This window comes from Salvelinus fontinalis, chromosome 34, assembly GCF_029448725.1.
Source record: "Salvelinus fontinalis isolate EN_2023a chromosome 34, ASM2944872v1, whole genome shotgun sequence".
Taxonomy (NCBI): Eukaryota; Metazoa; Chordata; class Actinopteri; order Salmoniformes; family Salmonidae; genus Salvelinus; species Salvelinus fontinalis.
The window spans coordinates 15,903,928-16,048,106 of record NC_074698.1 but is presented as its reverse complement, the minus strand read 5'-3'; the positions used below and the strand labels follow the sequence as shown (position 1 = coordinate 16,048,106).

General features: G+C 44.0%; 1 protein-coding gene and 1 long non-coding RNA gene across 2 annotated transcripts; one reads left to right on the top strand and one right to left on the bottom strand.

Annotated features, from left to right (window-relative positions):
* Nucleotides 1-22,233: 22,233 nt before the first annotated feature.
* Nucleotides 22,234-25,538, bottom strand: LOC129833284 (uncharacterized). The gene is made up of 3 exons (XR_008756057.1): nucleotides 25,423-25,538; nucleotides 23,379-25,282; nucleotides 22,234-23,204 (listed from the first exon to the last, which is right to left on the bottom strand). It is a non-coding gene; the product is annotated as an uncharacterized LOC129833284 (long non-coding RNA).
* A 23,906-nt stretch (nucleotides 25,539-49,444) lies between these two features.
* LOC129833283 (alpha-1,6-mannosylglycoprotein 6-beta-N-acetylglucosaminyltransferase B-like) lies at nucleotides 49,445-130,938 on the top strand. The gene is made up of 18 exons (XM_055897752.1): nucleotides 49,445-49,965; nucleotides 51,616-51,728; nucleotides 68,899-69,046; nucleotides 73,447-73,556; nucleotides 82,566-82,639; nucleotides 82,968-83,135; nucleotides 84,185-84,349; nucleotides 90,786-90,955; nucleotides 105,573-105,704; nucleotides 115,697-115,830; nucleotides 118,494-118,624; nucleotides 119,452-119,457; nucleotides 120,717-120,872; nucleotides 120,971-121,117; nucleotides 121,308-121,424; nucleotides 125,752-125,826; nucleotides 129,389-129,660; nucleotides 129,978-130,938. The coding sequence occupies exons 1-18, from the start codon at nucleotides 49,898-49,900 to the stop codon at nucleotides 130,174-130,176; spliced, it is 2,385 nt and encodes a 794-aa protein (XP_055753727.1). The 5' UTR covers nucleotides 49,445-49,897; the 3' UTR covers nucleotides 130,177-130,938.
* The last annotated feature ends 13,241 nt before the right edge of the window (nucleotides 130,939-144,179 follow it).

The window sequence follows — 144,179 nt, the reverse complement described above, 5'->3', positions numbered from 1 at the left end:
AAGCTTCAAAAGAAGGGTGGTGCTTGGAATCATTGTTCTTCCTCTGTCAACCATGGTTACTTGCAAGGAAACACGTGCCGTCATCATTGCTTTGCACAAAAAGGACTTCACAGGCAAGGATATTGCTGCCAGTAAGATTGCACCTAAATCAACCATTTATCGGATCATCAAGAACATCAAGGAGAGCGGTTCAATTGTTATGAAGAAGGCTTCAGGGCGCCCAAGAAAGTCCAGCAAGCGCCAGGACCGTCTCCTAAAGTTGATTCAGCTGCGGGATCAGGGCAGCACCAGTACAGAGCTTGCTCAGGAATGGCAGCAGGCAGGTGTGAGTGCATCTGCATGCACAGTGAGGCGAGACTTTTGGAGGATGGCCTGGTGTCAAGAAGGGCAGCAAAGAAGCCACTTCTCTCTAGGAAAAACATCAGGGACAGACTGATATTCTGCAAAAGGTACTGGGATTGGACTGCTGAGGACTGGGGTAAAGTCATTTTCTCTGATGAATCCACTTTCCGATTGTTTGGGGCATCTGGAAAAAAGCTTGTCCGGAGAAGACAAGGTGAGCGCTACCATCAGTCCTGTGTCATGCCAACAGTAAAGCATCCTGAGACCACTCATGTGTGGGGTTGCTTCTCAGCCAAGGGAGTGGGCTCACTCACAATTTTGCTTAAGAACACAGCCATGAATAAAGAATGGTACCACCATATCCTCCGAGAGTGTTAAGGCTGTCAATGTAGTTCTCCTCCTCAGACGAGGAGGAGCATGGATCAGACCAAGATGCGGAGAGGTAAGTGTTCATGATTTAATGAAACAACAAGAAAACACTTAAACCTACAAAATAACAAATGAGACTAACCTTCAACTGTCCTGTGAGGACACAGGAACAAACACCCACAAAACACCAGTGAAACCCTGGCTGCCTTTGTATGACTCTCAATTAGAGACAAACAATACACACCTGTCTCTAATTGAGAATCATACCAGGCCGAACACAAAACCCCACATAGAAATACAAACATAGACAAACCCACCCAACTCACGCCCTGACCAACTAAAATGAATACAAAACAAAGGAAAACAGGTCAGAAACGTGACAGAACCCCCCCCTTAAGGTGCGAACTCCGGGCGCACCAGCACAAAGTCTAGGGGAGGGTCTGGGTGGGCGTCTGTCCACGGTGGCGGCTCTGGCGCTGGTCGTGGTCCCCACCCCACCATAATCAATCCCCGCTTCTTTATCCCCCTCCCAATGACCACCCTCCCACTAACCCCACCTAAATGAAGGGGCAGCACCGGAATAAGGGGCAGCACCGGGATAAGGGGCAGCACCGGGATAAGGGGTGGCAGGTCCTGGCTGAGGGACTCCGGCAGGTCCTGGTTTAGAGACTCCGGCAGGTCCGGGCGTAGGGACTCCGGCAGGTCCGGGCGTAGGGACTCCGGCAGGTCCGGGCGTAGGGACTCCGGCAGGTCCGGGCGTAGGGACTCCGGCAGGTCCGGGCGTAGGGACTCCGGCAGGTCCGGGCGTAGGGACTCCGGCAGGTCCGGGCTGAGGGACTCCGGCAGGTCCGGGCTGAGGGACTCCGGCAGGTCCGGGCTGAGGGACTCCGGCAGGTCCGGGCTGAGGGACTCCGGCAGGTCCGGGCTGAGGGACTCCGGCAGGTCCGGGCTGAGTGGCAGCTCCGGACTGTAGGGCAGCTCCGGACTGTAGGGCAGCTCCGGACTGTAGGGCAGCTCCGGACTGTAGGGCAGCTCCGGACTGTAGGGCAGCTCCGGACTGTAGGGCAGCTCCGGACTGTAGGGCAGCTCCGGACTGTCGGACGTCTCTGGCAGCTCCTGACTGGCGGGCGTCTCTGGCAGCTCCTGACTGGCGGGCGTCTCTGGCAGCTCCTGACTGGCGGGCGTCTCTGGCAGCTCCTGACTGGCGGGCGTCTCTGGCAGCTCCTGACTGGCGGGCGTCTCTGGCAGCTCCTGACTGACGGGCGTCTCTGGCAACTCCTGACTGACGGACGGCTCTAGCGGCTCCTGACTGACGGACGGCTCTACTGGCTCGGGACAGACGGGCGGCTCTAATGGCTCGTGGCAGACGGATGACTCAGATGGCGCTGGGCAGACAGATGGCTCAGACGGCGCTGGGCAGACAGATGGCTCAGACGGCGCTGGGCAGACAGATGGCTCAGACGGAGCTGGGCAGACGGGCCGTTCAGGCACCGCTGGGCAGACGGCAGACTCTGGCCGGCTGAGACGCACTATAGGCCTGGTGCGTGGTACCGGAACTGGAGGTACCGGGCTGAGGGCACGCACCTCAGGGCGAGTGCGGGGAACAGGAACAGGGCACACTGGACTCTCGTGGCGCACTCTAGGCCTGGTGCGTGGTACCGGAACTGGAGGTACCGGGCTGAGGGCACGCACCTCAGGGCGAGTGCGGGGAGAAGGAACAGTGCGCCCAGGGCTCTGGAGACGCACAGGAGGCTTGGTGCGTGGTGTAGGCACTGATGGTACTGGGCTGGGGTGGGAAGGTGGCGCCGGATATACCGGACCGTGAAGGAGGACACGCGCTCTTGAGCACCGAGCCTCTCCAACCTTACCAGGTTGAATGGTCCCCGTAGCCCTGCCAGTGCGGCGAGGTGGAATAGCCCGCACTGGGCTATGCAGGCGAACCGGGGACACCACCTGTAAGGCTGGTGCCATGTACGCCGGCCCGAGGAGACGTACTGGAGGCCAGATACGTTGGGCCGGCTTCATGGCATCCGGCTCGATGCCCAACCTAGCCCTCCCAGTGCGGCAAGGTGGAATAGCCCGCACTGGGTTAAGCACGCGTACTGGGGACACCGTGCGCTTTACCGCATAACACGGTGTCTGACCAGTACGACGCCCTCTCACTCCACGGCAAGCCCGGGGAGTTGGCTCAGGTATCCAACCCGGCTTCGCCACACTCCCCTTTAGCCCCCACCCAAGAAATTTTTGGGTGAGCCTCTCGGGCTTCCAGCCGCTCTTACGTGCTTTTGCCTCATAGAACCTCCTCTCCGCTTTCGCTGCCTCCAGCTCCGCTTTGGGACGGCGATATTCCCCTGGCTGAGTCCAGGGTCCTTTGCCGTCCAGGATCTATTCCCAAGTCCATTCCTCTTTTCCCCATTGCTGTTGTTCTTGCCTTCCTTCCTCAATCCGCTTGGTCCTGTTGTGGTGGGTGTTTCTGTTAAGGCTGTCAATGTAGTTCTCCTCCTCAGACGAGGAGGAGCATGGATCAGACCAAGATGCGGAGAGGTAAGTGTTCATGATTTAATGAAACAACAAGAAAACACTTAAACCTACAAAATAACAAATGAGACTAACCTTCAACTGTCCTGTGAGGACACAGGAACAAACACCCACAAAACACCAGTGAAACCCTGGCTGCCTTTGTATGACTCTCAGTTAGAGACAAACAATACACACCTGTCTCTAATTGAGAATCATACCAGGCCGAACACAAAACCCCACATAGAAATACAAACATAGACAAACCCACCCAACTCACGCCCTGACCAACTAAAATGAATACAAAACAAAGGAAAACAGGTCAGGAACGTGACAGAGAGCAACTTCTCCCAACCATCCAGGAGCAGTTTGGTGACGAACAATGCCTTTTCCAGCATGATGGAGCACCTTGCAATAAGGCAAAACTGATAACTAAGTGGCTCGAGGAACAAAACATTGATATTTTGGGTCCATGGCCAGGAAACTCCCCAGAACTTAATCCCATTGAGAACTTGTGGTCAATCCACAAGAGGTAGGTGGAAAAACAAAACCCCACAAATTCTGACAAACTCCAAGCATTGATTATGCAAGAATGGGCTGCCATCAGTCAGGATGTGGCCCAGAAGTTAATTGACAGCATGCCAGGGCGGATTGCAGAGGTCTGGAAAAAGAAGGGTCAACACTGCAAATATTGACTCTTTGCATCTTTCTTCATGTAATTGTCAATAAAAGCCTTTGACACTTATGAAATGCTTGTAATTATACTTCATTATTCCATAGTAACATCTGACAAAAATATCTAAAAACACTGAAGCAGCAAACTATGTGGAAATTAATATTTGTGTCATTCTCAAAACTTTTGGCCACAGCTGTACAGCGACATGTGATATGGCACAATACATTTGTGGATCAAATTCGACCCACGTAATCAATTAAGCAATGCTAGCCTACCATAAACACTTTTCCAATACGTACAGTTTCATTTACAACCATGAAAACCATAATAGAATGTAATTCTATGATGAAACACGCCGATATGTAGCTATACCCATGGGCGTCTTTTGGGTTCTTCAATTGGAATTATATTGAATTCTGCAGTAATTGAGTATTCAAGACACTCTTTCTATGAACCAGTTGCTATTAAATTAACGTTTTTGGACAGACATCCTGTGGATAGGGTAAGATTCTAGGCTAGCCTGGGCTGTCTCCTCTGTTCCATGATCATCAGGAACAGTTGGAGGGGTTGTGAAGGCACTATCCTGGCGGCGCTTGTGGAAGGGTGGGTAGACTCTGCATGCGGAGCTATTTGGAGCTCGGAAGCATCATCTCTGCTAGGCTTCGTGGCGGCCTCGGTGGTTTGATGCTGCTGCTCCTCGCTCTCCTTCTCCTTTTGGCTTTGTTTGGAAACTTGGGCGAAGCCCATTTCTGATATCCATCGTGACAGTGGCAGATGATCTGGTTTGAGCTAGCTAAATAAACTAAGCCTAATGACACTAAAGCTAAGAAGCTAAACTCTGTAGTGGTGGGGCATGAGGCAGAATTGAGTGAAGCTGCTTCAATGGTAAACTTGGCCCCACCCTTATAAATCAGGCGGAGGCGCATTACGTTATTCACATAGCCTACCGCAGAGATGAGAAGCGTTTTTTTCACGCTTTTCTTCATGGAAACCCAAAGGAGTCATACCTAACCACCTCCGTGGCTTTCCATAGCCCCCTACACACACTGCGGCTTGCTCTGTCCATTGTGATGATACAGATTTGGCGCCAACAAGACACTCAGTCATTTGAACCTTTTTGCTATTTTTATATAGAGACATGAAACTAAAACTGAGGGGACACAAGTTTCAACTGAGGGGGCTAAGCCCCCTTTTGCCTCCTCGTGGAACCGGGCCCACTGTGTGTGTGTGTGTGCACAGGTGTGTGATTGTGTTTTTCCCCAATGTTATGTACACACCACCAAAAATGTGATATATTGTGTAATGACAAGGACAGTGTGCTGCGTTTTGCGGTGGATCATAGCTCTAAACAACAGTACTAATATCCACTGGAGTTTTGTTGACTACTTGTAGAAGTTAACTTTTTCATAAACCCCAGTTTTCATTGTGGGGTTCTGATTGTGGCTGCCGCTGCCCCCAATACCGTACCGCTGAGGAAGTTAACGTGTGGCTGTTAAGTACGCTGCAATCAATCAGTGGACGTTTGTCTGTGCCTGTTCAATTACAGAATAATAATGTAAATCAGTGTGCGCTGGGGAAAGACTGAATGAAGCATTATACAACAAAGGCAGACTTGATGAGGCCACTCCAGTCATGGAGTAACTAGGGATCATTTCAGCAGAACAATAATCCATAGAGCACATCTCCTGCCTTTCTACCCCACTCCTCATTTTGCTCTGCAACAAACCACAAGTCTTCTTGCACTGTGTATCTCTCTACCCAGGTACTTTCTCTGTTAGAGATTTGCATAATAGAGAAACATCAGCACACACGTAACTGATCCTGAGGAATATAATGTCTTTTTTTCCTCCATTGGCTAATTAGTGTGCATTTAGAGAGAAAGAAACTCTCCTGCTAATCACCTGAAAAAAAAGAAAAACACAGAGAGAGAGAGAGTCCAGCCTGCTGCCTTTATGCAGTGTGTTGCATCGACAGCTTCACTTCACCTTGGGAACAGGCTTCCCATCCAACAGCTGCCTGTATCCAGGAGGGCAGAAAGCATCGCCCCAACTCAGCTCTTATCTTAGGCCAGGATATCAGTGATCCAGACCTCACAGATAGACCATCCTCAGAGAAACCCACAAAACCCCAAGGTCCTCCATTCTAACCGCCAAGAATTCCCTCTATTTACCTTATGTCAAGAGGTGAGGAACTTACAGTTAAGAGTCGTGAGTTGTGTCAAAAATGCACCCATATATCAGATATCTTGCCTTCGTATTACAGAGATGCTGCCCAAGAGGTTGTGCTTGATAGGCTAGTTTATTAGGCTAGTTTATTCTCTCACAGTACAATACGTTTTAAGGGCTTGGACTGGAACATTGTCTCCATATAGAAGACAGATTCAATAAGTAGCTTACAGTGATGCTCTGTGCATGACTCTTTGTGTATGAAGTGTTGTGTAGCACTATGGATGCTATGGAGTACTACCATCAAACACAGACTTGTCTTTTAATGCGTTGGCTTTATTCAATGAATGTAGAAGAGATAAAACTTCCCCACATTAATTTACTATAATTAAGAGAGCTATCTGATGAGAATCAGCAAATCCAAATGAACTTTCCCAAGCCCAGCTAGACTTAGATCATCCCTTATAAACCAGTCCTATCAAAGCCTCTCTTTTTCCAGCCTTCAGCAGGACTGGTTTATAAGGGATGGTCTAAGTCTAGCTGGGCTTGGGAAAGTTCATTTGGATTTGCTGATTCTCATCAGATAGCTCTCTTAATTATAGTAAATTAATGTGGGGAAGTTTTATCTCTTCTACATTCATTGAATAAAGCCAATGCATTAAAAGACAAGTCTGTGTAGCAAACAGATGTTGTTGAAATTATGAGAGCTGAAGAACACAATAGTTTCCGTTAAATAGCAGAACACTGCAAGTCATTGAACCAATAAAAAATACAAAACAGGAACTTTCCCTCATTAGCTAATTTAAAAGAAGAGAGTAAGGGCACAATGAAATGATCTACCATATTTTCATTCTAAACTTTTATTTTCACATAAACACTTATAAACTACATATAAAATACATTTGTAAATATACAGAGAAGCTTTGGTGTGTGTGTAGCGTGGTTCGTTCTGCGTTGTGTAATTCTTAATGAAGACGCTGCCACAACTGATGGTCTGCTCGTTGAAATCTTTTTTATTTGCCCTGCACACGAAGAGACAACACACACGTTACCCTTGGTGCAGTCACAGCTCTCCGGCACCTTGCTAGCCGAGGGTCAGGCAAAAGAGAACGATAAAGTGGTATAGGGATACAGATAACCCGCGATGGGCCAAACCAAAATATACAAAACTTTTACAATCACTTGTATGTACAATATTGGTATGAAAAAGTGTTGTACACCAAATAAAAACATTAGCTATGCAGTTGTAATTAAATAAAAAAATACACTGAATTATTATTATTATTATCAGATTATTAACATCCCCTCTTGACCTGGCCTATTTGAATTGGTCCTTGTGTGCAATTTGGTGCGTAATCTAGGGGAACAACATCACACTGCTACATTCACCCCCACGGTTTTACACTAGATTATAGGCCCAAAACAAAACACATTACCTCAAAGGTAACAAAGCAAAGAAAGAAAAAAAATTCACACCCACAGGGCGACAGAGTAACCCAGTGTAGTCCCTTAATTCTAGACCCACAAATGGTCGATCAGCTGAAGAGCTATCCCGCGAAGGATTAGGAAAAATAAGGGGTAGCTAATCCCTTATTCAACCGTATACGAAAAATGCCATATACATTTTATGCCGATGGACTACACACAAAGTTACATGAATTGTCAAATATATTAGACAAACCCACAAATCATTCTAAGACATGCTTAGATTTCCTACATTCCTACAAAAGAAAAGGTAGGCAATATCCTACCGTCACTGAGAAACCAAGAACTGTTTCATTTCCTGTGTAGACATAGTTTGGATTAGCCTATCCACTGGCTTAATAAGTCTACCCAGTCTAGTCCGAACACCCTCACCCACAAACCTAGCAGGAATGTCACAGACAGCACTAACCCTGCTCAGAGGTCTAACCTCAGGATGGGGAGTACTACAGATCCGCATCTCCGGAGCCAGCACACTTTCAGTTACCGACTCAACACTAGTAGTGTCAGACGACTGATCAGAATCCTGGTAGATTGTCACAGACCACACTGACGAAGCATCTTCAACCAAGGTAACATCATCCACACTGAATGGAGTTTCGCAATCAGAACTCTTGTAGGCTTCGGGGATATCTCTCTGTTCCACTTCTGCTGAGCACACCTCACTTAAGGGGACTTCATACGGTTGTTCCACCTCACTTCCATCAGCCGGGACTTCACCATCCTCTTGGAGTATCCTCCCAGAAGACTCAGGAAGGCCTGCTACCCAGTGGACAGTCCTGGCGTCACTCCCATCCATTTGGCTGGACATTGCAGACATCTCAGAGATCACGTCACCACTCGATAGAGATCCATGACCCTCAGGTTCCTCCCACGAAGGTAAAGGCAGAAAGTTGACTGGCATAATCAGGTTCCTATGCACAGTTTTGATGCGTCCAGTGGTAGGGTGCTGGATACGATATGTGTTCAGTGAGCTGTTCTTTGCAACCACTATGTACACCACACTCTCCCAGCGATCAGCCAGTTTCTTCTTGCCCCTCTCCCCCTTGTTAGCAAGTAGAACTCTATCTCCCTTCTGCACCGAGTGACCCTTAGACCGTCTGTTGTAGACCTCGGCTTGTCTCTTTTGTTGCTTACTGGCATGCTGCTGGGCCAATGTCATGGCCTCTCTCAGATCCTCACCCAGAGACTGGACATACTTATCCACATCTACTGTGTCCCCATCCAGCAGCACACTTTCAAACATAACATCTACCGGCAACCTAGGGGTGCGTCCAAACATCAAAAAGAAGGGTGGAAACCCAGTAGTCTCATGAACAGTGCAGTTATAGGAGAATGTCAATGTGTTCAACATCTGAGGCCATTTAGCCTTAGACCTAGCTGGCAGAGCTCTAATCATCCCACCCAGTGTGCGATTCAGACGTTCTGCTTGACCGTTACCCATGAGATGATAAGGTGTGGTGTGGGACTTTTCAACACCAGATAACTGAAGTAATTCTGCAATAAGTAAACTCTCAAAGTTAGCACCCCTGTCAGAATGGATGCAATCAGCGAACCCATAAATGCAGAAGAAATTATTCCAGAGAACACGAGCAACAGTCTTAGCAGACTGGTTTGGACATGGATACGCTCAGGCCAGCTTAGTAAAGTGATCAGTCACTACTAACACATCAATAGACTTGTTGTTTGAATCTTCGGCAGTCCAGAAATCAATACACACAAGTTCTAAAGGTGCCGTTGTCACAATGGAGACAAGTGGAGCTCTTGCTTCAGGCTCAGGTGCTTTACTCAACACACATCTCTTACAGTGGGCCACGTATTCCTTGACATCCTTCTCCATAGATTCCCAGTAAAACCGCTGTCTCGTGAGCCACAATGTGCGCTGCTGACCCTGATGACCAGCATCATCATGAACTCCCTTCAACACAAGGTCTCTCAAAGACACAGGTACGACATACTGGAATATTTTCTTCTTACTCACTGGGTGTTTTGAGACACGATACAGAATCCCTAACCGCGTGGTGAGTTTCCCCCACTGTCTTAGAGTATAAACTGTTTCTTTAGCTTCAAAGACTCGCTCTCTCCTAGATGGGCGCCGACCTCTATCTACAAAGAACATTACTCTGCTGATGATAGGATCCAGTGACTGGTTATCATACAGCTCCTTGTGTGTAAGGACAGGTAAAGGGCTCTGACCCATGGACATCAACTTCTCAAGGTGCTGCACATGTGAAACGGCCCTCACTGTGGCACCATCATCCCATCGGCGATGGGCTTGGAGGACAGCAGACACCTCTTCACAGGAAACCAACCCACTGACATCGTCTCCAGCTCTACTCAACTCACTCCCAGGAGCCATAGACGTTCCACAGCCAGCCTCGGGCTGCTCACAGGAGAGACGGAACATGTCTTGTACATCATCCAGTCGAAGACCTCTGGCTTCCTCCAGCAGCACATCATATGGAGTTCTTGTCAGTCGGTGCAGAACTTTGGGGCGGACAAATGGCTCTCTGCTCAAAGCATCAGCAACGACATTCTTGGGCCCTGGTATGTACTGGATATCAAAATCAAAAGGTGCCAGCTTTGCAACCCATCTCTGCTCACATGCATCAAGTCTCGGCTTTGTAAGAATATATTTGAGTGGATTGTTGTCGGTCCACACCGTAAACTTATGCCCTCGCAGCCAATGGCTGAACTTATCATGAATGGCCCATTTCATGGCTAGAAATTCCAGCCGGTGAGCAGGATACTTGGATTGTGCATGATTAAGAGATTTACTAGCAAAAGCTATTGGCCTGGCTATGGCCTTCCCATCTTGCACTTGGGATAGTACAGCTCCCAAACCACTAGTAGATGCATCAACAGAAAGCAAAAATGGCTGAGAAAAATCTGGATGAGCCAGCAGTGCCTGGTCAACTAGTGCTGCTTTCAAAGCTTCAAAAGCGAGTTGACACTCGGCAGTCCAGTCTGCAGCAGTGAGCCTGCGAGAGGGACCAGGCCTCTTTCTGCCCTTGCCTCTCCTAGGCTTCTTCTGACCTGTAGTCAGCTGAAACAATGGCCTAGCAACCATGGAACAATTCTCAATGTAGTGTTGATAGTATACTACCATACCAAGGAAAGAACGGATTTTGCTAGGAGACGGAGTGACACCATCAGCTTCCATCATCTCACTCTCAGTCACATTCAAAATGGTTTGAACCTTAGCAGGATCAGTGGCTACGCCCTCCTGAGAAATGATGTGGCCCAAAAACTTAACAGACCTCCTCAAAAACTTGCACTTAGACGGAGACAGTTTAAGATTGTGCTCCTGCAACCGCTGGAAAACCATCTCAAGTCTCTGCAGACTCTCTTCCTCCGTCTTAGCAAAAACCATCAGATCATCCAAATAGCAAAGGAGACTTAGAAAGTTTTGGTCCCCAAAGATGGTCAGCATCATTCTCATAAACGTAGCCGGGCTGTTGCAAAGGCCCTGAGGCAAACGATTGTACTCGTGCAGACCTAAAGGAGAGGAAAAGCCAGTGTATTTCTTATCCTCTTCATGCAGTGGCACATTGTAGTACCCTGATGTCAAGTCCATTGTGCTGAAGAAGGCATTACCTCCCAGCGCCGCCAGTACATCAGCCTGATGAGGCAGTGGATGAGCATCCTTCACTGTGCGGGCGTTTAACCACCTAAAGTCAGTACATAGACGCAAGTCCCCATTCTTTTTCCATACCAGCACCAATGGTGAGGCATACTCGCTGCTGGATTTTCTGACGATTTCCTTTTCCTCCATATCATCCAGTGTTTCCCTGAGTTTTTGGTAATCAGCTGGAGAAAGCCTACGATAAGGTAATCGAAATGGGCGGTCATCAGTCAGCCGTATGCGATGGCAGAACTCTTTTGCCTCTCCACAATCCAGGCTATGTCTAGAGAACACCGTGTCATACTTCTCAATTAAACCGACAAGTTTGTCTTTCCAGAACTGTGAGACTGGACACTCCTCAACAGACAGGCCTTGAAGTCCAAGATTGCTCAGTGTACTGTTTCCATTAACTACACTGCCACCAACTGAACTCTTGGCTGTAAGACTGCCATGTGAGCTGTCACATTGTGCTTTTGCCACGTTCTGGTAAGCAGCTTTCTGCTTGACATCATCAAAATCCTCCAATGCAATACAAGGGTACACATCTGCCACTTTAGCATTTCGTCTCAGGGTAACTGGCGAAGTTGTTGGATTCACAATCTTCACAGGGAGCCATCCATCCCCCCACAGAGGCGTAACTACTCTCCCTACTAGTATGTGTCGATTCACACAACGAGACGTGCTGGGCTCGACAACAACAGTACTGCCCACAGAGAGTTTTGTCTTTGGGGGTAAGCGGCCCCACACAAGATGCTCACTCATGGGTTGGAGCGTTACTGCCCTCTTCAACTTAATGGTGCCCACTTTATCTGGCATGGAGTCTCCTCTCCATCTCTCCAGATTTGATAGGAGATGCAGGAACTGGCTGTCCTCACTCTGGCCAGAGGGACCTGGCGTACCCACCACCCGCCAGTAGCTGTCATTTGATTTGAACTGTCTAATCAGAGACTTCAACACGTTAGTGCCAACAATGAGTTCATCAACCTGCCGATCTACAATCAGCACTGGGACTACATAACTGAAGCCATAAAGCTGTAGTTTCAAGTCACACATGCCCACTGGGCTAGTTTGCGTCCCACCACAACCCACCAGTATGATGTCTGAAGGAGCTAGAAAGTTCCCCTCTACCACTCCTGCCTCCCTCAACCGAGGTACAATATCTGCGCGCAGAGTAGTAGCCATGGACCCACTATCTAACATCCCCTTCAGCTCAACTTTATCCTGTACTAGCACGGTGGTGTAAAACAAACTGTCATTCTGAGAAATTCTCATTGTGTTCTGAAAAATTACTGTGTTGTTCTTGGGTACTGACTCACAAAAATAAGAATAAACAGATTGGATATCATCATCATCATTGGAGGAAAAATTTGCCTGCCCCACATTGCCATCCTCAAAATGTAGGCTTTCTAGTTTTCCAGACCTGCCAGTCTGTCCACATCCAGGGCTCTTTCGCTTCCCAGTCTCACTACAGTCAAAGCTCATGTGGCCAGGAGAGAAGCACTTGAAACACAGCTGGTGCATCTGACAGTGAGCTTTGGTCCAGTGATTAGTGCTTCCACAGACAGCGCACTCACGCTCACGTTTGGGGAACTGTTTACGGGGCCCTCTGTTCACAGACTGAGTATTGCTGACAAGAGCCTTCTCTAGCATACTCAAAACTTTCTCTAATGTCCCACCCTCAGATACAGATTGGGCCTGTTCTGGTTCACGGCCACATCGAGAAAAAGATGACACATTAGGTCTGCTCTCAGGATCCACTTCCTCCTGGGGGGAGTCGAAGACAGCAGCCACCTGCTGTGAAAGTTGTGTTCTACATGCTTTACGCTCCCTTAACAGTTCATCCAAACGATCCTGTACCTCACTGGCTGTCCAGTCACGAAGGGGTTTGCATTTGAACACTTGGACCAACTCTTTATCAGGACAGTTGCGTACAAACATGACTGCCAACTCTGAGCGCTGATTGGGCAAAGTTCTACCCTCACCTACAAGATACTGTTCAGCTGCGTCTGCAGCTTTGTTAAGCCTAATCCAGAAATCTAGTGGACCCTCATTAGCATATGGTTTCATTGAATAGAAATCAGCTAATGGCATACCTGAGTAGACAGTATCCCCAAAGTGTTGCTTGAGAACACTGAACACTGCCTTAACATCTGTGACAACAGGGTTGTTACGCATCCAGACTTTGGTCACATCCCGTGCCCTCCCCATGAGCCTAGACATCACCTCCCCAACATTCTCAGACCCAGTGTAACCCCTCTTCTCTAGGTAGACTCCCATTAGCTCCTCACACTCCAGGACAGAGTACTCATCTGAGCCATCACCCCTGAAGAAAGGTGGAGCACTAACCTCTGACTTCACAACCAGATTCAGCTTGGACGCATCAATAAAAGTTGACCCACATTGTTCAGGCAGGGGAAACTGCTGGGATTGGTCAGGGGAATGGGCAGGAGAAAGACTTGAAGCCCCAGGCTGCAGTAAACTCGCTCTGATAGATTCTCCTATCTCTGAGCCAATCTGCTTAATAAGGTCACTAAGCTGACTCGGTGTCCCATTATTACTGAGGACTGGGGACGATGGTACATCAAGAGACAGAGGTGGGATACCCTGGTCAGGTGGAGTAAACAGCCTACCCCTCCCAGTGCTTGTAAACTCAGGACTAGCAGCCACTCTACTCCCAGGAGCTGACTGTACAAATGGTGTAAATGCATGGACACCCCTCCCTCTACCCACACTAACCACACCAAAATCCCCAGCATAACTCATTTTATGGACTTGAGAGTCTTCCATGGCTCAATAGAGAACTAAACTACATGTAATTTACTGCATACAAATACAAAAAAAAATGCAATAAACAAATTCCCTCAAAACATGCAAATAAACACCAATACAATTATCTAGTGAATATGCTACATTCACCTTCACTATTTACAGTATACATTCACTTATAGCAAACCATCAACAAGTGCGCATGCGCGGATCGCGCATCTCCTCCACATGCACAGCTCCAGTGGTCAGCTTGAGCTAACCAGTCGGCAGGTCGCGGCACCAGTTTGTAGCGTGGTTCGTTCTGCGTTGTGTAATTCTTAATGAAGACGCTGCCACAACTGATGGTCTGCTCGTTGAAATCTTTTTTATTTGCCCTGCACACGAAGAGACAACACACACCGTTACCCTTGGTGCAGTCACAGCTCTCCGGCACCTTGCTAGCCGAGGGTCAGGCAAAAGAGAACGATAAAGTGGTATAGAGATACAGATAACCCGCGATGGGCCAAACCAAAATATACAAAACTTTTACAATCACTTGTATGTACAATATTGGTATGAAAAAGTGTTTGTACACCAAATAAAAACATTAGCTATGCAGCTGTAATTAAATAAAAAAATACACTGAATTATTATTATTATTATCAGATTATTAACATCCCCTCTTGACCTGGCCTATTTGAATTGGTCCTTGTGTGCAATTTGGTGCGTAATCTAGGGGAACAACATCACACTGCTACATTTGCAGTGAATATTCTCCATTATGTAGTGTGTGTGTTCTGCATTCTGTGTTCCTATGCCATGTAACAAATATGTACAAGGAAGCATATCATGTATCCCTCAACCACACACCAATTACTTGCAATTACTTCCATATTCCCAGCCAGTGACGCGCATTGGTTTGTAGCTAGCCATTGTCATTCATGCCAGCCCCAGCCCTTGGGAGCTGACTTCTGACCCATACACCAGGCCAGAAATAGACTCTTATCTTCCTTAGACTTGCAGTCTAACACCCCACTTCCCCACCCCTCAACACACACATCTGTCCTTACACTCATGCTTCGTGAACCAGGGTCTTCGCTCCTCTCTCTCTTATTGATCCAGTGTCTGATTGGGCGGTGGCTTTGCTGGAGCGTGTTGTTTTTGGCCTATTGAGCCGACTCACCCTCTACTCCACAGTGGCTGACCTCTCCTCCTGCATCTCTACTCTCTCTAGGGAGCCTTTAGACCAGCATTGCTGAGTCTCAGCCCTTAACCGCCTGTCTCACCACCGTGCACTTGGGATAGCCATGTCAGGTCTCCCTAATACTATGTGGAAGCAGGTGTTACCTTTTTTTAGTCTGTTCACTCACCATGCACCCATCTGTCTGTGTGTATATTACAGTGGAACTCTATAAACTACAAACAGGAATTTGTCTCCCAGTCAAGTCAAGTTAAACAGAGATGTGGTTCTCTTAACCGCTGCGTTGCGTTAAATCTATACAGACTAGGTTACAACTAAAGCCCCTTGTGGACCTTTGTACACCTTGGGGCAGGTTTGCCAAAAGGAGGCCAATGACCATCATCTCCTTTCTAGATAATGTTTGATTTTACTGAAACAAACTGTCAGTCGATTTGAAACACTAACTATATTTCTGATCATGCCCTGTTTGGGACAACAGGACTCATCATATTGATGAGTGTTTGATAATGACAACAGGACTCATAGTGTTTGATAACGACATCCCACTCTGCAGGAATCCTCACAATTGTAGGGGAAATGTACCTATTTATCAGAAAAATGCAGCATGTTATACTGTGTACTCAACAGGTACTTTTAACATCTCTCACAGCAGCCTACACATGTGCAACAAGGTCAGTCCATCTAAAACACTTTGCATATCCTCGCACCTGGATAATGCATTAGAGATGTAAGTTTGACACCACAGAAGTCATGTGGATTGATTTGAGTGTTTTATAATGAGACATTTTACCCTTCACTTTGCAGGACCCCCCACATTGGCGTAGCGGAAATTGATAGGAAATGTGTCACATCAAAGTGTTGATTTATACAGAACGGTTGGATTGGAATTCATACAGCATGAGTGTGTTTGTATGCAGAGGGAGAAGAGTTGTGTATGATTGGTTTGACAGTCCTCTCTGGCGGGATGACTCTGCCCCCTTGTGGTACACTGAGAAGGAACTAGAAATGCAATTTGAATGACCATGAGTCCTCATTCTTTTATTGTCAATGTCATGAGTACCATCGGTGGTCTGGTTCGTTTTTAAATTGAGAACTAGTACAGAAAACAACACGGGTGACTATATTTGCTATGGTATAATACAACTTGTATTTTAGAATCCAGAACACACAGTAACATGTCCTTATAGCCATGTTTTGACATTGCATTGATTATTATATAATTAGTCGAATCAGTGCTGACTGGCAAACACATCAACAAGATATGACAGACTTAATAAGCAAGATCAGTCAATTCAACAATACAATTTAGAACAGCTTTATTACTCATCTAACAGCAATACTATTTCCGTCAGTAAACACTTTCACCACCAGGAAGCAGTATTCTACTACTGTAATAAGCAATGCAATTTAAGCAAGTGTATAACGTTGAAGACAAACGATGAACAAGATGAATACTTCTTACACTATTCTCAAATCCCAATGTACAATGATTTTCAGTTTAAAATTCAATTGTATTCATTGTAATTTCTTTGATATTTTGCTTCCCAGTATAAAAAGTGAAAACATATATTCTCTTTGGCCATGGCAGTCCAGGTTTGCTTTCTCTTCACTCAGTAAGAGAAAGGCCCTGATCCATCCTGTGTAGATGTGCCCTGACCAGGAAAGCCCTTTGCCCTACTGTAGTTCCAAGTCCCATGTTCAGTAAAAAACCTCCTGACCTTCCCATGACTAGTCCTATGTTATGATTATGAGTCCAACCAGGATGAAGACCAACAGCAGTCTGCTCCTAGTCCTTGTCCCTGAAGAGATCCCTCTGGAGTAGTGCAGCTGTTTGTGAGAGCTGTAGGTTCTACTACTAGGTATCCACAAGGAGCAGTTGTAAGGCTCAGTCCCAGCCTGGGTAGGCAGGGTACTCCTTATATCAAACAGCCCCTCTTCATCCAGCTGGCTCTTTGTGCTGACCCACTCTGTTATATTCTCAGAGCCCAGGAACCAGTGTACTGTGCCTTCTGGGTAAACTCCAAATAACTGGCACTCAACCTGAGACTCATTCTGGAACACTTTGTGTTCAAATGTCCTTAGGCACTCTGCAATGTTGAGGGAAAAATAGGATGAGTATTGAGTAGTTCTCAATTAACATTCACATAGCTGGAGTGCGTCTAACAATTTCATTGCCATATTTGTGTAATATTTGGTCTGACTTGCCTACATGTGTCATTGTTGCAATTGCTCCCATCCTACAACAGCATCATCATTAGTTATATAGGAGCATTATTCCCATACAGTATACAGACCTTGCATTGTCACAGTGGTGTTGGCAGCTGTGATCGTTAGGTTGGAGCGCAGTTTGCAGGTGTAGTTACCCTGACTGGACGGCATCACCCGAGTCAGATTGAGTGTGAGGGTGTTGTTTGTGTTGTCACACCGGAAGCCAGGAAAGGAGAATACACCAGTGGCATTGACCACACACAGCTGTTTCATTTTCCTTACCCAGGAAAAGAGAATGATCTTGAGTGGGCTTGATGACATGATGTCACACTGCAGGGACACATTCTGATCACACTGAGCCTTCACCTCAGTACTGGTTCTCAGCTCCACTTTACATGTGAATGGATGGATAAAGAGGAAACTGTTATATCGCCAGGTATAGGAAGCTTTCCATGCTTACACACACTGTATTTACACTGACCAAAAATAAATAAAATGTAACAATTTAAAGGATTTTGCTGAGTTACAGTTCATATAAGGAAATGAGTCAATTTAAATAAATGCATTATGCCCTAATCTATGGATTTCACATAACTGGCAATACAGATATGTATCTGCAGGCCACAGATAACGTTCAAAAACAAAAGTAGGTGCGTGGATCAGAAAAACACTCAGTATCTGGTGTGACCACCATTTGGCTCATGCAGCCCAATGTATCTCTTTCGCATAGAGTTGATCAGGCTGTTGATTGTGGCCTGTGGAATGTTGTCCCACTCCTCTTCAATGGCTGGATATTGGCGGGAACACGCTGTCGTACACGTCCATCCAGAGCAGTGGTCACCAACCTTTTCTGAGTCAAGATCACTTTGGCAGTCAAAAAGCAAGCGGAGATCTGCTGCTCAGATGATTCTTTTTTACATTAACCTCACACAAACAGTTGTAGGAAGGAGGTTTGGGCAGTAGGCCTAACACATTATCACAGCATATTGGCTATATGATTGGCCTGACAATATTGTTAATCAGACCATATTATATTTCGAACTCGAACTTTGAAAACAAAACAGATCAGTTGGTTTATCACTGTGGAGCATGAATTTATATAATTAGTTTTTTTATTTTACTGGACTGATGGTACCTGCATCCATAGGCGGAAATCCCAGGGGGGACGGGGGACACACGACCCCCCCATCTTGGGAAAAATATGATTTGTCCCCCCCAATATATCACTGTAAACATAACTATGTCATTTCAATAATATTAATAATACGCAATGAAAGCACTTGTGCTGATTATAGACACTTAATAGCGCATTTAAATTTCAAAAGATTGCGACCCCCCCCGCCCTTTGCCTCACAATGGTTTGATCCACTGCCAGTTCTTTAGCTGGCAAGGTAATAGAGGGTTCGTATCTACTGTCCGAAAGGGACATGTACATAACTGACGTGAGGTTAATCCAGTCAATCCATAGCAATGTTATTTATTTATTTTTATGTTGGCAGGGTTCACACACTAGTTGAATTTGCAGAGCTAGCGCGCAAACTAAAGCAAACATTAACTATCAAGCTAGCTAGTACCTATTCCATTTATGTGGCGTCGTCAAAGATGGAATCTTTGCTATCGTCAGTTTATTCCAAGATCAGCATGCAGCTGTAGTGCTTCGACGTCCCTGTGATAAGGTTAGCAATAAACTGAAGTCCAAACTGAACAGAACAGAACTACACTCTCTTCTACCATTGTCTTAAATATATATAATGGTCTCGTTGCAAAAGATAAATTGTCGCTAGTGAACTTTTTTTATTTTATTTTACCTTTATTTAACCAGGTAGCAAAGATTATAGCAAACACACAGAAACGGAATTGGTGCTCGCTAGCTTTACAAATTCAGCTATTGTTGGAAGCCAGCCAATATGAAACAAACTATTTAAATTACAAAAGGTTGCAGCATGTGTTGTGTAAATGTGTGTGTGTGCAGCTAGGCCAGCCAGCCAGCCAGGTAGAAAAATGGCAGAAAAAAGTAAGAAGACGGACATCAGAGTATTTGTCAGTACACCAAAACGCATAGTAAGAACTCTAGTATCCTAATATCTCAACGACTAGTTGATAAAATGTTCATAAGAAAGAAGTGAAATGCGAATGGCAATGTTTCACAATGATGTCATTAGGCAGAGTAGGCAACAGATGGCACACAGACAGCAGAGTTGGGGACAGATATGCAGGGACAGACTGGCAGACAGGGAGTCTCAGGTAAGTTTGTTGAGTCTTTGTTTGGCAACATTATGAAAGGTTCTCAATTTGTTTGACTTGTAAAATAGGGACATAATTGGAAAATGCCATGGATACCCCCACTCTCAACTTAAACTGGTGACTAAACTAAGATTTGTTTACGGCAATGGTATTGCTGTTGTGATTAATTGTGTAGTTTTGGGTACCGGTAGTTAGGAGTACGGCAAACACCTTATTTATTTTCTAGGAGACAGACTGAGTCAGTTAGGGTGGTGAAAGGGAAAGAGCCAGGGAGAGAGACTTCAGAGGACAGTGTCACAGCCACGGCAGGACCAAGTGTCACCCTTGTTGCCAGCAGCACCAGTATAGGGGACAGTGGCACAGCATTGTCCAGTTACCACAGTGATGGCACAAAACCATATCAGCCACACCCACAATTTATAGAACCGCAAACTCTTGCCAACAGAGTGTTGACGTTTCAAGAGAGATGGTTTCGCGATTTCCCCTGGCTACATTATAATCCATCAATAAAAGGAGTGTTGTGTTTTCACTGTAGCCAAGGGTTTTCAAGCCAGCCATCTTTTGGCCAAAGAGCTGATGCTGCCTTCATTAGTGCAGGATTTAGGAACTGGAGAAAAGGCATTGAAAAATTCACAGCACATCAAAATTGCCAAACCCACCGCCACTTTGTAATTGTAACAGCACACCAGCTAAATCCAATCAGTGTCCAGTTATGTCCAGCGCGTGGGGTAAACAGCAGGATGACGCAAGGCATTGCTTGATGAAAATTGTTAGTTCGGTGCGGCATGTAGTAAGACAGGGACAAGCCTTTAGAGGCCACACGGATGACAGTGGGAATTTATACCAGATTTTGAAACTTAGGGCAGAAGAGGATGATCCCATTTTACTGAAGTGGTTAACAGAGCGTACCACAATGTACACAGGCCCCAAAGCACAGAATGAAATTCTGAACATCATGGCCAATAGTCATTCGAGGCATTGCAGCTGAGATTAGGTCTCTTCCGATTGTACAATTTTCATTAAATTTTTTTTTTATTAATTTTTTTTTTATACATTTTTATCCCATTTTCTGCCCAATTTTTCGTGGTATCCAATCGCTAGTAATTACTACCTTGTCTCATCGCTACAACTCCCGTACGGGCTCGGGAGAGACGAAGGTCGAAAGCCATGCGTCCTCCGAAGCACAACCCAACCAGCCGTACTGCTTCTTTAACACAGCGCGCCTCCAACCCGGAAGCCAGCCGCACCAATGTGTCGGAGGAAACACCGTGTACCTGGCCCCCTTGGTTGGCGCGCACTGCGCCCGGCCCGCCACAGGAGTCGCTGGAGCTCGATGAGACAAGGATATCCCTACCGGCCAAACCCTCCCTACCCCGGACGACGCTATGCCAATTGTGCGTCGCCCCACGGACCTCCCGGTCGCGGCCGGCTGCGACAGAGCCTGGGCGGGAACCCAGAGACTCTGGTGGCGCAGTTAGCACTGCGATGCAGTGCCCTAGACCACTGCGCCACCCGGGAGGCCTATTTTTTTTTTCATTAATTGTTGATGGTACTCAAGATGTCTCTGGTGCTGAACAGGAGAATGTCTGTCTGCGTTATGTTGACCATGACCATGTCCCTCACAAGGAGTTTATTGGGCTATACAGGGTGTCGGAGACAACAGGCGAGGGCATTGTGAAAGTGCCAACTGATGTGTTGTTGAGGAAACCCGCAAACATATGCTCGGTTCTTTTGTTCAGTAGTGTGTATAGCAGTGGTTCTCAACCTTTTTGGGGTACTGGAACCCCTGCATATTTTGAGGCAAGGCAGGCAAGGTTTTGAGCGGTCCTCAGGGACCTCCACCCCCTCTATATTATATGTAAACTTACTGGAAACCTTGTGGTACTGACTACATTCATTACACTTTTTTATTTCACGGACCTCTTGCAATTAGTCCATGGACCCCTGTTTGAGAACCCCTGGTGTAATTGATATTTGTTCTTTTGTTTAGTAGTTTTCAGGACACTTACAAATTATTTATTTCATGTTATTTTATTTAAAATGGCCTACTTTGTGCAACATACTTGTCCATAGCTGCTGTTTGAAGAGTTGAGACACTGACTGAGTTGAGACACTGACTGAGTTGAGACACTGACTGAGTTGAGACACTGGCTGAGTTGAGACACTGGCTGAGTTGAGACACTGGCTGAGTTGAGACACTGGCTGAGTTGAGACACTGGCTGAGTTGAGACACTGACTGAGTTGAGACACTGACTGAGTTGAGACACTGACTGAGTTGAGACACTGACTGAGTTGAGACACTGACTGAGTTGAGACACTGGCTGAGTTGAGACACTGGCTGAGTTGAGACACGGACTGAGTTGAGACACGGACTGAGTTGAGACACGGGCTGAGTTGAGACACTGACTGAGTTGAGACACTGGCTGAGTTGAGACACTGGCTGAGTTGAGACACTGGCTGAGTTGAGACACTGGCTGAGTTGAGACACTGGCTGAGTTGAGACACTGACTGAGTTGAGACACTGACTGAGTTGAGACACTGACTGAGTTGAGACACTGACTGAGTTGAGACACTGACTGAGTTGAGACACTGGCTGAGTTGAGACACTGGCTGAGTTGAGACACGGACTGAGTTGAGACACGGGCTGAGTTGAGACACTGACTGAGTTGAGACACTGGCTGAGTTGAGACACTGGCTGAGTTGAGACACTGGCTGAGTTGAGACACTGGCTGAGTTGAGACACTGGCTGAGTTGAGACACTGGAGGATATTTTGTTTGATTTATTTGGGTTTTTCATTGAAGTAGTTATTTTGCTTTTAGAACTGTACTTATTTTAAGCTTTTTGTTCTTGCAAAGATATTGTAGACTCAGGCCAGGTGGACATATTTAATGACTATATAAATGTATCAGAAAAAGTCAAATTAAAAGGTCAATTCAATACGGAGACCAACTTTGTGATGGTTCTCAATGGAGATTCTTTTAGATGTGATCACACCATGTTCATTGTATTTATGAAAACTACACCCATACAGTGTACAGTACCATTGTCACCTACTGACCTTTCTTGATATTGCTGGTTGTAAGTATGAATACCTGCATACATACTGGACTGGTAAGGAGCACTGCTATAACTATTATTAGTAGTAGAATTATAATGATTTAAACATTTGAACAAGTTGGGAAAACCCTTCAGTTAACTACTGTACCTATCAATTATCCAGTTGTAGGAATTATGGTTCCTCAATATACATTTAACAACGTATGCTATGTGTTACAGCACTACTTTTGGTGTCCCCCTCAGGAATTGCTCTTGAGAAAATGTAATGTAATTGTCCCCTCCAAGGTTGATCTCATATTTTCGCCCCTGCCTGCATCTGATGGTCAACGAGGTCAAATCACGACTTCAGTGATCTCCAGGTCGAAAAGTCGGAGCTCTAGAAAGACGCCCGAGTTTTCCGACTTGGAATTCCAAGTTGGATGACCGTTCAAAAGACTACCAACCACCTCTCACGTCCCTGATCTCTCCTTCCTTTCCTCCGGTGAGACTGACCAGAGAGAGGGGACACAGTCTTCCACCTGATGGCGAAACTCGAGTCCCACATCTGCCTCATGCACAAATTCATGTTGTTCCTATGACCAGAGAAAGTGAAATATTCCTTATTATTAAAATCGACACGACGAGCTGCTAATAATAATAAAACGCAGGGCTATCGATACTTGGCTACTCATTCTTAGCAGCTGCAGCCCGAGCGGGAGAAGCGCGTTTTGTAATAGTGATGAATAAAAACTTAAACATGAACTCACTCATAAAATCAGCAACTCTTTACTGTATTCGTTGACAGTCTCTCTGTGGTCATGGTTTTAAAAGTTATAAAATCTTACGTACGCAGTAGCCTATTAAACTTAGCTGTGGCTAGGGTCATGGAAGCTCTGTAGCCACGGTGATTTGAGCTATCCGATTGGGCAGCGCAGTAGGTGCACTCGATTTAGTCAGATTTGCCGGTCCTGTGGGTAGGCAGAGTTTGTCTCATGGAAACACTTTGCTTACCGGTGCGCTCAACACGATTTTAAAAAAGGAGCGTAAGTCTTTATCGTTCGTTGGCTTCTCTACAGAAATATTTGGTGATCGACTAGGAATGCCTTGAAGATTGACCAGTTGGCGACCACTGATCCAGAGCATCCCAAACGTGCTCAATGGGTGACATGTCTATTAAGTATGCAGGCCATGGAAGAACTGGGCCATTTTCAGCTTCCAGGAATTGTGTACAGATCCTTGTGACATGGGGCTGTGCATTATCATACTGAAACATGAGGTGATAGCGGCGGATGAATGGCACAACAATGGGCCTCAAGATCTCGTCACGGTATCTCTGGGGATTCAAATTGCCATCGATTAAATGCAATTGTGTTCATTGGCATTAGCTTATGCCTGCCCATACCATAACCCCACCGCCACCACGAGGCACTCTGTTCACAATGTTGGCATCAGCAAACTGCTCGCCCAAACGACCACATTCACGCTGTCTGCCCGATCAGCAGTTGAAACTGGGATTAATCCGTGGAGAGCCCACTTCCAGTGGTCATCGAAGGTGAACATTTGCCCACTGACGTTGGTTACGACGCCGAACTGCAGTCAGGTCAAGACCCTGGTGAGGACAACAAGCACGCAGAGCTTCCCTGACATGGTTTCTGACAGTTTGTGCAAAAATTCTTCGGTTGTGCAAACCCGCAGTTTCATCAGCCGTCCGCGTGGCGGGTCTCAGACGATCCCACAGGTGAAGAAGCCAGATGTGGAGGTCCTGGTCTGGCGTGTTTACACATGGTCTGCTGTTGTGAGGCCGGTTGGACCTACTGCCAAATTCTCTAAAACGTCATTGCACTCGATTTGGTAGAGAAATTAACATTCAATTATCTGGCAACAGCTATGGTGGACATTCCTGGAGTCAGCATGCCAATTGCACGCTCCCTCAAAACTTGGCTTGTGGTGTGGGACAAAACTGCACAATTTAGAGTGGCATTTTATTGTCCCCAGCACAAGGTGCACCTGTGTAATGATCATACTGTTTAATCAGCTTCTTGATATGACACACCTGTCAGGTGGATGGATTATCTTGGCAAAGGAGAAATGCTCACTAACAGGGATGTAAACTAATTTGTGCACAGATTTTGAGAGAAATAAGCTTTTTGTGCGTATGGAACATTTCGGTGATCTTTTATTTCGGCTCATGAAACACAACATGTTGTGTTTATATTTTTGTTTAGTGCATATTGTGGCCATAGCCAGTTCAGCTAGGAAAGAAGGAGTTGTGAGAACTTGAAGAAAGTTTGTTTCTGTAGAAAGCAGATCATCTTTACTCAGGTCTTCTCAAGGTAATACTGCAGATTCCATCTTTCTCTTTATCAAGGTCCTAGCCAGACAGCATGGATCTTTTGAACCAAAAATGTTTTGTACTTTTATAGCAGAATCTTATCCAAAATTATTTGAAATATGGCTGTACTTTCTGTATTTGCTGGATGTGACACATCCTTACTAAAAGACAAAAGATTGATACCTCAAGTAGCTTTTTTGCCTGGTAAAAAACAGCCAAAATATGTTTTTGTGCACTGTCTCACAATGTTAAAAATCACTTACTTTCACTGTTGACAACTGAAGAGAGCCAGATGGCTAAGACCCAGACAAAAATGACCTCTGTTTTTCTCTGTTTCATCTGCATTTAAATTGACATGCGTTACTTTAGACGGCACAGTTCACAGCTCAAACACATGGCTATAAATAGAGAGAGGATCCAATCCAAAGCAGTGCTGCTTTCTGTGTTACTTTCTGATGTATTATAGCAGTACTACTCACCATCTTGATAAAGATCTTAAAAATACAGTCTTCTCTGTTTATGACTTCCTGCGTCTCTTTTCCTGTGAGTGGTTTACTCATACAGATTTAAAGCACTTGAACTAACCTCAAGCTGTGTTTAGGGCTTGCACATTTCTGAGCCAGAGGCGTGTCTCACATCTCGATTGTATGATAACATGGACATTCCTCTGGGCTTGTTTTCATGCCTAATGTCATGTAGTGTCAGGTTTGCACTAGAACATGTGCAGACTGGCCTTTTTGCTCTGGTTCGAGTGAGGAACTATGCTGATTATTTGGGCAAATGCAAGCAGCTTCAGATTACTTTTCAGTTTCACTTTTGTCAGTCATCTGGAAAGGCCTCAAGTTATTTTTTATAAACTCCATGTTTGATTTATTCCCTTATATGGAAATTATGTTCTATTTCTTGTTTATTTCAGGGAGGAGTTGCAATCTACTGCAGAGATAGCCTGCAAAGTTCTGTCATACTTTCCAGGTCTATGCCCAAACAGTTCGAACTTCTAATTTTAAAAATTAATCTCTCCAGAAATAAGTCTCTCACTGTTGCCGCCTGCTACCGACCCCCCTCAGCTCCCAGCTGTGCCCTGGACACCATCTGTAAATTGATCGCCCCCCATCTAGCTTCAGAGTTAGTTCTGTTAGGTGACCTAAACTGGGATATGCTTAACAGCCCGGCAGTCCTACAATCTAAGCTAGATGCCCTCAATCTTACACAAATCATCAAGGAACCCACCAGGTACAACCCTAAATCCGTAAACATGGGCACCCTAATAGACATTATCCTGACCAACTTGCCCTCCAAATACACCTCTGCTGTCTTCAATCAAGATCTCAGCGATCACTGCCTCATTGCCTGTATCCGCTACGGGTCCGCGGTCAAACGACCACCCCTCATCACTGTCAAACGCTCCCTAAAACACTTCTGCGAGCAGGCCTTTCTAATCGACCTGGCCCGGGTACCCTGGAAGGATATTGACCTCATCCCGTCAGTTGAGGATGCCTGGTCATTCTTTAAAAGTTACTTCCTCACCATATTAGACAAGCATGCTCCGTTCAAAAAATGCAGAACTAAGAACAGATATAGCCCTTGGTTCACTCTAGATCTGACTGCCCTCGACCAGCACAAAAACATCCTGTGGCGAACTGCAATAGCATCGAAGAGTCCCCGCGATATGCAACTGTTCAGGGAAGTCAGGAACCAATACACGCAGTCAGTCAGGAAAGCAAAGGCCAGCTTTTTCAAGCAGAAATTTGCATCCTGTAGCTCTAACTCCAGGAACCAACTCTGGGATACTGTAAAGTCCATGGAGAACAAGAGCACCTCCTCCCAGCTGCCCACTGCACTGAGGCTAGGTAACACGGTCACCACCGATAAATCCGTGATAATCGAAAACTTCAACAAGCATTTCTCAACGGCTGGCCACGCCTTCCTCCTGGCGACTCCAACCTTGGCCAACAGCTCCCCCCCCCCCCCACTGCTACTCGCCCAAGCCTCCCCAGCTTCTCCTTTACCCAAATCCAAATAGCAGATGTTCTGAAAGAGCTGCGAAACCTGGACCCATACAATCAGCTGGGCTTGACAATCTGGACCCCCTATTTCTGAAACTGTCCGCCGCCATTGTCGCACCCCCTATTACCAGCCTGTTCAACCTCTCCTTCATATCATCTGAGATCCCCAAGGATTGGAAAGCTGCCGCGGTCATCCCCCTCTTCAAAGGGGGAGACACCCTGGACCCAAACTGTTACAGACCTATATCCATCCTGCCTTGCCTATCTAAGGTCTTCGAAAGCCAAGTCAACAAACAGATCACTGACCATCTTGAATCCCACCGTACCTTCTCCGCTGTGCAATCCGGTTTCCGAGCCGGTCACGGGTACACCTCAGCCACGCTCAAGGTACTAAACGATATCATAACCGCCATCGATAAAAGACAGTACTGTGCAGCCGTCTTCATCGACCTGGCCAAGGCTTTCGACTCTGTCAATCACCATATTCTTATCGGCAGACTCAGTAGGCTCGGTTTTTCTACTCGGTTTTTCTAATGACTGCCTTGCATGGTTCACCAACTACTTTGCAGACAGAGGTCAGTGTGTCAAATCGGAGGGCATGTTGTCCGGTCCTCTGGCAGTCTCTATGGGGGTACCACAGGGTTCAATTCTCGGGCCGACTCTTTTCTCTGTATATATCAATGATGTTGCTCTTGCTGCGGGCGATTCCCTGATCCACCTCTACGCAGACGACACCATTCTGTATACTTCTGGCCCTTCCTTGGACACTGTGCTATCTAACCTCCAAACGAGCTTCAATGCCATACAACACTCCTTCCGTGGCCTCCAACTGCTCTTAAACGCTAGTAAAACCAAATGCATGCTTTTCAACCGTTCGCTGCCTGCACCCGCACGCCCGACTAGCATCACCACCCTGGACGGTTCCGACCTAGAATATGTGGACATCTATAAGTACCTAGGTGTCTGGCTAGACTGCAAACTCTCCTTCCAGACTCATATCAAACATCTCCAATCCAAAATCAAATCTAGACTCGGCTTTCTATTCCGCAACAAAGCCTCCTTCACTCACGCCGCCAAACTTACCCTAGTAAAACTGACTATCCTACCGATCCTCGACTTCGGTGATGTCATCTACAAAATAGCTTCCAATACTCTACTCAGCAAACTGGATGCAGTTTATCACAGTGCCATCCGTTTTGTTACTAAAGCACCTTATACGACCCACCACTGCGACCTGTATGCCCTAGTCGTCTGGCCCTCGCTACATGTTCGTCGTCAGACCCACTGGCTCCAGGTCATCTACAAGGCTATGCTAGGTAAAGTGCCACCTTATCTCAGTTCACTGGTCACGATGGCTACACCCACCCGTAGCACGCGCTCCAGCAGGTGTATCTCACGGATCATCCCTAAAGCCAAAACCTCATTTGGCTGCCTTTCCTTCCAGTTCTCTGCTGCCTGCGACTGGAACGAATTGCAAAAATCTCTGAAGTTGGAGACTTATCACCCTCAACAACTTTAAACATCTGCTATCTGAGCAGCTAACCGATCGCTGCAGCTGTACATAGTCCATTGGTATATAGCCCACCCAATTTACCTACCTCACCCCCATACTGCTATTATTTATTTACTTTTCTGCTCTTTTGCACACCAGTATCTCTACTTGCACATGATCATCTGATGATTTATCACTCCAGTGTTAATCTGCTAAATTGTAATTATTCGATTTATTGCCTACCTCCTCATGCCTTTTGCACACATTGTATATAGATTCTCTTTTTTTCTACCATGTTATTGACTTGTTTATTGTTTACTCCATGTGTAACTCTGTGTTGTTGTCTGTTGACACTGCTATGCTTTATCTTGGCCAGGTCGCAGTTGCAAATGAGAACTTGTTCTCAACTGGTCTACCTGGTTAAATAAAGGTGAAATAAATAAATAAAACATAAAGGGCATCTTATTGTAAAATGTTGCCCTTGAAGTCCATACATTTCATACTTTTGTGTGTTTTATAACCTTGCTTCTACTATCTTCCATCTCTTGAATATTTCTTGAGACTTTCCTTTCGTCCAAGAATAACATCTGGAGTGAGATACTAGAACACCCACGTATCCTCAAGCTTGCCTTTTATTTCCCCGTAAACATTTTCCTCAAATTCCCCTAGTATCCTCATATGGAATTATAGGATACTGAGTTTGGACCAGACAAAAACAATGTTAGTTGAAGTCTTGAAGGTCAAAGTTGCTTAACTCTCACTTATCCATCATTTCTTCTTGTCTCTGGCTTTTCTGTCACTATGCAATATTTCTCTCAGAGAAATAGATTCTATAGCATCTGTCCACCCACTTGTATTGAAAATAGATTTAAATGTAGTTCCCCTGACACATCTTGACAAACTAAGGGTATTTTAATTGTCCTTGACTCACTGAAAGACATGCTGTTGTCAGAGAAGAGCGATTGAGCAACAATCTATTCCTACAGTTGAATTACATACTGTATCCCCCTCAGATTGAGAGTTTTACGTCTTCTGGAGTCTCAAGTTTACCTTCACATTGAATTCTTTCACAGCTATCATACTTCCTTTTGTTTCACGAAACTCGAAAAAAGTATCTAAATGAAAACCCAACAGCTTTTATTGCCATGTTTCTTTATTTTTAAGCACTTTGCTGTTTAATGACACAGATATAATCAAATGTCTCCTGGGTCTTGCCAGAGAACGCATCGACCTCCAACACTCATATAGGCTTTCAGCGGTAATTATAGACTATGTCAAATCCTCGCAGCATTATAATTGGCCTGCTGGTGTATGAAAGGCAGAAAGTCAACTTCCACTTAGTGGCTGCATTCAAATCTTTAACTTCATTGATAGCAGCACTAATAAAAGTATTACCTTTCAAAAAAGATGGGCCAAAATCATCATGATGGCCCTTTAGTGATTTGGGAGGGAATTAGAACATGGCCTTCCTCATAAATGTTATTGACTGTGGTAGTGACTCTGTCAATGAGAATACCTATGGGGAAGATAATCATTAATGTGCTCAGATTTCATAGTGATTATCACAGGTCAGGGTTGTGAAACACTGTCCTCTTTCCTACCTGTGTGAGGAGGGAACTAGGGCCTTAATCGCAATAAGGAGGGCTTGTAGAGCCTTGTCAGTGCCCTGAGGGAGATTCACATGGCCCACCCCTTAATTACCCACTCCCTGACTCATTCATCTGGGAGTTATACATGACACCTTGACCATGTGACATCACAGTGGTAGTAGTTATCCGTTGCCTTTGTCAAAATTAGTGAACATCAATATAGAGAAATGTATACATTAAATAAAAAACTCAGTTATATGTAATTGCAACAGGAGTCTACCAGTAACCTGTCTGCAGTGTCATAACTTGCCCAAGAATGTACTACGATTGTCAAATAAAATTCTAGAACTGATGATTGCTTAAGACCACAGCTACCTGGGCATATTTCCATACTTGCCAACTGGATACAGACGGGATATTATATAACATATCTGTCAACATCTGAATTAAGATAATGGGCAGTGGTGGCAGCATGTCTTGGATTTTGGAGTTTTAACACCACAGCAACCTTCTTTAACAAATGTATTTCGGCAGTGTCTGTACACAGCCAGCATATCTCATCTGCCTTTTAGTTGTCTTGTGAAACACACAATGTTTGTCAGTCAGGGTACTGTGAAGTTGGTTCTGAATTCTAGCTAAGATAACAGACAAACCGAATCTGTCCTAACTCTTGTCTTAAGGGTAAAAAATGACCCGCCACTATGTTTAACAGCAGAGAAAACCCCCTAAATGATATTTTTTCAACTTGAAATTTTACATTTCCTAGAGTGACCCCAACATTAGAAAAAGTTAAACATTGCCTATTTCCACCCTGGCGGTGTACAAAGATTGTCTTAGGGTCATTTTTTAAATCATTTACACACCACACAAACCACAGTCACACACATACACACAATGAGAAATTGAGATGATATGTGCTACTGGTTGAACTCAGCCAGCAGCTCCTGAAGAGGAAGATCACCATGGTTGGCACAGTTAGAAAGAACAAGCCTGAGCACTCCTCGCAACAAGGGGGAGACAGGCCTTCTCATCAATGTTTGCCTTCACCCCCACCACCACTCTAGTTTCTTACCTCCCAAAGATGAACAAGAATGTGGTCCTCCTGAGCACACTGCACAAAACAGCTGAGACCAGTGATCGTGAGGACAGGAAGCCAGCCATCATCCTTGACCACAACCACAACAAAGGAGGCGCGGACTACCTGGACAAGGTGATTGGAACTTACAGCTGCAGGAGGATGACTGCCTGCTGGCCCCTGGTCATCTTCCATAAATAACATCATTGATGTGTCCTCATACAATGCCTTTGTGATATGGAACAAGATCAACCCTACCTGGATGCCTGATAAGCGGAACAAGAGGAGGGTGTTCCTGGAGCAGCTGGGAAAGGCACTTGTAACCCCACACCCCACACATTCAAAGAAGGGAGTGCCTTCCCCACACAGCAGCCTCTGCAGTACTTATGAAAGCTGTTTAAGGGGCTGAATCTTGTCCTGATCCACCTGAGGCTCCATCTGGGGCAGGCAAGAGGAGGAGATGTCAATTCTTCCCCCCAAAGGAAGACTGTAAAACAAATACTATGTGCTGCACATGTTAGAAAGACATTTGCCAAGTCCATGCACACACACTTGCATACTGTCCTACATGTGCTAATTAGAGTTGATTGATTAATGTTCTTCACGTTTTGTTTTGTATCTATGATCTTATTTTATTCGTATTTGTTGTTGTTTATACACCTTGTGGGTGGGGGCAATGGTTTAGAAAATGGGAGAAGACTAGTATTTTGTAGTTGAATTCCTAATTGTACAGTATATAAGAATATATATATCACTGACTTATTGTTTCCCTTCAATAAAATGCATTCAAAACTACTTTCTTCACATTTCTGCTACTTTCTTAGGCTAAACAAGTGCTGTCTCTTGCTAAAAAATGTATGCTTACACCTATGCAGTACCTTTAGCAATAATAATAATAATAAACCTCTACTTTAAAAGAAAACAATTATGACAGGTGTGTTATAATAAAAAACGAGTGGTGTCCACTGATTAAATGCAGTCTTTCTGCATTGTGAAGAGGGAACACCCACATATTCACAAAGTTTGAGATGAATGACAGGTTGTTTCTTCATGCAAAATAGATTTAGGGTTTAAAATTCAATTAAGCTGCTTTATTTTAGGGGTTTAGTGAAGGCAGGTCATTTTTTACACTTAGGACAAGGGGAGTATACAGCATGTTAAGACTAGACGAGGGTTAACAGCTTGGTCCTGGCACAGGCTCTATCACAGCAAACTGACATCTCTAGACTGGTGTGAATCAATGCAACATAGCCACACCAGAGGAACCAGAACCAGGTGCAAATGAGGACAAGTGCGCATTGGTTGAATATTGAGGAATCTTACACTCTGAGTGTTTTTGGTGAGGAGGAGGGGAGAGGTTCAGATAGCGAGGTCACATTTCCATTCAGTCCTACACTCTCTTGAGAGACAAGTTGGTGTAAATAACATTTCCATTCAGTGCTACACTCTCTTGAGAGACAAGTGGGTGTAAATAAAGAAGTTGCTTGTGTTAAAGTAGTGCTGTCAGATCTCAGACATCTCTGTTTTTCAATATATGTGACAGAGTTACAGCACAGTGCTTCTTATTCAGTGTAGACTATACAGACATCAGCACCGCATTCAGCAGGTATTCTTCTGGATTATAAACCAGCCTGTTCTTCACAGGTGGAATACAAAGCAAAAAGAGGAAGGAAAGAGACTCCAAACCTTCAGAGCCATTTCCCTTTGATGTGTCACTGTGCCGAGCAGTGTACAGATGTAGGATCTTAATTGGATCACTTTTTTGTTGCTGAGAATTTGTAGTGTGCTTGAGTTTTAAAAATGTTTCTAAATTTCATATTTCCACTTTAAAATGTCAGACTTAATTTGCCGTAATGAATAATGTATCAACCCCTACAAAAATGTCAATATAATCCACATAACAATTCATAAAACTGTTGCTGCAGGATTCTTTTCCTTCTCTAGCTAACTGGCTCAAATTAAGATCCTACATCTGTACCTGAGTAGTGAACAAATCCCCATCCACCAGTCATAGTCCAAAGCATGACAGATGAAGCAGAAGCCTGGCTGATTTATCTGCATTTCCTTTATACAGGGATTCCTATATAGCACAGTAGAATATATTCTAGGAAGGCAGAAGTATGATACTTACAGTATGACCTAGGAATAACATCATCATTACGTTTTGGTCAGAAATGTTTTGTAATGCCAATAACCATTGTAATTTGATCAACAACATAAAGAATACTCATACCATATTGCATGCTAATATTTTTGGTGCAGCAAATCACAGCACCATCATACTATTACAGAATGAAGAAGCAACCTTTCCTCCTTGGTTTGAACTAACTATAGAATTGAGATCAAACTTGAAAATGAGGGTTGGCATTTTGAGTACACAGTTCAGTGAGTTTCTTCTCTCCGTGCCTGCAGGTATTAACGCTGATGGGTAGAAGTGTTCCCGGGTCCCCTTAACCTGGTCTAAGGGGAGGAAGAGCATTCCATCTCTGGAAACGGCTTTGTTCATCTTCGCCTCTTCGCCTGGAGCGACAATAAAGCAGCAAACAGTGCTGAGGTGCAGAAAGATGCCCTTTTCTTATCAGTGGGGAGGCTTGACAAAAGAAACCCTCAGGCCAAACATATATATATATATATATATATATATATATATATATATATATATATATATATATACAGTTGAAGTCGGAAGTTTACATACACCTTAGCCAAATACATTTAAACTCAGTTTTTCACAATTCCAGACATTTGTTCCTAGTAAAAATTCCCTGTCTTAGGTCAGGATCACCACTTTATTTTAAGAAAGTGAAATGTCAGAATAATAAGTAGAGAGAATGATTTAATTCAGCGTTTATTTCTTTCATCACATTCCCAGTGGGTCAGAAGTTTACATACACTCAATTAGTATTTGGTAGCATTGCCTCTAAATTATTTAACTTGGATCAAACGTTTCAGGTATCCTTCCACAAGCTTCCCCACTATAAGTTGGGTGAATTTTGGTCCATTCCTCCTGACAGAACTGGTGAAACTGAGTCAGGTTTGTAGGCCTCTTTGCTCGCACACGCTTTTTCAGCTCTGCCAACACATTTTCTATAGGATTGAGGTCAGGGCTTTGTGATGGCCACTCCAATACCTTGACTTTGTTTTGCCACCACTTTTGCCACCACTTTTGAAGTATGCTTGGGGTCATTGTCCATTTGGAAGACACATTTGCGGCCAAGCTTTAACTTCCTGACTGATGTCTTGATATGTTGCTTCAATATATCCACATCATTTTCCTACCTCATCATGCCATCTATTTTGTGAAGTGCACCAGTTCCTCCTGCAGCGAAACACCCCCACAACATGCTGCTGCCACCCCCGTGCTTCACGGTTGGGATGGTGTTTTTCGGCTTGCAAGCCTCCCCCTTTTTCCTCCAAACATAACGATGGTCACTATGCCCAAACAGTTCTATTTTTGTTTCATCAGACCAGAGGACATTTCTCCCAAAAAGTATGATCTTTGTCCCCATGTGCAGTTGCAAACCGTAGTCTGGCTTTTTAATGACGGTTTTGGAGCGGTGGCTTTTTCCTTGCTGAGCGGCCATTCAGGTTATGTCGATATAGGACTCGTTTTACTGTGGATATAGATACTTTTGTACCCGTTTCCTCCAGCATATTCACAAGGTCCTTTGCTGTTGTTCTGGGATTGATTTGCACTTTTGCACCAAAGTACGTTCATCTCTAGGAGACAGAACGCGTCTCCTTCCTGAGAGGTATGACGGCTGCGTGGTCCCATGGTGTTTATACTTGCGTACTATTGTTGTAGAGATGAACGTGGTACCTTCAGGCGTTTGGAAATTGTTTCCAAGGATGAACCAGACCCGTGGAGGTCTACAATTTCTTTTCTGAGGTCTTGGCTGATTTCTTTTGATTGTCCCACGATGTCAAGTAAAGAATTACTGAGTTTGAAGGTAGGCCTTGAAATACATCCACAGGTACATCTCCAATTGACTCAAATGATGTCACTTAGCCTATCAGAAGCTTCTAAAGCCATGACATAATTTTCTGGAATTTTCCAAGCTGTTTAAAGGCACAGTCAACTTAGTGTATGTAAACTTCTGACCCACTGGAATTGTGGAATTATCTCTCTCTCTCTCTGAAAATGTGATGGAAACACATTGAACATTAGATTTTTATTTGGTACATGGAAAACTTAAACAAAAAAGTACATTTTGTGTGCACTACGTTATCACGCACTGATTTCTATCTGCACTAAGTCAGTTTGTTGGAAACACTGGTGGGAAAATGTTTATATTTTTTTCATGCACATTTTTTTATATTTGCATTAACATCTGTCGCCAATTGGATGGAAGACTAGCTATTGTTAATGTAAAGTGAACAATTTATCTTTAGACTAGTCAGATATCCAATGACTGGATCTCTTGAAGATGTCAGCCAGTATGGGCTATGACAGGAGGAGGGAAATAAAGAAATACTTCCTGTTAGAAACTGGGATTGGAGTCAGAGTCAATGTCAAAAATCTATATGGCATGCCGTGGGATTGGCAGTTAATTACAATGATGAAAGCAGAGTACAAGCAGGTTTTCTCCCTGACAACATGCTGTATTAATAGTAGATGACTGATACAAACGGGAAGTCAAGGTTACTGTGCTGCTGTCTACACTGACCATGATGTTCATTGAGCTCTTAGGGAGATGGAGACAATTAGATTTTCTCAACAATATTTACTTTTTGATTAACCTCTCTTCGTATAGCAGGGGTATTACCCTGATATTGATATCCCATTCAGCGCATAAAATTACCTATCTGGTATGGTAATTAGATTAATACTAAATTGAATCCCATTATTTAAGTGTAGGCTTACCCTATGCAACTAACTAGCAAGTGGCCTGTTAGGTTGAAGATAATTAGGTTAAATAAATGGAGCTAAAAGCTCCATCAAGCACATTTGGTATTATTTATTGCTTTAGACATTGTGAAGATCCTACATCAACTGGGATAAGCAGCATGCCACTGGGCACAAACTGGCTGAATCAACGTTCTTACTACGTCAACTACCAACGGGAAATTCACAACTGTAATATCTTATGCTTCACGGATACGCTGTACCAGCAGGATAGAACAGCGACATCTGGTAAGACAAGGGGTGGCGGACTATGTATTTTTGTAAATAACAGCTGGTGCACAATATCTAAGGAAGTCTCGAGCTATTGCTTGCCTGAGGTAGAGTATCTCATGATAAACTGTAGACCACACTACCTACCTAGAGAGGTAATGTATTTTTCATAGCTGTTTACATACCACCACAGTCAGAGGCTGGCACTAAGACAGCATTGAATGAGCTATATTCCGCCATAAGCAAACAAGAAAACGCTCTCCCAGAGGCGGCACTCCTAGTGGCCGGGGACTTTAATGCAGGGAAACTTAAATCCGTTATACCACATTTCTATCAGCATGTTAAATGTGCAACCAGAGGAAAAAATCTCTGGACCACCTTTACTCCACACACAGAGACGCATACAAAGCTCTCCTTCGCCCTCCATTTGGCAAATCTGACCACAATTCTATCCTCCTGATTCCTGCTTACAAGCAAAAATTCAAGCAGGAAGCACCAGTGACTAGATATGTGAGAATGCTATTCATTGACTACAGCTCAGCGTTCAACACCATAGTGCTCTCAAAGCTCATCAAAAAGTTAAGGGACCCTGGGACTAAACACCTCCCTCTGCAACTGGATCCTGGACTTCCTAACGGGCCGCCCCCAGGTGGTAAGGGCAGGTAACAACACATCGGCCACACTGTTCCTCAACACAGGGGTCCCTCAGGGGTGCATGCTCAGTCCCCTCCTGTACTCCCTGTTCACTCATGACTGCAGGGCCAGGCACAACTTCAACACCATCATTAAGTTTGCCGTTGACACAACAGTGGTATGCCTGATCACCGACAACAACGAGACAGCCTATAGGGAGGAGGTCAAAGACCTGGCTGTGTGGTGCCAGGACAACAACCTCTCCCTCAACGTGATCAAGACAAAGGAGATGATTGTGGACTACAGGAAAAGAGGACCTAGCACGCTTCCATTCTCATCGATGGAGCTGCAGTGGAGCAGGTTGAGAGCTTCAAGTACCTTGGTGTCCACATCACCAACAAACTAACATGGTCCAAGCACACCAAGACAGTCGTGAAGAGGCCACAACAAAACCTATTCCCCCTCAGGAGACTGAAAAGATTTGGCATGGGTCTTCAGATCGTCAAAAGGTTCTACAGCTGTACCATCGAGAGCATCCTGACTGGTTGCATCACTGCCTGGTATGGCAACTGCTGGGCCTCTGACCAGAAGGCACTACAGAGGGTAGTGCGAACATTCCAGTACATCACTGGGGCCAAGCTTCCTGCCATCCAGGACCTCTATACCAGGCGATGTCAGAGGAAGGCCCTAATAATTGTCAACGACTTCAGCCACACTAGTCATAGACTGTTCTCTCTGCTACTACACGGCAAGCGGTACCAGAGTGCCAAGTCTAGGTCCAATAGGCTTCTAAACAGCTTCTACCCCGAAGCCATAAGACTCCTGAACACCTCATTAAATGGCTACCCAGACTATTTGCATTTCGCCCCCCCTTTTATACTGCTGCAACTCTCTGTTATCATCTATGCATAGTCACTTTAATCTAAACTCTACCTACTGCACATGTACATATTACCTCAACTAACCGGTGCCCCCGCACATTGACTCTGTACTGGCACCCCCCTGTGTATAGTCTCGCTATTGTTATTTTATTGCTACTCTTCAATTACTTGTTACTTTTATTTTTTATCCGTATCTTTTTAAACTACATTGTTGGTTAGGGGCTTGTAAGTAAGCATTTCACTGTAAGGTCTACACCTGTTGTATTCGGCGCATGTGACTAATACAATTTGATTTGATTCTTTCAACTTAATTTGTCAGTGGGGTGTGACGTGGAATCTATGTGGAAAATGCGTTGGATTCATTTTAAAAAATCGACGTAAACTGTTTTGAGGGTGAAATTTCAACCACAGGATTATGTTATCATGGTAACCAAATTTAAACAAACATACCATGTATAAAATATGTTAAATTTGTACCTGGGCAGGTAGGCTGGGCAGCACCTCCTGCTGGAGAATGAATGTATCTACAGCTACCTTTTGGTCTACCATCCAAGGTTATACCCAAGCCCAGCTATGATATGTTTCACAGACTATTACAAATGTGCTATCGTGAGAATGATTGTTGAGAGATCTCTACTTAAAAACGAAATAGATTCACTATTGTTGCTATTGAAGTTATTCCACAGGGAAGGTTTAACAGAGAAAATGAAATGTGACCATACTTTATCAATCACCAAGGATGTTATTTACGCCTATATAGCATTTGCAAGTTAAAACCTTGGGGGTCTAAGCTGACATATGGAATTGTTTTAAGATGGTCATACCATGGATCAGTTTAGCTATTTAATTTAGAATTTTAAAACCCATTTAGGTCAAAAAAAAAATATGAATTTGGCCTTCACTACTACAGCCCATAGAAACGCATTGAATAAATGGCAAAAATGACAGTCATAAAGTAAATCATATAGAATAAGGTTTTGAAGTGTCTGTCCTACGTGTATATCTAGGTGATATAAGAAAGCTCAGGAAATATATATATTTTTACACTTTTTTAACCCCTTTTTTTGTGGTAGGCACAAAACTACCTCCATACTTCCATTAATGTTTTTAACCGCTACTGGTTACCTTCAGACGAGTCCCGTGACACTTGTGGAGGTCATAGAGCAAAACCGAGAACACCATCATGTTCGTGGGAATCTCCCCTTTCCGCAGTGGGGGTCACATTCGTTTGTAGCCCAAATGGTTCGGACACTACAAACAGAAGTTGGCACATCGACGGTATCGACTTTGTAGAGAAAAACGAAGACCACCATCGTGAGAGTCTCATCTTTCCATATTAGCTTGTAGGCCAAACCGTTCGGACGCTACAGACGTTTTCGCGAGAAGACCAATTTTTTGAATGTTTCATGGTCTGACAAACACCGCTGTAGCTTGACCACCTTCCACCACATAAGGCCGCCATAGGCAGATGCGATGGATTAAGACGCAGCCCATGCAATGTATCTCTACCTTAAATCTTACGGATTTTGATGGGGATTTTTTAAATTATGTTACTTAGATGGACTCACTGGTGCATCAATAAACTCTAGGGGGTTAACAAATGATATGTTGGATTCATGTCTCCAACTCAACCAAAATAAAAAAGTGACAAGAATGGGATTAAGCCAGTGGCTCAGATGGAACTCTCCAAGCAGTAGATAAATCTACTGTAAATGTTGATATTTGGGTGAATTGTCAACCAAATACAATATTACTTTCGTATTACAGCAAATAGTCTAAAGTTAAGGCTATATTAGAAACTAATGTAACATTCACCCAGGGATTGGAAATGATGCAGACAATTACATTGGAAGCAACATTCTTTCCGCAATATTAAGCTGATCCACCCCCCCAAAAAAACTAAACAAAAAAAACATTCACCCTTAAAATTAGTAACACATCCATGGCCACATTTTGAATTTACTGTAACTATACATTTCTTATGTAATCATATAAAGCGTGCATGTTCAAGATAGCATGCATAGGTCATTGCAGGTATGTGGAGATCTTCACAATTGCCGTAATAATCTGTGCAGAATCTCAACCGGCATTGATCACTTGCACCATGTACTTTTAATGTAATCTCAACTGCAATCCAGGGCCTGGTTTCCCGATAGCGATGGAATTTAGGCTTACGGGTGTTTAAACTATACATATTTCTTACAATGGCCAAAGATGTACACTGAAAACAAATATGGGGTTGAGGTCAGGGCTCTGTGCAGGCCAGTCAAATTCTTCCACAACGATCTCGACAAACCATTTCTGCATGAACCACGCTTTGTGCGCAGGGACATTGTCATGCTTAAACAGGAAAGGGCCTTCCCTGAACTGTTACCACAAAGTTGGAAGCACAGAATCGTCTAGAATGTCATTGTATCCTGTTGAGTTGAGATTTCCCTTCACTGGAACTAACGGGCCTAGCCCAAACCATTAACAGCCCCAGACCATTATTTATCCTCAAACAAACTTTACATTTGGCACTATGCATTAGGGCAGGTAGGGTTCCCAGATTTGTTCGTCGGACTGGCAGATGGTGAAGTGTGATTCATCACTCCAGATAACCCGTTTCCACTGCTCCAGAGTCCAATGGTAGCGAGCTTTACACCACTCCAGCCCACGCTTGGCTTTGCGCATGGTGATCTTAGGCTTGTGTGCGGCTGCTCGTCATAGAAACCCATTTCATGAAGCTCCTGACGCACAGTTCTTGTGCTGATGTTGCTTCCAGAGGCAGTTTGGAACTTTAGTGAGTGTTGCATCCGAGGAGAGACGATTTTTTTTACGAGCTACATGCTTCAGCGGTCCCATTTTGTGCGATTGTGTGTCCTACCACTTCGCAGCTGAGCCGTTGTTGCTTCTAGACTTTTCCACTTCACAATAACAGCCCTTACAGCTGACCGGGGCAGCTCTAGTAGGGTAGAAATTTTATGAACTGACTTGTTGGAAAGGTGGCATCCTATGACGGTGTCACGTGGAAAGTCACTGAGCTCTTCAGTAATGTTACGTGGAGTGGAACAGGGAAACCCAAAAGCAGACTCAGACGAGGAGACTGGGATGAAGTAACCAAGGTATTTATTGAAACACGGGGAAGATGGAGTGCAGGCCAGGGGAAGCTCGAGCGGGTTGCAGGAAACCAGGTGCGGAGGCTGAGGCTGGAGCGAGAGGGGTTGGGACAGGGTAAGCAGGTCCGGAGGGGAATCCAAGGAGCAGTAGAGTGGGGAATCCAGGACAGAGTAGCAGGATGAGGAGACAGGGACCAGAGTCAGAGCGGGCAGAACTATAGCTCAGAGGAAAACCAAGTCAGGCAAGGAAACCAGGCACAACAGGATCTAAATAGTAACAAACGGCTAGAACCGTAGACTGACTGAACAGAGATTACGATCTGGCAGTGTGGAATTGGCAGGACTGAGTCTTTGTAGAGGTCTTGATTATGGAACAGGTTGCAGCTGGTGGGGATCTGCTCTGACTCCAGCACACCTGCCTCCGCCCACACAATCACACACAAACAGAGAGGGAGAGGGCACTGGGGGAGTGGTGGCAGGTCAAGGAGACACAGGATGAGCAATAGAGGGCGTGGCAGGAGCAGATGTAACAAGTAAGGCCATTCTACTGCCAATGTTAGTGTATGGAGATTGCATGGCTGTGTACTCGATTTTATGCACCTGTCAGCAACATGTGTGGCTGAAATAGCTGAATCCACTAATTTGAAAGGGTGTACTTTTGTATGCAACTCTACTTGCTCGCTAGCCTAACTTCCTTTCATGGGCAATGATACGCCAGGCCTGCTTGTTAACACTAGCAATCTACATCTAGCTACATATTGAACTTCCATCCTCTCAGGACAGGGTTACAAGGTTTAAATTTAAGGTTAGATCAGATTCGCCGTTCCAATCATTGGTCAGTACGGAGAATTAAGTAAAACCACAAGTCCAAATCCAAATCTCCATCGATAGCTAATTTAGAAAGGGACGATTTTAGCTAGCTAGCCACCAGAGGAAAACAACATAACCATACGTTGTTTTCTGTCAATAATGAAGTTTGGCTTCAATAATGAAGTTTGGATTGGGCAAATCCAAACTGGCTTCCCTTGACATGTTATTTTGTGCGCCAGCACCATACACAGCTGAGCTGACTCAGTTTAGCTCAATGCTGATTGGTTATTATTTTATTTGTTTATTATCAAGGGATGACAAATGCTCGCTGGCTTCTCTTGCATTCAATGCTACTGGCAGCAACAATGTCATACCCTTTCTGACCAGACAGCATCAGATAGATAACCTACACATACTGAGACAGAGGGGTGCTGTTTAGTTCGTTTGGATGCTTTCTCCGGTGAAATACGTACAGCCTCTTGCGAATTGAAGGAAATGTATGAATCACAGATAGACGAAAGATACATGATTTTGTATGTTTTTTTGTTGTTGTAAATGTTTGGGGGAAGCCTGGCTTTCCTTGGCAACCATGAATACACGTCACTGGGTCTATGTAGCCTACAGTAAGTAGGCTGTTTTTATTTTAATGCAGTCATCTCGGTTTTCATTTTAACCTGAATTTTTTCCCTTCCCTTGTTTGTAACAATTGCAAAGACTTTGGCAACTCTATACTTGTAGTCAACTTCGTTGTGAAGTTATCAGTGGTCACAGAGCTTCAGATAAACATCTTGGTTTATATGTTTAGCGGAGATCTTCTGTGTATAAAGTGACAAGGTAGGGAAAAATGCATCTAACGACAGACTTAGCTGTTCTAGGAGTGGTCTGAGGCAGTTGGTAAATAAATAGCGTTTTCAATTGCAACTTTAGTAACGATGGTATTGGGATGATGCTCCTACGAAGGTTCTAACTTAGCCTTAAGATGCTTTTGGGAAACTGGGCCCAGGTCATTTGGTTCTGCTATTAGATAAATAAACAAAATATCTGACATTGTATTCCCATTTGAACTTTGCTGTGCTTTAAGAGGGTTGAAAGCATAGTGATAACACATTGGAAATTCAACTAACTTTTGTCTGTCTTTTTTTAGTGGTTGAAAATAGTTTGTAATCTCATTTATCAACGGCTCAACCAAATATGACCCAATTAATTATCCACGTTGAAATGACGTAGTATAGTACCATAGGGGATTTATATATAGAAGGGACCTTTGCTTCCTTTGAGTTGCTGAGGGAAACTTCCCAAAAGTAACTTTTTCAGATACCTACAAATCAGAGACTATGTTAGAAAACACCTCCCAACATTTGGGAACGCTAAGCCTTCCATGTTTGACGGATGCATAAAAACATCCCCCACCTCAGACAAACTGATATCTCGTTTATATGATGCTTTTCAATCTGTTAGCACACCTTCTACAGATGCCATTAAGGCAAAATGGGAGGAAGAACTAGGGACTGACATTTCGGTGGCAGACTGGGAAAATAGCTTGGAGTATATCCACACCTGCTCCATTAACTCCAGACATCGTCTCATACAATTCAAGGTACTACACAGATTACACTATTCCAAAACCAAACTGCATAGGATATTTCCTGATACATCCCCTTTGTGTGATAAATGTCAGGCTGCACAGGGTACACTACTCCACTGCTTTGCCCTATGCTCTAGCTTGTATGGTTACTGGTGTGGAATTTTTAGGATCCTCTCTGAAGTTCTGGAGACTTCAACTGACCCAGACCCGCTTCTGATAATCTGGGAGTGTCTGATTCCCTAAACGGATTAACCAACCCTCATAAACAACTCATCTCTTACAGTCTCATTTCGGCAAAAAAACTAATCTTGTTGTTCTGGAAAAAGAGGGAAGCGCCCACTACCAAATTATGGCTCAGCGAATTGGCAAACACTGTGCACTTAGAAAGGATTAGATATATTCTGAACAATAAATTATCAACATTTGATCAAATCTGGAAGTCTTTCCTCTTTCTTTCTACCTGTCCTTGTTGTCCTTGTTCTGTATGTCTTGTTTTGTAATAATTGTTTTGTACCCAGAACTCTGGGTCTTTTTGTTTCTGTCTGCTCTTTTATGTTTAGATAAGAATTGTATACCTGTCTTTTATACCTATACACCATTCTTGTGTGTGTTCAATAAAAAATATTTGAACAGAAATGACGTAGTGTGCTCAGTGGGATGTTACACTGAAACATATTGTCTTCATTGAGCCACTGCAGACAGAGTGATCTCTGTCCAGTTGCTTGTGGCCATATCGATCACTGTGAACATGATGCATTAGCCCATAAAGGTGATGGAGGCGATAGAGCCCCTGAGAATAAAGGCCTCCCTCTGACTGTCAGCATGAGTCATCATGCCACTGGCAGCACATCACTGTATTGGCTGTCTATCAGTGTCATTAGCCTGTATTAGTAACTTCACCTGATAAGCAATCAACCCCAGAATGAATTACAGTAGGTCAATGTGTTGACTCTTCACTTCATTTCATCATTTCTACTTATTTTCCCACTTTAATGGAAGTACGTCACAACCATTAGCTGTGATGGTCTTTCTATAGCCTAATTGTTATTGGTGAAATTATATATTTGGTGTTGACTATTTGTTGACAGGAGATGTAATTGTCATCATATGCCTTCACCAGCTAGGTTAGTCATCATTATGATGCCATTAGGACATCAGAGGTATTTTTCTTCCAATCTGTCTGTCAGTTGAATTAGCTTCAGCCTGTCCCAGGGTGTTTATAGCATATGCAAATGTCTGACTGCCACTTCTGTTGTCATTGCACCTAGAACATCATAGTTCCTTGTCACGCTCTGTTACTCTTAACTCTCCCCCTGAGGAAATTTAATTGTCTGAGATATCAAGTCAGGGGGTGTAATTTGACTTCAAAAGTATAGAATCACCAGGAAATGTAAAAACCCTGAGGATGGCACTTTAGAACCAGAGAGATGATTTGCCGGCCCATTTCAGAAGTGCTTTAGCAGTTTTGTCATTTCAATCAATTGGTTTTAGTGTAGGTCACAAAGAAAGTTAACTTGAATAGCTTTTGAGACAAGTGGAAATATGTTTGGAAAATTAATATTGAATGATGTCTCATACTATACCAGACATTTATCCGAGAATTATTCACAGCGGAGGGGTGAAATGAATATAGTGAAACAACAAACCTTGTCAAAAAGACCCAGCCTTTCTCAATATAAAATTCTACTCCTAATAAGGCTGAGTCTGTTGAGGTTTGGTTCCCTCTTGTGTCACAGTGGTTAGTCACAGCTTTTGTTTCCCTATAGGATAGGATGCCCTGCAACTCTCCAATCTTGCTCCCCTCTTCTCCCAGATGTCTGGCAGAAGAGCTGTGGGGGAAAAAGCTGGACGGAGGCCAGATAATGTGTATCTAGGCCACTCACCACTAAACTGTGTTTTATTCCATTCTGATCAGAGCTACAGTCTATGTAGGCCACTCACCACTAAACTGTGTTTTATTCCATTCTGATCAGAGCTACAGTCTATGTAGGCCACTCACCACTAAACTGTGCTTTATTCCATTCTGATCAGAGCTACAGTCTATGTAGGCCACTCACCACTAAACTGTGTTTTATTCCATTCTGATCAGAGCTACAGTCTATGTAGGCCACTCACCACTAAACTGTGTTTTATTCCATTCTGATCAGAGCTACAGTCTATGTAGGCCACTCACCACTAAACTGTGCTTTATTCCATTCTGATCAGAGCTAGAAAGTCTCAGTGAAAGAGAGCTATTGATTTTTCATCTTTGTTAATGACAGTGAAACTAAGGAGTTTCATGATACATGATCGGGGACTGTGAAACAACACAAACATAGGGGTATCGTTTCTAGTTAACACAGTCACAGCTCAATATAAAGTAATCACTTTTAAGAGTTCTATTGCCCTCCCAGAGGGGTTTTGAACTCGCATGAAAAGCAGACTGAGATAAAACTACAGAGTAGTGAGCGACAGCAGCAGATAGAACAAAGAGGGCTAGGGCTCTATTGTTTCTTCTATATGGTTTGTGCTGAGCGCTGTGACTGAGCACACCAGGTCCTGAAGGTTGTGCAGTACTAACATGTTATGCCTTAAAGTCAATTTTGATGCAAACGCACGCACACACGCACGCACGCACGCATGCCCACACGCATGCACACACAGTATCTCGTCCTGACATATCTTGCTACAAATATCAGTCTGCTCTGCAATGAGTTTCCTTCCTGTCCAAACAAATAATGTGAAGGTCATCGAAAAGAAAGTAGGACCAAGGCACTGCTCATGTAATTAATTAAAATGCCTTTATGTGTATGGTATGTTCAATGAAAACAAAGATGAAAAACTCTGACATGTTTTGGCTGCATGGCCTTCGTCAGGGAGTACAAAGATATGATAATACAATGTCCTTTTTTGAACAGCTTTTTCCAATAAACCCTGATTTAAAGAGGGAGTGGTTACAGAATTCATGGGACAACACCTAGTAAGCAATACCATACACATTAAAAAGTGAAGTACTGTAGATATGTATCAACACGCAAATCACAGCTAGAAGCATCAGAACCTCTAGAAAAGTAGTTCTAACCTTGAATATGACTGGGCAAAGTGGTAAGAATAGGAGAGACATCTATTTTATAGTACACTAGATCACAGCAAACATGGACCACCGCAGTCTAAACATAGCCGAGGGCAATAGAGCAATATGTCCACTAGATGACAGCAAAGGGACCTCCTACGACCCTACAGGAAAGGTGAGAAATCCATATCTTCATTTAAACCAGGGTACTTAGTGGCCTGTAGTTTGTAAATCCATATCTTCATTTAAACCAGGGTACTTAGTGGCCTGTAGTTTGTAAATCCATATCTTCATTTAAACCAGGGTACTTAATGGCCTGTAGTTGTAAATCCATATCTTCATTTAAACCAGGGTACTTAATGACCTGTAGTTGTAAATCCATATCTTAATTTAAACCAGGGTACTTAATGGCCTGTAGTTGTAAATCCATATCTTCATTTAAACCAGGGTACTTAATGGCCTGTAGTTGTAAATCCATATCTTCATTTAAACCAGGGTACTTAATGGCCTGTAGTTGTAAATCCATATCTTCATTTAAACCAGGGTACTTGATGGCCTGTAGTTGTAAATCCAAAGACTTTCCTCTTGGTTTAGCTGTTTAAGACGGTCCCATTTTCTAATTGAGGGGAACAGGATCAATACCCGCAGCTTGTAGGGAGGCAGGGTTGCCATGGTGTAAGGACTTGTAGTGCCTTGCCATGGGCTAGTCTTCACTGCCTACCCGTATGGTGCACTTGTGTTCCGCTAAGCGGTTTTGAAGGCGTCTCTTTGTCCATCCAATGTAGAATACCTTTTAATGGACATTCGAATCTGTAGATTACATGAGTAGTATTGCAGTTAACGAAATGCTTGACTTAATACTCCGTTTTAGAAGCTGTGTCAACAAAATACTTTTTCTGTGCAATATTTCTGCGATGGTTGCACTGGTTACATTTAAAAGAGCTGCTGGGTTTGTGGTCTAGCCAAGTCTTTTGAGAGTTACCAGGAAGACTAATTTGTTATTTAGGGTAGGACATCTCTTAAAGCTTATGACTGGTGGCTCTGGGAAGACTTCGCATAGTAGCGTATCACTTTGGATGATTCCCCAATGATTTTGAATGTTTTTTTTTTAATGTTCTCTGCTTCAGTGTTATATTTTGTACCAAAGTACACTCTCTGGTGCATCACGAGGCACTCCCCTTTGCAACAAGTTCTCCCTATCAAGTCGTCCGGCCATTAAACCTGGATCTTTCAGGACCTGAGCGCTGTAACCCTGGTTCAAGAAGCGATTCTCCAATTCAGCTGTAGTCTTTTTCCTGATTCTGCGGACTCTTTGGAATTGGCCATATGGAATGTTCTCTTTTAGCCTTTTGGGGTGGTAGCTGTCTCCCCTCAGAATGTTATTCCCATCGGTAGACTTCCTTAAGATTGATGTGTGCAAACAAACGTTGTCATTTTTACTGATGCCAAGGTCGAGAAAATGAATGTTATCCTTCTGTCTACCAAAACCTACTATTGTGTACCTTAGCACCTTCTATCTACCAAAACCTACTATTGTGTACCTTAGCAGCTTCTTTCAATCAAAACCTACTATTGTGTACCTTAGCAGCTTCTGTCTATCAAAACCTACTATTGTGTACCTTAGCAGCTTCTGTCTATCAAAACCTACTATTGTGTACCTTAGTAGCTTCTGTCTACCAAAACCTACTATTGTGGACCTTAGCAGCTTCTGTCTATCAAAACCTACTATTGTGGACCTTAGCAGCGCTTACCTTCCTCCTTTTTTCTACAAAATAATGTGAAGGATTGAACTTGTCATCTTAAATGAATGTGAGCTGACTGTCAATGCCTTTGAAGCCAGAGCTTGGGTATAATGCCATTCTCCACACCATGACCGTACCAGGCCTGCCAGTGTCAGTCTGATTCGGGGTTCATAGGGCTGCATGAAAATGGTTGCCATAGCAGCAGGGATGTAGATTGCTCTCTGTCATAGTAGGGATGGCCCTGGGTGACCTCAAGAATGGCCGCCTCCTCTCTGTCTTTCTGTCTCTTCTCTGTGATTTATTGCCTTAACCCAATGACAAACTCTTCTCTCTCTCCTCTCTGACTAGTCCTGCAGGAGCACAAGTGGTCAGGCTGGTCACAGACATGTTGATTTTCATGGGTGTCTGAATGAAATCTAGGGATTGTGACAATCGGTTTCATCTATCTCTCCTCCAGTTGTCAGGTCTCATATCATTAGTTATCATATTTTATATAAAACATTTTCACTAGGTTACAAAAAGCCAGAGGGAGGATAGAGGATACATTGTGGAAAGGTGAGATCATTCAACTTTGAGTAACTTCTGCCCATAGTTACCTAGCTATATATTAGAATAGTAGAGTAGATTCTTAGCAATTGGATTCATAGAATGGGCCAAAGCAGGCTAATCTAACAGGTGCAAACTCTTCACTGATGCAAACGCGTCAGGTCCTAGTCCTACCAGTCACACTGCAGCTGTCGATACGAGACTTGGTTTGAGTGTCCTCCCATTCAGACCAGTGTTGCTGTTGATAAACTCAGCAAAAAAAGAAATGCCCTCTCACTTTTAACTGCGTTAATTACAATGAAGATCTGTGAAGTTATTTGGAGTTTTACGAATTATCTTTGAAAGACAGGGTCCTGAAAAAGGGACGTTTCTTTTTTTGCTGAGTTTGTCTGCTCAGCTGCTGACGGCTAAGGGAACTGGCCATGGTGCTGAAAGTAAAAAAGTAGGCCACAGCGTCAACGGATGTGAAAAAAGCTGGTATGTAAGTTTAAAGTAAATTATACTGTCCAAAGACTAAACATATATATTTTTTGAATAGCTTGTGTGCTTTTAAATGAAAACTGTAGGAACTAGGCTATCTATGATGTTGGCTTTCTATTCTAAGTTTAAAGTAAATTATACTGTCCAAAGACTAAACATGCATTTTTTTTTAATAGCTTGTGTGCTTTTAAATGAAAACTGTAGGAACTAGGCTATCTATGATGTTGGCTTTCTATTCTAGAGACTCATTCACTGCTATTTTGATTTAGGCTTCTGTGCAGGGCTGACTAGGACATTTTTATGAAAACAGGAGTCATTTGTCCTGCAATACTGAAACTTTTGATTGTATGCATCACTCGTTAGATGGCGCTGTACTGAAAACTAGGCTACTTGCACAATCTGGAAATACACCGCCAGAAAGCGAATGGTGTCTAGCACACATTGTGTGCTCACCGGTGAGCAATGGACTTTTACGCTCGATAACTCTGCTACCCTTTTCCCAACTTGAAACACATACACGTTTACCATGTTAACAAGGAGAGGAGTGAACAATATTACTTGTGTTTTTCCGACAGAACGGCTAGGACTCCGGAGTCAGGCTTAATTTACGGACTAATTTAAACTCAGCGGAAGCAAACTATTGTATGCAGCTGGGTAAGCGGAGTGTATTCCTGCCGAACTTTACTGAACCAAGCACGTGCAGTATTGGTTATCCGATTCCGAAGTCGATGTATCGATATTTTTAAAGCTCTATTAGTTAATAATTACTATGTTTATGTTTGCGCTTAGGACACTTTGTGAAATATACACAATGTTGGGGGCTCTTTGCGTTTTCTCCTTCTCCGGAAAATGAGTGCTGTGAACACAGACTATTCAACTATGGTGAGAAGATGTCTTCTGACGTTCAAACCATTCAGGTAAGCATTTACATGTAGGCTACTGTTCTGTGGTCTCGATGTACAGGCAGTGTTCTCTCTCAGTGTAGACTAAGTCTGAAATTGAGTTGGATTTTTTTGTTGTTAACCTTATGAAAATGGGAACGTCATGAGTAGACTACAACAAACTCACAGTGGTCAGGTTGCCTTGACAGGAGTACACACCTGTGATGTCATAGAGGTGTGAAAATGGATCTGTCATGTCAGAAACATGTTATGACAACCTCATAAAAGCAAGGAGTAGGCTAACGGCATAACAGATCAAGGTGCATTGCAGATAGTGCACAACAAGACAACATTTGAACTACATATTACGACAGTAGTTTGCCTGTATTTCCCCCTGTACATAGAATGACATGCATGTACCTATACAGTAGGCCTATGCACTTGATACTTGAGTCAATATGGATCACTGCATTGTTTGAGCTCTTGGGCATACTCTGATCGCTCTAGTAAACCTGAACTCTGCCAGCACTAGCACTGTAAAAGCAGTTAGGCTTGTGTCTACTGTGAATGAGTTCATTGGTGTGTAGAATGTGTTCGGTGGCATGCAAACACACAAAGGAGCAGATCATCAGCATGCAGTAGGTGATATCAACTAGTTATGTGTATTTCTGCTCACACTAGTTTTAACTTTCATGAGCGCAATACTCAGCTCTTCACCATTAGCCCAAATATTGGACAGTGAGTATAATATTTCCTCTGAATTAAATAAAGCTCTCTTTTAAAGGGCTACCCTTAGGATGAGAAGAAAGAAAGCAATATCATAACCCGTGTTAAATGAGCAGCAAGTGATGTGAGCTGTGGTGTGTAATATGTAAATCTAGCTCTCCTCTGGAGGAATGGACGGGAAGGGTTTCAAATATTTCAACATTTGCATGAGCATTTCTCAGTGGATCACTTTTCTCACGCAAGGATGTCATCTACAGTTTGAAAGGCATCTGTTATGAGCATTAATTTCCACCCACCATTCTGAACATTTGAAATTGTCTACAGTGATTGTGGTTGCAGTCACAAATATGCAACTGTAATCCTTAATGTTATAATTTAAGTTGACTTTTCATGCTTTGTGTAGTACACAAGACCCATGTACTGTATGTAATATGCCATTTACCTTTGTCCACAACCAGATCCCCAGCATTACCGTAGGTAGATTAGTTAAGAATGATGATTGATTGATAATTCATCCATCTCTAGTCTCGACAATTGAATTTTCTGCACTCTGTTAAATGGCAAGAAATGCAGTGATAGGATCAAAACACTAAGTGAAACCGAAGTGGACTCAAAAAAACAAAGTAAAATAATTTGTTTTCATGATGCCATCAGCTCCCGTTTGCCGAGCTATGTGAGGTGCCCATGACTAACCCCATGAAAAGAATTGCAACGCGTTAGACCAATGGGCATCGAATTCAAACTTGTCATCTTTAAGTTTCTTTGTTATTTTGCATCATCTTCCTGTGCCCCATTCCTTTTGTACTGTACAGCTCTTTTGCTTTCATTCTGACAGTTGACCCCCCCCTCTTCTCTTCTCCCCTGCCTTAACTCCCTCATTTTTCTCTTATTGTTCCCCCTGAGTTCTAACCCTGAGTCTTGCTCTCTGTCTCCTGGCTGCCCTGGTCCCTGTCCCTGCAGGATCTTTGTGGCGGGGATCGGCTTCTTCAGCCTGTGCTTCCTAATGACCTCCCTGGGGGGGCAGTTCTCGGCCAAGCGACCCGGAGACACTCCCTTCACCATGCGGGCCGAAGGTAAGCTCCAGAAAACAGACATTACAGCGTCTCTCTCTCGGTAAAGCCTGGCAGCCTCTGACTACATACGTTCTCTGCACACAATAAACACGGATGAACATGCTCAGTGCAGCAGAAGCCCTTGATTGCAGGCAGCCGGCTGACAGACCTCATCAGTCTGCTGTTCACCAGGTGGGGGTTAGGGGGGCTGGGGAGATGGTGATGTGGGTCTTGTTATCCTCCCCTCACCTCCCTGTAGTCTTGCTAAGATGTCACCCCCTCCAGGTCTTTAGTATTCACCCTAGTCAGTGTTCCGTGCTCTGGGAAAGCAGGCTCTTAATTTTCGGAGCACGTTATCTGTGTTTGTGCTATGTGCCCCTGCATTTATATCACAGTGCACAGATCATTTAGAAGAGTCAATGTTAGCTTGGGCACTGTTGCCTCTCAGCTTTATTACAGCCTGGCACTCTGACACTGTGTCATCCTCATAGGGCAATGTGGGCATTATTAGGTGACATAACCACCCAACAGAACAATAGAAAGTCAAGAGAACTCAGAATTATTCCTGTTGTTTTACAGATGATTTGCTTTATGGTTTGTTCAGCAGTGATGCATGCTTGTAGACCTAAATGCTGCTGCAGTGCAGTGATAATACAGTACAGTAGGAATCTCTAGTGACAGCTTGTTTGTCTGTGTGAAAGCCTGATCTAAAGCAGAATCACTCTCTGTCCTCCACACTGTGGATAAAATCCATAAGTGATGGATAATCTTCATATAATGTAATCCGCTGTGCTGCACGCCAACCCCAGCAGAGAGAGAGAGATTGGGAGAGGGACGTGGGCAGGCAGAGGAAGGCTGGAACGCTGCCTGATAAATTAACCACTCACAGGCTGCAGTCTAGGGAAGGCATTTGGCCCTCAGCTCATTAAACACTGCCTGCTACCCAACCAGGGAAAGCCTTGCTAAGTAAACTCTGAGCTTCTGTCTGTGTGTGTCTGTGTCTGTGTGTGTGTGTGTGTGTGTGTGTGTGTGTGTGTGTGTGTGTGTGTGTCTGTGTGTGTCTGTGTGTGTCTGTGTCTGTGTGTGTCTCTGTGTGTGTGTCTCTGTGTGTGTGTGTCTGTGTGTGTCTGTGTCTGTGTGTGTCTCTGTGTGTGTGTGTGTGTGTGTGTGTGTGTGTGTGTGTGTGTGTGTGTGTGTGTGTGTGTGTGTATTGAATGGGAAGGATGGAGGTCAGTGTTCATTGGAGCAGCACCAGGATACTAGACACCACATCAGCTACTTCTGGCCCCAGGAGTGACACAGAGAGCCTGTTGACTGTGTAATCTGCTTTAGTGATAAGGATCTTTTAGTGCACACGCACAATTTGTGTTTTGCAAGACGAAGGAAAAAGGATAGGGATCAAGTAAATGGGGGACATTTTTACGCATTAGACCAACTGAGCATAGAAATATATCCCAGATTGACTGTGACAGTAATAAGCCTTTTAGTAGAGCTCATGAACGGACCCGTAGTTGATAGAGGAGGAGTTTAGATGTAGATGGACGGGAGAGGAAGTATAAAAATGAGGAAACCCAACAGACTGGTTTCTAACGTAGGGAAGAGAAGGTTGCTTGATGAAAGGCGTTCCCCAGTGAACAGTTCACTCTCCCTCAGCAGTTTGTTTTTATAATGGAACTCACTTACAATGCAACCACAAGATAAAGCCTCAACAAAACTGTGTTAGGACAGTCTACTGTTTTCTGTTCATTATAGACAATACAGTCATTAGAGGCAGCCTGAGCCTATCATTACATCTTGTCCATAATGTTCTTTCAGAGAAGTCTAAATTAAACAGATACGGTATACTACTATACCATAAATGATGCTGCTGTAGGCTAGTGGGAGGACTACAAATCAATGAATCGTTTGTAGATTCTGCCCAGATCCTGTCTGTATAGTATCCAGCCATGCAAGCTTTGATGCTATTTACATTGGATGATCTGTTTGTCTAGGGCTTTATTGGCTTGTTGTGTGGACAGGGAGAGAATTAGCAGGCATACAGGCTCTGTTGTAGGATTCTACCTGGTCGGATTAGTGACCACACTGGGGATATACACAATGTTATACAGAATTGATACCCAACAATGAAATAGAATAGATTCCTAAGGTTTCATACAGACAGTTTGAATCTTACATTTCAGTTACCTCCACTTATTGATATATGTATCAATTCAGACCTGTCTGAGTCAACATCAATACCAATCAATATATTGTAGGCTATTCACAGTGACTGCTGTTGCTCAATTCTTATTGATCGTACAATATTGTACTATTTGCTTTTTCTGTCCCGTTGCTTTACCTGGCGACACCCATTAGGCCTCTGAAATAATGTGTCTGTACAAACGTTTACCCCATTATTGGTGCAGGTTAACATTTTTGGGGGTGAGTCTTGTCCGTGATGCAGAACTGAGGGATATCCACTAGATGTGCCAGCTGCAAAGTCAAAATGAGCTATATTGTAAAAATGACTGAAAACAAAATGTAGGTTAGTGTTAGGCATTAGGTTTAGCAGTGTGGTTGGGGTTGTATGACTTTGTGGCTGGGCCAGCTAGTGACCACTGAGCAGAGCTGCCTCCAGCACATGAGTCATACCAATAAATGCTAACCTGCATTATGCAGGTGGTCTTTCATGGAACGTGAAACTAATGATGTGGTGGGGGACTATTTCCTGGAAAGGACGAAGCTATGAAATAGGGAAACATTTGATCCTCTCTATCTTAAAGGCTGCAGAGGGTTTCCAGGGGCTTCTAATAATGTCTTTGAAGCCCTCCCTCACGGAGACCCATTTTTCCATAAGGGCTATTAACGTGGCCCTGTCTGGCTGTTGGGTAGATGGAGAAAGGGTAAAGTTCATGAGCTCCAAGATTTGCCCTTGGGAGGCTGATGCTGTTTAAATGGTTGATATACAGTACAGTAGTTTGGATGTAAACATATTTTGTCTATCCCCCTTGTACTGCTGAGAGATGAGAGGCAGAAGCTCCATTGTGCTGTTCTATAGACTCAATCTGAGTAGCTATTCTATCAGACTAGCTATACACACTCAATCAGAGCTAGGTACAGTGCTGTAGCATCCTTTAAGGAACCACCCATTATGAAGCTTCTGTGTGTCTATTCACTCAGTCACTCAATTAATGCACTGTAGCTGTGTGCACAGTGTGTTTGTGTTCTAGGCCTAAGGTGCTCTCTCAGCAAAATGCCACTGATGGATGTTGGTACACATCTAATTAACAGGAGGAGTCTGGCGTAAATATGGGGCCAGGGAAGTAGACTGGCTCACACACGTATTAGGCCCGGAGGCCAAGTGAGGGGTAATAACTCATGAACTCTCACCCGTTGTTTTCCCCTACATTTTGTAACACATAGTAGGTCACGTATTGCGTCAGAAAACATAGTGGTTGGGCAGAAACAGAGAGAGTTCATGAACTATTTTGCAGGATGTACAAGAGTGAAATTGACATCTAATTTGACCTTCATTCAATGTCATGGCTATCTTGTCACAATGTGTTCACATGTTCATTGAAATGCTAATAATACAGTTAAATCCATCGTGTTAAGACTTCCACTGCAGCTATGTTCAGTGACGCGTTCCTGACAATGATAGACCATGTATTGTGTAGCTCAGCAGTCATCACTCCCTAAAATAGAGCAATTAACTGAATTCTCAAAGTGGCTTTTTACAGTACAGGTCTCTAAAAAACATACATTGCCTCAGTGAAAGAAATGGCACACTTGAAACAGAGGGCGGTCTTCTCAGAAGTGGTTTTGAAAAAAAGTTAATAATTTGCCTTTGTTATAGCATGCATGTATAGTCCCCACGGACAGAGAGACATTACAGGAGATCCAGCATGCTGTACTGAGGTGAGCTGCTGTGACTAAAGAAGACATGAGCTTCCATCAGGGTGGCCAGACAAAGAGACAGATGCTTTTCTGTTGGATTTTGAAAAGCTCACGACAGCCATGTTGTACAGATCTTTCTCACTCTATTTTCCATGATAGGCAGTGACATTTTGCTGAAGAAAAATACCATGGTTCTACGGGTAGGGCGGCTGCACAAATGTTTTTGATTCTTAGCAGATCTGATGGCATCCACCAGGGTAAGAAGGCATGGGGTTCTGCAGAGAAGAGAGGAGAGGGGAGAAACCTCAAAAATTCCTCATCTTGAGCAGCTGAAAAGATTTACAGTCATCTTGATTTTGTGTTGATTGATCAAACCTTCATCCAGTGAAAACACTGTCACAGTCATGAAGGGATTTTCCTTGCGTTCTCACAAAATTATTTCTAGAAGAGAAACAAATAGGTAAAATTACAGTGCAAACCTTTTTAGAGTTGTATAACAAACTGGAAGTCAATCTGGATTAGAGCGCCTGCTAAATGACTAAAATGTCAAATTGAAATGTTGTGAATTAGTTCCCTGGAGTGTTCAAGTATACAATGAGTGTACAAAATACTATGAACACCTTCCTAACATTGAGTTGCATCCCCTTTGACCTCTGAACAGCCTCAATTCGTCGGGCATGGACTCTACAAGGTGTCGAAATCATTTCACAGGGATGCTGGCCCATGTTGACTCCAATGCTTCCCACAGTTGTGTCAAGTTGGCTGGATGTCCTTTGGGTGGTGGACCATTGTTGCTACACACAGGGGAAACTGTTAAGTGTGAAAACCCAGCAGCATTGCAGTTCTTGGCACACTCAAACCAGTGCGCCTAGCACTTACTACCATATCCCGTTCAAAGGCACTTAAATCTTTTGTTTTGCCCATTCACCCTCTGAATGGCAACATGAATGCCTAATGCTGAACACAGTAGTCAGTATGTATAGTTTGAAGGAGTGTGTGTGTGTGTGAGAACTGGATGTGTGTGTGCATTACATTGAATCAGAAGCCTATCAGCGGTTCTTGTGCAGAGTCCCTGACTCAGCAGTTCCCCTCTTTGTGTTGTTGGTGGGGTCCGATTTCTTATTTACCCTGAAAATACCGGGCCACACGTTCTATCAGAACATAAGAATGGTGGTGGTGGGAGGTCAAATGTGAACTGAATGCTGAATGTAAACATTGTTAGTATCTACATAAAAGCTCCCCATCTAGTTCCACCTTATGTATGCCATTCATACCAATGAAGAAGAATGGCCTTCAACTTGCTTGTGGTTCTCCTAAAATGTGTTTTGGGTTTGATTGTGTCTGTGTATGTTGTCTGTAGGGGGAGGTGAGGTTAATAGGAGGAAGAGGCAGGTTTTTAATTGAAGCTGTGGAGAAGCATAGACAGATACATTAGTGCAGATAGCTTCCTCTTTCTGGGCTGTCAGGTGAAATGAGGAGAGAGAGGATAAGTGACAGAGGTTGTCGGCTCTAATAGGTTCTGGTTCGGTCAGCTCCCCCATGGCTGCTGGGTACACTAGAGCAACTCAATCTCAATCAGTCTTCCTGTTAATGAATATTCGTATGAGGAGTGAGAGCAGCAGGGCTAGGGGGAGTGTGAATCTACCAATCTAGCAGGTGAGAGGGGGGAGGGACTGACACCCCAAGGGTCCTCAACCAGGAAAACCACACACCACACACAGTACTCTCGAGTTATATGTACCAACATTTCTCAGTTGTACACAATCATGTACAATACCCTTTGAAAAACTGAATTGTCAATAGGGATATGCATAAATGTAATGTTTTATGTGGAAACCACCAACAATTCAATACAGGGTCAGGTATGTGTGTCTGTCTGTGCATGTTATAGCCAAGACATTGAATATATTTTATCGATATTTGTCTCTTTTTTTGCTACTGTAGGTAGCATTAGTCGGCTGTACCTGTGCTAAAACCTGTATTTTTCCTCCTACAGCTTGTTCTCCATCTTTTTAAATAGTGAGCCAACATGCCTTCAGCACTTATTTCCCTGACTGATCAAAACTAATTTTCTCATGCTCTCTCTTGTCTCTCTGCAGCAGACCAGAGGAGGCTGGTGGGAGGAGCTATAGGAGGACAGGCTCATTGTAAAGACCAGGATGGAATTATTGGAATGGTATCAAACATAAAACATCTGGAAACAACGTTGGACTCTGTGTCCTTTGTTCCATTCCAGCCATTACAATGAGCCCATCCTCCTAAAGCTACTCCCACCAGCATCCTCTGCAGCCGACATATAATGGGCATTATGTTTGGAACATCAAATCGCAATAAAATCCAAGTATTAAATCACAATTGTGGTGGTTATTTCTTTATTATCAAATGAGGAGAGACAAACTTATCACACAAGTCAGAGTTATACTTAGACTTTATTCACTTATTAATAAGGAGAGCAAGTCACACACACACAAGTGAATGATGTGAGTGATCTGCAATAATGATGGCTGGTCGACGAACCACCCCTAGATGATTTGTTGAGAGCCCCGACACAAAGGATACAACTATCTTCTATAGTAAAGGCCCTCCTCCTTAGTCTACATGACAAAAGATGTGTGGAATGGGTCACAAGGTTAGGATTCGTATGAAATAAATGAATAATTCACAGCAGGCAGTATCTGCTGTAAAGACTGTTCTCATTGTGTGGAAACCAGGATCTTTCCCCCAAAACAAGGTTCCCCTCATCATTACCCATACCGGCGCCATCTCTCCATGGTACCTTCCAGTCAGACCAGAGCAATCTGCCTCACATGAGTGGAATGTGGCTTGTTAGGTTTATCACCTAAGGCATCGTAAATCTACTGTCAGCACTGAGCCCCAAAAGCCCACTCTCAGTTCACAGACACAATAGAGTACTAAGAACTCTATTCTGTTGCATAAAACAACCATTTGATGCAATAACAGTGTTATAATCTTGTAAATTTTGCTCTCACACAGTACATATACTGTAGAATCGTGAGAATTGCAATACATATCGTATCGGCCCCTAAGTATGGTGATAATATCGTACCATGAAGGCAATTCCCAACCCTAGACTATAGCACTTTCTTTATCTCATCCTACTCTCTCTCTCCTCAGCAGCAGTCCTTTTTCCTCTACTCCCCCCTCACCTGGCATCTCATCACACACACACACACACACACACACACACACACACACACACACACACACACACACTTAGTCATCTATTACACATACTTGGCAGGTATTGATTTCGTCTCACGATTAAGTCATGAATTTACTTAATCAGTCCAAACATATACGCACTGTTTAAATAACAAATGAGGGATTTTCACAAGGCTAATAAATACATCATCCGGATGTTGGAGCGAGTGTGTCTGCAGGATTAGCGCAGTGTGATGAGACACAATAGAGCCATCCCTCTGTGATGCTGCTGGAGTGTCAGCCCAAGTCCACACCCACCACAAGAGGCTGAGGAAAGGATGCCCACAGACAGCCACAGTAGCAAAGGCAACACAGAGGTTGACATTAGGCAAAGCATGGCATGGCAAACACAAGCATTAAACTGTATCATGTTTGTGTGTCTGAAGCCTTACTGGATTACAGCGTACTGTATGCACACACAGGGCATGGATGATGCTGTTCTGTTGCCTACACCACAATGGTGGCCATGTTTTTCTATCTTTTGCCAATTTTCCAGTGATAGATTTGTTTAAATTGACTAGATTTCATGATCCATGCCACAAACATTTTGATGAGCATTACTGCCCAAAAGCTAGGAAGATGACTGCTCACGGTTGTTATGTTAGCTCGCAATGACGCATAGCATGTCTCATGCTATTGTAGTTTCCTGCAGTCAAATGACCAAATCGCCCTCTAGTGGCTTCATAAGTGGAATGTTATTAATATTTGTCATAATTCCATAATTAATAAACATGATTAAAAAACAAAAAGTGTTGCTATATTTCAGTCTTCTGTGATGTGTAATATTGGGAGGCAAACTCAAAATGTAATACATTTCATCTCTACATCTGACATGGTACATACAGGTGTCTTCTTTTTTTAAGCCCATAACCATCTGTGTGAGGTGTATACGTTTGTTTCAAAGTAGATTTGTTTAAGACTACCAAGAAACACTCTGTGTGACCCTGATATAGCCCACTACAGTAAAAGGTTAATATTATTTTCAGAATGAAGTACACAGGCTCTTACAGTGCTTCGCAGAGAGGGACATGTTCTTTTCTGGAAAGGTCTGGATGAAACGCAAAATAATAACTTATGTGGGAGTGCCCTTTGGCAAGGCTTTCATCTATCTGAACACTTGTATTTCAATCTAAATTACATGCGGCTCAGATTCAGATCTAACAGTCTCCAGGCAGTAAGAGCTCTCAGCTAAATTAATCTTAGCTGGAGTGATCAATAAACCAAGTTGGAATTTGATTAGTACTATGGCATTATATTGCCAACCAGGGCAATATTCACTTCACACCATTGAGTCATACATGCCTTATTAACCCACTAGGAGCCCCTCTGGTTTCTGAACTTATTATCTGTCCTCACCTCAGAGGCTCTGATGACGGGCTGCAGGAAACCGTTGTAGTTCAGACGCCAGACTCTCAGGACCTATAATGTTAATATGTGTCCCTACTAAAAGTCAATGAGAGAGCAGACAATTAGTAACTGTTCATGCAAAGCTGCTCGGAAAAGTACTACACTGATCTAATTAATTCTTCCTATGAACAGATGTTTCTCATCCTAGCTGGCAAGAAACATAAGTGTTATGAAAAAAGTGGTGAATGTAAGCTAATTCTTTTTTCCGTTTCTAACAACCCATAGCACAGCGAACCGTAAAAAAAGAAAATAGAGTGAAAGTCTGTTTGCTGTCCATCTATGTGACCAGTCCCATTTGGGGCGAGCTAGTTCAAAACGGGGGTGGAGGCACAGTGAAATGAGACTAGCCGACCAGTGCTCCGCTCTCAGCTTGCTACAGTATGGCTATCTAATTAGAATTTGTTCATAAAATCGATTGTGTTGTGGCACTTACGAAATGGAGTCGTTAAAGGAGATTAGTTCTTGTTAAATGGGCCCTTTATTAACCAGTAGATGAGGAATGACATGGCAATGGCCCATATTAGCACACAGATACTATCGGCAAACCGGCTGCTGAAACCACTAACAGCGCAGGACTTGGTGAAAACACATTAGCCTGTTCTCCTCCAGGGGATAGGCTAGTCGCTGGAGCAATAAATAGAGGTAGTTGATGAACAATAGATTGCGAACATATATAAAATAATTCTAAAATGTACTGTGTGGGAGGGGTGTTAGTTTCCATAATGATGATTTATGGGCGAAACGTGTGAGAAGCGTCGTTATTGTGAAGCTACGTTCCAGTTCCCCCTAGACTCAAAGCCCAGCGGCAGGGAGAGCCTCCCTGGAACTTGGCATCTGCTTTATAGCCTCTACTCTGGTTGAGAGACCGTCTCTGTAAGCCTCATGCTCTCGTTGAACAAATGCATCAATAGAATTACTCTTGATATTGAAAACTATGAATTACTTTTTTTGCTGTAGTTGAATTATTTCAATCCCTAGCATTACTGTAGGGCGAGCATATGCTGTCTTTCAGCATTCTATAACAGTTATTACCAGGAAAATAAGGGAGATGTTCTTTGAAGTGTTTCTGTACATTACAGATCTCCCTCCCTCTCCTTTGAGTCCTGTTGTTGCCAAACTGGTCCAGTCTGGGGATTTCATTTAAATGGATGTGCATTCTATGTATGTACAGTTGAAGTCGGAAGTTTACATACACTTAGGTTGGAGTCATTAATACTCGTTTTTCAACCACTCCTCAAATTTCTTGTTAACAAACTATAGTTTTGGCAAGTCGGTTAGGACATCTATTTTGTGCATGACACAAGTAATTTTTCCAACAATTGTTTACAGACAAATTATTTCACTTATAATTCACTGTATCACAATTACAGTGGGTCAGAAGTTTACATACAATAAGTTGACTGTGCCTTTAAACAGCTTGAAAAATTCCATAAAATGATGTCATGGCTTTAGAAGCTTCTGATAGGCTAATTGACATAATTTGACTCAATTGGAGGTGTACCTGTGGATGTATTTCAAGGCTTACGTTCAAACTCAGTGCCTCTTTGCTTGACATCATAGGAAAATCAAAAGAAATCAGCCAAGACCTCAGAAAGAAAATAGTAGACCTCCACAATTTTGGTTCATCCCTGGGAGCAATTTCCAAACTCCTGAAGGTACCACATTCATCTGGGGAAACAATAGTACGCAAGTATAAACACCATGGGACCACGCAGCCGTCATACCGCTCAGGAACGAGACGCGTTCTGTCTCCTAGAGATGAACGTACCTTGGTGCGAAAAGTGCAAATCAATCCCAGAACAACAGCAAAGGACCTTGTGAAGATGCTGGAGGAAACGGGTACAAACGTATCTATATCCACAGTAAAACGAGTCCTACATCACCTGAAAGGCCGCTCAGCAAGGAAGAAACCATGCTCCAAACCGCCATTAAAAAGCCAGACTACGGTTTGCAACTGCACATGGGGACAAAGATCATACTTTTTGGAGAAATGTCCTCTGGTCTGATGAAACAAAAATAGAACTGTTTGGCCATAATGACCATCGTTATGTCTGGAGGAAAAAGGGGGAGGCTTGCAAGATGAAGAACACCATCCCAACCGTGAAGCATGGGGGTGGCTGCATCATGTTGTGGGGATGCTTTGCTGCAGGAGGGACTGGTGCACTTCACAAAATAGATGGCATCATGAGGAAGTAAAATTATGTGGATATATTCAAGCAACATCTCAAGACATCAGTCAGGAAGTTAAAGCTTGGTCGCAAGTAGGTCTTCCAAATGGACAATGACCCCAAGCATAATTCCAACATTGTGGCAAAATGGCTTAAGGACAACAAAGTCAAGGTATTGGAGTGGCCATCACAAAGCCGTGACCTCAATCCTATAGAAAATGTGTGGGCAGAACTGAAAAAGCGTGTGGGAGCAAGGAGGCCTACAAACATGACTCAGTTACACCAGCTCTGTCAGGAGGAACGGGCCAAAATTCACCCAACTTATTGCGGAAAGCTTGTGGAAGGCTTCCTGAAACGTTTGACCCAAGTTAAACAATTTAAAGGCAATGCTACCAAATTCTAATTGAGTGTATGTAAACTTCTGACCCACTGGGAATGTGATGAAATAAATAAATGCTGAAATAAATCATTCTCTCTACTATTATTCTGACATTTCACATTCTTAAAATAAAGTGGTGATCCTAACTGACCTAAGACAGGGAATTTTTACTAGGATTAAATGTCAGGAATTGTGAAAATGTATTTAGCTAAGGTGTATGTAAACTTCCGAATTCAACTGTATGAACAGCCCCTGCTGTCAGCCTTAGTGAATGAAGAGAAGCCTATCTACCATGTTTTATTTATTATCTCTAGACAGGTATGGAAGATGTAACCATGACAGGATGAAAGGAAGACATTTTAGACAAAAGTGTGTCTGTATATTTGACACATGTCACACGGGCACACTTGTACACACACACACACACACACACACACACACACACACACACACACACACACACACCGTGAATCTCCAGTGCAGGAAGATCAATTCCATTCTAATCAGTTTTCCCCCCTGATTTAAGTACTTACTCCTGAGTTTGTTTTGTTGTGTGGTTTAATTTAAAACTGTTTCGTTTTTTCTGACAAAGGAGACTTTCTGTTAGACGGTGACAAATGAAGTCTGACAGTGAAAGCAAGTGAGTCTGCACACAATGCATTTTTAAGAGCCTAATACGCTTGATGAATGACCACATAGAGGTGAAGCTCTATTTCATTCACACCACAATCACAACATTTTGGGGCTGTTGTCGGTCAGTGTTGGGTTAAGGTTAAGGCTATTATTTAGTTTTGTATCTAGACTTTTGGTACAATGACCTTAAAGGAACAGTACTCTTAACAGCTTGTTAACCAGAAGCTGTACTATTCTCATTTAACTGCAGAGCTGGTTATATTGATTCAACATTCTGTTTGACTTGGTTGTGCTCTTTAGTTAATAAAATCTCCGTTGTGGAGTTAGAGCAGAGTCATTAGGTAAACATAAGGGAGAGCATGGCCGTAACATGTGAGTGTGGTGTGGTGGAGAACTGAGTTGACCCTGGTCTAATAGCTACGGGCTCTTTCATTGACCAGGTGAGGGCTAACAGCATCATTCTGGTTCCCTTGCTCTCTCTGGGTCATGGGTAATTGGAGCCGAGAAAGAAGGGGAAAAACAAAAATGTCAGCCTAATTTGTTCCCTTCCTGTTTGTCCCTGTGTTCTCTGCCTCAGTAATGAAGGTCAAATGAAGGTGTTTAAAAAAATAATAATAATCCCAGCCCCCGTCCCCGCAGGAGGCCTTTTGGTAGACCGTCATCGTAAATAAGAATTTGTTCTTACTGACTTGCCTAGTTAAATAAAGGTTAAATAAATAAAACAGAGAAACTCCTGGATGTTGTTTTGTCAAGGTGCACCGAAAATACCACAGGGCCTGGCTGAGATATTCATGGAACATCTTTGTATGTTTCTATGTTTTGTTTGGTCAGGGTGTGATCTGAGTGGGCATTCTATGTTGTATGTCTAGTTTGTCTATTTCTATGTGTTTGGCCTGATATGGTTCTCAATCAGAGGCAGGTGTTAGTCGTTGTCTCTGATTGGGAACCATATTTAGGTATCCTGTTTTGTATTGTGGGTTGTGGGTGATTGTTCCTGTTTCTGTGTCTTTGTGTATGTCACCATACGGGACTGTTGCGTTTTTGTTCGTTTGTCCGTTTATTGTTTTGTTCTTTGTTTTCTAATTAAAATGGATAATCATCACGCTGCATTTTGGTCCTCCGATCCTTCTTACTACTCCTCCTCAGATGAGGAGGACGACGATCGTGACAGTCTGCAATGCATTGCATTTCAAATACAATCTTGAGGGAATCTGTATTGTGAAGCAGCCTTTGTAAATACATTAAGTTTTATTTATTTTATTTCACCTTTTTAAAGGTAGGCTAGTTGAGAACAAGTTCTCATTTACAACTGCGACCTGGCCAAGATAAAGCAAAGCAGTTTGACACATACGACAACACAGAGTTACACATGGAATAAACAAACATACAGTCAATAATACAGTAAAAAAGTCTATATAAAGTGTGTGCAAATGAGGTAAGATAAGGGAGGTAAGGCAATAAATAGGCCATACTTGCGAAGTAATTACAATATACCAATTAAACACTGGAGTGATAGATGTGCAGAAGATGAATGTGCAAGTAGACATACTGGGGTGCAAAGGAGCAAAATAAATAAATATTGTATAGGGATGAGGTAGGTGGATGTGCTGTTTACAGATGGGCAATGTACAGGTGCTGTGATCTGTGAGCTGCTCTGACAGCTGGTTCTTAAAATTAGTGAGGGAGATATGAGTCTTCAGCTTCAGTGATTTTTGCAGTTCGTTCCATTCATTGGCAGCAGAGAACTGGAAAGAAAGGCGGCCAAAGGAGGAATTGGCTTTGGGGGTGACCAGTGAAATATACCTGCTGGAGCGCGTGCTAAGGGTGGGTGCTGCTATGGTGACCAGTGAGCTGAGATAAGGCGAGGCTTCACCTAGCAAAGACTTGTAGATGACCTGGAGCCAGTGGTTTTGGCGAATAGTATGAAGCGAGGGCCAGCCAACGAGAGAGTACAGGTCGCAGTGGTGGGTAGTATATGGGGCTTTGGTGACAAAACGGATGGCAATGTGATAGACTGCATCCAATTAGTTGAGTAGAGTGTTGGAGGTTATTTTGTAAATGACATTGCTGAAGTTGAGGATCTGTAGGATAGTCAGTTTTACGAGGATATGTTTGGCAGCATGAGTGAAGGAGGCTTTGTTGCGGAATAGGAAGCCGATTCTAGATTTAATTTATTCTTCATATTGTAGAATGGATAGGCCGTGGGAGTGGGGAAGCAGTAGGATTGTCCCCTAGGTTCTGTGTTGTACTTAGCCCAGGGATTGATTGTTTAGTTAGATTAACTCATTTTGGATGATGCTGATATGCTGACAGTATGGATCAGAGAGGCAATGGTGCTTGTACTTCCAACATGTCTGATTTAACTGGCAGTTCTCTTTGTCAATACAGCAGTTAGCCACACAACAGATCTCTATCACTGTCTGTCTGTCTGTCTGTCTGTCTGGTAATGTCGTTTACGAACATTCAATCAGTAAGGCTGGACTGAATGGATTGTCACTTTTCATTCATCTAGTCAACTCATATAATTCACATCACTATCTCACGCATCAGCATAGCCCAGGGCAACTCCAGTCCTCGGGGGCCTGATTGGTGCCCCAGCTAACACACCTGACTCCAATAATCAACTAATCATGAACTTCAGTTAAAAATGCAGTTTGTTTAAATCCGGTGTGTTTGTTCGGGATGGGGGGAAACTGTGACGCCAATCAGGCCCCCGAGGACTGGATAGCCGGTATTTATAGGGTAGTGCCTATAACATTACCTCATCAGTATAGCCGGTATTTATAGGGTAGTGCCTATAACATTATCTCATCAGTATAGCCGGTATTTATAGGGTAGTGCCTATAACATTTCCTCATCAGTATAGCCGGTATTTATAGGGTAGTGCCTATAACATTTCCTCATCAGTATAGCCGGTATTTATAGGGTAGTGCCTATAACATTACCTCATCAGTATAGCCGGTATTTATAGGGTAGTGCCTATAACATTACCTCATCAGTATAGCCGGTATTTATAGGGTAGTGCCTATAACATTACCTCATCAGTATAGCCGGTATTTATAGGGTAGTGCCTATAACATTACCTCATCAGTATAGCCGGTATTTATAGGGTAGTGCCTATAACATTTCCTCATCAGTATAGCCGGTATTTATAGGGTAGTGCCTATAACATTACCTCATCAGTATAGCCGGTATTTATAGGGTAGTGCCTATAACATTACCTCATCAGTATAGCCGGTATTTATAGGGTAGTGCCTATAACATTACCTCATCAGTATAGCCGGTATTTATAGGGTAGTGCCTATAACATTACCTCATCAGTATAGCCGGTATTTATAGGGTAGTGCCTATAACATTACCTCATCAGTATAGCCGGTATTTATAGGGTAGTGCCTATAAGATTACCTCATCAGTATAGCCGGTATTTATAGGGCAGTGCCTATAGCATTATCTCATCAGTATAGCCGGTATTTATAGGGCAGTGCCTATAACATTACCTCATCAGTATAGCCGGTATTTATAGGGCAGTGCCTATAACATTACCTCATCAGTATAGCCGGTATTTATAGGGTAGTGCCTATAACATTACCTCATCAGTATAGCCGGTATTTATAGGGTAGTGCCTATAACATTATCTCATCAGTATAGCCGGTATTTATAGGGTAGTGCCTATAACATTACCTCATCAGTATAGCCGGTATTTATAGGGTAGTGCCTATAACATTATCTCATCAGTATAGCCGGTATTTATAGGGTAGTGCCTATAACATTATCTCATCAGTATAGCCGGTATTTATAGGGCAGTGCCTATAACTTTACCTCATCAGTATAGGCGGTATTTATAGGGTAGTGCCTATAACATTACCTCATCAGTATAGCCGGTATTTATAGGGTAGTGCCTATAACATTACCTCATCAGTATAGCCGGTATTTATAGGGTAGTGCCTATAACATTACCTCATCAGTATAGCCGGTATTTATAGGGCAGTGCCTATAACATTACCTCATCAGTATAGCCGGTATTTATAGGGTAGTGCCTATAACATTACCTCATCAGTATAGCCGGTATTTATAGGGTAGTGCCTATAACATTACCTCATCAGTATAGCCGGTATTTATAGGGTAGTGCCTATAACATTACCTCATCAGTATAGCCGGTATTTATAGGGTAGTGCCTATAACATTACCTCATCAGTATAGCCGGTATTTATAGGGTAGTGTCATAATTTTACCTCATCAGCATAGTGTCAGGTCTCTCCTCTTCCTTTACTATTAGCAAGCGTGTGGAATGTCATTCACCTATTAACTTCACCCTATGATCATGGCACACTAAGGCAATTCCACCACGGTTGCTGATTAACCTATGGACTCACTTGTGCAATAATTACTTTAATCTCTTTCAACCAGTAGACCCCTTTCTGTGTTTGCAAACGTTGCCGCACGGGGGTGATGTGCGCAAGTTGTTTGCAGAACACTGGGTTCTTATAGAATGCCAGCAAAAAAAAATGCCTCTCTTTACATGTTGCTTATGAGTGCATTTCACACTACTTTTGGATTTTAAGGCTTGTATAAATATCCTGTTTAATATAATGTTTGTGTCATCATCGCAAACCAACTGCATTATACTTAGAAAACACTTCAACCTTAACCAGTATTGGTTAGCTTTTGCTACAGACTATATCAATGAGTGTTAGCATTCTAGCTAACAAGTGCTACATCCAAAATAGTTATTTTGCAAAGATCACAACCAAATATAATCTTAGCGACTGTTCAAGCAAGAATCAAAACATCATTGAAGGCGCATGAGAACCCCAAAATGTTTTTGTTGTTGTTCAGAAGTAATAAAAACAAATCTACGTTGAATAGGCGCAGATGGCGATGGCTTTCTGACTGCAGCCAAGCGTCTCGTGCGTCTATGCGTGAAGTCAGTGTGTCGTGTACTAGAAAAGGGTCTATGGGCATGAATCTCAAACCTTGCGTCTCCCACTTGCTGTTTTGCATCAAGTCTTCCAACGACCTCCCCACCACCACCAACTGAAGGCCCGTCATCGGATCCCCGTTCTCCCAGTGGGTGAGAGGGTTTGATGCCAGCTGCCCAGCATAGGGCAACCTGTCATCAGCATCTGGCTCTGAGGAACATTCCTCTGAGACGAGGCCTACTACCCCAACTATCCAACCCAAAAATATTCAATCAAATTACATATTGTATTCAGTCTCTATTGTCATTCAGTTATGCCTGTACTCGATTTAACTGTATTTTGCTCTTCAGGGATGAATTGAAGGCAGTCAATTCAGAAAGTGGTTTTAATTTTCTTTTAAATAAACATTGAAACATTAAAAAAAGTAGCTTCGAGTCCTCAGTTTTTAATAGTCCTCAGTTTGAGAAGTTTTTCCACATTTTGAATTGTTATTTAAGTTTACTTCCTGAATTGACAGCCTTCTAATTGAATTGACCCCAGCCCTTGTGCTCTTATCTGACCTACTGTATGTGTCTGTGTGTTGGCAGTGCTGGGAGGTCCAGAGTCTCGCGGGGTGCTGAGGAAGATCAGTGATATGCTGGAGGTCATCATGAAGAGGATGGACACTTTGTCCAAACTGGGCAACACCACCACAGACTCCCACAGACTGGATGAGCTCAGCTCAGCACTGGACAGGTAGGGTTCTGGGGTTTGGTAGCAGGCCTGCATATAAACAAATAATTGGAGGATATTTAAACTAGAAGTTGTCTCGTTAGTCTCAACATTTTCCTATCTATTTGCCCTGTTATTGGGTGGACATGGACAGTCAGACAGGGATGCTGCGCTACCAGACATGCAGAGGCTAACAACCTGGAGTTTGCTCTTCTGTCTCCACGGCAACGGACCTCTCTCATACAGGGGGTTGAGAGGCTCCCTCCTGCCGAGGTTTGCCCATGTCTGACACTCTGACCATCCCTTCTGGACATCCCTGATCCTACACTCACTGTCTCACACCAGGAAAATAATCCCGGCTCAAACTATGCCTGAGAGTTAAGCTAACTGCCAGGATGCAGAGTTGTGGATGTTTGATATGGATTCTAACCACCAGAATAGACAGTATTGTTAGAACATAAATAACTCCCACTATTCACATTCTATCATGTACAGGCATCTAATTGGCTTCTTTGGGAGGTACTATAGAAATGATGAGGATTTTGTTCCTAAATGTTGTCGGAAAGAGGCCATTCATTGCTGTTTAAGTCAGCCTAACTGTAAGCGATTATGAAAAAGGGGGAGCATCTCTAGGCCTCAGCAGTTTGCCTTTGGTAATAAAGTCTAGTTTGCTTGGTGACCTGCTCAGAATTCAGCCAAGGTGCAGTTTAACAGATACAAACAAAGAACCCAGAGCCATTCAGAGTCAACTGTTAGGTCTTTAAAACCTGTTTGGGCTGCAGGGGCAGTATTGAGTATTTCAAACGGCCTCGTGCCCATTTCAAACGGCCTCGTACTCAATTTTTGCTCGTACAATATGCATATTATTATTACTATTGGATAGAAAACACTCTCTAGTTTCTAAAACCGTTTGAATTATATCTGTGAGTAAAACAGAACTCATTTGGCACAAACTTCCTGACCAGGAAGTGGAAAGTCTGAAATCGAGGCTCTGTTCTACTTCCTGCCTATTAATGGGCATGATACGTATTAGTATACATGCACTTCATAGACCTTCCCCTGGATGTCAAGAGGCGGTGAGAGAAGAAATTTAGTGTTTATCTTGGTCTGAAGTGGAATACAAGCTCTTTGTATAACGTGTCACCCATTTCCTGTTTTCTGGAAAGCGCGAGGAGGCACCTGGATTTGCCTTCTGTTTAGCTGCCGTTATGGACGACTAATATCTCCGGCTTTGATTTTATTTGATACATGTGACCATATCATCGTAAAGTATGTTTTTTCAATATAGTTTAATCAGATTATAGAATTTTTTTCAGGAGTTTTGCCGTGTTCCGTTCTCTGAGTTTGTTGACGATGGAGAGATTCGAGCCACTTGGCTAGTGCGCTTGCTAATTCAAGAGGGAAAATGGACGTTCTAAATCCAAACAACGATTGTTCTTGACAAAGGACCCCTTGTCCAACATTCTGATGGAAGATCAGCAAAAGTAGGAAACATTTTATGATGCTATTTCATATATCTGTCGTACATGTGAACTAGTCGTCGGCGCCCAGCTTTTGGGTACTCTAGCTATACCGAAGCTGGATGTCGTAATGAAGTTATTTTTAGAATTCTAACACGCCGATTTCATTAAGAACTAATGGATCTATAATTTCCTATACAACATGTATTTTTTAGTTATGTTTATGAATAGCTATTTGGTCAGAATATGTGTGTCAGAAAAAGTGTCAGAAAAATATCCGAACGTTGTGGGAAAAAGTAGCTACGATAATGTAATGTATAACCACTGATTTCAGCTCTAAATATGCACATTTTCGAACAAAACATAAGTGTATGTATAAGTGTATGTATAACCTGATGTTATAGGACTATCATCTGATGAAGAATATCAAGGTTAGTCAAAAATTATATATCTTTTACTGGTTTGTTACGATCGCTAACCTTTGCTACTGGGGAATGGCTTGTGTTTCTGGCTATTGTGGTAAGCTAATATAACGTAATATTGTGTTTTCGCTGTAAAACACTTAATAAATCGGAAATATTGGCTGGAATCACAAGATGCCTGTCTTTCATTTGCTGTACACTTTATTTTTCAGAAATGTTTTATGATGAGTAATTAGGTATTTGACGTTGGTGTCTGTAATTATTATGGCTGCTTTCGGTGCAATTTCTGATTGTAGCTGCAATGTAAACTTTGATTTATACCTGAAATATACACATTTTTCGAACAAAACATAGATTTATTGTATAACATGTTATAAGACTGTCATCTGATGAAGTTGTTTCTTGGTTAGTTTGGTTGGTTCTTGGTTAGTTGATTGGCTTTGTGCATGCTACCTGTGCTGTGAAAAATGTCTGTCCTTTTTTTGTATTTGGTGGTGAGCTAACATAAATATACGTGCGGTTTTCGCTGTAAAACATTTAAAAAATCGGACATGTTGGCTGGTTTCACAAGATGTGTACCTTTTCATTTGCTGTATTGGACTTGTTAATGTGTGAAAGTTAAATATTTAAAAATATATATATTTTGAATTTCGCGCCCTGCACTTGAGCTGGCTGTTGTCATAAGTGTACCGACGTCGGGCTTGCAGCCAGAAGAAGTTAAAAAGGTATCAGCCGTCTCTCTCTCTTTAATGCTGTATATGGTTCTCCAGGGCCAGACACCCATTGTAAATGTATTAGTGGTGTTCTATGGAGGGAGGACAGGATTATATGTCTGGGCACAGGAATGTTTCCTATACTGATCAGTCTGTGCTGCAGTCTGGTGCTGTGTAGAGGACAGCTCTGTCTGTGTCTGGCTCTCATCTGTTCTGACATGCTGCCTCATAGGAGGGAATAGGAAGTGATGGCTAACACTTGCCCGTAGGGTAGTACATGGTCAATTGATAATAGAGGGGGATTTTACACAAAGTAATGCAGCATTTTAGACACACATACCACACCCATGCTCATACACGTATACCAAAAGCACTGGTCTAGACCATTGCCCATTTCTTCCAAAACAAAACCTCCCAACCATTCATTTAAATGCATATGTTAGATAAAGCTGTACAGTTTGAACAAAAGCAAAAGGCCAGTGTTGAACACTGTACAGTAAGCGTCATTGATATGACAGGCTGTTAGACCCCAGGTATTGATTTGGCTCTGGTTGATACTCCCTGATAAACAGTGTCTTCAGCTCTGCAGAGTCCATCTATAGTACAGTAGTACTCCTTAAGACCAGCATCAATTATATTGGAGGGTCCTCAGCTTCCCTGACCAGGTCACAGCAGCTTTGGGAAGACCCCGTATAGAAGTAACAGATAGAGGCTGAATGGACTGGCGATAATTCTGTCTCGGAGGCCTTGCTTAACCTTGGCTATGCCCGTGAGAACATTTAGTCCTCCATTCTCTACAGCACACACAGGAGCACTGTTCTTTTATACTGTGGGGCCCAGGTGGCTTACTGACTGCGTTGAGATTATACACAATCATCATGGCTCCATAAAGACAGCTGGAAATCTCTGTGCCTCTTTGGACCTTTATGATACATCAGCTAGGGCTGAGATTTCTGTCTTTATCGGAAGGGAGCCAAAGCAAGTTCAAAATGTTCACACTGCCATAATGCTTCAGCTTGGAGTTCCCTGGGCACCTTCCAGTTTTCACTGCTAGTGCCTGAGATAGCCCTGAACTCACAGCTATCTCCCTCTTTTTATTGCTGTCTTCTTTTCTCTTTCTTTCTTTCTCACTTTCTTTTTTTCTGATTGTTTTGCCAACACTAACATGGCAACAACAAGCCATGGCAGTCAGCTGCCATAAAAGGCATTTGCTAACAACCTAATTGCGCTCTGTTCTCAGTCTCCCAGGGACTGGCTGTAATGTGCTGAGTCACTTTTTCACCTCAACAAATAAATTGTGTCAGAGTTTAAAAGCTTTTTTATTTCACGCTCCAACCAAGTTCCACACAATTATCATTTCCTCTACTTGTTGAAGCTCTTCTCTTTTGGGAGGAAACAGTAAGTGTATACTGTAGGAGGGTGGACTTAGAGGAAAGAAGAAGGCTTCTATGTTTCTTTTTCTAGATGTTTCCAGGGAGTTTAAGGATTGAGATAAAGGATAAAGATTGAATGTGCATTCCCACTGGGCACAGACATCAATTCAACATCTATTCCACGTTGGTTCAACATAATTTCATTGAAATGACTAGAAAAAAACAATTCATTCAACCAGTGTGTGCCCGGTGGGTTGTCATGGGGAAAGAGATGGCAGAAATGATCAGTAAGAAAGAGAAGACATGCCTAACACTTAATTCACCTGTGCCTGCATGTGCCCTATTGATGTTCATTCCTCTGTGTGTGTGTGTGTGTGTGTGTGTGTGTGTGTGTGTGTGTGTGTGTGTGTGTGTGTGTGTGTGTGTGTGTGTGTGTGTGTGTGTGTGTGTTGGCAGGATCCAGCCGATTGGTCTGGTGGAGAGGATCCAGGCTATTGCCCAGAACATGTCTGACATGGCTGTGAGGGTGGAGCAGATCCTACAGCGCAGCATGGCCACCAACAGAGGTACAAGAGACACACACACATCTGACCACTCTTTACATTTGAAAGGTAGTTGTATATGTCTGCATCACTGTAAGACCCTATTGAACATGACAGGCAGCATTTATGACAGTACTTCAGATGATGAGTCTCCATTCATGTCTTTGTAAAGAGAGCTACGCTGCAGGAAGGCTCTATCTCCCTGTCTCAGCATAATTATAAATAACGCTACATGATGTTCAGTGTATGCTGATGAATTCCCCTCTAGTTAAGAAGATCTGAGACTGTCAGATTTCTTCTATTAGCTGTCCTCTGCTCAGTTCATTGTGCTCCTGTTCTCTTTGAGCAAGAGATACAGCTACTTACATGCAAAGCGAGACTAACTCCACTAGCCGACACATTAGAAAGCCAATTATAGACTTTGCATATTGTCATTATTTGCCTTGTCATTGAGTAAAGCAGACATGTCCTATTCTGTAGAGACTGTTTTTACTACCAGAACCTAATCCCCTGGCTAATTTAGTGACACCGCTAGTGATAGCGCTCCACACTGTGACTGCTGTAGTTATAATGGTAATCAAACAGAATGGCTGCTAATCCTTTGTCTGTGATTGCGCTCACCCAGGCTTGGCGGCACACTGGTAGAGGAACAGCTTCCGCTCTCTTTAATTAGGCTAATTGGAGCTGGCTGCCGACGAGGAGGGACGGAGGGAGGGAGGCCGGGGAGAGAGGGAATGAAGGAGTGAGACTGGGGAGAGAGGGAATGAAGGAGTGAGACTAGGGAGAGAGGGAATGAAGGAGTGAGACTAGGGAGAGAGGGAATGAAGGAGTGAGACTAGGGAGAGAGGGAATGAAGGAGTGAGACTGGGGAGAGAGGGAATGAAGAAGTGAGACTAGGGAGAGAGGGAAAGAAGAAGTGAGACTAGGGAGAGGGGGAAAGAAGAAGTGAGACTAGGGAGAGGGGGAAAGAAGAAGTGAGACTAGGGAGAGAGGGAATGAAGGAGTGAGACTAGGGAGAGAGGGAATGAAGGAGTGAGACTGGGGAGAGGAACGTGGGGGAGATAGGGGATGTTATTAATCAAGCCCACGCAGTGTTGTCTATCCACTGTTCTCAGTAGGCATCAGAGATTAGCAAGGGAAACCAGGCTTTCAAAAGTGGCTGATAACTAACCCAACAGTCTGTCTAACACTGTTCTATCCCCATGGCCACTAGAGTTAACTAACCCAACAGTCTGTCTAACGCTCTGTTCTATCCCCATGGCCAGTAGAGTTAACTAACCCAACAGCCTGTCTAACACTCTGTTCTATCCCCATGGCCACTAGAGTTAACTAACCCAACAGTCTGTCTAACGCTCTGTTCTATCCCCATGGCCAGTAGAGTTAACTAACCCAACAGTCTGTCTAACGCTCTGTTCTATCCCCATGTCCACTAGAGTTAACTAACCCAACAGTCTGTCTAACGCTCTGTTCTATCCCCATGGCCACTAGAGTTAACTAACCCAACAGTCTGTCTAACGCTCTGTTCTATCCCCATGGCCAGTAGAGTTAACTAACCCAACAGTCTGTCTAACGCTCTGTTCTATCCCCATGTCCACTAGAGTTAACTAACCCAACAGTCTGTCTAACGCTCTGTTCTATCCCCATGGCCACTAGAGTTAACTAACCCAACAGTCTGTCTAATGCTCTGTTCTATCCCCATGGCCAGTAGAGTTAACTAACCCAACAGTCTGTCTAACACTGTTCTATCCCCATGGCCACTAGAGTTAACTAACCCAACAGTCTGTCTAATGCTCTGTTCTATCCCCATGGCCAGTAGAGTTAACTAACCCAACAGTCTGTCTAACACTGTTCTATCCCCATGGCCACTAGAGTTAACTAACCCAACAGTCTGTCTAACGCTCTGTTCTATCCCCATGTCCACTAGAGTTAACTAACCCAACAGTCTGTCTAACGCTCTGTTCTATCCCCATGGCCACTAGAGTTAACTAACCCAACAGCCTGTCTAACACTGTTCTATCCCCATGGCCACTAGAGTTAACTAACCCAACAGTCTGTCTAACACTGTTCTATCCCCATGGCCACTAGAGTTAACTAACCCAACAGTCTGTTTAACACTGTTCTATCCCCATGGCCAGTAGAGTTAACTAACCCAACAGCCTGTCTAACGCTCTGTTCTATCCCCATGGCCACTAGAGTTAACTAACCCAACAGCCTGTCTAACACTGTTCTATCCCCATGGCCAGTAGAGTTAACTAACCCAACAGCCTGTCTAACACTCTGTTCTATCCCCATGGCCACTAGAGTTAACTAACCCAACAGCCTGTCTAACACTCTGTTCTATCCCCATGGCCAGTAGAGTTAACTAACCCAACAGTCTGTCTAACGCTCTGTTCTATCCCCATGGCCAGTAAAGTTAACTAACCCAACAGTCTGTCTAACGCTCTGTTCTATCCCCATGGCCAGTAGAGTTAACTAACCCAACAGTCTGTCTAACACTCTGTTCTATCCCCATGGCCAGTAGAGTTAACTAACCCAACAGTCTGTCTAACACTCTGTTCTATCCCCATGGCCAGTAAAGTTAACTAACCCAACAGTCTGTCTAACGCTCTGTTCTATCCCCATGGCCAGTAAAGTTAACTAACCCAACAGTCTGTCTAACGCTCTGTTCTATCCCCATGGCCAGTAAAGTTAACTAACCCAACAGTCTGTCTAACACTGTTCTATCCCCATGGCCACTAGAGTTAACTAACCCAACAGTCTGTCTAACGCTCTGTTCTATCCCCATGGCCAGTAGAGTTAACTAACCCAACAGTCTGTCTAACACTCTGTTCTATCCCCATGGCCACTAGAGTTAACTAACCCAACAGTCTGTCTAACGCTCTGTTCTATCCCCATGGCCAGTAGAGTTAACTAACCCAACAGCCTGTCTAACACTGTTCTATCCCCATGGCCAGTAGAGTTAACTAACCCAACAGTCTGTCTAACACTCTGTTCTATCCCCATGGCCACTAGAGTTAACTAACCCAACAGTCTGTCTAACACTGTTCTATCCCCATGGCCAGTAGAGTTAACTAACCCAACAGTCTGTCTAACGCTCTGTTCTATCCCCATGGCCACTAGAGTTAACTAACCCAACAGTCTGTCTAACGCTCTGTTCTATCCCCATGTCCACTAGAGTTAACTAACCCAACAGTCTGTCTAACGCTCTGTTCTATCCCCATGGCCACTAGAGTTAACTAACCCAACAGTCTGTCTAATGCTCTGTTCTATCCCCATGGCCAGTAGAGTTAACTAACCCAACAGTCTGTCTAACACTGTTCTATCCCCATGGCCACTAGAGTTAACTAACCCAACAGTCTGTCTAATGCTCTGTTCTATCCCCATGGCCAGTAGAGTTAACTAACCCAACAGTCTGTCTAACACTGTTCTATCCCCATGGCCACTAGAGTTAACTAACCCAACAGTCTGTCTAACGCTCTGTTCTATCCCCATGTCCACTAGAGTTAACTAACCCAACAGTCTGTCTAACGCTCTGTTCTATCCCCATGGCCACTAGAGTTAACTAACCCAACAGCCTGTCTAACACTGTTCTATCCCCATGGCCACTAGAGTTAACTAACCCAACAGTCTGTCTAACACTGTTCTATCCCCATGGCCACTAGAGTTAACTAACCCAACAGTCTGTTTAACACTGTTCTATCCCCATGGCCAGTAGAGTTAACTAACCCAACAGCCTGTCTAACGCTCTGTTCTATCCCCATGGCCACTAGAGTTAACTAACCCAACAGCCTGTCTAACACTGTTCTATCCCCATGGCCAGTAGAGTTAACTAACCCAACAGCCTGTCTAACACTCTGTTCTATCCCCATGGCCACTAGAGTTAACTAACCCAACAGCCTGTCTAACACTCTGTTCTATCCCCATGGCCAGTAGAGTTAACTAACCCAACAGTCTGTCTAACGCTCTGTTCTATCCCCATGGCCAGTAAAGTTAACTAACCCAACAGTCTGTCTAACGCTCTGTTCTATCCCCATGGCCAGTAGAGTTAACTAACCCAACAGTCTGTCTAACACTCTGTTCTATCCCCATGGCCAGTAGAGTTAACTAACCCAACAGTCTGTCTAACACTCTGTTCTATCCCCATGGCCAGTAAAGTTAACTAACCCAACAGTCTGTCTAACGCTCTGTTCTATCCCCATGGCCAGTAAAGTTAACTAACCCAACAGTCTGTCTAACGCTCTGTTCTATCCCCATGGCCAGTAAAGTTAACTAACCCAACAGTCTGTCTAACACTGTTCTATCCCCATGGCCACTAGAGTTAACTAACCCAACAGTCTGTCTAACGCTCTGTTCTATCCCCATGGCCAGTAGAGTTAACTAACCCAACAGTCTGTCTAACACTCTGTTCTATCCCCATGGCCACTAGAGTTAACTAACCCAACAGTCTGTCTAACGCTCTGTTCTATCCCCATGGCCAGTAGAGTTAACTAACCCAACAGCCTGTCTAACACTGTTCTATCCCCATGGCCAGTAGAGTTAACTAACCCAACAGTCTGTCTAACACTCTGTTCTATCCCCATGGCCACTAGAGTTAACTAACCCAACAGTCTGTCTAACACTGTTCTATCCCCATGGCCAGTAGAGTTAACTAACCCAACAGTCTGTCTAACGCTCTGTTCTATCCCCATGGCCACTAGAGTTAACTAACCCAACAGTCTGTCTAACGCTCTGTTCTATCCCCATGGCCACTAGAGTTAACTAACCCAACAGTCTGTCTAACACTGTTCTATCCCCATGGCCAGTAAAGTTAACTAACCCAACAGTCTGTCTAACACTCTGTTCTATCCACATGGCCAGTAAAGTTAACTAACCCAACAGTCTGTCTAACGCTCTGTTCTATCCCCATGGCCAGTAAAGTTAACTAACCCAACAGCCTGTCTAACACTCTGTTCTATCCCCATGGCCACTAGAGTTAACTAACCCAACAGTCTGTCTAACACTCTGTTCTATCCCCATGGCCAGTAAAGTTAACTAACACAACAGTCTGTCTAACGCTCTGTTCTATCCCCATGGCCAGTAAAGTTAACTAACCCAACAGTCTGTCTAACGCTCTGTTCTATCCCCATGGCCAGTAGAGTTAACTAACCCAACAGCCTGTCTAACGCTCTGTTCTATCCCCATGGCCAGTAAAGTTAACTAACCCAACAGCCTGTCTAACACTCTGTTCTATCCCCATGGCCAGTAAAGTTAACTAACCCAACAGTCTGTCTAACACTGTTCTATCCCCATGGCCAGTAGAGTTAACTAACCCAACAGTCTGTCTAACACTCTGTTCTATCCCCATGGCCAGTAAAGTTAACTAACCCAACAGTCTGTCTAACACTGTTCTATCCCCATGGCCAGTAGAGTTAACTAACCCAACAGTCTGTCTAACACTCTGTTCTATCCCCATGGCCAGTAGAGTTAACTAACCCAACAGTCTGTCTAACGCTCTGTTCTACCCCCATGGCCACTAGAGTTAACTAACCCAACAGTCTGTCTAACACTGTTCTATCCCCATGGCCAGTAGAGTTAACTAACCCAACAGCCTGTCTAACACTGTTCTATCCCCATGGCCAGTAGAGTTAACTAACCCAACAGCCTGTCTAACACTCTGTTCTATCCCCATGGCCAGTAGAGTTAACTAACCCAACAGTCTGTCTAACACTCTGTTCTATCCCCATGGCCAGTAAAGTTAACTAACCCAACAGTCTGTTTAACACTGTTCTATCCCCATGGCCACTAGAGTTAACTAACCCAACAGTCTGTCTAACGCTCTGTTCTATCCCCATGGCCACTAGAGTTAACTAACCCAACAGCCTGTCTAACGCTCTGTTCTATCCCCATGGCCACTAGAGTTAACTAACCCAACAGTCTGTCTAACGCTCTGTTCTATCCCCATGGCCAGTAAAGTTAACTAACCCAACAGTCTGTCTAACACTCTGTTCTATCCCCATGGCCACTAGAGTTAACTAACCCAACAGTCTGTCTAACACTGTTCTATCCCCATGGCCAGTAGAGTTAACTAACCCAACAGTCTGTCTAACGCTCTGTTCTATCCCCATGGCCAGTAAAGTTAACTAACCCAACAGTCTGTCTAACGCTCTGTTCTATCCCCATGGCCACTAGAGTTAACTAACCCAACAGCCTGTCTAACGCTCTGTTCTATCCCCATGGCCAGTAGAGTTAACTAACCCAACAGTCTGTCTAACGCTCTGTTCTATCCCCATGGCCAGTAGAGTTAACTAACCCAACAGTCTGTCTAACACTCTGTTCTATCCCCATGGCCAGTAAAGTTAACTAACCCAACAGTCTGTCTAATGCTCTGTTCTATCCCCATGGCCAGTAGAGTTAACTAACCCAACAGCCTGTCTAACACTGTTCTATCCCCATGGCCAGTAGAGTTAACTAACCCAACAGCCTGTCTAACGCTCTGTTCTATCCCCATGGCCACTAGAGTTAACTAACCCAACAGTCTGTCTAACGCTCTGTTCTATCCCCATGGCCAGTAGAGTTAACTAACCCAACAGCCTGTCTAACACTGTTCTATCCCCATGGCCAGTAGAGTTAACTAACCCAACAGCCTGTCTAACGCTCTGTTCTATCCCCATGGCCACTAGAGTTAACTAACCCAACAGTCTGTCTAACGCTCTGTTCTATCCCCATGGCCACTAGAGTTAACTAACCCAACAGCCTGTCTAACACTGTTCTATCCCCATGGCCACTAGAGTTAACTAACCCAACAGTCTGTCTAACACTCTGTTCTATCCCCATGGCCACTAGAGTTAACTAACCCAACAGTCTGTCTAACACTGTTCTATCCCCATGGCCAGTAGAGTTAACTAACCCAACAGCCTGTCTAACGCTCTGTTCTATCCCCATGGCCAGTAGAGTTAACTAACCCAACAGCCTGTCTAACACTCTGTTCTATCCCCATGGCCACTAGAGTTAACTAACCCAACAGTCTGTCTAACACTCTGTTCTATCCCCATGGCCACTAGAGTTAACTAACCCAACAGTCTGTCTAACACTCTGTTCTATCCCCATGGCCACTAGAGTTAACTAACCCAACAGTCTGTCTAACGCTCTGTTCTATCCCCATGTCCACTAGAGTTAACTAACCCAACAGTCTGTCTAACACTGTTCTATCCCCATGGCCACTAGAGTTAACTAACCCAACAGCCTGTCTAACGCTCTGTTCTATCCCCATGGCCACTAGAGTTAACTAACCCAACAGCCTGTCTAACACTGTTCTATCCTCATGGCCACTAGAGTTAACTAACCCAACAGTCTGTCTAACGCTCTGTTCTATCCCCATGGCCAGTAGAGTTAACTAACCCAACAGTCTGTCTAATGCTCTGTTCTATCCCCATGGCCACTAGAGTTAACTAACCCAACAGTCTGTCTAACGCTGTTCTATCCCCATGGCCAGTAGAGTTAACTAACCCAACAGTCTGTCTAACACTGTTCTATCCCCATGGCCACTAGAGTTAACTAACCCAACAGTCTGTCTAACACTGTTCTATCCCCATGGCCACTAGAGTTAACTAACCCAACAGTCTGTCTAACACTGTTCTATCCCCATGGCCAGTAAAGTTAACTAACCCAACAGTCTGTCTAACACTCTGTTCTATCCCCATGGCCAGTAGAGTTAACTAACCCAACAGTCTGTCTAACGCTCTGTTCTATCCCCATGGCCAGTAAAGTTAACTAACCCAACAGCCTGTCTAACACTCTGTTCTATCCCCATGGCCAGTAGAGTTAACTAACCCAACAGTCTGTCTAACACTCTGTTCTATCCCCATGGCCAGTAAAGTTAACTAACCCAACAGTCTGTCTAACACTCTGTTCTATCCCCATGGCCAGTAAAGTTAACTAACCCAACAGTCTGTCTAACACTCTGTTCTATCCCCATGGCCAGTAGAGTTAACTAACCCAACAGTCTGTCTAATGCTCTGTTCTATCCCCATGGCCAGTAGAGTTAACTAACCCAACAGTCTGTCTAACACTCTGTTCTATCCCCATGGCCAGTAAAGTTAACTAACCCAACAGTCTGTCTAACACTCTGTTCTATCCCCATGGCCAGTAAAGTTAACTAACCCAACAGTCTGTCTAACACTGTTCTATCCCCATGGCCACTAGAGTTAACTAACCCAACAGCCTGTCTAACACTCTGTTCTATCCCCATGGCCACTAGAGTTAACTAACCCAACAGTCTGTCTAACGCTCTGTTCTATCCCCATGGCCAGTAGAGTTAACTAACCCAACAGTCTGTCTAACGCTCTGTTCTATCCCCATGGCCACTAGAGTTAACTAACCCAACAGTCTGTCTAACGCTCTGTTCTATCCCCATGGCCACTAGAGTTAACTAACCCAACAGTCTGTCTAACGCTCTGTTCTATCCCCATGGCCACTAGAGTTAACTAACCCAACAGTCTGTCTAACGCTCTGTTCTATCCCCATGGCCACTAGAGTTAACTAACCCAACAGTCTGTCTAACGCTCTGTTCTATCCCCATGGCCACTAGAGTTAACTAACCCAACAGTCTGTCTAACACTGTTCTATCCCCATGGCCAGTAGAGTTAACTAACCCAACAGTCTGTCTAACACTCTGTTCTATCCCCATGGCCAGTAGAGTTAACTAACCCAACAGTCTGTCTAACGCTCTGTTCTATCCCCATGGCCAGTAGAGTTAACTAACCCAACAGCCTGTCTAACACTCTGTTCTATCCCCATGGCCAGTAGAGTTAACTAACCCAACAGTCTGTCTAACACTCTGTTCTACCCCCATGGCCAGTAGAGTTCTGCTCTAATTTAAGAGACTAGTGCTAAAGCCAAGATATGCTCCCTTTTAGGCATGACCTGTTGAAAAGCTTGTCTGGTTTCTGCCTCAACTGCTCCATAGGGCTGAATAGCAAAGTTATGAGCAGGTATTTTAACGATTCTGCCCATAGGGAGGTGTTTGTTGTTAATACATGTGTTTTTGTCCCACAGGTAAGGATGGCACAACAGGACAGTGTGAGGTGCCCAAAGACCCTCACTACCCAGACTGCCCCAGCAAGGTGGATGTAAGTCTGCATGTCATACAATTTCACAGTGGTTTTCCTGATCCCACAGTCCCTATGTCCTTTTGCTCTTGGACTGTTCATTACCCTGCAACTCCAGCTTTACGATCAGCTTCAATCAACTCTGCCTTGTTTCACAAGGATCAATGTCTAGTGCTGTGTTCAGATCAATGAAAGGACCTTGACCAAGTCCAAGTTAGATTTCATGGGTTCCTTAGCTATAATACATTCATTTCTACACTGACATTTGACCTCCTTTGACCTCCTTTGATCCATAGAGTTACTGTATATATTTATTATTACTTGAGTCTACCTTGACGTTTTCCCTCAGTGGATGCGTGCCCGCTGGACCTCAGACCCCTGCTATGCCTTCTATGGGGTGGACGGCTCCGACTGTTCCTTCCTCATCTACCTGAGTGAGGTGGAGTGGTTCTGCCCCCCTCTGACCTGGAGGAACCAGACCTCCACACCCACGCACAAACCTTTCCCCAAGAGACAGGTGGGATAGCTGGGTTGGCATGGGCTGTTCACAGTGCTGCTACTATGTGTGTGTGTGTGTACAGAGTTTGTGTCTATGATTCTAGTCTTTGTATTTCATCTCCACTCTAATTTCCCTGTATCCGACTGCCACACAGTCTCCTGGGAGGGGAGTGTGGATATACAGTCACTCACAGACAGTCTATTCTCCCTCTGCCTTGAATCATGACTGTTGCTGTTTTTCTTGTGAGAGCAGCATTCCAGTTATTTATGGGTCCACCAGGGCCAGGTGTTCTAGTTACAGCCCCCTTGCTGCTCCCCGGAGCGCTGTACACTACACACCAATGGGTCGGCTGCTCATTTGAATTATCTGTGCAGCTTAATCATGGATTCTAATTGCCTGCCTGGATCCAGCTGGACTAATCCTGTGACTTCTCTAGGGTGTTCCTCTGCGTTCACAGAAGGACCTACAAGTTGCTTTCCAAACAATAATTAACTTGTAGTGCGAAAGTAATGCCTCTCATATTGATTTTGTATGTGTGCATAAGCAAGAGCATGTGTGTGGAAGGAAAGAGGGACTGTGTGTCCCCACTGTGTGTGTGAGAGAGAGACAGAGAGGTTTGTGTGACTGTCTATGTGTGCCATTTTTATAAGTCCTCTGTGCTCCCTTATGCAGTTACAACATTGATTAGCACTTGGCTGCTTGGATTGCGCTGTGATCCAGCGATTAAAAAGGGCTGGGGAACATGCGGAGTGAAATGAAGGCAGCCTGTTTATGAGCATGAGGCAGAAGTCCCTCAGGCAACACTATCTGAGAGCCCTGCCTCCAGGGGGAATGGGTATGACATGGAGAGCTGTACTCATATAACACCCATCTCCACTCAACTCCAAGTAGGGCTGCTGGATATTGGTGGTTACCATGTGGCTGTTTTGTACAGGCGTGGGGAGGTGTTTAATGTATTAATTAATTGTTTAATGTATTGGACTTATATAGCTTTTTCTAGGTGCTCAAAGTGATTAACATAGTAAGGGGAGAAAAAACATGTAAATGATCCTTTTCCTGTCCTCCAGGCGGCATTCCGGTCAGACATCGGGGCCCTCCTGGAGCAGGTGGGAACGGGGAAGGAGTCTCTGAGTTTCATGAAGAGAAGGATGCGCAGGCTGGCTGCACAGTGGGCCTCGGCTGCACGCAGGCTACATGACAGTCTGAGGAGTCAATGGAGGGAGCAGAAGAGGGTGAGTGTGTGGTGACTGTGGAGGGAGAGAGAGTTTCTGTGTCTCTGCTATGAGTCAAAAGGTTGACAGTTCACTCATATCTCTTCCCATGACAGTGCAGGCCAGTAATATGCTGTACAGGTAGGTGCCCATTTTGGTTTGCTATATTTGATTCCCGAAATAATAGGCAGATACACTGACAAAAAGATGGAAGGTTGTCAAAAGATGGATCAAGACGAGGTGGCCTTCATGAACATTACAGTGGTGACATTTTTCTCCACTAGCGATTACGGACCCATTTGCTGTGAGTGGTGTTACTGTGAATGGCAGAGAGAAGTAGATTTGTAAAGAGGAGAATGACCAGCCGTTATCAGGAGAGCAGGCCTGGGATGTATTGTCTTTAGTGCTCTTTAACCAGTCTAACATTTATAGGGACATTTTCAAAGAATGGTGGAGGAGCCTGAATACAGGAACACTGCTTTACCATCACTGATGAAATGACAATGACTGTAGAATCTCCCCAAGCCTGCCCTTTGTGTTGAAAACCTTTTCGTAATGTCATAAACGGTTATAAATCAATCTCAGAATAATATTGGCATGTGTGTTTACATGCCTGTGCTTGTCTGCAGTGCACTAGATGGATTAAACTGTACCTGTGCTTGTTTGCAGTGCACTAGATGGATTAAACACTACCTGTGCTTGTCTGCAGTGCACTAGATGGATTAAACAGTACCTGTGCTTGTCTGCAGTGCACTAGATGGATTAAACAGTACCTGTGCTTGTCTGCAGTGCACTAGATGGATTAAACAGTACCTGTGCTTGTCTGCAGTGCACTAGATGGATTAAACAGTACCTGTGCTTGTCTGCAGTGCACTAGATGGATTAAACAGTACCTGTGCTTGTCTGCAGTGCACTAGATGGATTAAACAGTACCTGTGCTTGTCTGCAGTGCACTAGATGGATTAAACAGTACCTGTGCTTGTCTGCAGTGCACTAGATGGATTAAACAGTACCTGTACTTGTCTGTAGTGCACTAGATGGATTAAACAGTACCTGTGCTTGTCTGCAGTGCACTAGATGGATTAAACAGTACCTGTGCTTGTCTGCAGTGCACTAGATGGATTAAACAGTACCTGTGCTTGTCTGCAGTGCACTAGATGGATTAAACAGTACCTGTGCTTGTCTGCAGTGCACTAGATGGATTAAACAGTAGCTGTGCTGATTTTACTTTCACAGTGACGTGAATAACCACCTCCGTCACCGGCTTCATAAGGAATTGTATCGGCGATGTTGTCCCCATAGTGAAGGGTCGCTGCTTCCCCAAACAAAAGCCCTGGATTAACACTGCGGTTGGCACTTAGTCCTGTGTCCCCTATCCTTTCTCTATCACACAGGGCTATCGCAGAGGCTACGGCTACAACCCTGAGGCTACGGCTGAGGAAAGGAACAAGTACAAGAAGTCCCGCTACGCAAAATATCAAAAGGACAATAAGGTATAAGGTGGAATAATACTATACAGGCTCCGACACCCCGGGCTACAGTCCATTACGGATAACAAAGGAAGACGTGCTCTGTCCAACGATGCCTCTCTTCCAGACGAACTCAATGCATTTTATGCACGCTTCAACCGTAACAACACCGTTTCATGCGTGAGGGCCCCCACCAACCCAGACAACTGGGTATTCTCGCTCTCCGAGGCCAACGTGAGTAAGATCTTTAATCAGGTCAACACTCTCAAGGACGCGGGGCCAGACAGTATTCAAGGGCATGTTCTCAGAGCATGCACAGATCAGCTGGCAGACATATTCACTATCATCGTTCCTGTTCCCAAGAACTCTAAAGCTTCAAGCCATAATGACTACCGCCCTGAAGTGCTTTGAAAGGCTAGTTATGGCACACATCAACTCCATCATCCCAGACACCCTAGACCCACCCCAATTTGCATACCGCCCCAACAGATCCAAAGACAACATCATCTCAATTGCACTCCACACCTATGTGAGAATGCTGTTCACTGACTACAGCTCAGCGTTCAACATTGTCCACTAAATGTTTGTCACCAAGCTAAGGACCCTGGATCCTGAACTTCCTGACGGGCCGCCCCCAGGTGTTGAGGGTAGGCAACATCACCTCTGCCATGCTGACCGTCAACATGGGGCCCCACACGGGTGTGTACTTAGTCCCCTCCTGTACTACCTGTTCACCCACGACTGCGTGGCCATGCACGACTCCAACACCATCATCAAGTTTGCTGACGACACAACGCTGGAAGGCCTGATCACTGGCGACGATGAGACAGATTACAGGGAGGTCAGTGACCTGGCAGTGTGGTGCCGGACAACAATCTCTCCCTCAACGACAGTAAGACCAAGGAGCTGATCAACACATCGATGGGGCTGCAGTGGAGCGGGTCGAGAGGCAACATTGCCTCTTCCACCTTTTATTTACATATTTTTATTGAATCTTTATTTAACTAGGCAAGTCAATTAAGAACAAATTCTTATTTACAATGACGGATTACCAAGAGGCAAAAGGCCTCCTGCGGGGACAAAACACACATCACGACAAGAGAGACACCACAACACTACATAAAGAGAAACCTAAGACAACACAACATGGCAGCAACACAACATGACAACACATGGTAGCAACACATGACAACACAACATGGTAACAACACAACATGGTAACAACACAACATGACAACACAACATGGTAACAACATGACAACACAACATGGTAACAACGCAACATGACAACATGGTAACAACACAACATGGTAACAACGCAACATGGTAACAACACAACATGGTAACAACACAACATGGTAACAACACAACATGGTAACAACACAACATGGTAACAACACAACATGGTAACAACACAACATGGTAACAACACAACATGGTAACAACACAACATGGTAACAACACAACATGGTAACAACACAACATGGTAACAACACAACATGGTAACAACACAACAACACAACATGGTAACAACACAACAACACAACATGGTAACAACACAACAACACAACATGGTGACAACACAACATGACAACACAACATGGTGACAACACAACATGACAACACAACATGGTAACAACACAACACAACATGGTAACAACACAACACAACATGGTAACACAACAACACGACAACACAACATGGTGACAACACGACATGACAACACATGGTAGCAACACAACATGGTAGCAACACAACATGGTGACAACACAACATGACAACACAACATGGTAACAACATGGTAACAACACAGCAGGGGAGGCAGGTGGCCTAGTGGTTAGAGCGTTGGGCCAGTACCCAAAAGGTTGCTGGATCGAATCCCCGAGCTGACAAGGTAAAAATATGTTGTTCTGCCCCTGAACAAGGTAGTTAACCCACTGTTCCCCGGTAGACTGTCATTGTAAATAAGATTTTTTTCTTAACTGACTTGCCTAGTTAAATAAAGGTTAAAAAAAACATGACAACACAACATAGCAACAACATTGCAGCAGCACAACATAGTAGCAACACAAACGTTGTTAGGCATAGAAGACAAAGCAGCCACAAGTGTCAGTAAGAGTGTCCATGATTGAGTCTTTGAATGTAGAGATTGAGATAAAACTGTCCAGTTTGAGTGTTTGTTGCAGCTCGTTCCAGTCGCTAGCTGCAGCGAACTGAAAAGAGGAGCGACCCAGGGATGTGTGTGCTTTGGGGATCTTTAACAGAATGTGACAGGCAGAACGGGTGTTGTATGTGGAGGATGAGAGTTGCAGTAGGTATCTCAAATAGGGGGGAGTGAGGCCTAACAGGGTTTTATAAATAAGCTTCAACCAGTGGGTCTTGCGACGGGTATACAGAGATGACCAGTTTACAGAGGAGTATAGAGTGCTGTGATGTGTCCTATAAGGAGCATTGGTGGCAAATCTGATGGCTGAAGAACATCTAGCCGCTCAAGAGCACCCTTACCTGCCAATCTATAAATTACATCTCTGTAATCTATCATGGATAGGATGGTCATCTGAATCAGGGTTAGTTTGGCAGCTGGGGTGAAAGAGGAGCGATAACAATAGCGGAAACCAAGTCTAGATTTAACCTTAGCCTGCAGCTTGGATATGTGCTGAGAGAAGGGAGGAGGTTGAAAAGGTTTGGCATGGGCCCTCATGATAGATCCTCAAAACGTTCTACAGCTGCACCATTGAGAGCATCTTGACTAGCTGCATCAGAGGTAAGGTGGTATGGAAACAGCACCGCCCTCTATGCCATGGCGCTACAGAGGGTGATTCGGATAGCCCAGTACATCACTGGGGCCCAGCTCCCTGCCATCCAGAACCTCTATATCAGGCAGTATGAAAAGAAGGCTCGGAATATCATTTAAAGACTCCAGCCACCCAAGCCATAGACTGTTCTCTCTGCTTCTGCACGGCAAGCGGTACCGGGGCATCAAGACTGACACCTATGCACACACTCAGGACTCTACACACTCGCGCACACGGATACTCCAACACACACACAACAAGCACACACACTTACATACAATCATAATTTGCGCTGCTGCAACTCTGTCGATCATCCTGATGTCTAGTCACCTTACCTCTATATCTACCTGTATCCCTGCACATCGGAAATATGGTATTGGAATTGACCCTTTATAAACTGTGTTATTTCTATTTCTCCTGGGTTTCTGTTCTACCTTGTTATTTTTAGTGCTACATTGATATTGATTACTACATTGTTGGATTTGGAGCTGCAAGAAAGGCATTTCACTGTACTTGTGCACATGGCGTTAAAAACTTGAAGCTTGAATTATTCACAACTAAGGCTGGGAAAGGTATAGACTGACTGCAGTATTCTTTGAGTTTACCACTCCGAGCATTCTCTTTGTGCAAACCCCACTCCTTTAATCCTTCTCTAGTTAAAAAGAGGCTCATAACTTCAAAAGCCTGAGTGAACATGAGACGCAGTGATTGATAGGTGTTTGCTTTGCTTTGGGAAAGCAGGCCCGTCTGGTCTTTGGCCAAGAGATGCTTTCAGAACGTATATAAATAGGATTCTTCTTTTCATCAGTCTCTCTTTAGAGAACTATTAGCTTGGATAAGCCAGCACCAGCATTGTCAACACACAGCATCCTTCCCAAGCCTGTTCCTTGATCAGCCTCCAAAAAGAAGAGTCTCTTTGTTCTTTTTTAACGGTGTGTTCAACAGTAATAGTTACTGTCCATTAACTGGCCCCTCTGGGCTTGGCTGCAGCGGCTCTGACAGAACCGTGTTTAGAAAACAGACGAGGAGGAACTGCTGTGCTGCTGTGAAAACGCAGATGAGAGACCGATAATCTGCTGATGGAAATAGACTCATTGAAGGGAGACTTCACGGAGGAGTGGAACTAGACAGCAGCCGTCTACCCCATCTGACTCTCTCCTCTCTGTCTGCAACCTTGATTTTTCTGTCTTTTTCTCTCTACATTGCACTAAACTGTACTTTCATAAAGGCAAAATTGCTGTAGAACACTTTTATAAACTTCCAATTCCTTTTGTAGTCATTTGAAAATGAATTATTTCATGTAGTTTATGGTGATGTGACAAGTATTGTGTGGCTGGCATGAGTACCCTGGCAGTGCAGTGACATGAGGATTCACTGGCATAGATGCAGGGGGCCTGTTGAGGTACTTCTGCCTGGTCATGGCGAGGCATTTGTGATGACATATGTTGCGTCCACTCTTAACAAAAGCAGAGCAATAAATCGCAATTGATTGTCATCGATTTCAGCTTTGTATTGTGTGCACTATGCAGTCATCTTGTCCTCTAGCAATTTCCCTGCATTGTGCAATATTCAATGGGTCTATGTTGGCTGCCTTCACTGTGTCCTTCGTTTTCTCCCGTCTTTAGTGAGAATGGTAAAACTAATTTTGAGCACGAACCCCAGAGTGGTTAGTTACTTTACTCGTTAGAAGTAAGATGAGAAACTTTTGTGAGTCAAAAGTAACTGGGGAAGAATTAAAGGCTGCCATCTGCTGAGAAATCACACAGTCTGATTTCATTACACAGTTAACAAGCTGGAAGTCCCATCCTCTCCCATCAGCAATTAAAACAGTCTTGTACCATTAGGCATATTAATTATCTTCAGCAGGTCAATCACTATTCAGATTCCAGATTCAGAAATGGTGTTTTCCAAGATTTGCTTGGGAACAAATGTTTCATGGCTTGCATTACTACTCTTCCTGTCTTTTAGCATAAATATTCAGTTTGTTGCAATTCATCTCTTATCTCCATTCATCTCTATTCCAAGACCAGTGGTTTGGGGTGATCTGAGATGTACAGACATGAATGAAGCTAATAGAGATAGCTATGGATTAGAACCATGGATCAGTCCTATTAGTTGGGAGGTCATCAGAATGAGACTGGAAACGGTTCAATCCTATGCTTCCAACCCCGCAAACCTCTGTTTTTTCCTCAGATCCTGGTGCACGTAGGCTTCCTGACAGAGGAGTCAGGGGACGTGTTCAGCCCCAAGGTCCTGAAGGGAGGTCCTCTGGGGGAGATGGTCCAGTGGGCCGACATCCTCACAGCCCTGCACGTCCTGGGACACAACCTCAAGATCTCTGTCTCGCTCAAGGAGCTGCAGGGGTGAGTCAGATGATGTCATGTTCTATCTATGTCTATATCTACACTGCTCAAAAAAATAAAGGGAACACTTAAACAACACAATGTAACTCCAAGTCAATCACACCTCTGTGAAATCAAACTGTCCACTTAGGAAGCAACACTGATTGACAATAAATTTCACATGCTGTTGTGCAAATGGAATAGACAAAAGGTGGAAATTATAGGCAATTAGCAAGACACCCCCAATAAAGGAGTGATTCTGCAGGTGGTGACCACAGACCACTTCTCAGTTCCTATGCTTCCTGGCTGATGTTTTGGTCACTTTTGAATGCTGGCGGTGCTCTCACTCTAGTGGTAGCATGAGACGGAGTCTACAACCCACACAAGTGGCTCAGGTAGTGCAGCACATCCAGGATGGCACATCAATGCGAGCTGTGGCAAGAAGGTTTGCTGTGTCTGTCAGCGTAGTGTCCAGAGCATGGAGGCGCTACCAGGAGACAGGCCAGTACATCAGGAGACGTGGAGGAGGCCGTAGGAGGGCAACAACCCAGCAGCAGGACCGCTACCTCCGCCTTTGTGCAAGGAGGAGCACTACCAGAGCCCTGCAAAATGACCTCCAGCAGGCCACAAATGTGCATGTGTCTGCTCAAACGGTCAGAAACAGACTCCATGAGAGTGGTATGAGGGCCCGACGTCCACAAGTGGGGGTTGTGCTTACAGCCCAACACTGTGCAGGACGTTTGGCATTTGCCAGAGAATACCATATTGGCAAATTCGCCTTTGGCGCCCTGTGCTCTTCACAGATGAGAGCAGGTTCACACTGAGCACATGTGACAGAGTCTGGAGACGCCGTGGAGAACGTTCTGCTGCCTGCACCATCCTCCAGCATGACCGGTTTGGCGGTGGGTCAGTCATGGTGTGGGGTGGCATTTCTTTGTGGGGCCGCACAGCCCTCCATGTGCTCGCCAGAGGTAGCCTGACTGCCATTAGGTACCAAGATGAGATCCTCAGAGCCCTTGTGGGACCATATGCTGACACATGCACATTTGTGGCCTGCTGGAGGTCATTTTGCAGGGCTCTGGTAGTGCTCCTCCTTGCACAAAGGCGGAGGTAGCGGTCCTGCTGCTGGGTTGTTGCCCTCCTACGGCCTCCTCCACGTCTCCTGATGTACTGGCCTGTCTCCTGGTAGCGCCTCCATGCTCTGGACACTACGCTGACAGACACAGCAAACCTTCTTGCCACAGCTTGCATTGATGTGCCATCCTGGATGAGCTGCGCTACCTGAGCCACTTGTGTGGGTTGTAGACTCTGTCTCATGCTACCACTAGAGTGAGAGCACCGCCAGCATTCAAAAGTGACCAAAACATCAGCCAGGAAGCATAGGAACTGAGAGGTGGTCTGTGGTCACCACCTGCAGAATCACTCCTTTATTGGGGGTGTCTTGCTAATTGCCTATAATTTCCACCTTTTGTCTATTCCATTTGCACAACAGCATGTGAAATGTATTGTCAATCAGTGTTGCTTCCTAAGTGGACAGTTTGATTTCACAGAAGCGTGATTGACTTGGAGTTACATTGTGTTGTTTAAGTGTTCCCTTTATTTTTTTGAGCAGTGTATATGTAAGGATGGGACCTATCACAGTATTCAGACTGAGTCTAGTGGTTCATAACTTCTTCCTCTGGCTCAGAGTATATAAAGTCATGCATGAAAGAGGACTTTTTCAGCACCATGGATAGCTCCAGGGAGAACAGTACAGTGGCCATTCTAACTGTTCTGTCAATTCTTAATCCCCTCATGAATGCTCTATTCCTGTGACATATATTCATTGAGAGTCATGTGACTTGTTGTGACATCATGATATTTTTCCCACTTTGAGAGGTTTTTTGCACACACATTTGGATGAATGAACAAGCTTATTTCTCTGGCACTCATGTCATACATATCTTATAAACACATCTCTATTTATACCGTCTTACCTTTTTAGGTGATGTGTAACCATGTATAAGGCAGCCAATCTCAGGGTTCATTCCCATACAGTGTGTTTGGTTACATTTGGTCTCACCCTGATAAGCCTCCTGTCTCCCTGTGGACTGGAGTTCCAGCCAGACAGACAGCGTTTATGTGTTCCTCTCCCAGCTCTCTGACCCCAGACAGACAGTGTTTGTGTTCCTCTCCCAGCTCACTGACCCCAGACAGATAGCAGTGGCTGGCTGGGACACAGAGCAACATCCGGTCTAACCAAGGCTTTATTTATCCATCTGAAAAGAAAACGCTATTGATTTTCAAATCGGCCAGGTGTGACTGCTGGAGTTAAGAGAGCAGATGGTTCAATCTGGGAGTAAATGCCATAAACGTCTTGGAGGACCCAGTCCTTGCCTCTCCTTTTATCTTTTACCCTTTCCCAGTTTCACCCGGCCTGGTCAAAATTGCAGTGTTTAAGTCGGAGTGGAGATATCGGATATTGTCGATTCCTGCCAGTGCAGACGTGAGGCTGAGAGAAATTGGACAGGCAGCAGCATATGGTGTGGCTTCTGTTATTGAACACATATTCCTCACTGTGGGGAAGCGTCAGAGTTAGAGCTGCACTGATGACTTAGAGCTTCCCTGTGATCTCAAATTGGAGTTTTGAAGAAAGCGGCTTTGATAAGGGTAGACTGGAGATCAGTGAGAGCGGATGGGATTCTGCCTCTTCTGCCCACGCTATTATTTACCTCACTAATTGGTGTCATGGAGTATTGAATTACTGCATTCAGTCACCACAGGGAATGTGTCTTGTGAATGTTGATGAAACCGCATGAGGCTGACAGTAATTGTCAATCAGAAACAAATTGGAGCTGTGCTAAAGCCAAGTTAGGCTCTGTTTCCACAGGTTGAAATGCTCTGTGTGTCTGTGTGTGTCTGTGTGTGTGTGTGTGTGTGTGTGTGTGTGTATATGTGTGTGTGTGTGTGTGTGTGTTTGTTTATTGGTATATGCGATGGTCTACTGTAAGGCCCATGCAGCTCTCTATTTGTCAGGAAATGGAATGTGCAGCCTTAGAGAAAATATAATAGAAGGTTGAAATTGGAGCCTATTGGATTTATCAGACAGACCATTTCCCCCTTTTTCTCACAGAGAAAAGAGCCGCAGTACATTTCCCACTCTTTTTATGATCCCATCTTCTCAAATTGGCCAATAAAAGAGATGCTGAATGTCCAATAAATTCCTTTCCAGGACCATTAATGAATAGGAAAATTGTACATTTCTCTCCATCTCTACCCCCCCCCCCCCCACTCACTCACTCACTCACTCACTCACTCACTCACTCACTCACTCACTCACTCACTCACTCACTATTAAGTTGACAGATTGCTATATGGGTTGCGTTCCCCCAGATTCCCCCAGGGTTGTATCTATTTACATTTCATCCTCCTATCTCCCCCACTCAGCCTGGGAAACACGTCATCCTAATATCCCATGGTCTGCAGCGGCTGATATGAGAGGACGATGGTTGATATTGTTGTTTTGCAGATCATGGGTTGCTTGGTTTCATCCAAACCACCAGATACTGTAGCTACTACCACTCAAAGTTAGATATAGATTAGTAGTAGCTACAGTACCTGGTGGTTTGGATGAAACCAAGCAGTTTGCTTGAGTGGTTGTAATTATTTCTCATTTGTCACTTCCCCTGCCAGCTTTATGGACTAGTCCTCGGGCTCTCTTTTTTTCATACAATCTTTTTTTATTCAGATGTCTCCGTTCCACTCGCTACTTTAGCTGAGAGTCTTTTTCTCGGTATAAGCTTCTGGCTCACGTCGCTTGCAGATGCTTAACTAAGCTGCTTTGGTATATTTTTAGTGATATTTCTGGACAGAGAGGAGGACGCTCCTCTGCATGCAGCCAGATTCATCAAGTCTGCCTTCACACAGAAAAACAGCTTGAAAAGACATTCTCCAAGGACTGTTTCATCTGTAAATGTTCATGATTAATGTAAGCCCATTTTTCTGTTGCGGTTGGTCAACTTGTGGTAGTAGTTGGGGACGGTGCACTGTGTTTTTCTATGTTACAGTACGGAGAAAAAAAGTCTGAAAATATACTGTATGCCCTCACCACTGTAAGTCACTCTGGATAAGAGCGTCTGCTAAATGACTAACATTTAAAAAATGGAAGCATCCCATTATTGGTCACCCTCTTCCTCTGCTGTGTTACCTTGACGGGCAGATGAGTCACTAGAGAGTGGGGATGGGAGGAAGTGATGAGGCTCCAGTCTGTCAAGGGAGGTGAGGTTCATTGAAGGGGGAGCCTCAGTGGTTGTGACATGATATTTGTCGGGAACAGCATCACATGTGCTAAAAGGTGCACGGCGGCGGTTAGCCGAGCAGTTTCAGACAGCTGTCACTTCCTCTAGGGGATCTCCCCCCTGTTCCTCCCTGTGCGACGTGAGTAATTAGCCAGCACCAGAGCATGGCTTATCAACACCTGAGGAGGAGAGAGGAGAGAGGAGGGAGGGAGGGAGGGAGGGAGGGGATAACAGCCTGACAGAGCTGGCTGGTTGGCTCTGCAGTGACGACAGGGCCAGGAGAATACTGAGAACTCCCCTGCTACAGCAGCTCTGTATGTCTCCACCCACACACTCTGTCCTCCACCCTCTGAGACCAGTAGGAGAGAGAGGGAGGGGGTGATTCCACAATATGAGGAACATCCATCATTTGAACCCTCAGCACGAGTCCAGTCAGAAGCATCATAGAACCGTGCAATAAATAACGAGTGGGTTCAAACTGATCTGGAATCAGAGATAGCATTGACAAGAGCACAGCCACTATGTGTATGGGAAGGAGGCACTAAGAAACATAACTCTCCCTGTCGGTTTACCCCTATCAAATCACCCTTTTAGGCTGATTTAGGCCCCCATTAGGCTTCCAGAATGGGGGCTGCTGTGTGTGACTGCAAGTGCTACTGCACTCTCTCACCCTCCAGCCTTTCCAACGGTGTGCTTTTGTTTCTCGGGCTTTGAAAAGCCAAACTAAAGCAGCCCTGTTAAAAATAGACTGCTGTGTGTTTACAATATGTAGCAGTGCGCAGCACTTTTACAGAATCAGAGTTGAGAGCAGATTTTTATCGCTTGCAGTGATCAAAGCATTTGGGTCACGGCACGATAACATGATAGAATCATGTGACATGATTTAGCTGCAGCGAGAGGGATTCAACTTCATCCAAGAGTCGTAGGGTGATGCCTAAATGAGATTAAGACCAAAGGACTGCATGGTGCCTTTTTGACAGTGTTGCATGTCAGTTTTCATCCAGTTTGAGTCGCTACAGTAAACAACATATGGATGCAAGATATTGCAATCGCTGCTAGTTTCCTCTACTATATGCTGTATTGTAAACTCGGCAAAAAAATAAATGTCCCTTTTTCAGGACCCTGTCTTTCAAAGATAATTCGTATAAATCCAAATAACTTCACAGATATTAATTGTAAAGGGTTTAAACACTGTTTCCCATGCTTGTTCAATTAAAGAATTAATCAACATGCACCTGTGGAACGGTCGTTAAGACACTAACAGCATACAGACGGTAGGCAATTAAGGTCACAGTTATGAAAACATAGGACACTAAAGAGGCCTTTCTACTGACTCTGAAAAACACAAAGAAAGATGCCCATGGTCCCTGCTCATCTGCGTGAACGCGCCTTAGGCATGCTGCAAGGAGGCATTACACCGAGGCCTGTACTCTGGAGCGGGATTGATTTGGAGGTGGAGGGTCCGTCATGGTCTGGCGTGGTGTGTCACAGCATCATCAGACTGAGCTTGTTGTCATTTCAGGCAATCTCAACGATGTGCGTTACAGGGAAGATATCCTCCTCCCTCATGTGGTACTCTTCCTGCAGGCTCATCCTGTCATGACCCTCCAGGATGACAATGCCACCAGCCATACTGCTCGTCCTGTACGTGATTTCCTGCAAGACAGGAATATCAGTGTTCTACCATGGCCAGCAAAGAGCCCGGATCTCAATCCTATTGAGCACGTCTGGGACATGTTGGATCGGAGGGTGAGGGCTAGGGCCATTCCCCCCAGAAATGTCTGGGAACTTGCAGGTGCCTTGGTGGAAGAGTGGGGTAACATCTCACAGCAAGAACTGGCAAATCTGGTGCAGTCCATGAGGAGGAGATGCACTGCAGTACTTAATGCAGCAGATGTCTACACCAGATACTGACTTACTTTTGATTTTGACCCCCCCTTTGTTCAGGGACACATTTTTCCATTTCTGGTAGTCACATGTCTGTAGAACTTGTTCAGTTTATGTCTCAGTTGTTGAATCTTGTTATGTTCATAAAAATATTTACACATGTTAAGTTTGCTGAAAATGAACGCAGTTGACAGTGAGAGGACGTTTCTATTTTTTGTTGAGTTTACATTGTAACATTGCTCTTTGATTTGTTCCACTTGAACATTGTGACATTTAATTGGACACACCCTGTATTTTGAAAAATAGGACCAAATATGAACACTTGTTATATACTGTATATATCCTGCAGTAGACATGGAGCAGGAGATCCCAAACACAGTTCACAGTAGCTGCAGAGGTGTCTGCTAGCTCCACTCAATCTTCTCCACATTGAGGTTTTGACTCACAGGACTGACTGTACAGAGCCAAAAAGTGGGCGATCGACATTCAACACGAACAATAAGCAATCAGTGAATAAAAGTGCGGAAATAGCATAACAAGTGGGTGTTCCACATTAAGAGGAAGCTGTGCTTTTGTTGTTGACGGAGGCAGCGTCTCAGTCTCTTATGCCCAACTCTCTCAACTGGCTCATTACTATGCCTGGCTCTGCTCTGCTAAGCAGGTCTCCGCTACCCTCTGCCACTACCCTCTCTCTGCCCGTTTCTTTTCTTCCACACTGAGCCCTCTGCACCCCATGGTCCCACCCCGGCCTCCTTCCTGTGAATGTGGCACGGCATCTGCCACGGCCAATTCTCCTCACCGTCTGACTTCCTCCTCTCTGTGAGATAGACTTCTGCTCAGCTACAGTATAAGGTTCTCTCTCTGATATCTGGCAGCACGGTGCAGGTGGCCAGTCCACTCAGTGGGATACACCAAGATGGCCTGGTGCATGTAGCTGGTTCTTTTCTCATGGGGTGCCAATCCATCCTCCCTCCTCTCTTCTTCCGCTCCTTCTCTCTCCCTCCCTCCTCCTTTCTTCACCTACTCTCTCCCACTCCTGCCGAACTCACAGCAGGACAGTCCGCCCCAGATGTCTTTCCTCTAGTGTGTGCGTCAGACTCGTTGTGTGTGTGTTTGTTCGTGTGCACGTGCGTGCATGTGTTGCTTTTTATTCATAACTGCAAATGTAATCCCCCTGTTCTCTCCAAGTTTGCATGGATTTGCATATACCAATTAAAGCTCTGAACACAGCAGATTTAGTGCATTTGTGTTCAATACTGCCTCATGGAGTCACATAATGCACTTTGTAATTATTAAACATTTGTTCTCACATTATCACACCACATCTTTTATCTGATCTATCCCTTAAATCATTGTTTTATACGTTCTAATAAATACAGTACCTCCGTTCTATTGGAGAACAAACTGGATGAGTTCCGTTCGAGACTATACTATCAACGGGACCTGAAGAACTGTAATATACGGTCTTTCTCTGAGTTGTGGCTGAACTAGGACATGGACAATATACATCTAGCTGTTTTTTCTAGGCATCGGCAGGTCAGAACGGCAGTGTTGGGTAAGCTCAAAGGGGGAGGCGCGTGTCGCTTCGTTAACAACAGTTGGCGATCTGTAAGTAAGTAAGTAAGAATACCTCATGATAAGCTGTAAACTCTATTTAGCAAGAGTTTTCACCTATATTTTTCGTAGCTGTCTATTTACCACATCAAACCAATGCTGGCATTAAGACCACACTTAACAAGCTGTATAGGGCCATAAGCAAACAAGACAATGCTCATCCAGAAGCAGTGCTCCTAGTGGCCAGTGATTTTAATGCAGGAAAACTGAAATCCCTCTTACCTCATTTCTACCAGCATGTCACTTGTGCAACTAGAGGCAAAAAAACTCTACATCACCTTTACTCCACACACAGAAACACATACAAAGATCTCCCCCCCCCCCATTTGGCTAATCTGACCATAACTCAATCCTCCTGATTCGTGCTTTAAATAAAAACTCAAACAAGAAGTACCAGTGATGCGCTCAATACGGAAGTGGCCGGTGAAGCGGCTGCTAAGCTACAGGACTGTTTTGCTAGCACAGACTAGAATATGTTCCGGGATTTATCCGATGGCATTGAGAAGTTTACCACATCAGTCACCGGCTTCATTAATAAGTGCACAACGACGTCCCCACAGTGACCATATCTACGTAGACATATCCCAACCAGAAGAGGGATTAAAGGCAATATCCACAATGAGCTAAGAGCTAGAGCTGCCGCTTTCAAGGAACAGGACACTAATCCGGACTCTTATGAGAAATCCCGCTACGCCCTCCGATGAACCATCAAACAGGAAATGCGTCAATACAACAGATCGAATAGGCTCTGATGCTTGTCGGATGTGGCAGGGCTTGCAAACTATAACGGATTACAAAGGGAAACCCAGCCCGCTGCTCTGTGACACGAGCCTACCAGACGAGCTAAATGCCTATGCTTGCTTCGAGGCAAGTAACACTGAACCATGCATGAGAGCACCAGCTGTTCCGGACGACTGTGTGATCACTCTCTCCGTAGCCAATGTGAGTAAGACATTTTAAACAAGTTAACATTCACAAGGCCGCAGTGCCAAATGGATTACCAGGATGCATACTCAGAGCAGGTGCTGACCAGTTGGAAAGTGTCTTCACTGACATTTTCACTGACATTTTCACTGACACTCTCTGACCCAGTCTGTAATACATACATGTTTCAAGCACCACATGTGCCCAAGAACCCCAAGGTAACCTGTCTAAATGACTATCGCCCTTAGCACTCACATCTGTAGCCATGAAATGCTTGCTGGTCATGGCTCACATCAACACCATCATCCCAGACACCTTGGATCTACTCTAATTTGCATAACACCCCAACAGATCCACAGATGACAGAATCTCTATTGCACTCCACACTGCCCTTTCACACCTGTGCAAGAGGAACACCTATGTGAGAATGCTGTTCATTGACTACAGCTTAGCATTCAAGACCAAAGTGCCCTCCAAGCTCATTGCTAAGGACCATGGGATTGAACACCTCTCTCGGCAACTGGATCCTGGACTTCCTGACAGGCCTCCCCAGGCGGTGAGGGTAAGCAACAACACATCCACCACGCTGACCCTCAACACGGGGGCCCCTCAGGGATGCATGTTTAGTCCACTCCTGTACTCTCTGTTCACCCACGACTGTGTGGCTGCACACGACTCCAACACCATCATTATGTTTTTGGTGACACAACGGTGGTAGGCCTGATCACTGACAACGATGAGAACCTATAGGGAGGAGGTCAGAGACTTGGCAGTGTGGTGCCAGGAGAACAACCTCTCCCTCAATGTCAGCAAGACAAAGCAGCTTATTGTTGACTACAGGAAGTGGAGGGCCGTGCATGCCCCCATTCACATCATCGGGGCTTGTAGGGGAGAACTTCAAGTTCCTCGGTGTCCACATAGCTATGGATGTATCCTGGTTCACACACACCAACCCAGTCGTGATGAGGGCACGACAATACCTCTTCCCCCCCAGGAGGCTGAAAAGATTTGGCATGGGTCCTCAGATCCTTAGAAAGTTCTAGAGCTGCACCATTGAGAGCATCTTGACTGGCTGCATCACCACTTGGTATTGCAACTGCTTGGCACCCGACTATAAGGCGCTACAGAGGGTAGTGCTTACAGGCCAGTACATCACTGGACCCGAGCTAGCTGCCATCCAGGACCACTATACCAGGCGGTGTCAGTGGAAAGCCCTAAAAATTGCCAAAGACTCAAAACAAGTCATAGACTGTTCTCTCTGCTACCGCACTGCAAGCTGTGCTAATGCACCAAGTTTGGAAATAACAGGACCCTGAATAGCTTCTACCCCCAAGCCATAAGACTACTAAATAGTTAGTCTGGGTAGCAATCTGGTTAACTATCTAACTATCTGCATTGAACTTTGACTTATCACATATGCTTCTGCTACTGTTTATCTGTTTTTTATTCCTAGTTCTATTTAAATATCTACCTCAATTACCTCGTACCCCTGCACATCGACTCGGTACTGGTACTGTGTATATAGCCAAGTTGTCACTCATTGTGTATTTTTTATTACGTGTTTTACTTTTCTATTATTTCACTATTTTCTTTCTGCGTTGTTGGGAAGGTAAGCGTCTCACTGTTGTCCACACCTGTTGTTTACGAAGCATGTGACTAATACAATGAAATTAAATGTGATATTCAAAGTTATAAATGGCACTTTTCAGTGGGTTAGATGAGTTCCACCTGTCTGAACTGCTGCAAGGTGTCATGGGTGTGTTAGAGAGACATCTGAACGAGCTCAGCCTTTTAGTTCTTAAACTGGGAACATTTTCACGCTGTACGGAATTTTACAACATGACGTCACAATCAGAACGATTGGGAACTTTTTCACGCAGGGAAGATTTGTACATGACACAAGGCACTATACACAGGTGAAGCCACAGTATTTAGAACAGTGTGTTGCTGTCAGATACACTACATGTGTCATAATAGAATAGAAAGCTGTATATTGTTAAATCTACTGTTGCCCCCAGGGAAGGTAGGTATGCCACTGCTTGAGCCATGGTGAGGTTAAATTACTTCTCTAGCTTTTCAAGGTGAGGGAATGTCTCGCAGCTCCTTCACTTCCCTTCTGGGGGTGTATTAGATTGACCATGCTGACTTTGCTGCAGTGTATCTGTCCTTAATAAAATACAGAGCAAATCCCTCTATACACACACACACACACACACACACACACACACACACACACACACACACACACACACACACACACACACACACACACACAGAAGGGTGAGGCATGCCAATGCCATTTTGGGAGTGAAAGTTTGCCACAGTAGACCACAGTGGGGGCAAATCACTCCATTTAGGAGCAGTCATGCTTGAAATAAACCTGACGTGTTCATTTCCAATAGTAAAACATGACACAACCCGACAAAAATGCAAACTGTCCAAGTTGAGTTATTTGAATGCCAGACACAGGGTATGATATTACTGTAGGTCTTTGGGTTACTATGCAGGCCCACACGGCAATCAGATTCATTTCAGTCAGGTGAAGTGTACAAGGCTTGTGTTTGGGTGCTGTTTGGATGCACACACAGGCATACCTCCATACAAGTGGCTTGACTAGTGCTATGTATTCTTGAGTGAGGTGCAGGCAAAGAGAATTGAATCCACTCTTGAGTGAAGACCCCTTTTTGTTTTTGTAAGCCTTAATACAATTGACTGATGAAGCTCTAGTTTAAAGCAGTGACGGCTGACAAAGTCTCTCTGCTCGTTATCAAATCTACTGCAGAAACCGAGAAAAAAGAAAGAAATTCTACCGTGCCTGTTTCCACCCGTTTGCAATTCCGACTAAATCAGTTGAGCAAACAAAAGCAAAATCGATAGATTTTATTTGCAGGTGTGTGTGTGTTGTCTGTTTGTGTCTGTTTCTTCACACTATTTATACAGGAGCAGTCTAAGCCTTTCTGCTGTTATCGCAAAGCCCCGTTAGAACAGCTGTGAGAAAAATTCAACTATTCAACAAACTCAACTAGTTTGATAGTATAAAAAAAAGTTACATTGAATTTGGAGGTGGATAACATCTCATCTTTAAGCTATCATTATCTCTACCTCTGCTTATACCATGTCATTTAGAGAACTGCTCTCCCTGTCTCCACCTGCAATTACATTTCCTCTCCCACAGAGGCTGTCCATCTCCCTTTAAAAAGGCAATGTGTTGACAATATTCGTCTGCTGTGCAATCACAAAAAAATCTTATAATTTAGAGGCAGACATAATTCAGCTGAAAACCGTTTGATTACAGGGGCCATTTTGTGTCTGACAGCCTCCTGAAAGTTTGGCTCTGGCAAAGGGAAGCAATTACTCTGGCTGCTGACTAGTGCAATCTCACTGCATCTGAGGAACACTCCAACATTAGAAACCTAGCCACTCTGTAAAGTGGAATCCGGAGGAATTAATCAAGGCCTGCAATTAACATGTTTACCTTGTATCCTGGACTAATGTCAGCGTGTGTGGCGTTTGATTTGTGTCTCCTTAGCTGAATAGCAAAACTTAGACTGTTTCACAGTCAGTCAGAGAACACCAAGACTCTGTCATTGTTTTCCCCCAGCTATTTCTGGAAATTGTAACGAGTGGCCAATTTCCTGGACTCCAATTCTTGGTGTTACGGTCATTAGCATAAGTGGTAGCTGCAGAACTGTGTGCATTTCTGACAACCAGAGAGATAAAAGTCTGGATAGGAGGCAGATAGCTGTCATTTTCATTCCAATGCCTCACTACCTCTTCCACAGGGTGTCATATGGAAGCTTCTCCCTACTCAGCCATGCATTACGGACAGCAATGAGATGGTAAATCAAGTGTTTAGATATCCCTATACATACTGCCTGCCTATCCGTTATCTCTCTGAGGTGATTGTGGGTCACTGATATGGCTAAATAATCAACAACATCAATGGTTATTGAGAGTGAGTCACTCATATGAGAGAGGCAGGTAATATTGTTGTGACAGACATCAGAATATGTGAATAACAGGCAGGGTCCACCCTCTGTTTTGAAACATTTATTTACAATACCTTTGGCCATTTTACAAAGACTGCAGGTGTTCTCAGGGCCAGGTGGCTGGTGTAGAGAATTGTTTACAAAGGGAAATAAATTAAAATGTGTTTGTTTGCATTTTGGCAAGCAAATGATTGTTTTCATGACGATACCGTTTTTAGTGCGGAAAGTTTAAAAAGCTTAGGCCTCTTGAGGTGAGCTGAGATGCATTGCTTGTTTTATTGCTCACGGCAACACATACACCTTTTCTTTCATTTCCCTACTAATTGCACATAGAGCGAGTTGCAAAGCAATGGCTGAATTAGGAACATTCTCTGACCCATTTCTGCACCTCCACCTATCAGACTTCTGGTATCATTCCCCTTACACCAGACACATCTAGTTGATGTGACTAGAGCTGGGAGCTCTGACGGCTGGGGCTCCCCATCTCTCTCTCACACACACAACTTGGGAGATGGCACACAACATTTATGGAAACATCCAGGCCATTTCAGAGCATTATAATTACCCCGCTTAAGCCATTTCAGCTTTTTACAGCAACATAGTATGTCAGCTGCCTTTTTACAGGAACAGAGTATGTCAGCTGCTTTTTACAGGAACAGAGTATGTCAGCTGCTTTTTACAGCAACATAGTATTTTAGCTGCTTTTTACAGGAACAGAGTATGTCAGCTGCCTTTTTACAGGAACAGAGTATGTCAGCTGCTTTTTACAGGAACAGAGTATGTCAGCTGCTTTTTACAGGAACAGAGTATGTCAGCTGCTTTTTACAGCAACATAGTATGTCAGCTGCTTTTTACAGGAACAGAGTATGTCAGCTGCCTTTTTACAGGAACAGAGTATGTCAGCTGCCTTTTTACAGGAACAGAGTATGTCAGCTGCCTTTTTACAGGAACAGAGTATGTCAGCTGCCTTTTTACAGCAACATAGTATTTTAGCTGCTTTTTACAGGAACAAAGTATGTCAGCTGAATTTTACAGCAACATAGTATTTTAGCTTCTTTTTATAGGAACAGAGTATGTCAGCCGCCTTTTTACAGGAACAGAGTATGTCAGCTGCCTTTTTACAGGAACAGAGTATGTCAGCTGCCTTTTTACAGGAACAGAGTATGTCAGCTGCCTTTTTACAGGAACAGAGTATGTCAGCTGCCTTTTTACAGGAACAGAGTATGTCAGCTGCCTTTTTACAGGAACAGAGTATGTCAGCTGCCTTTTTACAGGAACAGAGTATGTCAGCTGCTTTTTACAGCAACATAGTATTTTAGCTTCTTTTTACAGGAACAGAGTATGTCAGCTGCTTTTTACAGCAACATAGTATTTTAGCTTCTTTTTACTGTGTCTTGTTCCCTTCATTGTGTGGATATACAGTCTTACTACATATTGTCCAGTTCCCTATAATGTATTTATTTTCCAAGTCTGTTGTTATTCTCCGTGTCGATTGTTAATATACATTCATATTGACAGTGGATATACAGTACCAGTCAAAAGTCTGGATACACCTACTCATTCAAGGGTTTTTCTTTTTCTTTTTCTTTTTACTATTTTCTACATTGTAGAATAAATGTGAAGAAATCAAACCTATGAAATAACACATGCCAAGAGTGTGCAACGCTGTCATCAAGGCCAAGGGTGGCTACTTTGAAGGACCTCAATATAAAATATATTTTGATTTGTTTAAAACATTTTTGGTAACTACATGATTCCATATGTGTTATTTCATAGTTGTGATGTCTTCACTATTATTCTACAATGTTGAAAATAGTAAAAAGAAAGAAAAACCCTTGAATGAGTAGGTGTGTCCAAACTTTTGACTGGTACTGTATATACAGTGATGAAGTTGTGTTGTGTTTGCTGTATCTAAGCCGAGCTTCTCTGTGTGCCCTGTGTGTGCAGGTTTCTTGGGGTCCCCCCTGGAAGAGGAAGCTGCCCCCTGACAGGACCTCTGCCCTTTGACCTCATCTACACGGACTACCATGGCCTGCAGCAGATGAGGCAGCACATGGGTCTCTCGCTGAGGAAGCACAAGTCAGTGGGTTTTTATATATGTTTTTCTATACAGTTGCGGTCAAATATATTGGCACCCTTGCACTTTACAATGCAGTGCAATGGAGCAGAATGTTCTGATTTCTCTTTTCAAAACTGGTTGAATGGCAATTTTTACCCTGTAGGCACCTGCAACTTACCACAGGTGAGATAGATTACACAAAAACAAGAATCACTTGCCTCCAACAAAATTATTTAGAATTTTTTATAATTTAGTCCAGGCCATTTTTTTTTTTTACTTGAAGAGAAAAATCTAAATTTCAGTTGATATTTTTTTATTTCTTGGTCCCGTGCAGTTATAAATCAAATAAATACATGTGTGAACACCAAAGGTTTTTTAAATGTCTACTTATTTTTAAAGAAATAGTGAATCGTGCAAGGGTGCCAAAATATTTGACCGCAACTGTGTGTGTGTGTGCTTACTGTGTGTAGGCATGGAATGTACTATGCACCATATCAGGATGTGGATTTCTCTCTTCCCTTCTGGAGGAGGAACAGACCTGTCCAGGATGTGAGTTTAACTGTCTGTTTCTTTGTTGCTGGCATTTCTGTTGTGCTGGTTAATCATTGGCTTATTGGCCTGCTGCCCTTATTGGCTGGTATTTGGTCAGCTGGTTGGTCCCCTGTGAGTCACCATAGCGCTTCCAGGGGGAATCTGCCTGAGCGCAGCCCACACAGCGATCAATTGGGTAAATAATGAGTCTCAGATTGACTGATAGAAATGCTAAGTAACAGTGGAGAAATGGCACCGCTTAAAGCCCCTGAATTCTCTGTATATATTTTGAACTTTGCAATGTACAGGAAGTTGCCGGAGGCCCGCAAAGTGTCGACTAAGCAAATAAAACATGTAATTATTGGTCCTAGTTATTGCAGGACAATTTTAAGTGATAGGATTGTGAAAATGATGTTTCCATTTCTTGGTTGGAGAGAAACTAATATGTCTGGGGTGTGATAAATCTGTTCTGTAGTATTACGTTATACTGTGGAGTAGAGGTCGACCGATTAATCGGATTGGCCGATTAATTAGGGCCGATTTCAAGTTTTCATAACAATCGTAAATCGGTATTTTTGGACACCGATTTGGCCGTGGCAAGTCAGTTAAGAACACATTCTTATTTTCAATGACGGCCTAGTAACGGTGGGTTAACTGCCTCGTTCAGGGGCAGAACAACAGATTTTTACGTTGGCAGCTCGGGGGATTCAATCTTGCAACCTTAGTTTACTAGTCCAACCCTCTAACCACCTGATTACATTGCACTCCACGAGGAGTCCGCCTGTTACGCGAATGCAGTAGAAGCCAAGGTAAGTTGCTAGCTAGCATTAAACTTATCTTATAAAAAACAATCAATCAATCAATCATAATCACTACACATGGTTGATGATATTACTAGTTTATCTAGCGTGTCCTGCGTTGCATATAATCGATGCGGTGCGTATCGTTGCTCCAATGTGTACCTAACCATAAACATCAATGTCTTTCTTAAAATCAATACACAGAAGTATACATTTTTAAACCTGCATATTTAGCTAAAAGAAATCCAGGTTAGCAGGCAATATTAACCAGGTGAAATTGTGTCACTTCTCTTGCGTTCATTGCACGCAGAGTCAGTGTATATGCAACAGTTTGGGCCACCTAATTTGCCAGAATTTTACGTAATTATGTCATAACATTGAAGGTTGTGCAATGTAGCAGGAATATTTAGACTTATGAATGCCACCTGTTAGATAAAATACGGAACGGTTCCGTATTTCACTGAAAGAATAAACGTCTTGTTTTCGAGATGATAGTTTCCGGATTCGACCATATTAATGACCTAAGGCTTGTATTTCTGTGTGTTATTATGTTATAACTAAGTCTATGATTTGATAGAGCAGTCTGAGTGGTGGTAGGCAGTAGCAGGCTCGTAAGCATTCATTCAAACAGCACTTTCCTTTTTTGCCAGAAGCTCTTCGCTGTGCTTCAAGCCTATCAAATCCCGAGATTAGGCTGGTGTAACCGATGTGAAATGGCTAGCTAGTTAGCGGGGTGCGCGCTAATAGCGTTTCAAACGTCACTTGCTCTGAGACTTGGAGTAGTTATTCTCTTTGCTCTGCATGGGTAACGCTGCTTCGAGGGTGGCTGTTGTCGTTGTGTTCCTGGTTCGAGCCCAGGTAGGAGCGAGGAGAGGGATGGAACACTGGCAATACTAAAGTGCCTATAAGAACATCCAATAGTCAAAGGTTAATGAAATACAAATGGTATAGAGAGAAATATTCCTATAACTACAACCTAAAACTTCTTACCTGGGAATATTGAAGACTCATGTTAAAAGGAACTACCAGCTTTCATATGTTCTGAGCAAGGAACTTAAACATTAGCTTTCTTACATGGCACATATTGCACTTTTACTTTCTTCTCCAACACTTTGTTTTTGCATTATTTAAACCAAATTGAACATGTTTCATTATTTATTTGTGGCTAAATTGATTTTTTGTATGTATTATATTAAGTTAAAATAAGTTTTCATTCAGTATTGTTGTAATTGTCATTATTACAAATAAATAAATAAAATCGGACGATTAATCGGTATCGGCTTTTTTGGTCGTCCAATAATCGGTATCGGTGTAGAAAAATCATAATCGGTCGAACTCTACTGTGGAGTAGTGTTCCAGTCTGTTTTGTCCCTAGCTGCATATTCAATTTCCTGTTCCACAATCCCCATTTAGCTCATTATACACATGCATGCACTCAAACATCAGCATACTTGCATGTGCACCCTAAAGTTCGGGAGGGGGGGGTGCTAAGTTAAAGGTAGACATTAATATGTCATAGATGCAGAAAGAATACAGCATAGTGGTCAATTTCCACGACAACTAAGAGCTTTGAAGCGTGAGTCTCAACTTCTCTGTTTTTGTCCCGTGGCTACCACATGACAAAAGTGTGAGGCGAACCTGTGCACATGCACAGATGCTTTGTGTGACTGTGTGAAAGCGAAGTCGTGCATCTCGCTTATCGCAATATCTCTGCGATGCTGCTCGTGGCAACATAATTTCACTGTCTACCTTTAACTATCTAAGATGAGCCAAATACATTTTCTCCAGCTCAGGGCTCCAGCTATGCATTTGGTTTGCTAACTTGCTAGCTAAGTGGCTAGCCTAGAAGATCAAACTTTGTGGTTACAGCATCGATACAGAGCAAATCCCTCTATACACGCACGCATGCACGCAAGTTGGTGGCACCTTAACTGTGGAGGACGGGCTCGTGGTAATGACTGGAGCGGAATGAGTGAATGGTATCAAATACATCAAACACATGGTTAGCAGGTGTATGATGCCTTTCCATCTGCTCCTTTTCCCGGCCATTATTATGAGCCGTTCTCCCCTCAGCAGCCTCCTGTGATAGAGACATGCAAACACAGCACAATATTTGTAGTGCACACACTATTGTTTGCGATCACACAATGAAGCTCCTAATGAAGATGACTGACCAGATGCCAATATGATTGTTTGCCTCAAGGATCATTTGCATTACAATTGGCTCATTCATCCCCCTCCTCTCCCCTGTAACTATTCCCCAGGTCGTTGCTGCAAATGAGAACGTGTTCTCAGTCAACTTACCTGGTAAAATAACGGTAAAAAAAAAAATAATAATAAAAAAAAAAAAAAATTACAGGCAGATATCTGTGCAGCAATGGAATTATGTTTGAATAGATGACACATGAGAAATCCGACAGTGCGATTACTTTGAGGTCCTATAAGACTCTTTTACGAGACCCTCAGTCCCGGCCCAGGCAGTACATGCTGCTGAAATAATTCACCATGGATTCCCATCGGTGTCAATCCAAGGTCATTTGATTAGCCGATATGTATCAACTGTCCCAATCTGGCAGGCTAATACTTTAATTTTCTCTGCAGGCCCCCATACTGCTTAGATGCAGGACACTGAGAAATCAACCAGATCTGATAAGATCCCTTGATTCCTTCAGTCTGGATATGCAGAGCTGATGAAGCTGGGAGATAAAACAATGCTCCATGCTCGACTCACCCTCTCAGTATTCTTCCGTTCCCTATCCTTCCTCTTCCTTTCCCTATCCTTCCTCTTCCTTTTCCTATCCTTCCTCTTCCTTTTCCTATCCTTCCTCTTCCTTTTCCTATCCTTCCTCTTCCTTTTCCTATCCTCCATCTGCCTTTCCCTATCATCCTCTTCATTTCCTTATCCTTCCTCTTCCTTTCCCTATCCTTCCTCTTCCTTTCCCTATCCTTCCTCTTCCTTTTCCTATCCTTCCTCTTCCTTTCCCTATCCTTCCTTGTCCTTTCCCCATCCTTCCTCTTCCTTTCCCTATCCTTCCTTTTCCTATCCTCCCTCTTCCTTTCCCTATCCTCCCTCTTCCTTTCCCTATCCTTCCTCTTCCTTTCCCTATCCTTCCTCTTCCTTTCCCTATCCTTCCTCTTCCTTTCCCTATCCTTCCTCTTCCTTTCCCTATCCTTCCTCTTCCTTTCCCTATCCTTCCTTTTCCTTTTCCTATCCTTCCTCTTCCTTTTCCTATTCTCCCTCTTCCTTTCCCTATCCTCCCTCTTCCTTTCCCTATCCTTCCTCTTCCTTTCCCTATCCTCCCTCTTCCTTTTCCTATCCTCCCTCTTCCTTTTCCTATCCTCCCTCTTCCTTTCTCTATCCTCCCTCTTCCTTTCCATATCCTTCCTCTTCCTTTCCATATCCTTCCCCTTCCTTTCCCTATCCTTCCCCTTCCTTTCCCTATCCTTCCTCTTCCTTTCCCTATCCTTCCTCTTCCATTCCCTATCCTTCCTCTTCCATTCCCTATCCTTCCTCTTCCTTTTCCTATCCTTCCTCTTCCTTTTCCTATCCTTCCTCTTCCTTTTCCTATCCTTCCTCTTCCATTCCCTATCCTTCCTCTTCCATTCCCTATCCTTCCTCTTCCATTCCCTATCCTTCCTCTTCCATTCCCTATCCTTCCTTTCCCTATCCTTCCTTTCCCTATCCTTCCTTTCCCTATCCTTCCTTTCCCTATCTTCCTCATCCTTTCCCTATCCTTCCTCTTTCTTTCCTTGTCCTTCCTCTTTCTTTCCCTATCCGTCCTCTTCCTTCCCATATCCTTCCTCTTCCTTTTCCTATCTGTCCTCATCATTTCCCTATCCTTTCTCTTCCTTTTCTTATATGCCCTCTTCCTTTCCTTGTCCTTCCTCTTTCTTTCCCTATCCGTCCTCTTCCTTTCCTTGTCCTTCCTCTTTCTTTCCCTATCCGTCCTCTTCCTTTCCTTGTCCTTCCTCTTTCTTTCTCTATCCGTCCTCTTCCTTTCCTTGTCCTTCCTCTTTCTTTCCCTATCCTTCCTCTTCTTTTCCCCATCCATCCTCTTCCTTTCCTTGTCCTTCCTCTTTCTTTCCCCATCCGTCCTCTTCCTTTCCTTGTCCTTCCTCTTTCTTTCCCCATCCGTCCTCTTCCTTTCCTTGTCCTTCCTCTTTCTTTCCCTATCCGTCCTCTTCCTTTCCTTGTCCTTTCTCTTTCTTTCCCTATCCTTCCTCTTCTTTTCCCTATCCGTCCTCAACCTTTCCTTATCCTTCCTCTTCCTTTCCCTATCCTTCCGCTTCCTTTTTCCCTATTCTTCCTCAACCTTTCCTTATCCTTCCTCTTCTTTTCCCTATCCTTTCCTTATCCTTCCTCTTCCTTTCCCTATCCGTCCTCTTCCTTTCCATATCCTTCCTCTTCCTTTTCCTATCTGTCCTCTTCCTTTTCCTATATGTCCTCTTCCTTTCCCTATCCTTCCTCTTCCTTTCCTTGTCCTTCCTCTTCCTCTCCCTATCCTTCCTCTTCCTTTCCTTGTCCTTCCTCTTTCTTTCCCTATCCGTCCTCTTCCTTTCCTTGTCCTTCCTCTTTCTTTCCCTATCCGTCCTCTTCCTTTCCTTGTCCTTCCTCTTTCTTTCCCTATCCGTCCTCTTCCTTTCCTTGTCCTTCCTCTTTCTTTCCCTATCCGTCCTCTTCTTTTCCATATCCTTCCTCAACCTTTCCTTATCCTTCCTCTTCCTTTCCTTGTCCTTCCTCAACCTTTCCTTATCCTTCCTCTTCCTTTCCCTATCCTTTCCTTATCCTTCCTTTTCCTATCCGTCCTCTTCCTTTCCCTATCCATCCTCTTCCTTTCCCTATCCGTCCTGTTCCTTTCCCTATCCGTCCTCTTCCTTTCCCTACCTGTACCTTTCCTTTCCCTGTCCTTCCTCTTCCTTGTCCTTCCTCTTTCTTTCCCTATTCTTCCTTTCCCTATCCTTCCTATTTTCTTTTTTTTCATCCAATCTAAAGTAGCGAAGCACATGCCCCACCCACCTGAGGATCTGTTTATTTCAGCCATCTATTTCCTGTGTTTGATGGGTGCAAAATCCACTTGTCACTTAAATCTCCGTAGACTGATTGCTTTTTGTGACTCTTCATACTCTTGCTTGCACCTGTAATTTTTCCCCCGTTAACGTTACGTTACGACAACGGAAATGTTTGTAAAGACATGTCAAGCACACCCCGGTAATGGTTGAAATGGGCTCAATGGGATACATTGGCTGTTAGTTGAGTCGAGAAGAACACTAAAGCTTCGTCTGGAATTGAACGTTTCGTCTCGACACTTACATCACAAGAGAGAGAAGATAACTTTATTTTGATGGGTGTACATTTTTTTGTGGAATTGAAAAAAGTTATAATTTAATACAGTTTAATGTTTACAAATTAGATGCTCTGAAATGAAAGCAATTTCCAAAAATGAACTCGGATTATAGTGATATTATGTCTGCAAACAATGTAAAGTATGTTTAGATAGGTGTAATTGTGTTGATACCCTTTTATCCGAGGGTATCCTGCTATTGACACACTTATTGAATTATGCAAGAGAATGTGACAACCGTTATTAATGAGGCAGTCTAGACAGCGCAGGTGAGTGCAGGTAGGGTAGACAGAGCAGGTAGGGTAGACAGAGCAGGTAGGGTCGACAGAGCAGGTAGGGTCGACAGAGCAGGTAGGGTCGACAGAGCAGGTAGGGTCGACAGAGCAGGTGAGTGCAGGTAGGGTAGACAGTGCAGGTAGGGTAGACAGTGCAGGTAGGGTAGACGGAGCAGGTAGGGTAGACGGAGCAGGTAGGGTAGACGGAGCAGGTAGGGTAGACGGAGCAGGTAGGGTCGGCGGAGCAGGTAGGGTCGGCGGAGCAGGTAGGGTCGACGGAGCAGGTAGGGTCGACGGAGCAGGTAGGGTCGACGGAGCAGGTAGGGTCGACGGAGCAGGTAGGGTCGACGGAGCAGGTAGGGTCGACGGAGCAGGTGAGTGCAGGTAGGGTAGGCAGAGCAGGTAGGGTAGACAGAGCAGGTGAGTGCAGGTAGGGTAGGCAGAGCAGGTAGGGTAGACAGAGCAGGTGAGAGCAGGTAGGGTAGGCAGAGCAGGTGAGTGCAGGTAGGGTAGGCAGAGCAGGTAGGGTAGACAGAGCAGGTGAGAGCAGGTAGGGTAGGCAGAGCAGGTGAGTGCAGGTAGGGTAGGCAGAGCAGGTAGGGTAGACAGAGCAGGTGAGTGCAGGTAGGGTAGGCAGAGCAGGTGAGTGCAGGTAGGGTAGGCAGAGCAGGTAGGGTAGACAGAGCAGGTGAGAGCAGGTAGGCAGAGCAGGTGAGTGCAGGTAGGGTAGGCAGAGCAGGTAGGGTAGACAGAGCAGGTGAGAGCAGGTAGGGTAGGCAGAGCAGGTGAGTGCAGGTAGGGCAGACAGAGCAGGTAGGGTAGACAGAGCAGGTGAGTGCAGGTAGGGTAGACAGAGCAGGTGAGTGCAGGTAGGGTAGGCAGAGCAGGTAGGGTAGACAGAGCAGGTGTTTGGTGGTTGCAGCCCTGTTCCTCACCTTTATGTTAATGTATTCATACACTGAAGAAAAATATAAACACGACATGCAAAGTGTTGGTCCAATGTTTCATGAGCTGAAATAAAAGATCCCATACATTTTCCATGCGCACAAAAAGCTTATTTCTCTGAAATGTTTTGCACACATTTGTTAAATCCCTGTTTGTTAGCATTTCTCCATTGCAAATATACTCCATCCACCTGACAGGTATGGTATATCAAGAAGCTGATAAAATATCATGATCATTACACAGGTGCAACTTGTGCTAGGGACAATAAAAGGCCACTCTAAAATGTGCAGTTTTGTCACACAACACAATGCCATAGGTGTCTCAAGTTTTGAGGGGCCGTGCAATTGGCATGCTGACTGCAGGACTATCCACCAGAGCTGTTGTCAGATACTTTTTTATGTTAATTTATCTACCATAAGCCGCCTCCAACTTAATTTTTGAGAATTTGGCAGAACATCCAACCAGCCTCACAACCGCAGACCACGTGTATGGCGTTATGAGGGCGAGTGGTTTGCTGATAACATTGTGAACAGAGGTGAACATCGTGGCGGTGGGGTTATAGGATGGGCAGGCATAAGCTACGTACAAAGAACACAATTACATTTTATTGATAGCGATTTGAATGGACAGAGATACCATGACGAGATCCTGAGGCCCATTGTCATGCCATTCATCCACCTCTCATGTTTCAGCATGATAATGCACAGCCCCATGTCACAAGGATCTTTACACATTTTCTGGAAAATGTCCCAGTTCTTCCATGGTCTGCATACTCACCAGACATGTCACCCATTGAGCATGTTTGGGATGCTCTGGATCAACGTGCACAACAGCGTGTTCCAGTTCCCGCCAATATACAGCAACTTCCCCCAGCCATTGAAGAGGAGTGGGACAACATTCCACAGGCCACAATCAACAGCCTGATCAACTCTATGTGAAGGAGATGTGTCACGCTGCATGAGGCAAATGGTGGTTTTCTGATCCACACCCCTACCTTTTTTATGGTATATTTGACCAACAGATGCATATCTGTATTCCCAGTCATGTGAAATCCATAGATTAGGGCCTAATGAATTTATTTCTATTGACTGATTTCTTTATATGAACCGTAACCCAGTCAAATCTTTGAAATTGTTGCATGTTGCGTTTATATTTTTGTTCAGTGTATATATATATACAAATAGGCACATATGTTTCTTTATTTAACTCAAAATATGAGTACATGAAATGTATAAAAGTAAATTGAAAACCTGAATTCCCACCAAAATCCCTGAACTCGATTCATTATTTGTCCGTAAAACTTATGTGCAATAATTCAGTCAATATCTGATGGATTATAAAAATGTTAAAAGTTTGGAGTATCTTCATCCATTGTCCAACACAGGAGGTTGGTGGCACCTTAATAGGGGAGGATGACCACGTGGTAATGGCTGGAGCGGTTTCCAAAGTGTTTGATGCCATTCCATTTGCTCTGTTCCAGCCATTATTATGAGCCCTCCTCTCCTCAGCAGCTTCCACTGTAAATGTCCAACTGTTGCATTTTATTATAATTATTTTTAAAACCTTTTAACAATTTCGATGACCGTTGCTACTAAAAGGATACAATCAAAGTAGTATATGTTAGTAGTGCTGCTGTCAAAATGTCTCTCTCTTATTCAATCCTGTCAGGTACAGTAAGTGGTCATACACAAGGAAAGGAAGCCTTTTCTGACTATTAGGAAGAAGCCCCTCACACATTATGCCCCACCCACCAAAGAAGGGAGGTATCCTTGCGGTGTCTAGACGTGGTTACATTGTTGTGAGTAAGAGCTCTCCATTTATCTCCCCTGTGGTGTGTAGTGGCCTAGCAGCGTGTGATTTAAAGTCAATTTCCCCTCACCTGGAGGGCAGGCTGAGCCCAGCACACTGAGGGAGAGGAGAGGCACGGTGACATCCATCACCTTTGACTGCTTTACGGTTCAAGTTTCTAGGGCTTGGTCCCCATACCACTGCTTGTTAGACATGGGCTTTTACCAGATAAATATTCTATCATCGCAACAGGAGGCAATGTCTATCTATGTTCCGCTATTTTGACATACAGAACCCATTCATTCTCCCATCTCTTTCCTCTGTCTCTCAGGTGCCACATCCGTGTGATTGACACATTTGGCACAGAGCCGGCATACAACCATGAGGACTACGCCACCCTGCACGGTTACAGGACCAACTGGGGCTACTGGAACCTCAACTGCAGGCAGTACATGACCATGTTCCGTGAGTGAACTCTGAGCATAATCTCTCTTCTGACACTGGATGTGAGGGGAATGGGGTTGCGCTTGTTTATCAGGTATCAACCTCAGAAAGAGAGAAAGTGGGAAAGGGTAATATGGATTTTAGTGGAGGTTTGGCTTATGGAGTGTGTGTGGGGGCACATGTTGTGGGGCGCTTGTGTAGGTAGGCCTCTGGCCTCTCACAGTGGAAGCTCAGGGGCAGAGAGACGAGGAGGAGCCTGGGAGGGTAACAGCAGTTGTGGCCAAACAGATGCCTAGAGCTAGACACTAGAACTTAGCACCATAGGTTCTCACTGGCACGCACGCAGAGCTCAGACATCCAGCTGGGATCAGTGGAAGGAGAGGAGACTTCAGCTGTGTTTGTGCTCTTCCAATTAACTCAGTGTGCATAGCTTCTGTGGAAGTACTGCTGTTTTGGAAATACACATTGTAATTGCAAGCCACACTCATATTGGGTTTGAAATCGGAACATGTTATGAATATATGATTCTCATGGTTTTTTGTTTTTCATGTGTACTGGGAATACTCAGGCCTTGCTTTGTTTCCTGGTTTATGGAGTGACCACTGTCCTTCTCTTAGGTGATGTGGTCCCAGCTCGCCCAATCTATTCCTTTAACCACTGTCTCTTTATTCCTACAACTTACTCAACATGCTGCTAACTTTCATCTGAAACTGAATGTCAATATTTAGTTTAGTGTTTGACTGTCCCGTGTGCATCCTTTCCAGCCTCTAGGGCACCAGGCTGCTCGTTATGGCGCACACCTGTCACCATCCTTACCCGCACCTGCGGGTCTTCAGACTCACCTGGACTCCATCACTTCCTCGATTACCTGCCCTATATACAGTTGAAGTTGGAAGTTTACATACACCTTAGCCAAATACATTTAAACTCAGTTTTTTCACAATTCCTGACATTTAATCCTAAAAAAATTCCTGTTTTAGGTCAGTTAGGATCACAAATTTATGTAAAGAATGTGAAATGTCAGAATAATAGTAGAGAGATTTATTTCAGCACATTCCCAGTGGGTCAGAAGTTTACATACACTCAATTAGTATTTGGTAGCATTGCCTTTAAATTGTTTAACTTGGGTCAAACGTTTCAGGTAGCCTTCCACAAACTTCCCACAATAAGTTGGGTGAATTTTGGCCCATTCCTCCTGACAGAGCTGGTGTAACTGAGTCAGGTTTGTAGGCCTCCTTGCTCGCGTACGCTTTTTCAGTTCTTCCCACACATTTTCTATAGGATTGAGGTCAGGGCTTTGTGATGGCCACTCCAATACCTTGACTTTGTTGTCCTTAAGCCATTTTGCCACAACTTTGGAAGTATGCTTGGGGTCATTGTCCATTTGGAAGACCCATTTGCGACCAAGCTTTAACTTCCTGACTGATGTCTTGAGATGTTGCTTCAATATATCCACATAATTTTACTTCCTCATGATGCCATCTATTTTGTGAAGTGCACCAGTCCCTCCTGCAGCAAAGCACCCCCACAACATTGATGCTGCCACCCCCGTGCTTCACGGTTGGGATGGTGTTCGGCTTGCAAGCGTCCCCCTTTTTCCTCCAAACATAACGATGGTCATTATGGCCAAACAGTTCTATTTTTGTTTCATCAGACCAGAGGACATTTCTCCAAAAGGTATGATCTTTGTCCCCATGTGCAGTTGCAAACCATAGTCTGGCTTTTTAATGGCGGTTTTGGAGCAGTGGCTTCTTCCTTGCTGAGCGGCCTTCAGGTAATGTCGATTTAGGACTCGTTTTAGTGTGGATATAGATACTTTTGTACCTGTTTCCTCCAGCATCTTCACACGGTCCTTTGCTGTTTTTCTGGGATTGATTTGCACTTATCGCAATAAAGTACGTTCATCTCTAAGAGACAGAACGCGTCTCCTTCCTGAGCGGTATGACGGCTGCGTGGTCCCATGGTGTTTATACTTGTGTACAATTGTTTGCACAGATGAACGTGGTACCTTCAGGCGTTTGGAAATTGCTCCCGAGGATGAACCAGAATTGTGGAGGTCTACAATTTTTTGGGGCTGATTTCTTTTGATTTTCCTATGATGTCAAGCAAAGAGGCACTGAGTTTGAAGGTAGGCCTTGATATACATCCACAGGTACACCTCCTATTGACTCAAATGATGTCAATTAGCCTATCAGAAGCTTCTAAAGCCATGACATCATTTTATGGAATTTTCCAAGCTGTTTAAAGGCACAGTCAACTTAGTGTATGTAAACTTCTGACCCAGTGGAATTGTGATACAATTAATTATAAGTGAAATAATATGTCTGTAAGTAATTGTTGGAAGAATTACTTGTGTCATGCACAAAGTAGATGTCCTAACTGACTTGCCAAAACTATAGTTTGTTAACAAGAAATTTGTGGAGTGGTTGAAAAACGAATTTTATGACTCCAACCTTATGTAAACGTCCTACTTCAACTGTATATCACTCCCTTTGGTTCCTTCCCCAGGCGTCATTGTTTCTATTTCATGTATGTGTGCTGTTAGTGTATCTTGTTTTGTATTATGTTCCGTTTATTTTATTAAAACACTTACTCCCTGAACTTGCTTCCCGACTCTCAGAGCACGTCGTTACATTGACTATGAGTTATTGAGCGTGACCCTTTGCTATGTTTGTCCCTCACAGCACACACTCCAGACAACTCCTTCATGGGTTTTGTGGCTGAGGAGCTGAACAACACAGAGAGGCTGAGCATCCAGAGGAACAAGGTGGACAGCATGGCAGTGGTGTACGGCAAAGAGGCCAGCATGTGGAAGGTGATCATATGGATATTAATGTTCAATTTCTACACCACTAATGTCACAAATCAAGCAAAGAAAACCATATTGCTGAGAGTGCATTTGACTGACACCCCAATGGGCGTATCACCTGCTCCTGTTTACAAGATATCAACAAACAAATGACTTTTTCCCTACTAAGATGTGCAGTCCAGTTGAGGTGGCGTCTCAACATATTTACAGTCAGCAGTCTGTTATACTCTGCAGTGTATTCTGTCATGATGTGTTAAATGGAGTGCACCCCACTCCCAGAGACAAGCTGAAACATGCCTAAGTTATTCTCTCCTATCTGCCAAGCATGACACTTCAATCCACTAGGTATATATATGTACGCCCAGAGAGGTGTGAGTGTTGTGGAAGTGGCAATTGTTTTTGTTTAGCGTAAATTCTTTCTCCAAGCTACAGGAAAAAGGCATCACTTATTGATGTGTCTGGCCGCCTCCCCGTGGTTGAATCAGCTGCATTTATTCTCTCACTCTCTACTCTCTATTGAATTCCCCCTCACTCTGAGCAGTTTGAGGTACGGTGTGCGAGGTATAATATGATAAGATATCATATTTATGAGTATGAATGCCATCTGTGTCTGGCTCTCCCTCGACACTGACTACCCCTCACTGCTTCTGGCATCATCCTCAGCTCTCCGGTTCACATGCTTGTCAGCTATGTGTTGTACTACAGCTGTATGTCCACAAGGAGACAAAATGACTATCATTTTATCTCTCCCACTCACTCACTCTCGTCTTTTCTCCTTCCCACATGGTTTCCTCCTATTCTGCTCTCATGCCATGTTGATGGATCATCTCCAGCTCCAAGTAAGTATACCTGCACTTCCTGTCAATGTTTGACGTTTTGAACACCCTCTGAAACGTTGTTTTACATAGTACGGACTGTCCCTGGTGTTTGGTTTCTCTGCAGATTCCTTTTATAGAGATTGATACTGTTCATGCACAATGAATGCGTTAATGTTCCATTACATGTGCCAGACAGTTAACAAAAATGATTTTGAAATGAGTCAGCAGCTTTAGCTCTTCAGACACAGAAAGATGTTTCAGGTGAATCATCTATCTACCATAAAGATACTGGCGTTTTTATAAAAAGGCCTGAGGGTTGCGTTGATCCTGGTCTATCTGCATCTGTCATCCCCCTGTCAGACCAATAAACTGCTGCCCTAGAACAGGTTTAGGAAAATACAAAAGGTGGAGTTTTAATCAATACTCAGAATGTCAGCTCTCTACTAATGATAGTTTTACTTTGTGTGCTCTTTTATATGGAGTATCTGCAATGACATCAGTGGTTCTATTTACAACTGGAAGGGTTCTTAGTCTACAGAGGGAGAGCTCATACATATTTATTTATATTGTGTTCAGTACAGATGTTCTATGTTAGGCTAAGTATGCCACTGAAGATTTGAAGCAATACAACATTCTCACTACTATATGTAAATCATGCTTACCCAATACATGTCTATGATCAGTGAGCGGTGTGCTGCTGTAGCCAAGGTGAAACCCATGCTTACTCTTCACACTCTATGACATTATCGTGTCATTTGCCCTGGTGCTGCTGTTGCTTGGTGTAGGAAATCAGATCACCCCTCTAATTGGCTATGTCTGTATGCACCAGAGGCTACAGTAGCCACCCCACTAATCCTAGTAACAGTCAGTCATACAGGCTTCTGTCCACACTGCCCTGCACCAATCAGAAGCTCTCCAGGGTGAGAGGCCGATCAGTCAAGGGGTTTTAACTCTTCTGAGAGATGACCTCCATGCTACTGTAGTCTTAGGTTGAGCACATTCTTCTTTGCTCTTCAGTCTCAGGAGGGTGACACAGATAATATGGAGGAATCTCTAAGTGGAAGAGGCTGACAGCCAATGTCATGAATAACATGTTTGCCCCTGTCTTGGTTATGCCTGCAACCAACACACTGAACATAACTTTATGTTTGAGAAGAACTTTGAACTCATACAGAATTGGTTAAAAAAAAGAGTAACATTCTGCATATTTGGGGTGGATAGATAGTGTGGCCAGTCTGTGTGGCCAGTCTGTCCTAACCATTTGTTCCATTGACCCATAGGGTAAGGAAAGGTTCCTGGCCATTCTGCACCGCTACATGGATATCCATGGGACTGTCTATTATGAGACACAGCGCCCCCCAGAGGTTCCTGCTTTTGTCAAAAACCACGGCCTGCTGCCCCAACAAGAGCTGCAACAGCTGCTCAGAAAGGCCAAGGTATGGAGGGTTTCAATACCTTCTTATATAATATACTTCAAGTTGCCAGTAAACAGCAGCAATTTGGTTCATCTTTTTCTTTTCCTCTCTCAAACAAGCTCTTCATTGGGTTTGGCTTCCCATACGAAGGGCCAGCCCCTTTAGAGGCCATAGCCAACGGCTGCATCTTCCTGCAGCCCAAGTTTAAGCCGTCCCACAGTTCCCTCAACCATGAGTTCTTCAGAGGGAAGCCCACTTCCAGACAGGTGAGCGGGTTGTCTCTGTGGTGTCAGTGGACTGTCTCCATACTGTCGAGAAAATGAATGTTAGTCAGTGAATTAGTGCAAGGTAGGCCTCAACCTGACTCGTGTGCTTTTCTGCTCGTGGCTGTGTCCATGTATTGTCTGGATGGAGACTGTATTGACTGATATAGTATTGTGTTAATTCCTCCATCAGGTCTCCTCACAGCATCCCTATGCTGAGCAGTATATAGGCAGGCCACATGTCATCACGGTGGATTTTAACAACTCCCAAGAGTTTGAGTCTGCCATACGTGACATCATGAGGACCAAGGTTAGTATGCTAATTTCACTTGAGATGATAAATTAATATATGCCATTTAGCAGACGCTTTTATCCAAAGCGACTTACAGTCATGTGTGCATACATTTTAAGTATGGATGGTCCCGGGAATCAAACCCACTATCCTGGCTACAGAGGACCACATGATTTCACAGAGATAAGCGTGGCTGTTCAGAGACAAATGACCTTTCAGATGTATTATCTTCACTGCATCTCATGTTAAAGAAAGTCTTGAGTATTGACAGTACCTACGCATATGATTAATGGTGCCGTGGAGGTATATAATCTCCTCTCCCACAGACTGTATTTCCAGTTGTGACCCACTTCTCTTTCACATTGCTAATTGAGCTGTTAATCACAGGATCCAGTGTAACTGCAAACTGCATAGCTGGCTCCTTCCAAGGACTTTAGTCCTAATTGCCTCAGAGATGGAGTTGCTTAGTAGGTAAACTGGGCAGCAGACACCTGGGTTAGTATGGCAGTCTTCCAGAGGGCCCATACTGTCTTCTCCAGGCACTAACCATTGTCTACTGGAGATGATATTAATCTATCATGCTGTGCTCAATCTGTCGCCAGGCCAACATGCAAGGTACGGCCAATCGATCCCCCAACAAGCGGGGAATAATGGCAGGTTAAATTTAGCCCAGACTTGCTGCGGAGGGAACCAAAACGGAGCATCCACTTGATGAAATGCTATGGTAGAACACGTGCATGTAATGGGTAGGAGTGGAGGAGAGGGGCAGGAGGAAAACAAAACAACTAAATAATACAGGACACAAGCACTTCTCATTATGTTGATATACAGTGCATTCAGAAAGCATTCAGACCCCTTGATTTTTACATTTTTGTAATATAATTTTTTTTACCCCACTTTTTTCGTCATATCCCATTACGATCTTGTCTCATCGCTGCAACTCCTCAACGAGCTCGGGAGAGGCGAATCATGACCTGCATAATCACGCTCCTTAACACCCGCCCACTTAACCGGGACGCCAGCCACACCAATGTGTTGGAGGAAACACCGTTCAACTGATGACTGAAGTCAGGCTGTAGGCACCTGGCCCACCACAAGAAGTCACTAGAGTGCAATGTGCAAAGTAAAGCTCCCCCCGGCCAAACCCTCCCCTAACCTGGACGACGCTGGGACAATTGTGCGCCGCCCTATGGGACTCCCGTTCACGGCTGGTTGTGATACAGCCTAGGATCTAACCTGGGTCTGTAGTGACGCCGCAAGCACTGCGATGCAGTGCTTTAGACCTTTGCACCACTCGGGAGGCCCCTTGACCCCTTGACTTTTTCCACATTTTGTTACATTACAGCCTTATTCTAAAATGATAAAATAAGTTAGTTTCCTCATCAATCTACACACAATACCCCATAATGACAAAGTGAAAACAGGTTTTTATGTTAGCAAGTTTTATACAAATAAAAACATATCACATAAGTATTCAGACCCTTTGCTATGAGACTCGAAATTGAGCTCAGGTGCATCCTGTTTCCATTGATCATCCTTGATGTTTCTACAACTTGATTGGAGTCCACCTGTGGCAAATTAAATTGATTGGACATGATTTGGAAAGGCACAAACCTGTTAATATATAGTAAGGTCCCACAGTTGACAGTGCAAGTCATAGCAAAAATCAAGCCATGAGGTCGAAGGAATTGTCCGTAGAGCTCCGAGACAGGATTGTGTCGAGGCACAGATCTGGGGAAGGATACCAAAAAAATTATGTAGCATTGAAGGTCCCCAAGAACACAGTGGTCAACCATCTCTGGAGCGCTCCACCAATCAGGCCTTTGCGGTAGAGTGGCCAGACGGAAGCCACTCCTCAGTAAAAGGCACATGACAGCCCGCTTAGAGTTTGCCAAAAGGCACCTAAAGGACTCTCAGACCATGAGAAACAAGATTATCTGGTCTGATGAAACCAAGATAGAACTATTTGGCCTGAATTCCAAACGTCACGTCTGGAGGAAACCTGGCACCATCCCTATGGTGAAGCATTGTGGTGGCAACATCATGATGTGGGGATGTTTTTCAGCAGCAGGGACTGGGAGACTAGTCAGGATCGAGGGAAAGATGAATGGAGAAAAGTACAGAGAGATCCTTGATGAAAACCTGCTCTAAAGCCCTCAGGACCTTCAGACTGGGGGCGAAGGTTCACCTTCCAACAGTACAACAACCCTAAGCACACAGCCAAGACAACGCAGGAGTGGCTTCGGGACACATCTCTGAATGTCCTTGAGTGGCCCAGCCAGAGCCCGGACATGAACCCGATCAAAAATCTCTGGAGAGACCTGAAAATAGCTGTGCAGCGATGCTCCCCATCCAACCTGACAGAGCTTGAGAGGATTTGCAGAGAAGAATGGGAGAAACTCCCCAAATACAGGTGTGCCAAGCTTGTAGCGTCATACCCAAGAAGACTGAAGGCTGTAATCACTGCCAAAGGTGCTTCAACAAAGTACTGAGTAAAAAAGGGTCTGAATACTTATGTAAATGTAATATTTCCAAAAAATGTTTATACATTTGCAAACATGTCTAAAAATCTGTTTTTGATTTGTCATTATGGGGTATTGTGTTTAGATTGATTAGGGGAAAATCAATGTAATACATTTTAGAATAAGGCTGTAACACAATGAGGAAAAAGTCAAGGGGTCTGTATACTTTCCAAATGCACTGTACTATACAGTACACACTGAAGGTGAAGAAAAACATGTCCCCTCTTTGATCCTATGTGGGTGAACAACAATACTGATCCCTGTGATATTCACTGGTGTAAAAGGAACCCAATTGTCATACTTGAGTAAAAGTAAAGATAATTTCATAGAAAATGACTATAGTAAAAGGGAAATTCACCCAGTAAAAGTCTAAAAGGATTTGATTTTAATTATACTTATAAATCATTTCACATTCCTTATGTTAAGCAAACCAGATGGCATGATTTTCTTGTTTTATTATTTTACGGATAGCCAGGGGCACACCTCAACACTTAGAAATAATTCACTAACAAAGCATTTGTGTTTAGTGAAGCAGAAGCAGTAGGGATAATCAAGGTTGTTTTCGTGATAAATGTGTGAATTGGCAAATCTTTCTGACCTGCTAAGCATTCGAAATGTAACTCGTACTTCTGGGTGTCAGGGAAAATGTATGGAGTAAAAAGTACATTATTTTCTTTAGGAAAGTAGTGAAGTAAAAATTGTCAAAAATATAAATAGTAAATTAAAGTACAGATACTCCACAAAAAACGACTTAAGTAGTACTTTCTAGGATTTTTACTTAAGTACTTTACACCACGGGTGATATTGTAATCAGGTATACTGGTCAGATATGATGAGTATGTATGCAGGAAATGCGGTCGGTTTAGAGATGTACATGTATTCTAAAGCTGAATTCAATTCAGACTCCATGGAGAGCAGTTACTTTCCTGTTCCTTTTCATTCCATTATATAAAGATGCCCAAAAGGCAAATTGCATTCTGGAATAGCTGATGAGGTGCCAGATACATTTCATTAAACTCAGATGAAATAAACAAGTAAGTGAGCGTTAAAGGGAAGTGAATGCTAAAAGGAACCATTTATCAGTTTAAAAGCCCAAGTGCCTCTGAGAGGCCTGATGGTAAACAATGAGATCTCTTTTAAATGGCACAGACATCTTAGGTTAGGTGATGTGGAATGGGACTACAGTACCATCACACTGATTTGAACATTTCCCACTCCAACATGTATCATAATTATTTATGTAATCTAACCCAAATAGGCTTTGGATAACAGCAAAATAGAAAGCATTGGCCTGCAGACTTCATCCTTTCACACTGATGACCAACATATGTTTACTGCTGCATTAAAAAGAAATGCCTTCAATGTGCTGTTTTCACCGCAGTGTCACAGCATCTGTTGTGTATGTAACATACGTTCTAACCTGTAACACTGAAATATGCCAGCTCTGGAGGAAGTTTTCACATGATCTGGTAAAGGTCAAAAGTGGGATGGTCATCACATCCTCCAGTGAGTTGTTAAAAAGATTCAGACATTCGGTTTAGCAGCTCGTACATAACCTGTGATCGATTGTCAGCTTAATCCATTGTTTGTCATATTGATGTAGTCAATGTTAATAGAGTAATGAAATCAAGTCAAAGGCTGTCACCTGTGATGTAGGAGGTCATTGATTATAATATGAAGCAGCTCATAATGAAGCCGTTCACAATTACCTTAATGAATATGTCAGCTTTGATTAACGGTAAACCGTTTCAGTACTATTATATCTGTGGTGTTGGAGGTCTGAAGCCGATGGTGTGTGACGGTGTATGATTTCCTTTCTGCAGGTGGAGCCATATCTGCCCTATGAGTACACCTGTGAGGGGATGCTGGAGAGAGTGCATGCTTACATCCAGAACCAGGTGGGTTTGTGTTGCATACACCGGCCTCCATTACCCCGGAGATGGTGCAGCCGACCTCATCCACATTTATTTATGCACAGGCAAGATGAAGTCACACGGTACTGTATACATATTAAAGAGCTAATTTACACACACACACACACACACACACACACACACACACACACACACACACACACACACACACACACACACACACACACACACACACACACACACACACACACACACACACACACACACACACACACACACAGTCCTGTTTAACTAACCTTGTGGGGACACACAATTCAGTCCATTGAAAATCTTCTTTTCCCTAACCCTAAAACTAACCCTGGACCTAATTCTAATCCTAACACTAATTCTAAACTTAACCCTAAACCACCTAGAAATAGCATTTGACCTTGTGGGGACTAACATAATGTCCCCAGTTGGTCAAAGGTTTGTTCATTTACTATTCTTGTGGGGGCTTCTGCTTCCCTCAAGTATAGTTAAACACGTCCACGCACACAACCACACACACACTAAAAGCCTTTTAATATTTCTTTGCACAATTACACACATTGTCATGCTCCAGTACGTTCATCATGCTGAGATGATTTGTGCGGTGCACAGAGGGGCCTGTCTGCCAGTCTGGTTAAGGCCGTGGCAGTGGGAGAAAAGGGGAAATAGGGTGGCCTATGCCCAGCTCTGATCCACTCCCCCATCTGTCCATCACACACAGAGTTGTGTGCTCAGTGGGCTGTGACTGACTGAGACTGCCCGCCTGGCATGTACGAGCCCAGACTCCCAATCAGTGACAACCCTTCTATCCTCCTCCGTGGGCAGCACTGACCCCCATGATCCTCACGGATTCTTTATTTAGAATTTTTATACTGCTTTCTCATGACACACAGCTCGCCCTGTTTTCCTGTTGAGCAGTAGCCCAGGGCCTGGGGGCCGTGGTGTGGTGGAGTGGAGGAGGCCTGGTTATTGCAGCAGGGCGCTGGGAGCCTGTTTAATAAACCGGGCTGGGGGTCAGAGGAAGATGTCGCAGAAATATTATGACCTGTTCCTTATGAATAGGCCCAACTGGGGGAGGTGCTCTCCCAGGGTTGATTCCTGCCTGAAACTCATTTGATTATTGGTGGTATAACTGTATTATAGACATGACGATAGTTCAGTGTTAAATTCAAATCTTCCTCCCATCATATCTAAGCCAATATGACACCAATCTCAATGAAAATTCGCAAATCAACTTGATTGGAGGTACTCAACACACTCCCTGCCTCTTGTCATGAGCCGTTACTGAGAACCACATAGCAGAGTATTTCTTGTGCCTACCTAGCTAAAATTCTAGACGTCGATTAAAACGAGACTAAAGCGACCATCGGGATTTTAAAAATGCCAGATTGACTGAATGTGTAGGTGTAACAGTTTTTTGTCAATTTATAATTTATCCTCTCACGTGCTCATTTCTGTCCGTTAAGTGCCAAAGATGCTACCTTTTTGTAGCATTTCTGAAAGAATATGTGAGCGGTGCAAATGCATGCTTGCTAACATCGGAGAAACTCATCAGTTTAATATCCATAATACATTCCAGTACACTCTTACACAGTGCCAAACTAACAACTCTGCCATGTGTTGGATATTTTTCAACTCTGTCGCGCGCACCTGTGTGAAGCTAGCCACAATAGTGGAATTTGCGGTTCACCTTCAAACTAAAAGCACCCATTGAAAATGATTCAAACTGATACAAATAGTGGTTGAGATGTTGAACAGCCCTTAGCCGTGGTATATTGGCCATATACCACATCCCCCCGGGCCTTATTGCTTAATTATGTTGTATAATAATGTTGCATAATCACCTTCCAGTGTAAAAACCTTGGAATTTAAATAGAAAAAACCTTTAAATTTTAATTGAAAATAGGCATTGGTCTGATGCTGAAAAATGCACCATCATTTGCAAATAAATTAAATAAATTAAATTAATAAAAAATCCTACAATGTGATTTTCTGGATTTTTCTTTCTCATTTTGTCTGTCATAGTTGAAGTGTACCTATGATGAAAATTACAGGCCTCTTTCATCTTTTTAAGTGGGAGAACTGCAGAATGCTTTGGTAGCCATGCAGGTTAAGTGTGCCTTGAATTCAAAATAAATCACAGACAGTGTCACCAGCAAAGCACCATCACACCTCCTCCTCCATGCTTCACGGTGGGAACCAAACATGCAGAGATCATCCGTTCACCTACTCTGTGCCTCACAAAGACATGGTGGCTGGAAACAAAAATCGCAAATTTGGACTCATCAGACCAAAGGCCAGATTTGCACCAGTCTAATGTCCATTGCTCGTGTTTCTTGGCCAAAGCAAGCCGCTTTTTCTTATTGGTGTCCTTTGGTAGTGGTTTCTTTGCAGCAATTCGACAATGCCCTGATTCACGCAGTCTCCTCTGAACAGTTGTCGATGTGTCTGTTACTTGAACGCTGAAGCATTTATTTGGGCTGCAATCTGAGGTGCAGTTAACTCTAAGGAACTTATCCTCTGCAGCAGAGGTAACTCTGGGTCTTCCTTTCCTGTGGTAGTCCTCATGAGAGCCAGTTTTATCATAGCGCTTTGTTTTTTGCGACTGCACTTGAAGAAACTTTAAAAGTTATTAATTTTACGTATTGACTGACCTTCATGTCTTAAAGTAATGATGGACTGTCGTTTCTCTTTGCTTATTTGAGCTGTTCTTGCCATAATATGGACTTGGTCTTTTACCAAATAGGGCTATCTTCTGTATACCACTCCTACCTTGTCACAACACAACTGATTGACTCAAACGCATTAAGAAGGAAAGAAATTCCATAAATTAACAAGGCACACCTGTTAATTGAAATGTATTCCAGGTGACTACCTCATGAGCTGGTTGAGAGAATGCCAATAGTGTTCGAAGCTGTCAAGGCAAAGGGTGGCTACTTTGAAGAATCTCAAATATAAAATATATTTTGATTTGTGATTTGTTTACTGCATGATTCCATATGTGTTATTTCCTTGTTTTAATGTCTTCACTATTATTTTACTTGTGTAGAGAATAGTAAAAATAAATAAACCCTTGAATGAGTAGGTGTGTCCAAACTTTGACTCGTACTGTATATTCATATTATTCCAGGAGGCTGGAAGGCGATGTGTATGTCATAAGAGCTATGGTGATGCTGCTTTTATTATTCTGTCTAAATCAGAACCCATCAGAATGTATAGCTAATAAATTAATGTATAGTTCACAGCTGAATTAATTAAAAATATGTATATATACTGTCACACACAGGTGCAGTGAAATGTGTTGTTTTACAGGGTCAGTCATATTAGTACAACCCACCTGGAGCAAATTAGGGTTAAGCCTTGCTCAACGGCACCGACAGATTTTTCACCTTTTCGGCTTGGGTATTTTGGTTACGACCTTTTGGTTACTGGCTCAACGCTTTAACCACTAGGCTACCTGCCACTTCAATGCTGAATGTAGGCTACAGTAGAATTGACTGATGAATGTAATGCTGAATAGCCAGATTGTGTAGTTATTCTGTTGTATTGTACTCGGCAGGAATTCTGTGCACCCGAAGCTCCATTTCCCTCAGCAAATGCCTCCAGCAGTTGGCCAGGCAGCCCCCCCAGCCCCTTTGTCCTGCTGCCCAACTCCAGTGCCCTGGCCTGGGCCTCCAACATCAGCACTCCCCCCTCCTGGCCCCCGCTTAGCGCCCTGAGGCTGCTGGCCTCCCTGGAGGGCCAGTCATGTATAGATGCGTGCCAGAGCGCAGGCCTGATCTGTGAGCCCGCCTTCTACCGCTTCATCAATATCAAAGAGGCCTTCAGCGGGTGAGCTACTGCTGCTGCCTCCCTTCACCACCATGTGATCACACCACCATCTGTTACACAACATTCATCTTGTAATATAACGTTCAGCAAATTCTGTTATACAGCATGATCACTGAGGAAACAAACAATGAATATGAGCATCTTAAATTCTTCTGAATATCCTCCCTCAATCTAATGCACTACCCAATGTGCTTTGGTGTAATGATATTGATAGCCATTTATGAAGCCTTTTTTTAAACATTGATTATAATGTAAATCACATGACTTAATATGAATAATGATATATAAAGAAATGTCTGTCTGGTGTCTCCGCCCAGGCTGGAGGTGCAGTGTGAGGGGGTGGAGGCTGAGATCAACCACATCTTCCCAGCCTTCTCAGTGGAGAATAGTGAGTGTGGCCTCCAGAAAGACCCTCTGCTGTTCAGCTGTGCCGGGGCCAACACCAAGTACCACCGCCTCTGTCCCTGCAGGGACTACCGTAAGGGCCAGGTGGCGCTGTGCAGGGACTGCTTATGACTGTGACCAGCACCTGGGGGAAGATGACCTGACACCCCTCCCTCAGCCTTGGCCATCCCAGGGGCCCTTTCTATAGGTGGGAGGGACACTGAGGAGGATAGCCCTGCTGGAGGTCACTGTGGGTGACACAGAGGAACCAGTAGGGTCGGTCGCCATGGGGTAGAGGAGCAGGTGTACAAAAGATCACTGCTGGTATCATTATAGCACAGGGTGGAATGCTTCACGGAACTGGATAATGTTAAAGTGAGACAAAGGAGACTCCCTACCTGCTGCTCTGATCGGAAGCTCAGTGCTTTGGCAATTCTGAAATTACTAGAATACCCAGTCGCCAAACCCACAAAATGGCTGCCAAACAAGACGTGTGGCTGACATAATGCATCTCAGGGAAATGCATGATTGTACTGTACCCTGCTAAAGTGATGACGCTGCTATAAGGTGAAAGTTTTACAATAGTCTTTATGGACTACATTGGGTCCAACAACAGGAATGTTAGGGGGATGGAGTTATGAGGAACACAGAAATGAGGGGATTCAAAATGATATCCCTGATAATTGTATTGCAATGCTATAGTTGCTAATATCTGCATTGCTTCAAGTGACATGCAGATACTGTATGGAATGTAATGTTCTGTGAAATACTTTGATCATATTGCAGTTGGGATATTTGTACAGTAGATGCACTAATAGATGTAATATTTTCCATGTCTCATACATTAGTATATTTGTACATACAAGTGTTGATTAATAAAAAAGACAATTGAAACATTCTGGTACAACTCTTCTCTTTCACAACTCTTCTCTGGTACAACTCTTCACCTCTAAAACAAGTTTAAGAGTCAGGTTACGTCTTGAGACATGCATGAGTCTGTAGATTTAGAAAAGCAATTGAGTGTAAAGCTGTCATCCATCTTTTTTGGTCAATTTCACAAAGCCAAATGGAAGAGAATGTTCTAATGACTTCTTTCAGAGTTGGTGATTTCTCTGCAGGCACTGTTGGCTTGGACTCATTTAGTTCATGGAGTGGTGCCTAAATACCCACAGACAATTCGTGAGAAGGTTGCCAGAGTGGGTGGAAGGCTGCATTTAGATGGTGCAGATCTCAGAGTGAGTTCTGTTGGGACGGAGAGTAGTGTTGGCTTATCCATGGCTCTAGATGCAATAGATCCCACCTCTCAATCATCTCACCACAACCAGCAGCTCTACAGTTCTTTGCTATCTTGGTCTGTCCGACTTCAGGATTTTCAGTCTTGTAGACACCAATGATTTACTGAAGTAACCGTCAAACACAAACTTATACTCCACAGTTGCCATACCCCAATACCATGATGAGACCCAGTAAAGTGAGTTTGCAGGGGAGCTGGTCCATGGGGGAGATTGAGCTGGAGGTAGATGTTGAGAAAGCCTATATACTGTAGACAATCATTCAATTATCCCTTTGCAATCAACAGGGTTAATAGCCCTCATCAGCATTTCCCATTCCCTGACCTGGGTGTAAAATGAACGTCATCATTTACTTGTTGAGGCTGCCAATAATGTACTCATTTACATATATTTTGATATAGAGGCACCAATATGGATTTAGTGAAGGAAACTGCCGGAGACATTTCTACAACATCTGATGTGAATTTTACGATTCTTCCACAAGTAGATCACTCTTTCATAAAACACATGGAAGACACTCTGAAACACATGACTGATTCTATCATTTCAGAGAATGACATTAACCAACACATCAGACAATCTGTGCTGATGACTAAACAAAGTTTTAGTTCCAAATTCCTGTTGGTCCTCCCACGGTCTTCTCCCTCCTGCGGTTGTCCTGATTAAGATGCCATTGCCAGGTTGTGTATCACTCCTCTCTGGAGGTAACAGAGAGCCTCGCAAACTCTGCAGGGGGAAAATAGAGATGGTAGAAATTAGAAAGATGAACCTACCTTCAGGCCTGAAGAGAGGGAGGATGTCTACAGGCAAACTCTGCAAGCTCCAACTTCAAACAGGCGTCTCATTCTGAAGTGCATTTCAATCTGCAATGAGAAACTTTTTCAAATTAAGTCTTTCTTTCTTCCTTTAAGGTTTTGTCCAGTAGATATATCTACTACTGACTTTAATCACAACTACAGTACAGTGCTTTGTTGACTATTGGTGTGGCGTATTGTACATTATGTTTTTGTTACATGATTTAGGTGAGGGGATATGGGATTTAATGACAACATCATTTTGTAGTGCCAGAATGAATCCGCCAACTTGTTCTACCACACTAGCCTGACATGCACAAAATGGCTGAGGTGACGTGAAAGACAGTCTCATCATAGCTGCTCCAGAAATGCTGAACACTCTTAGCCAAGATAAGAGAAGTTTTAATGAGATATGTAGAGAGAAGATGATTGGAATTTGCCAGCTTAATGAAGGTGCTTATACTCCATTGTCACCTGAGTTTAATGGAGAGACACATTTAAGCCCATTCTAATCATAATTTTCCTGTCTGTGAACTCAAGTTGAACTTTAGCTTGAAAAAGCACAGGCACAGGAGTGAGAACTGAAGGATGGCAAGGAGGAGGAGAGAGATGGGAACGGGGTGAGGGAGCCGATGAGCTTTTCCTGTTCCAACTAACTTTGAACCTAAATTCAATGACATGGTGATATTTTTTGTTGAGTTCACGTTGAATTCATGTTAGTTGACAATTCAACCAAATGTAAATCAAAACTATGACTGACTGACGTCTGCGCACTGTCGGGAGGCTCTCCCTTCGCCCAACTGTCCTTTTGATTGAGATGTTAATCTGAGGTCCTGACTCTGTAGTCACTAAAGATCCCATGGCATTTACTGAAAGAAAAACCCCATCCCCTCACACTACCTTTGCCAATGACATAACTCTATTACAGACCATAGATGTTTCTCTAATGCTGCAGGTAATAGCCAGTTCACATTCCCCTGCTGGTGTAATCCCCCATGCGTTAGGCAGCGGTCTAACTGTGACTTTGTGAGGTGAAAGTGGACTGAAGCAGCAGAGAGGTCTATAATATATTATTATCTCATAAGCCTCAGTGCATCTCTGCTGGTCTTGAGATAAGAGGATTCGACTGTAGAAAGCCAACAGCACAGGTTGGAGCATCTTGACTCTCAAGAGGCTTTCTGATTTTATAAGTGTGTTGTTTTCTGGAGAGTGTTCAACTGTCATGGTCAAGAACCAAACGTAGAAAGGGTCATGTAAATGCCATGCAGTAGTTCTGGCTCACCTAACTCTCTCCTTCAGCTTTCTGTACAGGTCTTATCAAATCAAATTGTATTTGTCACATGCGCTGAATACAACAGGTAGACCTCACAGTGAAATGCTTACAAGCTCAACAATACAGAAAATAAAAACACATGAGAAATTAAACACACAAGAATGAAACTTCATTACAGTGGCAAGAAAAAGTATATGAGCCCTTTGGAAATACCTGGATTTCTGCATAAATTGGTCTTAAAAATGTATCTGATCTTCATTTAGGTCACAACAATAGACAAACACAGTCTGCTTAAACTAATAACACACAAAAACATACCGTGTAAACATTCACAGTGCAGGGTGGAAAAAGTATGTGAACCCTTGGATTTAATAACTGGTTGACCCTCGTTTGGCAGCAATAATCTCAACCAAAAGTTTTCTGTTGTGGCGGATCAGACCTGCACAAAGGTCAGGAGGAATTTTGAACCATTCCTCTTTACACAGCTGTTTCTGTTCAGCAATATTCTTGGGATGTCTGGTGTGAACTGCTCTCTTGAGGTCATGTCACAGCATCTCAATCGGGTTGAGGTCAGGACTGGACCACTCCAGAAAGCATATTTTCTTCTGTTGAAGCCATTCTGTTGTTGATTTACTTCTGTGTTTTGGGTCGTTATCCTGTTGCATCACCCAACTTCCATTGAGCTTCTCCACACATGATGTTGTGTTCCTTCCAAACAACTCAACTGTAATTTCGTCTGTCCACAGAATATTTTTCCAGTAGTGCTGTGGAACATCCAGGTGCACTTTTGCAAACTTCAGACGGGCAGCAATGTTTTTTTGGACAGCAGGGGCTTCTTCCGTGGTGTCCACCGTGAACACCATTCTTGTTTAGTGTTTTACGTATCGTAGACTCGTCAACAGAGATGTTAGCATGTTCCAGAGATTTCTGTAAGTCTTTAACTGACACTAGGATTCTTCTTAACCTCATTGAGCATTCTGGGCTGTGCTCTTGCAGTCATCTTTGCAGGACGGCCACTCCTGGGGAGAGTGGCAACAGTGCTGAACTTTCTCCAATCATAGAGAATTTGTCTTACTGTGGACTGATGAACATCAATGCTTTTAGAGATACTTTTGTAACTGTTAGTGGAATTAAATAATTCCTCTAATGTACTCATTAATTAAAATCAATCTGTCTATTTATAAGAATTTGTAAGATACTTATTAACATAAAATAGACTGTAACGGCAATCCTCCTCCTCTTCATCAGACGAGGAGGAGTAGTGATCGAACCAAGGCGCAGCGTAGTGAAATGACATAATTTATTGAACAAAACACGAACTTGACTAAACTAACAAAAACAACAAACGGTGTAGACAGACCTAGACGACGAACTTACATAAAACAAGAAGAACGCACGAATAGGAAACATAGGCTACACAAATGAACGAGGAACAAACAAACCGAAAACAGTCCCGCGTGGTGTACAGACACAGACACGGAAGACAATCACCCACAACGAACACTGTGAAAACGCCTACCTAAATATGACTCTTAATTAGAGGAACGCCAAACACCTGCCTCTAATTAAGAGCCATACCAGGCAACCCATAAACCAACATAGAAACAGAAAACATAGAATGCCCACCCAACCTCACGTCCTGACCAACTAACACACATAACAAACTAACAGAAATAGGTCAGGAACGTGACATAACCCCCCCCATAAGGTGCGAACTCCGGGCGCACCAGCACAAAGTCTAGGGGAGGGTCTGGGTGGGCATCTGACCACGGTGGTGGCTCAGGCTCCGGGCGAGGTCCCCACCCCACCATAGTCAAATCCAGCCTCCATCTCCCCCTAAGAATGTCCACCCTCATTTTACCCCCACAAAATCCTCTTGGTAACCTCAATGACAGGGACAGCACCGGGACAGAGGGATAGATCAAGACAGAGGGATAGCACAGAATATAGAGGTAGCTCAGGATAGAGAGGGAGATCAGGATAGAGGGGCAACTCCGGACTGAAAGGCAGCTCCGGACAGAGAGACAGCTCTGGACTGAGGGGCAGTTCTGGGTATATAGCCGTTTCTGGCTGAGGGGCAGCTCATGGCTGACTGACGGATCTGGACGCTCATGGCAGGCTGACGGCTCTGGACGCTCATGGCAGGCCGACGGCTCTGGACGCTCATGGCAGGCCGACGGCTCTGGACGCTCATGGCTCTCTGACGTCTCTGGCTGCTCATGGCTCGCTGGCGGCTCTGGCAGATCCTGTCTGGCTGGCGGCTCTGGCAGATCCTGTCTGGCTGGCGGCTCTGGCAGATCCTGTCTGGCTGGCGGCTCTGGCAGATCCTGTCTGGCTGGCGGCTCTGGCAGATCCTGTCTGGCTGGCGGCTCTGGCAGATCCTGTCTGGCTGGCGGCTCTGGCAGATCCTGTCTGGCTGGCGGCTCTGGCAGATCCTGTCTGGCTGGCGGCTCTGGCAGATTCTGTCTGGTTGGCGGCTCTGGCAGATCCTGTCTGGTTCGCGGCTCTGGCAGATCCTGTCTGGTTGGCGGCTCTGGCAGATCCTGTCTGGTTGGCGGCTCTGGCAGATCCTGTCTGACGGACGGCTCTAGCGGCTCCTGTCTGGCGGGCGGCTCTAGCGGCTCCTGTCTGGCGGGCGGCTCTAGCGGCTCCTGTCTGGCGGACGGCTCTGTAGGCTCATGGCAGACGGGCGGCTTTGCAGGCTCATGGCAGACGGGCGGCTTTGCAGGCTCATTGCAGACGGGCGGCTTTGCAGGCTCATTGCAGACGGATGGCTCAGACGGCGCTGGGGAGACGGATGGCTCAGATGGCGCTGGGGAGACGGATGGCTCAGATGGCGCTGGGGAGACGGATGGCTCAGATGGCGCTGGGGAGACGGATGGCTCAGATGGCGCTGGGGAGACGGATGGCTCTGGCCGGATAAGGCGCACTGTAGACCTGGTGCGTGGTGCCGGAACTGGAGGCACTGGGCTAAAGACACGCACCTTCATGCTAGTGCGGGGAGCAGGGACAGGGCACACTGGACTCTCAAAGCGTACTCTACACCTGGTGCGTGGTACCGGCACTGGTGGCACCGGGCTGAGGGCAAGCACATCAGGATTAGTACAGGGAGAAGAAACAGTGTGTACAGGGCTCTGGAGACGCACAGGTGGCTTAGTGCGTGGTGCCGGAACTGGAGGCACCGAACTGGATACACGCACTACAGGGAGAGTGCATGGAGAAGGAACAGGGCTCTGGAAACGCACTGGTAGCCTAGTGCGTAGTGTAGACACTGTAGGTACTAGGCTGGGGCGGGGAGGTGGCACCGGAAATACCGGACCGTGCAGGCGTACTGGCTCTCTTGAGCATTGAGCCTGCCCAACCTTACCTGGTTGAATGCTCCAGGTCGCCCGACCAGTGCGGGGAGGTGGAATAACCCGCACCGGGCTATGTAGGCGAACCGGGGAAACCATGCGTAAGGCAGGTGCCATGTATACCGGCCCGAGGAGACGCACTGGAGACCAGACGCGTTGAGCCGGCCTCATGACACCTGGCTCAATGCCCAATCTAGCCCTACCAGTGCGGGGAGGTGGAATAACCCGCACTGGGCTATGCACTCGTACAGGAGACACCGTGCGCTCTACTGCGTAACACGGCGCCTGCCCGTACTCCCGCTCTCCACGGTAAGCCTGGGAAGTGGGCGCAGGTCTCCTACCTGCCCTTGGCCCACTACCTCTTAGCCCCCCCAAGAAATTTTTGGGTGTTACTCACGGGCTTTTTGGGCTTCCGTGCAAGACGCATCCCCTCATAACTCCGGTTCCCTTCTCCGGTTGCCTCTGCTCTCAGTGCCTCCAGCTGTTCCCATGGGAGGCGATCCCTACCAGCCAGGATCTCCTCCCATGTGTAGCAACCTTTCCCGTCCAATACATCGTCCCAAGTCCATTCCTCCTTCTTTTTCTGTCCCTTACTCCGTTTACTCCGCTGCTTGGTTCTGGAGATTTGGTGGGTGGTTCTGTAATGGTAATCCACCTCCTCTTCATCAGACGAGGAGGAGTAGTGATCGAACCAAGGCGCAGCGTAGTGAAATGACATAATTTATTGAACAAAACACGAACTTGACTAAACTAACAAAAACAACAAACGGTGTAGACAGACCTAGACGACGAACTTACATAAAACAAGAAGAACGCACGAATAGGAAACATAGGCTACACAAATGAACGAGGAACAAACAAACCGAAAACAGTCCCGCGTGGTGTACAGACACAGACACGGAAGACAATCACCCACAACGAACACTGTGAAAACGCCTACCTAAATATGACTCTTAATTAGAGGAACGCCAAACACCTGCCTCTAATTAAGAGCCATACCAGGCAACCCATAAACCAACATAGAAACAGAAAACATAGAATGCCCACCCAACCTCACGTCCTGACCAACTAACACACATAACAAACTAACAGAAATAGGTCAGGAACGTGACATAGACAGGATACAGTCTTATTAAAATTAGATAATAGTATTTATTCTCGGAGAACGCTACCATTTGACCATAACCAACAGTTTACATACAAGATATGACGTCATAGGATACAGAATAAATCTCCTCGTCCTGCCCTATATAAAATAGGTTCAAAAGTTAATTCCAACTTCCCAGCGCACACACATGACACACAATATAATCTATCCTCCTGAAGGCTCACTATAATTTATTACCACTTCAGCAGACAACTCAAGATAATGGAAGACCTAAAAAGTTACCCACAGCCTTATCTAAACATCTCAGGGCTAAGTTGGGTCAGTTCAACCATAGTTTAACGACCCTTTCTGTTTACTTTATAACCCACAGCACAAATCTCTTTTCACCAGGCGTGCAGAGTTCAATTAGTTGTAGCTTTATCTAAATCTAGAAATTGTTTTAAATATTATCAACAAAATTCCTAACAGTAACCCTTTCCAGCTTTATGCAAGTCAACAATTTTTAATCTTAGGTCTTCTGAAGTCTCTTTGTTTGAGGCATGGTTCACGTCAGGTAATGCTTTTGTGAATAGCAAACTCAAATTCTGTGAGTGTTTTTATAGGGCAAGGCAGCTCTAACCAACATCTCCAATCTCGTCTCATTGATTGGACTCAAGGTTAGCTGACTCCAATTATCTTTTGGAGAAGTCATTAGCCTAAGGGTTCACATACTTTTTCCAACCTACACTGTGAATTTTTAAATGATGTATTCAATATAGTCAAGAAAAATACAATAATTTGTGTGTTATTAGTTTAAGCACACTAGGTTTGTCTATTGTTGTGACCTAGATGAAGATCAGATCAAATTTGCTGACCAATTTATGCAGAAATCAAGGTACTTCCAAAGGGTTCACATGCTTTTTCTTGCCACTGTACAGTGCATTCGGAAAGTATTCAGACCCCTTGACTTTTTTTCATGTTCAGCCTTATTCTAAAATGGATTCAATTGTTTTTTCCCCCTCATCAATCTACACACAATACCCCATAATGACAAAGCAAAAACAGGTTTATAGAATTGTTAGCAAATTTATAATGAGACAAACTGAAATATCACATCTACATAAGAATAGAGACCCTTTAGTACTTTGCTGAAGCAACTTTGGCAGCAATTACAGTCTCGAGCCTTCTTGGGTATGACGCTACAAGCTTGGCACACCTGTATTTGGGGAGTTTCTCATATTCTTCTCTGCAGATCCTCTCAAGCTCTGTCAGGTTGGATGGGGAGCGTTGCTGCACAGCTATTGTGTGAGTGTGCGCATAGAGTCTGTGCAGATAGTCCGGATGTTCAGCAGTCTTATTGCTTGGAGACAGAAGCTGTCTCGGAACATGCTATGCTACTGCTTGCATGCCAGATGGTAGCAGAGAGAACAGTCCATGGCTTGGGTGGCTGAAGTCTTTTGCAATTTTATGGGCCTTCCTCAGACACTGCCTGGTATAAAGGTCCTGGATGGCAGGGAGCTCGGCCCCAGTGATGAACTGGGCCGTCCGCTCCACTCTCTATAGAGCCTTGCGATGGTGCAGCTGTAAATCCTCTTGGGGATCTGATGGCCGATGACAAATCTTTTCAGCCTCTGCAGGGAGAAACGGTGCTGTTGTGCCCTCTTCACGACTGTGTGGGTGTGTACGGACCATGTTAACTAAGATATGTCTACAGCCCTGTCGATGTGGATGGAGGCGTGGATGCTCTGAGCACATGCCCTGGTATTGCGTCTGGTCCCTGGCCTTGCAAATGTTAACCCTTCTAAAAGTCTTACTCACCTGAGCCATAGAGCGCTAGATGGCATAGTCGCCCGGAACAGTGGGAACCCTCATGCATGGCTCATGTTGTTTACCTCTAAATGAGCAGAGAAGGCATTTAGCTCGTCTGAGAGGGAGGCATCATTGGGCAACTCACGGGTGGGTCTTCCTTTGTAATCTGTAATAGTCTGCAAGCCTTGCCACATCTGACGAGCGTCGGAGCCGTTGTAGTAGGATTCCATTTTGTTCCAGTATTGTCCTTTTGCTGTGTTTTTCAAGTTTCAATGTCACATGCACAAGTCAAATGCCTTTCTTGCAAGCTCTAACCCCAACAATGCAGTAATCAATAACAATGTAATACTAAAAATAACAAGGTAGAACAAAAACACAAGAAATAAAAATAAGAAATAAAAACAACACAATAAAGTAAGTAAGCAGGGTCAGTTCCAGTACCATATTTACAATGTGCAGGGATACTGGAGTGATAGAGGTAGATACACTACATGACCAAAATTATGTGGACACCTGCTCGTCAAATATCTCCTTCCAAAATAATGGACATTAATATGGAGTTGGTCCCACCTTTGCTGATACAACAGTCTCCACTCTTCTGGGAAGGCTTTCCACTAGATGTTGGAACATTGCTGTGTGGACTTGCTTCCATTCAGCCACAAGAGCATTAGTGAAGTCGGATACTGATGTCGGGTGATTAGGCCCGCAGTCGGCGTTCCAGTTCATCCCAAAGATGTTCGATGGGATTGAGGTCAGGGCTCTGTGCAGGCCAGTCAAAGTCTTCCTCAGACCAATCTCGACAAACCATTTCTGTATGGTCCTCGCTTTGTGCACGGGGGCATTGTGATGCTGAAACAGGAAAGGGCCTTCCCCAAACTGTTTCCACAAAGTTAAATGTACAGAATCGTATAGAATGTCATTGTATGCTGTAGCGTTAAGATTTCCCTTCAATAGAAGTAAGGAGCCTAGCCCGAACCATGAAAAACAGCCCCAGACTATTATTCCTCCTCCACCAAACTTTAGAGTTAGCCCTATGCATTAGGGCAGGTAGCATTCTCTTGGCATGTGAGTGGGCGTGTGTAAAGTCAGTGTAAATGTATGTGCATATTATGTGTGTGAGAGCAAATGTTAGAGTGAGTTTGTATGCGTGTTGGAATGTGAGTGTGCAGAAGAAAAATATATAGAGGTCAACTCAGAAGCTCAGAAGTTTGATGTCTTGACCGAGGTTGTAGCAGGACTTCTTGTATGCGTCCGTGTCCCGTCCTTAAAAAACAATAGTTCTAGCCTTCAGTTTCAAAGTTCTATTGTCACACGCACAGAATACAGCAGGTGTATAACAGCACAGTGAAATGCTTACTTGCAGCTCTTTCCAACAACGCAGTAATAATATAGATGAGGAAAACACACAAGAAATAAGAGAAGAAAAAAAAACAGGAGAATGGAAGTTATATACAGGTCAGTGCCAGTACCATTATTACAATGTGCAGGGGGACTGGAGCAATTGAGATAGTTATGTACATGTGAACAGGTGTAGAAAGTGACTAGTAACAGGATAATACATAATGGTGGTAGTAATCAATAATAATCATAACCTTTAGCATACTGTAGCACGGATGTCACCATTAATCCAATGCTTTCAGTACGAAATATAAAAGAAATGAAAAGAGATACAGAACATAGTGTACTGGCTGCCCTGTAGGTAAGGAACAATATGTAAGCTCAGTATAAAGTAGAGTGGACAGCCACCGGTCAACCAGTTGAATGTGTTTTCTCCATCAGTGAATTAGCCCATACAGTGGCCATGAAACAGCATGGTTCAAAGTGAGGGAGGCCACCTTCCCCACAGAGACAGATCACAGGCTAGGATCACCTTTATCTAAACTGCTGGCCAGGCCTCCCACTCTCTTCTCCTCTCTCTGGTTTCTGTGGTGCTTTTCTTTGCATGACAGTGGGGTTAAAGCTGCCTGCTCATGTCCCCTACCAGCAGCCTTCCCTTTTGATTAATGCAATGCTATGGTTTGCTGCTGGTCATTTCCATGTAAAAAGACCCAACACCAACATGTGAAGTTCATATGCCAGCAGCACACCACCCTGCATCCCAATGCTGGCTTACCTCTGGAGCTAAGCATGGTTGGTCCTGGTCGGTCCCTAATTGCGTGACCAGAGCTCATTAGAAGTCAGTGTGTAGAAAAATACCCAAAATGCAAATTAGGATATTGCATATTCATGCACACCCACATATGTACATAACGTATACAGTAATGTGATTCTCACCAAAACATTAATTGCATGTATAAAGGTGCAGGACCCAGAGCATGCAGACACATCCCTGTACGTCTGTACTTCCTGACTCAAACCTTCCTGCACCTCCCTTAGACACACAGACAATGCTGTGCATGCATGATAAGCCTGCCCTGTCTCTTTGAGGGAAGCTAGTCCAATTTGAATTGGGCCAGAGGCAAGACACATGGCAGGCAGGTAGGTAGAGAGAGAGAGCAGTCTAAACAGGGGGGAACCAGCTCTAGACTATACCCAGCTAGCATATAACGTTCTGAGAACCATATGTTTCTTAGAGCTTGGTGAGAGCGTGCTTGTCTTATGGTTATTTTGCATACAACCTCCCAACAACTTTTTGGGAATGGTGCAGGATAGTTGCTTGACTTTGGAACATTCTCAGCACATTTATGGAACTTGACAAAAATATATTATTTTCTTGGTATTTCATTACTTTAAGAGAATGTTTCCTAAAGGTTCAAACATGGTTACATTTCATTTCAATTCTGGTAATGTTCTAGAAACATTCTCCAACTGGTCCAACTCCAAAGTCATGTTCTCAAATTGTTCCAAGAATGTTAAGAAAACTTTCCATGAAAACCTCAATAAAATGTTAGTAACGTTCAGAGAACGTTCTATGATTGGAATGTATATATTTGTAAATAACATTTTCAGCATCAACAAAACTCTCTCTATCCTCTATTTTGTTAAGTGTGTTCAGGTTGGTTGGCCTCGCCCACTAATTGGCCACACCTGATCTTAATGAATGCTTGTTTCCCTTTGAAATGGGGTCTGTTTTAATGACTAATAGGAACAGCGTTGTATGCAAAAAATATGGCATTCTAGCTACATCCTGGTGGTGCAGTGGACTAATTCCATTGATAGAGGACAGATGATTATAGGTTTGAATTTCACTGATGCCGTGTCAAAAAAATAAATGTTTGCATTATTAATGCATAAGGAAATAAGATAGTTGTGTTATTGAAAGTTATTCATGAACCTCCAAATAATCTATAATTTCTGTTAATTTCCGTTAATAAACCTCCCAGAAGAAACTTAAGAAACCAGAGTAAAACATTCTCAGAACCTCCCAGCAACTTAAAAATAAATGTTCCCAGAACAGCCGAAATGATCACTTCTGTTCTCAGAATATAAAAAAACGTTTAGTTTTACTGGTCAGAAATATATGGCTTTGTTCCCAGAACCAACATGAAACCAAAAACATACTTTTCCACAACTTCCAAGGAACCAAATGTGCTAGCTGGGTAGTATCATCCAGATCTGGGCCACTGGTGCTGAGTCTGCCCAGAGGAAGGTTGGGTTTGGACCCGACCGTGTCTCTGCCTCTCTGAGTCTTCACCTCATTAGCAATCTGTCAGTCACCCCGCTGGACGCTCGGGCAGTTCACCTCTACGGATGGGAGTTATTTTCATATGTAAAGTGGTAATCACATTGGCTAATGCAGTCTCCATCCTGGCTGACTTAATTGCTTCCCTGCTCAGGGTCATATCCAAGGCGTTTGACTCGGTAGCGAGTGCAGAGATTTTCAAATCACAACTGCTGTTAAAGTTCACTTGGCCTGATATGATGGGCTAAAACTAATCTGGAAGGGGATATTCACCAATCATTCTCATTTTGGATACCTCTCTCTGGGCTCTATGTATTATATTTACACATTCATATTTTCCAGTCAGAGAGGCAGCAAAGTCTTCCACAGATCTGAGGAAATAGGCTCTCCAGGAAAATGCCGTCAAATATCAGCCCACTCACTCAAAATGCCCTTTCACTCCTCTTCTGTTGTCATCTATGGTTGATGTCACTCAGCCTGGTCACTGACGCATACTATGATACATGCTATCCGATCAAGCAAGCTCAGTGGTGCATGCCATCCTGTACACATCCTACCCACCTAAAGTAGTTGTGTGTGGAACGATAGCTAGAGCTCAAGCCGTAAAAGGTGTGTGGAATGATAGCTAGAGCTCAAGCCGTAAAAGGTGTGTGGAATGATAGCTAGAGCTCAAGCCGTAAAAGGTGTGTGGAATGATAGCTAGAGCTCAAGCCGTAAAAGGTGTGTGGAATGATAGCTAGAGCTCAAGCCGTAAAGGTGTGTGGAATGATAGCTAGAGCTCAAGCCGTAAAGGTGTGTGGAATGATAGCTAGAGTTCAAGCCGTAAAGGTGTGTGCTAACCGACAGTGGAGAGGAGCTGAGGACTGAAGACATACCCATCAGCAGGTGAGTCTGTGCAGCTCGGG

What these genes read in the sequence shown, in the direction of transcription:
- LOC129833283 (XM_055897752.1), top strand. Translation starts at nt 49,898, where the DNA reads ATGAGTGCTGTGAACACAGACTATTCAACTATGGTGAGAAGATGTCTT. An exon ending in AACCTTTCCCCAAGAGACAG is followed by an intron (nt 83,136 to 84,184) that starts GTGGGATAGCTG and finishes CCTGTCCTCCAG; the next exon opens with GCGGCATTCCGGTCAGACAT. An exon ending in GCAGTACATGACCATGTTCC is followed by an intron (nt 115,831 to 118,493) that starts GTGAGTGAACTC and finishes TGTCCCTCACAG; the next exon opens with CACACACTCCAGACAACTCC.